This window comes from Microchirus variegatus (genome assembly GCF_963457635.1).
Source record: "Microchirus variegatus genome assembly, chromosome: 15".
NCBI classification, from domain to species: Eukaryota; Metazoa; Chordata; class Actinopteri; order Pleuronectiformes; family Soleidae; genus Microchirus; species Microchirus variegatus.
In genome coordinates, this window is record NC_139816.1 from 12,883,526 (window position 1) to 13,015,034 (window position 131,509).

The window sequence follows — 131,509 nt, forward strand, 5'->3', positions numbered from 1 at the left end:
CTTTAACTTCAGTTGAATATCAACTATGAACCAGTATTTTCTCCTTTGAAAATAAAACACATATACAGACTACCTATATTTAAAAACGTTCATGAAAACTTTGGTGCATGTACTTAATAATTAATATGACAGGAAACACTGAAATAATTGTCATAAAATACTGTTTACTTAATGTAATTTTACATAGTTGCATTTGCATATTGCAATTCAAAAACCCTAAATTAATTATCCTTTGACCTTTACCAAACATGTACAATCACATTCTGCAAGATAAATTCAGTGAAGTTGTTTTATCTGTTACACTATGATACTTGCATGTCCTCACACAATACACAAACACAGAAGATTATGTATACAAATTTTAATCGAGACTGGGACTATTTAGTTTTGTCGTACGATACCTTAAAATCCAACACATTTTAAAGGCTGCAAATGAGACTGCGGAATAAAAGTGAATCTTTGCTTTTATTATTGATTATGAAAATGAACAGGCACCTATTACATGGAGCTTGCACATCCCAGAACAAAATGTCAAATATAAATAACACACCCTCATTAGCGTTGATCACTCACAACAACCTGCAAGCTAAGAGTTCAAACCACATTGAAAAGGAAAACAAAATAAAAATAAAATAAAGTGTCACATCCAAACCCTTGTAACGTATTCAGTTGCAAGTTTTTCAAATCTCTACTGCTCTACCTGTGTCCCCCACATGAATGCTGTTGTGACTGCACTGACACAATTTTAGTTTTAGACTGACCGTCCTTTACTCACAGCACAGTGGCGGTACACAAGATCATTACAATGAGGTTAATAATAATAATCCTTTAAAAAAAAAAAAATCATTGGTTAAATAGACTACTTTTAAGTTATCAATGTAGTTCTGAGATAGCAAGTGTGCTGTGGTAATCTCCTCTACGGAGTAGAGAATCATCACATTCACCCGAGATCATTCAAGAAACTCAGCTAGACCCTGGAGAGGAAAAAAAAGGAAAAACAACACAAACAAACCAATGATGGAAAAATTCAAGTATCTCTGACTGGATGGCGATAAACATCTCTATAGGAATGGAGTGATTACAGTCTTAAATGACAAAGAGCATCTGGAGGTTTGTTATGTCCATCCAATAAACCAGTATAATAAGTTATGGAAAGACTTAAAGTTGTCACAATGTCTGATGCCAATAAGAAAAAGTAGGGTTTAAAACTGCATGCATCCCCACTGTAAAACTACATAACATTTTATTTTAACCAACAGAAGTATTTGCTGCCAACTGTACACATCTTAATTAACAAAAGATGCAGATTTATATCCAATAAAATAAAGCACTCCTATTATCATTCTGCTATAAAGTAAATGCATCCTCTGCTAATTTTGTTTTCACATCATCCAACAATTCCAAGATGTATATACAATAGTTTCAGACATGTTATCAGTTTAAAACAGAACAGTCTCTTTTGGTGAAAATATAGTTAAATTCAAAATATTTAAATCGGTATCTTTTTAGAGGTGACCTCTTTATTGAAAAAAGTACCTGAGCCAAAAACTCTGACCAGGGGAATCACAAAACCCTCGTCCGTACGACTCTCCTTTTTATCATTCATTTACGTTCTGAAGATGAAACAAAGATTTAAATTAAATAACACATACAAAAAAAAACTCAATATACTGACCCATCAAAACAGCCTCCCCCTTTCAAAGTATCAGCGAGTTGAAAAGTACAAAAAAAAGAGTCAAGACATTTAAAAGATTAAAGCATGAGTTTAAAAAAAAGAAGAAAAGCAGTATCTTACAAATAATAACAATGGATCACTCAATGGTCTCTCATAGACATTCTTTAAATAGAAGAGGTCACTGCGCTTTCTCCAAGGCTGGTCTAGTGAACACTACACGAGCACAGCCTATGAGGAGATCTGTCTTATTCCTGTGCCACCTTTCTGTCAAACAGCAGGAAGAAGTGCAACCAGGTCTCGCGTTGGAAGATGAAGGAGAAAATGTGTGTAATTTTGATACAGTGGTTACAAATTAAAACCCTTTAAACCTGAAAAATATACGGAGGACTGCTTACAAAACAACTGCACGTTGAGGAGAATGAACTAATAGTGCCTTTTCTTAATAGATACTTTCACAGTGCATATTAGAATATATTTTTTTTAAAAAAAAAAAAAAAAAAACAGATGAAGCATTTCCTTGGGGTTATTATGGTGGTCCGATCCCTTCCAGAAAACGATTCAATTTGGATTTCTCTTTGCAGGCCCAAGCATGCATCCATCAGTTATTATTGCACAACACGAGGACCTTAAAATGCACCCATACACAAAGGAAAAGGAACAATAATGATCTTCTAACAGGAATTATAAATAATCTCACTCCGAATCCACCTTGCTTGTTTGTTTGCTCCCCACGTTTCTAATTCTCCGCTGAAAAAAAAAAGGTCCTTCTTGGGTGCATTTGAACTTTCGATTATTTCTCTATTATACAACCAACTAAAACATGCATCCATCTGTCTGGGGTGGGGGGGGGGGGTGCAGTCAAGAGCCTCCAGCGCATGGTGTCCACTGTTCCAGTCAAAGGTCAGAGCTCAAAGACTGAATGATTAAAAAGTGCTTTTTTATGTAGGTCAGTAGGGCTTCTTTCTTGTACGATTATTACAAAGTTTGTACATTAGCATGTATCGTCTGTAAAAGCAAAACAAAAAAGTTTTTTTTTTTTTTTTTTAATCATGACATCGTAATCAGCCAAATACAGATTATGTAAAAGGAGATATGTGAAAGTAAAACACTCACCGTGATACCACCATTTTGTCTTCTTTGGATTTTTGTTACACGTTCTTACATAAAACGAATTATCAGGCGGTCGTCTCTGCGGGGGAAAAACAACAACAAAACAATCATTTCATTTTAGAATTCAACAGTCATCACACTAAATTATTCTATATGTTTTAATCCCCCCCAGATATCCCAGGGCGAGTACCTTTTCTTTGCAGCTGGACAACATGCTGATAATGCTAAGACAAACGGATTGCACTGAGAGGGCGGGCGACCAATCCTCCGTTAGAATAGATAGACAGATGTGACCGTTGCTATACACATGAGGATGGACAGGTATATTCTCTCCTGTGAACATTACCTGCAACAAAGGACACAAAGGCACAAGATAGGTTAATGACTGTGTCGTAACAATAAGCCTGTGTAGGTGGTGAATGTAAACGTATCAGATTATTTCTTATGTTTAACAATAAAGTGGTATAACTTGGGACATAATGAGTCAAGATTATGTGAGATTTTTGGAATGGAAAATAGTGACACTTGTAGTATAAGCTTATGCTAAGCTCTCTACAGCGACATGGGGCTTTGGGATTAGGACAGGGGGGCTGTGCTCGGCCGAGAGAGGATGAGAGAGAATAGGAAGACATAAGGATCAGGGGTTATTCGCCATTAAAATGGTGCAAGATTTAGGGCTAACTGGGGAAGTGGGGGAGGAGAGGAACTCAAGGGTGTAGTTCTTAACCCTTGGTAAATTGCTGTGGGAATAATACACAACTCCTTATATGGACATCCTGGGGTGTATGTTTATAGGTGTCATCTTCAGGCTTTACATGTGTTTTTTTGTCTTCTTGTGTGTTGTTGAGTCAAAGTTTTGATACATTTTCCAAATTTGAGAAATTCAATCAGATTTTAAACACTTTCGTACTTTTTTGCTCAGATGTGTTCATTCTTATCACCTCTGTATATACATTTTAACATGGTATTGGAAAAAAAAGCAGTCTAAATGCTCTGTGGTCTAAGGGTTAAATATAAATAAGGGAAATAAAAGAGGGTAATGATGGATAAGAATGGACTGAGGCACTGTGGCACCAGATACAGCCTCATAGGGGGAGAGTGCAGGCTTCAAGTGACAGGACTGACTTTACACTCAGAACATAAAGCTTTAAGCAAAACATAAAATATTTACAAGTGGACAGGCACATGAGGTACCCTAATTGTTCTTTTTCCTCTGTCACTTTCATATTACAGTTACTGTTTATTTGTTATTTTGCAAAAACTGCTGGACATGTTGTTGCTTGTCAATCCTATCTATCCAAACTTGGTGGGAGGGTCCGGTATGGCCCAAGGAAGAACCGATTCCGTGTGAAACCCATTGAGAAATGTACCAATTAAATGTTGTTGTGAAGTTGCTCATAAGTGTCATTATCATTAAAGAACAAGCTTATTCGTGTACTCTCTGAGAGCCCTCTTCTTTAGAGCTGAAATAATTATTCATGAACTACGTTAATCTGAACCTATGGGAAAACTGATCAGCAGGTTCACTGATATAGGCCCTGGCCATTGTTTCACTCATATATGCTTTAAAACTTCTCACGTTTTTTCATTTACAAAAATATGCTGACAAAAACAATTACTCAAGAGCCTATTTGCTGGAAAAAAAGTCATTTAATTTAAGTTATTGTAATAGGAGTTAGTGTTGTCTTCACGCAATTAATGAAGGAGAGTCCAAAGAGGACCACTTTGAAAGCCTGTCCTACCTATATGGGATGATCACAGCTAAGTAGCAAAGTTTATCTAATTTTGTCTTCACCGCCTCATTCTCTATTTTTAGCTCGGAAGGATCTTGATGAGTGAACCAGGAAGCACTGACAGACTGGAGTGGAGTGGCAGCTTTCTGCTGGAGTCTGTCAGTGGTTCCTGCTTGCAGTGTTTACAAGATAGTTTCATTCATTACAACAACAGTAAAGCCAGTGTGATGTGCTTGTTCCGGGAATCAACAGAGAGAGAATAGATGACTGTTTAGACAGGTATTTCGTTTTTGAGTTAAATATTAAACCTCTGTACTACGAAATAATCTCCCTCTCTACGAGGATATGTAACTTACAAGTAAACGGTCGTCCACTTCCACAGTTCATTTCTGAGACAACAAAACACACCACTGCTCGATTTAGTACAAAGACCAGTCTTTCACTAGAGTTATAAAAGTTGAGGTAAATATTGCTGTATATAATGGACACAAGTGAATTAATAGGATTGTCCTACAGTTGCAATTGGGCCTCTGTTCAGGGAATGCTGCAAAGACTCACTTTATGATTTTTCAGACAGGGAAAAACTTTCACTTTCAGCCACATACATGCAGTGAGTAACATTCTGCTTACCTGAGGTGAATCAAAGGGATATCGACTACTAAATTTGAAAAGCAACTGAAATTTCTCTCCTTCGTACAGTGTTCCAGTTGCTCCCTCCATATCTACAATCCACCTAGGGGGGGAAAAAGCACAACATTTAAATATTAAACATCTGACTTAAACGATACCAATCACCCAAAATAAGTTTTCAGATTTAAAAAATGCCATTTAGATCACATTTTAAAATGAGTAATTATTAGACAGACATTTGAAAAGACCAAACAAGATAATTATTTATTTTTCTTTATTTTTTCTTTATTTTTTGAGGCAACTTTAAGGCTCATCTGTTACAAGATTTTATCTTTTTTTGTTTTTAAATAATGGAACAAGTAAAACCAGAGTGAAGTCAAGTATTTTCACTTTCTTTTACTTCCTTGTAGTGTGAAGTGAAGTACTGTATTCCAACCACTTTTGGATGTAATGTCAACTCATACAACCCGTGTATATGTATGTCTTCAATAAACCTAACGTAATAGACCTTTTCACAGCACATATTTTTAACATTAAATGGTCGGGAAAAACATGGTTTTACTAGTAACATTAATTCGGGTTCCACCCAGGTTTATGAGCCAGAATCATATGACTGTTCAAGTACATAACTTTTTATTTTAAACTGCATACATATTTCCTGTTTTTTCTGGATGTGTTCCAATAAAGCAATTCATTTACAGTGTGGTCATGAGAGCATAGCTAAAACAACAAATGAAATGGTCTTAGACTACAATCAAAGTCTGAGCTGCCAATGCTGCAGTTAGTGCGTAATGTTTTTAATCGGACTCATTCAAGTGGCATTCAATGCTTGGGTTATGACACACGGATTAGTATTAATGTGATACTCTATTGATCCAGTGGATGAATCTATTTTTGCCCGTGTAGCCCGATGACAAAATTGTGCTGACAGAGCCATAAGGGATCCTGGGCCCTGTCCCGATTGGCAGATGACTGCGAAAACAAAGGCTTGGTTTGGAGAGTGTAACTTATAAAAAGAAACAATGTGCAAAAATGTATATTAATGATTAATGTATTACCTCACTCTTCCCTTCCAAGTGTATTGGAAAACATATGAAATGTTCAGTTACCATGTAAACAATGTTTAGTTTATCCATTATGTAAAAATAGAGTGTTGTTTTGAAAATGTCAGCCTCTGGAGAGCTGACTAATGACAAACAACAATTCATATGATCGTGTGACGGTACACTTTTCTGTACATATTAATGAGGTAAGTATCATTATTTTTGGCCTGCAAACATGAAGCGAATAGTCAATAATTAAATTGTCAAACCTTTTGATGCAAAGCAAATTTTCTGGTTCCGTCGCTCCATAAGAGATCATTAAAACTGAATAATTTTGGTCTTTGAACAAACAAGCCTGCTATATATTCAAGTCCAGGCATGAACATTGATGTGCATCACAGAAACCTCAGAGGTGAAGCACAAGAAACAGTGATGGCAGCATCACAATCTCTGACCTACTTTCTAATAGACAAGCAATGCAGATACTAAAGAGACATGTGGATGTTTTTCAGGTTTATCGCCTTGTGCCTCACTTGGAGCCCAGGGCACAAGATCATTTAGGCCATCATACGAGGTCAGTCCTCTTTGAAAACATCACCATGCTCTATTTCCCACCAGGAATTGAAGCTTAAAGGGAAGCAATATATATATATATACATACACATGACGGTGAATTACACCTGATGCAACCCACCCCAAACACAGGCAAAGGCTCCAAGGACAATGTGCTCAACTTGCTCAAATTCCCCATAGCCTGGTGATTATATGATCCAGTCAACAAAAATAACTTACAGCTTATTGCTGTATACATGCAAAAAGGATAATGTAATTAAATAATACAGCACTGAGAGGCAGCGTAACACATAAATAAAAGTTATACTCCTAATAACAATGTCATCTTATCATGGTCACATCTTCACAGCATTATCACCAGGGGAGGCTTGTTCCAGTGTTTGGCAAAGGTTAGCTTAATGGTCAACTATTTGTACCTTACTACAATTTGTGTGATAAAAAAAAAAACACAAATCCCTACTTCACAGTGACAGAGAGTCAACCCAGACTTGAAGAGTTATTTTGATGTGTGAGTTGACAACAAAGGACACACCCATGCATACCACAACAAAGTTATGGACGCAGAAGCCAGCGGAACTGGTTCGGGGACTTGTCAGTGAGAAAACACGTGTAACATCCACTGAGCCTGACCAAGTCCTTGTTACCCAATCAGACATGCCAAAACAATGGCTTTTTCATTGCTACAATGCTGTTTTAAAGTCTCAGGTGAGTTCACTCATCCAGGTAAGGATGAGTGAGGACAAAAAGAAAGGCAGCAATGCTAAAGGAAAATGTGGTGAATCCAGTAAAAGATGACAGCTACAATCTTTCCTATGTCAGATTCTTAGCAAGAGTATTCATGTGCATCGAAGGGAACACCAAGACAGAAAGGTCAGTTAAGCAGCCACTGATCCTTGCTACCCTAAGCCAACTCCTACATGCCAGCCGTTAAATATTTTATGGATGAATAGTGACACTGTGCATTAGAACACTCTACTGAGGGGCCAGAGCAGCCAGCCTGTCACTTGAATCATCCAGATTTCTCTTGTACGGTCGGTCACTGCTGAAGCTACAAGAGCTTTGTGTCTTTACACCTCTTGCCTGGTGATATTGCAACAGTTGCCTTTACCAGTTACCACAGTGTTAACCCATAGTGATGAAACAAGCCATGTGGGATTTGTGTTTATTCACATGTGGAAACATTCTCCAATGAATACTATACGCGTCTCACTGTTTACCGTGTTTTAAAAAAGCAGACAATGAGGATTAAATGAGTCAAACACTCACTGTGTGATGGTGTTCTGTACACTTTTTTCATTGAGCGTCATTCCTGGGGGTGGATCATTTTGAAGGGCTAATAATTCCTTTTGTAGCCTTTTCTGTTGAAGAAGACACAAACTCAAATGTTAAAATATATATACACATCAACTATATGAGAGGGTTTAGAAGGACAGAAGGAAAGAAGGCAAAGGACAAAGAAGGATGCAAAGCGCCACAGTACAAACGTCACATCAACAATAACAAGGAAATAGGAAACACAAACTAGCAAGTTCGACATTTTGGAAATATATATTTTCAGGAATGAATTGAAAACAACCAAACTAACACAAGGATACAAAATATGTTCGCGAGTGTCGTCTAATGACGTCGCGTTTGTGGCTAAAGTAATAAAAGACAAACTCCCACATCCTGAATTATTTAACGCGTTTCTTAAGAGTATAAAACAAAACCGAGTAATAGCAGACGAAACGATAAGTATTCGATGTTGGCAACAAACCGTATTCATTGCTCGTGAAGGTTTGTGTCTTTATCAGCAGAGGCAAATCTCTCATCGTGAAACCGATGCACCTGTTCCGTCGAGAAGCAAACTGCAACTGCTCAATCTGCGCACCGTCTCGTTAGCTAGCTAACGTTCACGTCAGCTACACGGAAATCACACGGACGTCATTTAATGACATCACTTTCTACGAGTTGTCATCAGCGTGTTGCTGCGAATAAACCATACAACACACAACCGTGCCGAGTCCTACATTTATTCTCCGGAAAGCTGGCTTCTGTGTTCGCCTCGACTTAGTGCTGTTGATGGTGATGATGGGCTAGTTGGGTTGCTAGCACAGAGCCTAACGCTAGACCAGAACACTTTACGACAGATGTCACGGCTTTTACCTCGATGTCATTGCCGATTTAAACAGATGCACGTACGTAAACAAAGTGGCGAATAAACTACCATGAAAGCCAACTATGGAGGTGAGGTAATTTGCAAATATGTGATCGCTGTCAATTGTATTCTTACCTGCATCGACGCCATGATGGAAACCCCCCTGCCCCGCATCAGCGCAGAGTGGAGGACTGTACGTCAACGAGTCACGTGGGACAAGTTGTTTTTGTCTCGAGCATAAACGGAGTATATTTAATTTCTACACATGAATTTCATAAAACAAAGAAAGAATAAAAGGCTGACATTTTTTGCCTTTTAATTATTAAAATATTACGCACTGGTCCGTTATTATCAGTTGTTATATATGAGTATATATTTTTTGTGTTTGTGTGTTTGCATTTTGGTGATCTGAAAGTATTTTTATTTGTATTCCTTGGAACATCAAACCTGCCAAGGGACTACAAGCAGAAATATGTCCCAGGCTACAACCTGGCATATTCATATTTTAATGTTTAGTAAAATGCATTGTCCCTTTCCTTATATTATAATAATAATAATAATAATAATAATATTATCACAGTATAACACATGATATGTTATATACTCTTTGAAGTTTAAGGCACAAGAAGCCCAAGTGAACTGTAGTTTGACTAAGGCGCCTTATGTTTCCTAGACAAAACATAAATCTTCAAAACAGGGATACAGATAAGATAACGCATATCAGCTCGAACTTGACATTTAACCTTATTTAAACGGTCAGGAAATTAATGTTGTCAATTCCTTCTGTGCGAATCAAAAGAGCCTGCATTGAATAACATTCTATCCTATAAAAGAGGCTTTAAATGTAGCAGTGTTTATAGTCACATCGTCCACATTACAGACTTACCACTTAGTGTCCTTGGAAAAATCAAAAACATCTTCTACTAATTGATTTAATGGGGATTACTGGAACTGCTTAACCACAAAACACATCTTCCCACTCATATTCGATTCTTCTGAGACTTGCCAAGAAGAAGCATACCATAATGTGACAGTTGTTCTTCGTTTGTGTTTTGGTCATATTCAGAACAAGTATTGGAAATACATGACAAGTAAATGATCTGAAATTCTACCTTCAAAGAGCACTTTTCTCATCTTGAACCAGTCAAAGCTGCTACACTACAGTTTTGCCATTTAATCATCAGTGCTCTACCATTTAGCCTTGGTCAAGTAAAAAAGTAATCAAACCATCCCCACAAATTACCATATTCAGTAAACCTGAAGCTGATAGAATCTGGATTTCTAAAGGTTCCATTGTTACAAAAAAACAGCAAGTGCCAACAAAGTGTTCACCAAACAGGTATTTTATTAAGATGGAGGTGAAGAATGATTTCTGGGCAGGGGACACATTTATCACATTCTTGGGAAAGGGATGCAGTCTGCCATATCCTTTTATTTTATTAAAACAGAATTATTTAATACTAATAAAATTCAGAGGGAAAGCCAGGTGCAAAAGAAACTTTTCATTTTTATATGATCATTCATGTTTCATACGATGTACATGGCAAAACAAGTTAAATATTAAAAAAAAAAAAAAAAATCCAAAAATGTTTTTAGCTTCTACATTATGTTTTGTAACTTTAGCAATCCAAGAAGTTTGCAGCCATGAGCAGTTCCAGTGCGATCTCAGGAGCGATGGGGAATTCAGGTATTTCTGTGGAGCTGTTGGTGTAACGGACCTTGTAGGTGAAATACATGCAGACCTTGGACAAGACGTGAGATGGAATCTCCCTGAAGTTCACTTCATTGGTTTCATTCTCAGCAAACTGACCTGCAGGTGAAGAGTTAACAATAGGTTTCAAGAGTAAATAATGTTGTTGCATACATTATGACAGTTCTCAAACTCACACAATTCATTAAATATGTTTAAATAACCTGTCCAGGCAGTAGCTACAAATAATAGGGGCTTCAGGCTAAAATACGACGTCAGAAGCCCATGACGGGGGGATTCAGGCTGTCTATCACAACAATATGAATTAAAAAGGAACAGAATTGTTGTATGGGGGGAGCATAGCGCCAACAAGTAGAGGCAAGATTAAACATCTACTATATACCTCAACTTTAACGAGCAGCCATAAATCTCAAGAAAATGAATAATAATCACCACATTTTCAAAGCATTAGAAAAGGTTTATGGAGAAAATGGGTTGGCATTTGCTGCTATAAAAACAAAGCACAGTGGGGTGAGCCATTGTATTTGGCTATCAGTGTATTTTGCGGTGAATATGTAAATTAATAATAATAATAATAATAATAATGATGCTGCATTATATTTGAAGGCACCTTTCAAGACACTCATGGTCTACATTAACTAGGTTGACAAATGAATACTAACATACTAAAATACAATTGACAAAGCATGTTTGACATACATAGGATTGGCAGCATTACCAGTGTAACTGGTTCCATGATGAGAGATTTGACTCGGTGTAAATATTGGTGAAGTTGCATGTTGCGGCTGAATATCCCTCACCCCACCATTCACAGTGTGTTGGAAAATATATGTATTTATACAATCAGATGATTGTTCACTGATAAATACAATTAAGTATAATTGTTTTATCTCCAATTTATGCCAAATGAAAATGATGAGCTTTGAAATTGAAAATATGTTGAAGGTTAAACAGATAAAAAATGATGGCAATATTCTTATGGGTGCTTTTTACAAATTACTTGTATTACGTTCTCACCTGGCCCACTCAACATGGCTTTTATGGTTCCAGACGTCAATGCATGTTCTCTTTTCACTATGAATTCATGGCCATCTGAAGAGATTAACTTCACATACATGGCATCTGGCCCTTCACAGCCACCATAGGTTCTTTCTTCACCATCTGTGAAACAGACGGACAATCTTAAACAGGTGCGAGACAGATACCTCAGCGGCACACATATTTGTCATTAATTGAAGTAAAAGTGGTGACTAAACCGACTCCGATGAACATGTTAAATGATGTACGTTTTGCTTTTTTTTTAAAATCACTTACCCATACTGTCCACGAATTTCTACCAATCCTGTAAGAGAGCATATAAAAATGACCAACCATCGAATAAACTCAGTTTAACCAGTTTAGTCCAAGGCTATACTGAGTTTAGCTCAAAGCAATTACGTTTAAATTAATATAACCATTAGCAAATGACTGAGTTTATTTTTAGCAGCATCCGCGTCATATCAACACTATGTGAAGTATAATGCACCGGGTGCACCAGCTATCGTTGACATACATCTAAACACTTACCTCATCTACACAGCAAACATCTTAAACAACATTTTCACTCTATAAAATGCTTGCGGCAAATTATTGCTCTCTTAGCATTAGCTTGTGTCGGCTAGCGAGCAAACGCCTAACCTAATAAACGATATTTGTTTCTTTTCTTTTTTACAGTGTTTAGAGCTCATGTCATAAGAACTGCCAGATCCATTTGGACATACAACAACCAATAATATAACGGTAACATCGTTTCTTACCACTCGGGAATGGAATGTCGAGTAGTGATTGGGTTTCAGCTAAAGTTAGCCACCAGACTGCTACTACCCGGAACCAGTTTGTGTGAGCAACACGCCTTCCGCGATATATTTCTTCCGTGCGGTTCCACTTGCAGAGAGAAACGGTTCCTCTTCATCTTACCATTGTGAGTTAGAGGACTTCGGGGACACGCTGGTGAGGGTTGGACAAATATCGAACATTACTCAGACCAGATAAATTTTGAAGAGTCTCTTATTTCAAAGTGTTTGTTATAATGGTTAATGTTAGATAAAAGCAAAAAAATAAAATAAATCCCGAACGTTGTGTGACGTTTTGCAATACATAATAATAAATCGAAGCGCCTACTTTGTTGTTATTTTTTTTACTTATATTTACACTGATTGATTTCAAAATGTTTATCAAGAGTTTCGATGACATGCCGAATCCACACTGGTTATTTTAGCGATGACATTGTCTCATTAACCCTGTAGAGGGCGCCATGTTTCGGCTTATTTTCCGTGACTGGCACCAGTGCCTGTGATGCACGAGAGCAGGTGCTGATTGGGCATGACAGAGACATTTTGCAGACCCATAAAACTGGATTAAAGAAAGAATGAGAGAACGAGAAACAGAAGACTTGCTCCACTGCACCACCATCTTATATTTAACACTATCCAGTCCAGTTAGTAAAACAAATGATTTGAAAAGTTTTAAAGTGCAGGATCAGTGTTGCTTGTGAATCGTGGATATAAACAAATAAATAAAAGCACACCTGTTCCAAACTAGAATCAAGTTTGTTTTGTGTAACAACAACAAAACATTAGAGTTCTCCAACTGGTAGTGGTGGCTGTGCTTCTTAGAAAATTGAGAAATGGCCACACACTGTACTCACGGTCAGGTTCATAGTTCTTTCATGTGGTAAAAGTGATGACTATTGAAATCTGAGGCCTCCGAATTGAAGCAGAGGTATTTGAGCTATGACACTAGAGCACGGTACTGAGTGTGGCTTCAGGTTGTGCTTTCTGACCAACAGGTGCTCTCTGGATGACTCGGACTTGGACTTGGAAAAAAGTAAGGATTTATTTACTTATCCACCCCCCTCCTCCTCCTCCCTTTGCATTCTTGTTCACTTACTCACAGATGTAAGACATCCATAACTGACTCACAGGTGAGACAAAGGAGTCCATTTTTCCCCCAGGATGCTCTGTGAGTGGAGGCTTACACGGCCGGGGTTGACATCTGACCTGGTATTTCTCTTACAGTAATACCAGGTTTAGCAATGCTGTCAGTTTGTGTTCCAGAAAGTTCCTGTAGCCTCCTGCCTGGTGACCGCGCGTGCTGCCTGTCAACTCTCAAACACACACACACACACACACACAAACACACACACACACACACACACACACACAACCAAAAACAATCACTGACCTTCCAGTCCTCCATTACACCATTAGTGCTCATGATCAGAGCGGGTGGGTGACGGGAGCCGCTTTGATGTCTCTCTGATACGACCCACCCCACTGCAGCTGCTCTCAGCTCTATTTTGGGGAGGCTGCTGTGGGCCCTTAGAACGTGGCCTCCCTAACACACACACACACACACACACACACACATGCAAACACAATATATGCAAACACGCTTGTCATTCCGAGTGATATCATCCATCCCTTCAACACATCAATTGTGCGATTCCTCGGATTTCACTTGCTTGCGCACTCGCACAACACAGGGTCTGTGCTATAAAATGGTGGCCTTTGTCCAATTTTAAGTTTGTTGGAGTAATTAATTAAATATTGATGTCTGTTTGGCATCCAACACATTTAAAATGTGTGTCCTTCAGAGTGGTTTACATACTACTACGATGGCATATGAGCGGTCATGTTCATGAGGTGCATAAGTGGTTCAAACATTTCCACCCCCCACTTGATCAACATTAATGATTAAAAAGTTACGCGACAGTTGGTATGTTGTGGTCTGTTTAGTAGACTACACTCTTAGAAATAAAGGGTTCCAAAAGGGTTCTTCTACAAGGGCTGAGGTTCTACCTGGACCAATTTGCCTCTAAAAAAAACCTTTCCCGAAGACAGGGGTTTTCAAGGGTTCTTGGTTACACTAATGGTTCCATGGTTCAATTTGATCCAGAGAACCATTTGAAACCCATTTCCTGAATAAAGGGTTTTAAAAGGGTTCTTGGTGGAACCCAAAGGTTCTACCTGGAGCCAAAAAGAGTTCTCCTATGAGGACAAGCTGAATAACCTTATATGGTTTTACACCATTTTTAGCCCTTTTATTTCTAAGAGTGTAGGAGAACCCTTTTGGCTCCAGGTAGAACCTTTTTATAAAGGGTTCCACCAAGAACCATTTTTAAACCCTTTATTGAGGAAAGGGGTTTTAAAGGGTTCTCTGGATCAAAATGGTTCTTACTGGGACCATTAGTGTTACCAAGAACCGTTGAAGCAAATGGTTCCAGGTAGAACCTCAGCCCTTATAGAAGGACCCTTTTGGAACCCTCATTTCTAAGAGTGTATGGGGACAAGCCGAAGAACCTTATATGGTTCTACTTAGCACTTTTATTTCTAAGAGTGTATGACCAACAATAACGCCAGCCTCACACATTTTTTCCTCCAAGCTGGTCAAATGTCAACACATTGGATCAGTTTATCAGTTTGTCAGCCTGAATAAAACCAGGTCAGCATGATTGGGAAAGATGGGGGTGGTGGGGGAATGTCTCAATGCATCTCTTCTCTGAAAAGAGGGTAAGGCTTGTCACAATGAATTTGAGGGGACTGTCCCTTTAGTGTGCAGTGAGCTACTGTGCCTTGCTATTCTTATGTGAGTCCTATAATCTCAGGAACTGATGCTGGAGAGGAACCACAGCAACCCATGACACGTCACCTACACTCTATGAAATAAAAGTGCTAAGTAGAACCATAAGGTTCTTCGGCTTGTCCTCATAGGTGAACCCTTTTTGGCTCCAGGTAGAACCTTTTTATAAAGGTTCCACCTGAAACCCTTTTGGAGGGTTCCACCAAGAACCCTTTTAAAACCCTTTATTCAGGAAAGGGGTTTTAAATGGTTCTCTGGATCAAAATGGTTCTTAAGGGGAAACATTAGTGTTACCAAGAACCCTTGAAAAACCCTTTCTTTGGGGAAAGGGTTTTTCAGAAGCAAATGGTTCCAGGTAGAACCTCAACCCCTGTTGAAGGTCCCTTTTGGAACCCTTATTTCTAAGTGTACAATTCTGTTGATGTAAAATAATGATGTGTTATATATATGTTTAATTAATACATTATTCTTAATCAAGTTAAATTTGTTTTATGTTGCCATAAACCAAATGATCTTATAAAAATCATAAATGACACATGTAGTGAGTGAGTTGACTCAGTCAGTGGTTAATCGGGTGTTTTGTTCCATAATAAAAAGAATCACAGGTAGCACAGGCACTTATCAAATTATGTCCAATGAGTCATAAAGAAATAATGGCAGACTTGTTTCATGAAAAGGTTTTGGAAAATAACTGTTGTGAAGGTATTAACACAATGCAGTATGAGTCACTGAAGTGTACCATAATTATTACTATTATTATTATTATTATTATTGTCATTTTTGATACAGCCATAAACAGCACACCCTGCAACACAGCGATGAGTCAAAGCTATACCAACTTCAACAAACAAGATTCCTTTGTCTTTCTATCTCGTTGTTTTTCTTGTATTATTATTTATTTTTACACTTACATTTAATTCAAACGTACGATGTATGCTTTCAAATGTTATTACGGGCATTTAAGTGGATTTGACAGCAATTTACTTTCAATAGCCGAAGGCTAATAAGGCCTCAGATGTCGGCTCGGTGATGAATCACCCTACATAGCGCAAATCTAAAATGTCATCTTCATCCACATGACACTAGATCAACAGTCTTGTTGAAACTGCGCACCAGTGATTTGTGTCTCTTCTTTCCGTCGTCCACGCACTTGCATCGAACAAACAGATGAAGAAAACTGTGTTTAAATGACAAGGTGCAGATTAATAGTTTACTTAAGATGACAGAGTGATTGCCGCATGGCTTTATAAGATTTGTCAATGTAAATATAACCGATGAAGTGATGCTAAGCTAAGCTATCTATGCAAGGCATGGAAAGGGGATCTGCTTAATACTGATGTCTTAGCAACAGTTTTGAAAAACGCTGGCCACAGATATCCTCTCACTGCTTACTAGCCTGAATCCAATTTTAGAAGCACAACCAAGCTGCGTTTGAGGCACAAGGTGGAAGCTTGGACTCAGAGAGAGAGAGAGAAGTTAAATATACACATACAAACTAATGCTTTCATCTTGTATGGCAGACTTAAAATACTTATAAAATCATTATTAAAATCTTAGTTGATCTAACCTTCACTGTTACTAACACTGTAAGTTATGTATATAAGGCATACTTTCCGGGATATCAAATTAAAATCAACTAAATGCAGTATATAAAAATGGAAATAATTAAAATAAATCACAGTTTAGAAATGTATGTGCACATTTGTCTTTTAATCAGCCTTACTTTACAGTGCAGTTTTTCCTTTCCTTTATTATCGTGTTTGCATATCAAGTATTGAGTCCTCTCTTATTATGACTAATTAAATCAGAAATGACCCAAATCAGAATGCATTAAATGTTTAATAACCTCTTTTACATTTTTGCTTATGCAAAAATGCTTTCGGTAGCTGTGGAAACTTCCAAAGCGGCTGGCAAGTTCACCCAAAGGTGAACGGGAATCATTTCAGAGGTAAAGGTCCACCATGAATCAAAAGTAAATACACGTCAGACATATCAGGGTTTCCTGTTTCGCTGTTGTCACTCTCACCGAAAGTAAATTCACACGGCTCCATGGTACAGCCATGTTTTTCTGAAATATGAATTGTGAATTCTTCACTTAGGTCAGAATTATAGCAGTTGCAGATATAGAATTTGCGAAATGGCCTCTAAGAGTGTCGAACACACTTATAAGGTTTGGGTTTATATTTGTCCAGGACTGCTTGTACAGTCAAATCTTGTCCAGCGTGCAGTGCGATATCAGAATAGTAACAGAGATATTCTATACTATTACTGACAAGTTCGGCTTCACCTAGGGGGGTTTTAAGTGCCAGGATTATACACAACCCAGAATCTTCCTTTCCAATCTGCATTTGTTAATTTTAAAACTGCAACATAAACATAATTAACGGACATGTCTTTCATATAATGTAATGTAATGTAAATTAACTCCACAACCAAACATTCTACAATAAAAGACAGTGACATGAGACAGATCCCTGCAGGTTCTGCAGTGTCTGCGGCCGTCAGGGCCAGAGGCCACAACAAGTGCATGACACGTCGTAGCCGTTTTTCTGGCAGGTGCCGCTGCTGGCGAAACTCGACACTAATCCACGGCCGATCAGCGGGTGGAAACAGTACAAACTGACCCAAGACAAACTGGGGCACCTGCCTGCGCTCGCCGCCACTAACGTGGGCGACCCCAGCGAAGAGACTTTGATTTCATGCCGGGACTTTTCCCCCCGGATCTCATTAGGAGAAGGTCACCGTGAGGCCACCGTTTGCTATTGGGAGGCGAAGCACAGATGAGACGACGAACCTCAGACGTACAGAGAAGAGATCATGAGACTGGAATTTAAATCAGTCTTATGAGACAAGTGTGCATCCATCTGCAGATCTTATGTCAGTGCGACTGTATCTCCTATAATGAGAGGCTTTGTGGGGAAAAAAAAACAAAAGCACGTTGCATAAGCTGTGGTGTATTATTCATATCATGTTGTGAATGATTTATACTATAAAATAAAATAAATATGTGTTAAAGTCTTGGGTGCAGGGGTATAAAAAATACCAGAAATGTAGTTGAACGAGGCATAACATCTTTATTGTTATACACATAACTTGATCTCCAATGACTTTGCACAAATCAGTGGGGCAACATGAACCTTGAGATATCAAAAGTCTCCTGCAGTTCCTCGTTATGTCCTAAAATACTCAAACAAGTACATCTGCCTTTCATATCCCCAAATGGTACATACAGTACAACCAATTAGAAATAAAGATTTTTTTTGTTTTTCCACCTTCAAACATTATCATATGTGCATCACGTTACCAATTACAAACAAAGTTATATTCATTGTCAAAATACAGGTGTGCAAATTGTTAGAAAAATACCAACTCATACCAGATTCTGGATTGTGCTCTGTAAAAATCCTTACAAATAGTATATAATAATCTATATATAAACATCTCCAACATGCAATGTTGCATTTCAGAAAAATATCCCATACACAGGCTGTTCAGTGAAACCCTCTGACACTCCAGTCCTCACCATGCTTATGTGAAGACGGAGTAAACAAAGAAAAAGAGGGCAAAGAAGGGCAATCATTTCATGTTTCGTCACTTTATTTTCTTGGTCTGCTTTTTACTGTAAATATTTGAGCAGTTTTCTATAAGTTATAAGGACACATTGCAAACACCCAACCGGCATTCCATAAATGTAATGTGCTGCTTATTTTGTGACAGAAAATCTACTGTAGTCATGTCGTACTGCAGCGAACAAATCCATAGCCATATTAAAGCCCTTTTTTTTTTTTTTTTTTTTTTTTAAATATGATGATTAGCGTTCACAAACACATCATTTGTACAATTTAACGTATAAATAATTTATCTTGGTTGTCGATGACAGTTCACGTCAACCGTATAAATAACCACTTTTAAATCAAATAAATTCATGCCATACTCGCAACAAAGACTACAAACAGCGACGATGAAGCAAGTTAAAGGCATGACTGAGGAGATGACGACAGTCAAGTGTCCCCCTCGCACAACAAAGTTAAGACAAGGATGGCATCCCTTTCCTCCCCCCCCTTCCTCATCTTTATCCGAGGTAAACAGTAGTACTGTTAAAGACTTTTTAAAGGCGTTTCTCCCCCCACCCCCCGAGGCCTCAACCTGAATAAATTTAACTTAAACCATCCACAAGACTATTCTAGACCAGTCTCATAAGCATGTAAGCACTTCTAGAAGCAGCTGCATGAAATGAACTTTTGCATTTTAAAAGTATATTAAACGAATGAAAGCAAAGAACAGAATGAAAGAATTCAAGGCATGAAATTATCATCCTTCTATTTTAATAAATAACAGACATAAGACATTTGCTACTTCAGTCTCGACCTCCCCTTTAAACACGATGCCAGCTGGTAATCACCACCTTCTCCAGTCAAGCATATTCAAATTGTTTGACTAAATAAATGGAACATAGGATTTTTATAATAGTACAATCCCATTTTGGCAAAAAATATAGTAGCTTTCCTTTGAAAATAGACATATTGCACGTTCAGGAACGTGTAACGTGTAATGTCACGTTACAGCTCACTTAGTTAGAAATGAGTAAAATTTGAAAAAAAACGAAAGGGAAAACAAATGAATTTACTCATTCCAAGATGAGAAATTTCCTTTTCAACTACAAGCGTATGACTGCAGGTAACCAACAATCAGAGAACCACAGTGAACAAGAGAGCTACAGTAGAACAGAAAACAAAACAAATGTTAAAACTGTACCATGCATGGGGAGTGTTTCAAAGCAGTGTATCCTGGGTAACAATGGACCGCGCTCGAGAAAGCAGGGGTAGTATTTGGGTTAACTGAGTAAGACTGGCTAGTGACCGTGCTAGCACTGACTGCCGGCAACGGCCATGCCCAGTTTCTCATTGCAAGAGGGGTGTGAAGCCCAGAAAATGCTCCGAACACCCGAGCACGCTCCCGCTGCGAATGTCCTCATTGCCTCCCCGGTCGCCAGGCTCACATCTCCCCATCAAAACGTCAGATGGCAAAATAGAAAGGCAGCTGTTTGCTCCCGTCATCTAAAAGTGCATCTCCACACTCTTCTCCTCCAACAAAGTCCGCCAGCCCACCGCTATCTCTGCCAAGGCAGTGGACTTCAGAGACCAGTGCTTGGATCAGCACCCGCGTGGGTTTCAATTACTTCTTTTTTCTGACCGTGTACGTTTGGTTGCATGTTTAAACTTTTTTTTTTTTTTTTTTTTTTTTGTATTTTGATCTCACTAGACACAACATTTCACCTCAGCTTTTACAGAAGCCAAAGTGGTGCTAATACACGGGGCTGGCCCTTTAAGAAGACCCATAACAGGTTGGTGTTAGTGATGCCTTCCTCGAGATTCTCTCCGGTGTCACGCTGATTCCCAAACACCTATGGCCACCCCCGTGTCTCACTGGCGCCATTTTCATTTTTCCAGGCCGGTGATGCAACTGTGCCAGTTGCCATGGCTTCACTGCAACATAAAAGATTGTTTGGATTTAATTGGCTGCCTTACACATTTCACACACACTAGGCAAAGAAGACAGGCGGCTTAGTCTTAAAAAAAAAAAAAGAAATCAGGAAAATAAAAGAACTTACCAGAGAAACAGCATCATCATGTCAGAAAATGGACAAATATAATTGCAAGGCCAATATTCAACAGCATTACCATAGCAACAAGGATTGAGTTAGGACCCTGCAAAAAATAACATTATGATAAAGATCAGATATCACATAACAATCCACAACAACTGCTGCCAGTGTCTCTGCTCACAAATCATATCAATTAAGTGGAATGTCAACACATTGGAGACTAACACCAATCTCTCATGCTTTTAGAATTTAGCTTTTTTTAAGAAACCAATGAGATTGAATGAGAACTAAATTAGATTTTGTCTCTTCAAAATCTTTTCCTTTTACTTACTCTTTCTTCTGCATTTTCTGCAATCTCCATACTGGCTTTCTTTGTGTCTGCGAGGCTCTTTGGCTTTAGGGAATCCTGCTTCCTGAGTTTCTGGTCGCCCTTGCTCTCCCGTATGGAGGCTGGCTTAGGAGTGGGGGTGCTAAAGGACCTGGGGGGTGGTGGGGGCATACGTGCCAAGGCCAGGGCACTAGGCTCTTCCTCTATATCCTCCTCTGGGTCTGGGGGTAGAGGGATCTTTGTTGGGGTCTTGACGTAGTAACTGTGGTACTGGGTGTGGAGCTGACCGTTGACTGGAATTGCAGGAGGTTGCGGAGGAGGAGGAGGAGCAGATGTTTGGGTAGGCTGCTGAATCTTAGACGGTTTAGGTGGAGCCTCGACATGCACATGAGAACTTTTGGGGCCATCAGTGACGGGCAGCCTCTCTTCTTTACTGGGCTTTCTATTAGATCGCTCATCCTTACTGGTCTTATGACTCGACTTCTCTTCTTTGCTCGTCTTGCCTGAAGGTTTTTCCTCTTTACTGATTTTGCGGTTGTTGCTGTTGGAGACCTGACCTTTCTTCTTGCTGGAGTGGGGTGAGGGGGGAGGTGTGGCCACAGGACTGGTCACCGGAGAGTGGGGGGGAGTTGTACCTTTGCGGTAAAAGTGAGGAGAATCTCTCGGGGAGCTGTCCTTCTTTTCAACAGGAACCTCTTTAATCTCTACAGGCCCCTTTAACTGTTGGTTTATGTAGTCAGGTCCTGCAGGAGACACAGAGGTGAAACACATAAACATCATAGATAATCTACACATTTCTGTTATGTTCCATTATGTTAAGTTACGTATAAGTTCCTGCGAATCCCGCGAGTTCCTTTCCCACCGTGTAACAGCTCGTGAGAAATAGCCTGCTCATTCTGGTTGATTTGATGTGTTGCCGAAAACGACTGATACACTTTAATGCCTGTGGTGTATGTAAAATATAAGCCAACTCTCTTGGCACAAACATGGCACATAAGAATATGAGCTCGTCTGGCTCTTTCTAAAAGTAGCAAAACTTGCCATTTATCAACTCTGAAGCTTAATAATTAACATGCCACACACGATAGCGTGTATTGAAATGTGAAAATTAAAGTCACTGAACTCGAAAACTTTGGAAAAGGTAAGACTGAACCTGTTTTGACTGGAAATAGAAGTGTTTTGCTTAAAGGTGCATTATGTAATAAATCTAAAGCAACTGGCCATAAAATCCTCCTAATATGTCACAGAGACTCAGGAATAATGTTCATATAACAAACTGAACTCACCAACAACAACAGTACAGCCAAAATATTTGCATTAAAAAAAATATTTTGCAGACTGCAAATCATGTTTATGTTTTGAAATCATGTTTTGGCATGTGGCGCCACCTACCGCCGTCTACCAATCATTGCAGTCAGTAGAGTCTCAGCTGCCGAGCAACCACGGGTTGCCAGTTACGTCAAAAAACGTAACCTAAAAGACCTTGGTATTTTGAATTTGAATGTAGTCACCGTTTTTGGCCACATTCTTACATATGGCACCTTTAAGTGAACCATTAATTTAGTCTAGCTTCAGATTTATAGTTATTTACAAAAACGGGACTATTGATATTAATTAAATGAGGTATGTGGTAATTTGTCATTTCTGGAGGCTGCATTCAAGATCCAGGAATGTGCTCTATTTAGTTACCTTTGCACAGATTGTTCCCTGTTTTTTGTCTAATGCATGGGCTATTTCTCAAATTTCCCGAAGAGATTTCTGGAAATACCTTCAAAATATTGGAATGCGTTGAGAAAAATTCACGCTTTGTGCTGTGTGACTCAGCATGAGATGCACAAGCTACACCTGCTTCACTCACACATACAGTAGACTAACTGCACCGCCAACATTCAAATTCCCTTCATATGAGGTTCAGGCTCAGTTCAATGATGACAAGGTTGCGGAAAAAATGCTAATGATATTCTGAAATGTCTTATCCAGCCACTGTCTAGGAGGAGCTCGATTAAAACTAAATCTGGCCCGAAGCGTAGTTACTTTTAATGAAATATTCATGAATCAACATTATACATGCAATCATACTGCAAAGACTGAAGGAGGAGGGGAGTCGGAGAGAAACAGACTGATTAATGCAGTGTCACATACACCATTTCAAAAAGGAAGCCTCCTCTGAAGGCTCATCACCGCTCAGCAATCGACCAACATGTCTGCACAGCTGAAAAGTCAAACTGAGAGACACTGATGCCTTTTTTTGTCCCTCCTTACTCTCCATCAGATGTTTATAGACCGTCGTAAGGTGATTGATTTTTCATTATGGACATTAGGTCTTCTAATGTGCGAGCAATGGAGCCTGAATCTGAATGTAAATGTTTTTTTGTTTTTTTTTTGCATGTGATAAAACAATTATGCTCAATCTTTTCCTTTGTTCTGCACCAAATTAATATTTATTGGTGACATCGGGCTCTTTGTTTGCTTGTTTTTGTTTCAGTTTGCCTAAATTAGACGGTGTCACAGTGACTAAGACCGGGACAATGCTGCTTTGTTTGTCTGGCATGAGCAGAAAGAGATCCTCTGCATTTCATTTGGCCAATTTGAATGACAGAAAAAACAATGGAGACAATATATTTTACATGTGGAGGGTGATTTTTTTTCTTCTTTTTTTAAAACAGGATTTCTCCCATTTCTGACTATTCTCCTGCATAATAAGGTCATCTTACACTTATCTACTCATGTAGCTTTGATAGAGTTGTTACTTCATTTTGCAAGGCGTATCTTATAATACACAAAGGGTGAATTCCAATTCCTTGCTTCACCCTCAATCTTAACCCTCAATCTCAAAAATGCCCGCTCCCGCTAGTGCAAGTGCTGTCCCGATTCTCAGAAAAATTAAGTTGAGGGGCGAGTTTAAGGGCCGTATCCTTCTCAATATTGAGATTTTCCGAGACCACCCTTGGGAGCAAGGGCTACCCAGAATGCTTTGCGTGTTTTCACAACGAGTACGCTACAAATTAAGTATTTTCTTTGTTAATAGAGATATAAAAATTATGAAAACCATTGTATTATCTTAGTTTAGGCCCATATTATGGATTACTGACGTCATTGTTGCGTAACATTTATTTTTATTTTACGATCTTTTGTCAATAGCCGGCCGGTGCGGACAAGCGATCGTTTGCTATGGTTTACTTTTCAATAAGCCGTGGTGTGTGGTAACTGTCAGCTGAATATGTTCGTGGTTGTGGTATTTGTATGAGTATCATCTTATAACTAACTGACAACCTAATGACTTGACTGACAAACGGATCGTAATAAATAATCGTGACGTAAATGTGTTCTTCTTCTTCTTTTTTGGAGTTGACAGACTGGACGCAGCTTTCGCGTTATTCTGCCCCCTACAGTTGAAGACGTATCTGCATTTAAGGGGTGTCCCATTTCTAAGTGACGAAATAACCCTCAACACTTGGTTTTGAGGGCCAGTTAAGATTAAGGGTTGAGCTTGAGGGTTAAGATTGAGGGTTAAGATAGGAATTGGAATTCGCCCAAACACTAAATAATATTTGTTTAGATTTCATACTTATCATAGGAACAATTATGCAAACATTAAATCCAGTGGAGTACGAGTACATCCAATCAACATCAATGCAAACAGCCTTACCATGTAATCTTTTGGGTCTCAGTACGAGTAAGCCCAAAGTACTTTTCAGCTGCATGGCATTCCTAAATAGTTTCATATCTGCAACAACCTATAAGACCCACTACAAAGAGATGGGGCGGACATTTGAACATCTGCGGCGGCTTAATGTATCTGCCGAGCTTAATTTCACACCATAACTCAATAAGAGTTAAGGCTCTATGGGTGGGCCAGAGCAGTTTCTCGTCGTTTGGGGACAGATTCCTGTGACCTGGTTCCAGGCATTTTCTGAATGGTTCCTCTCTGCACAAAAACACCAGCGTCACTCAGTCACAACCGAACGTCAACGGCATCTCCGCACACACGTTAAATCCGACAAAATCGCATTCAAAAGTGCCTCGTCGTAAATGTTGCACACTATTTCAACACATTTTATAGCATGCGTGGATCCATTTGGGTAGAGTGAGTGAAGATTTATTATCTATAATCTACAGAGGAATCCTGTAAGGTCAGCTGGAACATGCACTGGGGACTAAATTACCCCAATGGCTGTGGTGTTTCTTTCATCTGAACACTGAGTCTGCAGCCCTCTAAAGAGGGTCACTAAAATAGGCCAAGGATAGTATTAGTCATGACCAAGACAGAAATACTCGACACACAAACCCAGAATTACAAATCTGAATTTCAGCAATTAGTTTAATCTTGTTTTGTTGTTATGTTCATATATCATGATGTTCATTCTGAACAAAAGATGGTACGTTGTAATTTAACATCTCCTCTCTTAGTTTCATTGAAATAAAATACTTGTTTTAGTTTAAGCTGCAGGTTGAAAATTCTGCTCTTATCTGTCACACATTTTCTGCTCCAGTGCACAGAGGCAATTCTAGAGTCTGTAGGGGCCCCAAGCAAAAATTCCCAGGGGGCCCTTCCAACCAGTGTTCATCACCATTATGTTATAAATAATCTGACACCAACGAAAAATGTATGAGTTCAGAATTATTATTTTTTTCAAAATGAATGAAATAACATGGAAAAACCTTGTCATTAAAAAGTATGTGAAAATATAAATGTAAAATAAAATACTGTAAATAGCCTTTAAAAACTATATAAACTTAGAAAAAAAATACCTTACACTGTTAAGAATCCACATTATAAAACAATATAAATAAATAGAACAATAAAATACTGTAAATAACTGAGAAAAAAAAAACTATATATATATAACTATATATAAACTGAGTAAAAAAGATATGCATTACACTGCAAATAATCCTCTTCATTTTCTAACTTGCAGAACGATAACTTCACAGGTTAAAGTGAGGTGGGGCCCCTTTAGGGAGGTTTCCTACTGAAATGTCATTGCAAATTGCCCATTGTTGTTTAAGGGGGACGGGGAGGCGGCTGGTCACAGCACGTTTCAGTAAAAACAGCCCTCAGGCTCCGAGTGTCGGGGGCCCCCTATCCGCTCCGGGCCCCAAGCAGTTGCCTGCCTTGTCTGTTCACAAGCTGTGCCTCTGCCAGTGCACCCCAACTGACTTTATTATATGATACATTCTGTGTATTGTGAGGGAAATATAGCAGGTGTGGTCATCACATCTTTGTTACCTTCATAATCTACTATTCTGAGACACAACATTCAAAGGACACTCAACATCTTCAGCCCAAACAGGAAATAACATTTTTCTTCACCATCTGAATCTTGCATTTCATGATGAGCTGACAATCAAACGCTGACCCAAGGCTGTCACTGTTCTGTGATTGATGACAGGTCTTATCTGCCACCTTGGCTTTACATCCTTGTCAGATTCACAGAGCAGTTAGCAGGGACATACAGTAAATATAGCTAGATTTCCTTTGGCAAGGAAACAACGTAATAAATCACGTCTTCTGTGAGTGGTACTGAATTTTATTTTATTTTTTTCTGGTTTCTTGTCTTTGCTTATAATGCATTTGGTGGTGCTTTATTCATTTATACTCTAGTATTCTCTGTTCAGTGTGGGCTGTGGTCCCAGCGTGTTGTCTACACGTTGGTATTTAAGATCCGTGACTTAATTTGTAGATTTTTAGATTTGCTTTTCTGTCCCCTCCTACTCACGCTGGCAGATGGGTGGGGGTGGTGCCATTGGCAGGACGCAAATGCGGTCGCCCAGATCACATCTACGAGTGGAGCACGCACATATACATTTGCACTGACACAAACAAAGCTATGCAAATGTAACATGGCCCCCATTGTCTTTGTCCTTTATTTATCAGTGGCCACATGCAAAGACAAGCGTGCAAGGCGTCACGTTCGTGCCACATGACGAGACAAACAGCAAACGCCACAGAGTTTGTATACCTTGTCCTCCACAAATATTTCATATAATACATATATGTATGTGAGATAAACTAAATGTTTTTTTTGTGTGTGTGTGTCTATTGGAAGTTTGCCTTTCACACAACTATGATCTGCTTATTTCATCTCACACAAGAAAAAGTGACTTTTGTGGTACTTTCACAAGTACCACATTCTCTCAGATCTTCATGCAGTGAAGCACTAGCGCCTTTTTCTTCTATAATAACAGTAATATATACAGTAATAAATCATTACATCAACCTATGAGTTACTTTTGAAATGTAGGACAGCTCCAAAAAAAAAAAGCTTTTAGGATCTATCTTGAAAGAGGATGTGTTGTTGCTGTTTTACAGCGTCCATAAAGGGAAGACGCACTGATTAGAAGTCAATTAACATGTTTAATATTCTGTATCCTTGAAAGTTTTTTTTTTAAAAACAACCCCAAAACTTTTCTCTAATGTTGAATTAATAGCTTGTAACGCACTCCTCAACTCCTGCTGCTGTGAATATAAAGCAGCACCTGCTTGAGTCTTGCTTTCAGCTCTGACAGGTCCAGGCTTTTATGGTTCCACCTGGTCTCAGTGTACCTTGACTGGGTCAAACAGGGTGGGGCAGGATCTCTTCTGCCCCCCCCCCCCCCCCCCTTCCTAGTCACCGACTGAAGGAAGGGACAGCTGCTCTCTCCCCGACAGTCCCAGTGAGCGTGAGTCTGAGCTCCTCTCAGTGTGTAAGGAATTCAGCTATGTCTCCATTAGACCCCGGTGAGCACACATCAGCACCAAATATAGCCCAATTAACGTCATGGACACAGGCCACGCCCCCCTTAGTGTCACCACTCCCCCTCCAGAGTGCCGTGTGTGAACCAATCATAAAGGTCAGGGTCCTGTTCCTTGTGACCCCCTCGTTCCTTTTGAAGTGTGCACTCCCAATCTGGGTGATAATCTGCTATGAGTCTGAAATGCCAATTACAAACAACAAGGGGTTTAGACTCCTGGTTGTTACCCGAGAGAAATTATTAGAAGCTGAGGGAAGGAGGTAAGTGAGAATATTTCCATTGTAGACATTGAGGAAGCAAGACAGATTAGTCTGGGGAACAAATTAATGTTAATGCTGAGTAGTGGGATTGAACGACTCGGTCCATCTGTGAGACACACAAGATGAGAACATATTCTTTTTTCTTACCAAGAAGCTGCAAATAGGGGAAAGTGTTTACACTTAAACATGACATAACCTGCACCAGGACAAACCGTGAACCAGCAATAAACACAGGAGGTAGGCCGTCCCTGATTCCCCTCTTACTGTATATCCTGGGACTTTCATAAACTAAAAATAAAAATCGCGTATGGTATATGTTATGGAAAATGGATTCGGTTTATTACAGGTGCCGGTCGGGCTCACCTCGGCTTACCAGACTTGTGCTGACATAACTTAACGTTTAACGCCGCGGCTCGGATGTCGCCCTGCGCTGCACATTGTAATGACATCTTTCATTCATGATCCGACCTAAAAGGCAAGAACACTCTCCACACAGACTTGGAGGTCTGTAGATCGTCCCGTGGGGCCTGCCAAGCATGACCACTGTTTTCCACAACACAAACAAGCTGCAGGATGTCTCTGAGCCAGGCTGACCATTTCTGTGGCTTAGTAGAGGGACATGCTTGAATGGGGTCCCATTGTCAATCTATTTGTCACCCACTATTTTGTGGTGGCCTTTGGCAAGGGCCCAAGGTCGATTCGCTCATAGGCCTAAATATACTGCACATAGTTAAAGAAGAAAGGCCCGTATAGATCTTAAACCGCAAATACAAATGATACAGCTTACCAATTTCAATGTAGTGTAATAAAAGAGTCTAAAGCCCAATTTATACTCCTGCGTAAAGTGCTCTGCGCAGGTTACGCAGAGCCCTCTGCGTAGGATTACGCAGAGCCTGTCGCAGAGCCTCTGCGTCGTCTCCGACTGCACAAAATATTTTTTTAAGTGTCCGTCACTCCGTCAAGGGACAACGGAGACGGCAAGAGCTGCGATTGGTCCTCAGGACAGGCCGAGCGAAGCTGCTCTGTGCCGGCTCACAGTGCGCACCGAGCGTCCACAGAGGCGGAGCTGATCAACGCCGCCAACGTCGCTGCCAAACTATAAATACCTCATATCTTAATACGCAAACCACATGTTTAGACTCTAAATGGCCAAATTCTCGCCTCAAATTATCTTAAAACTGCGTTTCGTGACACAGAAACGTGAGAAATGGCCACCGTTTCAACAACAACAGTCTTGGACTCTCTCGGACGCCATTGCTCACTGTAGCCAAAAGCACAACAACCTTGCGTGGCGACCCCTACTGATCGGGCGGGAAATTGCAGCGCGTATCCGTCCACGAAGCAGAAGTATGAAGGCTCGAGGGGTCTCCGTGGTTATGCAGTCGGATAACGCATTACGCAGTCGGAGAAGTATAATGTGGCCTTAAGAATGTTGAAAAAGAGCCAATGACTGAATCTGAGGTCTCTGAGACCTTGAGCTCCAACTTTGACCCCGCCTGCAGTGCGGCTCTTTTAAAAAAAACAAAAGATCTCACACTATTTATGCTCATCTAGTAAAACTCAGCTGAGCTAGTAAATGAGTTGAGCTGACAACCTACGCTGTGACCTGCAGTAGAGTATGGCAGAGTGCCTGTTAAAGCTTCAGGCAGAAGAAAGCTGACAACGGCTTTGGTTGTCAGGAGCGGGAGCCGTTAGTGGGTTTGTTTCACCACCGCTCATTTACCTGTGAGACATTTCTACAGGTTTGATACAAACAGAAAAAAAAAAACGCCATTCAAAAATACATTTTGCTTTCATTTTTGGCCCGAGTTTCTGGTTGCAGATTTTAGCGAGTATTTCAGAGCTGTTACAACAGGCCTTTGAGAGCAAAGACGAGGCTCCCGTCCAGAATACAGTAGCCCGCGTCCAGCAGGCTCTGCTTTGTCTCAGCACAAACACAGTCCTCCATTGTGATGTTGGAAATCATCCTCAATACCTCTAGTCTTCAGTTACAGTCCTGGAACACGAAAACCCTCGGCTTTTGTGCACCCAGAACAAGCTCATTACCGAGTCAGACTGCCTGAGTAAACATCCCTAAAACTGTGAAAACGTCATTATTCAGTCCTAAAACTGGTTGTACAATTCCCGACAGCCTGTTTCGAATGGGCAGATTGGTTGCTTGAGGATGCTGCAGCTAAAAAAAGGAATGGTGAAGGTGAGGGGAGGGGGGGGAGTTTAGACAAGCATGGCTGAATAAACGTGGCACTGTTAGGTTAGTGAGCCACTTGTGTAAAAGCCTCCCTAAAGGCCCCTAGAAAAGTCTTAGCGATGACTGCAACTTCATCTCCTGGGTCAGTCATGTCTACAATGTCTGAAAACCTTGTCTATAAGCATGCTCGCATGTATAACCTAGTCAAACATGCATGCAAATGTAGCCACTTAAAATAGTCAAAGTATTGTGTTTCACCAAGTGCAGTGCAGTGAGCCGACCTCCTCGGCCCTTTAGTGCACCTGCAGTCTCAGTCAGTGGGGGAAATAATAAAAAAAAAAATAACGAAAGAATAAGATTTCAGCGACTTGCTGAGCACATAGAGCTTGTCCTTAAAGGTTACCTGGTTGGTAGAAGTTGGGGGAGAGCTCCCTGGCAACCGTCCTGGCAATTTCAGAGTCGTGCACGGCAGAGATAGCGGCCTGCTCTGCAGCCTCACTCTTTGTCCGGGCATGGGCCGTTCTGGAGAAACACAAAGAAGAAAATATCAAAGTTTAAGATAAATTAAACAAAGTGTGGCTACAGAACGTGTGGTGGATTACAACACAGAAAAAAACGTATTTAACATTTTTATATCAATCAGCAATCCATGACACTTCTTTATTTTCCCGTCTTTCGTTCATCCCTTTCTCTCCTCATCTTTGAGAGGTAAAACTCTTGTGCTTCGATCTCAAATCCAAATCCTGATTTTTGCAAATGGAACGCAGCCACATCCAAGCAAGACCGTAATCCAGTCTGGTGCGATGCACTGCTGCTGGTCCACGGGGAAGCAGCGGGCCCAAAGGCACACATTTATAAATGATTTAGGTAAAAATATGGAAATGTGATTTTCTTTGCACAAATAAAACAAATAAGAACAAATATATTTAAAACAAGACAGGGCATTACTACACAGCACCATCAAAATACTAACTATATGAGGATGACAAGATATACAATGTATTTTCATTATTGATTTTGTCCAGACACCCAAGATATTCAGTTTCCTGTCTCAGAGAAGCAAAGAAGCTGAGTTTTTTAAAATAAAAAACAAAACATTTAAACTCATTATCAAAGTAATCGACAATCAACTATAATTTTCAAATCATTATTTTATGATTCGTGAGCTAAAAAGAAAAAGAAAATGCACATGAAAAGCCTGCCATCACATCCGCTAAACATGAACGGATGCTCAAGGACAAAAAAATGCAGAAGAGTAATGTGTTTTGGGATCAATGTGAGCTTAGCATTAGCCGTGAGAGGTATTACGGATGCGTGCAATGGTGAGACAGAAAGAGGTTGCGGGGGGATGACCCGCTTCACAAATCTCCACCACCAGGAAACGTGGACGTGCTAACACACAAACACTGAGACCTGTGACCTCGATGCACAGAGGATGGAGGAAGTTGAAGCACCTGTTTTCTTCTTTCTCTTTTTTCTTTTTAAAACTAATTATGCAACAATATTACATCATCATTTAAAGCCTGTGGATTAGTCTCTTGATGTTTGAACTGACAGTAAGTGGAGCTCTGACAGCAAATGCTCAAGCAGTATATGACAACACGCAACGCGTGAATCCAGATGGGTCGTCCGAGTATCACAGCAAGTATTGACAGCTGTGCCTCATGTCCTGCCTAACCTCACTCTTTCTTTTACCATCCCTTCTTTCTTTCAATCATTGCCCTTTTTTTTTAATACTTCTGGCTATTGACACTGCATCCTCTGATCCCCCAGCCTCTCCACTTCTTTCCTCACGCCCCGTCTGTCTGTCCAAATGACCCCTACAAACATGTCTCAGACTACTTCTCTGTCCTTGGACTGCATGGGACAGTGAGATATTAAAATGCATGAGGTGCCATATGCTGGCAGGAGAGACGGACCATTTCCTCTCCAGAAATAAGTCCCTGCATCAACCGCAGACAGAGGACACAGTCAGACTGTGTTTAGGGACAGCTCAGCTTATGGGAGACATTGACCAGCTGCAGATTTGAGAGTCTGAAAACGGTAGCAAACAGTAGAACAAAGCGCTCTCTGCCTCTTGACATGAATTATTTGAAATATGCGGGAGCTGACAGAGAAGCATTCCACTGCACATCACGCCGCTGAAATGCAAGCCTCGGACGTCCACTTGCCACACGCCACACAACAAGGACATAATGTGTCTATTTCTGAAATGTGTGAAAATGTGCGGCCGAGTGAAAGGCAGGCATGAATGCGTCATACATGTGTGCAACATGCAACTGGACATAATTCCAAAGATCTTAGCGGTTCCCGCTAGGTAGAGTTGGCATTCAGTCAGGGACAGAGCCAGGAAGTGATGTAGGCTTTTTGCCGACAGGATGTCTGGTGGTGGGAGGTGACAGGCAGAAAACCATGGGGGCAGAGTTAGAGGTGCGACAGAGCAGGGGGAGAGTGAACTGGAAGGTGAGAAAACATGGGAATGTGGAGCAGAGAGAGAGAGAGAGAGAGACGAAAGGGCTGGTCGGTTTTCTTCCCAGCATCAGTGCAATTTATTTTATACTGTAGGTGCTACAAGTTCTCAGGGAAATAGCTTTCTCTTTAGCTGCTGAACTGACTAGGAGTGGCACATCCATCCATCTTTTATCACTTTATCCTCCACAGCCAATGGGCAAATCGGTGGGGTATACCCTGGACAGTTCACCAGTGCACAAAGAGACAAACAACCATCTAAATCACATACAAAGATATTTTAAAACTACGTATTATATTGTCTTAATAACAAATTAAAGTCATACAGGTCGGGGAAAACAACAACATATAAGCAGACAACTGACACCAAGATAGTCCGGGGGACTCTTTTAGTTTAATTCCCTTTAACGCTGCACTTTTGTAAGTGGACCAACGTCACACAGCTAAAACAGTTGCTCATTTTGGGCGGTATTCAAGTGAACCGAGACCCACGTTTTAAGTCAGACCAGAGTTCAGGTGAGCTTTCACACCTGCCCCAAACGAAGTGGAATATCAGGGGAAATGAACTCTGGGAAATTAACAGCTCTACCACATTCTACAACTTATCAAACATCCTGTAGCCTCTTTTCCATATACCTGATGTGCCACTGAATATAAACTAACACCTTTTCACATTTAGTTTAAGCTCAACGGTTTCTCCAGTCAAATCATAACATTTAAATCCATAAACAAACCCTGTAGTGCACACACACAAGTCAGGTAAACTTACTAAAAGGTGGTCAACAATTTGAAGGCACTCTTTTTGGACTAGAGTACTCTTTAAGAGATGAGATTGATGAAAGACCCGGCGAGATCTATGGCTGTTTTATTACGGTGACAAATGAATTGTGCTGCAGAAAGTGTCGAGTCAGTTTGGCAGCGAGTTCAGTGGACGCTCTTTATTTTTTCCCCTCTGTGGGATTGGTGTAAGTGTTTGTGTATCTTTAAAACAGGAGGATGGCGGTGAGAGAAATAAACTGAGCCAAAAGGTGGAGAAAACGGAGACGAGAGAGTGATAGGACTGGAAGGAGACAGAGAGTGAGACAGAGAGTGCCCCTCTGGATATTTAGACCTGCTGAGGTATGCATCTCTGCCTCTCTAATTTTACTGTAGAGTTAAATTTCAAACCCAGCTCCCATGTGGCAGGGTGCATCCTCCTTTAAGGTTTCTCCTACCCCGGCCTCCCGCAGGATGCATTTTGTGTGTGTATCTGTATTATGTGCCTGTTGTGTGTGTGCAAATTCCCCTGAGTGAATCTTCTGTCCATCACTCCCCAGGCTATGTCCTATTTGAAGAATCCCCCATTGCATATGCTGACACAGTTCTGCACCCCCCCCCCCCCCCGCCTCTTGATCCCCTCTCTGTCTTGCTCATCTTCCTTCACTCCATCTCACTGACCCATTCACCATGCGGGTAACCATTCGGAATGCTGACTGGTGCAGTGTATAATAAGACAGAATCAGGAGCACACAACAACCCTGCTTTTATCGCCTTCTCTCTCATCATCAGTCTCATCAGCAAACAACCAAGTGAAAACCACTACCATACAGCTAACTAGGGTCATATTTCAATGATGATCATGTTCCATTTGCACAGTGATGCTCTTGCCCTAAGTGCACAGAAGAACTGCTTCGTGTGGATATTGTATATCACCAGAAAATGACTGCTGTGTGTGTTTTGCCCAGACTCTTCTTGTCCAAAGCAGCAGCACAAAACATTGCAGAAAGTCTGAACAAATTAGCACTTAGCTTGCCCCGCGCATATCTCATATATTCACCCAGGCCTTGCTATTGAATACCCAGACGGTGCTAATTCATTATTACTGAGGCGTGACTAACACCATTAGTGGTTATTTAAAACAGACGATGCTAAAATTATTCAAGAATTATTCCTGAGCTGAGGTCTGGCCTCACATGCCCAGGGACTGCAGGATTGGGGGACAATGGCCACAGCAAATGAAGCTTTGAATGTGAAACACAGTGGCTGTTCTTATAAGATAAGATAACTCTAACCTGAGGAGAGAGAGAGGTATAAACCAAAAATCTGGGCAGTTTAGCAGACACGGGCACATTTCTCCTTTCTATTCTGTTACTCATTCATTCATTCATCTTCTACTGCTTTATCCTCCACATGAGGGGGCGCTGGTGCCAATCCCAGCTGACAAAGGACAGGTCACCAGGCCACATAGAGACAAACAACCATCCACTCTCACACCTACAGTCAATTTAGAGTGTCCAATTTGCGTCATCCATCAAATGTGCATGTTTTTGGACTGTGGGAGGGAACCGGAGAAAACCCACGCACACACGGGGAGTCCATGCAGAAAGGCCCTTGTCGTGGACCCAGGTCTTCTTGCTGCAAAGGCAAGAGTCCAGCCAGACCATGCACTTTTTAAATTGCACATTTTGATTTGTTTTATTAAATGTTGCAGGCGGTATACTAAACATCACATGTGCATGCACTTAAGTACATGATGCAGTGTCGGACAATGCAAAACACACCTGACTATGTCTCATGAGTACGTGAAAGGAATAATGGGGACACGCCAATCATGATATTGCCCGAGTCGCTGAAAATAAACAATGAGCTAAATGTTTGACAGTGCCTAAAGGAATAACTGCCTTGTGCTTAATTATATTTGTTGGCAAACATCATCACCCATGTTCATGCTATGAGCTCAAGCCAGAAGAAAGCTACTTTTGCTTAGTACAAAAGTAGAAATCCTGGCTCTGACCAAAAGTGATCAACGTTAAAGGCCCACTGTGTAAGAATCTGTGACATCTAATGGTGAAAGTGCAGATCGCAACAAACGGAGAATTCCTTAGCTCACCCCACCTTTCCCAAGCACATTATATTACTACGGTGGCCTTCGTATACCACAAAGGATGCTGTTCTTCTTGGTTTGTGCAAGCTTCTCCTTCTGTTTCAAACCACCAAACACATGCTCCTGAATTACATGAGAGCTACTAAAACCAAACATTGCAACAAGTGATAATCCACTCATAAAAACATAGTTATGGGTGGTATATTCAATTTCTGCACACACATACATATATTCATATTTTAAATGAGCGAAAAACGAATGATAATATCATTTAGAGTGATGTTTGATCTGTTCCTTCATGACTTAAATATCCAGCACACATCGATCCATCCATCCATTGTCTACTGCTTTATCCTTCACACGAGGGTCACAGGTCACTGGAGGCGATCCGCAGCGGACACAGGGCGAAAGGTGAGGTACACACTGGACAGGTCAGCACACATGTCATTTCTCTGACTATGGATTAATCTCCTGCTTGTTTTGTCTTCAGTCAGGTGCTCTGCACTACACTCTCCTATGCAGACTGTGGATATGCAGACACAGAAGTATTATATTATAACAAACACTGCTTTGTAGTATATGTTGAGACCCCTTTCATCTTGAAGGTCTGATATGCTCTCCTCTAAGTGCTGATGTAAGTCCGTATGGGCACGCTGAGAGAGTGACACACAATCCCCTCGCCGAGATGATCCCTCTGGTTTTTGGTGAAGGGCAGTGGCAGGGATTCAGACCACAGCTCCGCGCTCTTTGTGTCAACACTGCTGGTGAAACATGGCCACAGCTGATACAGCTAATGACACAAAGGGGGATGGGCCCCAGTGGCCAACCCTTGCAGGAAAACAGGGATGTGCCAGTGAAAGAGGAGGAATGAGGAAGACATAATTATACCAACACAGGCTTAGATACACCTTCTCTTTTGTACTATATTATCTTAAAAATATTTAAATTCTCCTCTAAGCACATAAAAGATACAGTATTTTAATAATAATCAGCTGCATGGAACTGATATGAAATTGCAATGGGAGTTTGCAATGGCCAGTAATTCAGTGATCACTTAATACAAAGTTTAAATGTCTTAATTTATCATTTAATTCCTCAAACAAGGCAAATACGAACACAAATCCCAAAACATGAATGAAAAGGAGCAGAAAGAAGAAGAATCTTATATTTTCTGCCACTGTCATCATCCATTATCAACCGCTTATCCGAGATGGTGTCGCAGTACCACTATTTATGACACAAATTCAAAGTTTAGTAGCAAGGGAGGAAAATTATGGGGTTAAATGAAGAGGGGCTGCGACTACTATTAGTATTGCATTGTTTATTGTGTAATATTCCAGAAATACCACAATATAGTTAACTGGATTGGAGCCAAAGCAGATCATAAAAAAACAGACTATGTGCCTTTGTCAATGTCTGTTTTTAATTTATATTCATTATCCCTCCCTGCATTTCTGTGTCAGATGAAAGGCATCGCGATAACATTTCTCACATTTTCCCCTGGCCCTGAGGTTTTCGATTTAATTGGATGTCAAAAAACTCGGCTTGAAATCTAATTTTCTATTTGGTAAGGGACTGAAATTGGGAAAAATCACACACCATAAAATATTAAATAACCAAATGTGCTGAACTCGAGCTGAACCACAGCAACTCCTGCTTTCTGCAAGTTGCTGCTCGTAGCATCTGTTTGTTTTCACACACCACGCTTGAGTTGACAGTTAAAAATGAACCTGGGACTGCACTGTACACACAATGTTTCCACAGACACCCAGGGCTCCAGTGACGCAAATGAAGACATTTCGTCACATTACTATGCAAACACTATCATATTAAAATATAATACATTTACTGCTTTATCCTCCACAAGAGGGTCCAAGCTGGCACGGGTTACACCGTGGACAGGTCAGGGCCAACGTACAGAAACAAACGACCTTTCACTCTCAAGCAAATTAAAGAGTTCAATTTACCTCTGCATGTTTTTGGACCGTGGGAGCAAATCGCAGAACCCAGAGCAAACCCCCACACACGAGGGAGAACATGAAAACTCCACAGAGAAACACCCTGGTTTGGACCGTGTCACAAAGCAACAGTACAAGCCACTACTCTGCTGTGTGGCCCTATGCACATATTATATATTGACATATATAACAATACGTCCCTGGAAGGAATGAAAATATATATGCAGATGATGCAAAAGCTTTTGATCTACGCCTTACGCAAATAAGCTACCCGTCACCTGTCATGCAAATTAAAGTTAACATAGGTTTTAGTTTACGCGTACACAGAAGGTGAAACGGAGCATTAGTGAGCTGTGTCATAATGAAGTCTACAAGGACTCAGTGTCATTGAAGAACAGTCGTTTACTATTAGTATTATAACACTAACATGACTCTATAATAAAAAAAAACCCATCAATAATGAACTACTCTTAGTGTGCTGTACATCCAATGTTAGATATTAAACCCATTACACAATCCCTCAAAGATGAATAAATGTTCCAGTAAACAAACGCCGCCTCTTCACTCTGCTTCTTTACAAGAAAAATCAACAAATGGCTGACACGATGATGACGGCTGTGAGGCAGTAACCATGGTAACCAGCAGAGACACTTGAGCATGCTGCCTAACCAGGCGTTTGGCCTGTATTAATGAATTTCCAAATGAACAAACCCACACGACAGCCTACTGTATGGGCGTAATTCTGTACAAACACAACTAACCCACACACACACACACACATAAGCAGCGACTCAATGACGGGTCTCATTTAACTACAAGGCTCAACCTCTAAAGATGAACCTGTGCGAGTAAAGGTCACATTGCCTGGCAACCACTTGAGCTAAAGGAACCGTTTTAATTATGGTCCAATCTCCTGCCGCCATTCACCCCACACTCACACACACACACACACACACACACACACACACACACACACACACACACACACACACACACACACACACACACACACACACACACACACACACACAAGATCATATACAGCGACATCAATTTCCTCTTTAGTTCAAAGCCAAAAGAAAGTATTAGTGTTAGGTGATAGGTCTGCTGCTGCAAAAATGTGATGCAATCTTCACACTCAGATTTTTATAGGACTTACATAAAAATGTGCAAAAACCAAGAATCACAGTGACATGAAAAGTCAATTATTATTGTTATTATTATCATGCATCAATGGAAACTTTGGGTATTCAGTTCACAACACAGTTTCATTATCATCTACACGTGATTATACAAGGAGCTTAATCCCACAAGAAAGGATTCACTGTGGACAAAGCAATACTCTGAATGAATCAACATGAGAAATTATAATTCTATAATCCAATCCATGAACAGCTGGAGTGAAAGCTGACCAAGTTGGCCAATCAGAGAGTGGCTGAAGAGATGCAGGCAGGTGAAAGAGTATCGGAGGTGAAAGAAACCCACTTCTCTAACACTAACTCAGTGATGAAGATGAATTCCCAGATATTATACATTTAAATATGCAAAACAAATGGAAAAGAAACACTATATTAGTCATACAATGTAAGGACTGTTTCATGGTCCCATTCAATTGAATTATTTAATTAACATCTATTAAATGAAAATAAACACAACTACAGAGCCTAAAATGTAAAGATTACTGACATTAGGCCTACCAATATTAGGCAAAAAAAAAAAAAAACACGCACGTTCCACACTTAGAAATAAAAGTGCTAAGGAGAACCATATAAGGTTCTTCGGCTTGTCCTCATAGGAGAAACCCTTTTTTATAAAAGGTTCCACCTGGAACCCTTAGTGTTACCAAGAACCACTTTAAAACCCTTTATTCTGGTTCTTTAAGGGTTCTCAGATCAAAATGAACCTTGAAAAACAAATGGTTCCAGGTAGTACCTCAGCCCTTGGAGAAGAACACTTTTGGAACCCTTATTTCTAAGAGTGCAGGCACTAATCATAAGCCGTTTTTGACCCACCAAGATGTGTTGGATTAAAATAAACAACTGACTTCCTGTCTTACCGTCCTTTGTGGGATTTTTAAGTGTTCAATGGAAGTGGTGTAGCTCGGTTGCCAAAAAAGCCAATGTTTTCCGTGTTCCGTGAACCAAATTCAAACGCTAACTCTGTAAATATTCCATAAGTCAAGTCATTTCAAGACATTTTATTCAAGTCTTTTACCAACATCAGTCAAGCAAGTCTGAAGTCCTCAAATTTGTGAATCAAGTCAAGTCACATGACTAGAATCCCCCATTCGACTCGTCTTCATCGGGGCACAAAATGCTATTTTTTAACTATATGCACTTTCAAAGTGAAGTTGAGGCAGCATAGCTGATAAAATAAGTGAATAAAAAGACCGCTTAAGGCCCCCAGAATAAAAATGAGGTGTTAAATGTGTGCTCTGCCTCCTCAGTGCATATTTATAAACGTGGCTAAAGTCGCGGTCTACATGCTGTGGACACCACTTTGAGGACTTAACAGGTTTATTTCTTGTCAGTGATGACACGCCGGGAGCAGGTCAAGCACTAAATTATGGGCTGTAAATCACCGCACAGGACACGACATGAACAACTTTAAACACCGAAATAACACTCACAAGGCACGTCATGTCCTCCTGATATTGAGCCGTAGCAGCTTTAACGCAGCCCTCCAACCTAATTACCGCGTAATTCTCGTAAATCGTTTACTTTCGTCTGAGCGCGACACACCTGCGCACTCCACGATCCCGACATGCCGCACACGTGTTTGATTATTGGTACGCAGCGTGTGTCCAAATAATAAGTGTGCATGCTTAACAGGTGCGAAGAGTCGCACATCGCTGCACGCTGACATTTGCTGATGTTTAATGTAACATCTCGTCGTGTCACAGGGAAATTCTCGGGAGGAAATCAAACACACATGAGCTCACACACAGTGGAGGAAAATCCTGGGGGAGATTAGTTGCTTACCGAGCAGAAACCGCTCCTGATTGCACTCAGACATCTCAAATCACGGCCTGTGCAATGTGATATTTAACCCACTACACTACACGGACTCCCATTAACCTCTATTACATTCACAATTAAGACAGAAGGCGCACAAGAAACAAGCGGCTGCTGTAAAGAATTAGACGCTCCTGATAAACAAAGTGAAGGCAGGTTGTAGATGAAATAGAGGAGTAGGGGAAAACCAGCAGTACATGGAGTACTTTTCAATTTTTAATGACTGTGTGTGAACCAATACATGATTTTACCTCTAATAACCTTGGACTTTATTTGACTCCCCCCCCTCTCTGCCCACCTGCACGGCTGACTCATCCCAGTCTTTCTGAAGAAGCTGCAGAAATACATATTTTTTCCCCTTACACTCGCCACAGCACCACACCGTAAAGACATGTCGCCACTGTTGACACAGCCCTCCCATGTGGTTTGGTTTGTACTTTGAGCAAAATGCAAATGTCAGCATGCTCACAGGGCTCACTACTGCAATGGCAACATGCTGATGTTTATGAGTGTAGGAGGCCGATGGGAATGCAGGTATCTAACCGTAAACAGGAGAATATCACAAATCGAAATTTCAACCCGATGGCCACAGTAAGGTAAACTAAATCATCCTGAAGCACAAGATGAACATTTGTACAGATTTTAAGATGTTTTGGTTTGGAAAACGCTTCTCCCTCTGCTTGTACTGCATGCAGCAGGAAGTTGATCAATGTTTAATTCATTCGTTGCATACTGCTACACAGAGGCGATTCTAGCAAATATACCAACACGGGCGCTAAGGCAGGTCGCCAGTCCATGTAAGCTGTGTTTCCAGCAAGTGGAATTGTTCAATTTGTTCAATAGTACTAACATGACCAGCCCCAACCATTCCACTTTTTTGGGCACCCTTCCTTTGGGGTACCAGATTAATGGTACAGGTGACTAGACCCGCAACAGTCACTCCCTTGCAACCAGTGTTTCATCAACACCCAAAGACTTTTCTCATACAAAGCTTGATGTTGATGAACGAGCTGTGTTGTGTCATGGTGGTATTTTGTTGTTCGCTGTTGGCGCACCGGTACGACAGCGCAATCTACAGTCTGCCTACCAAAGTAAACCTGACCCAAGGCTTTACCGTTCCAAACCATGCCGAACTGTACCATGATGGAAACGAGCCAATATGAGTGAAACAAACTCACACCGACGGTCAATTTAGAGAACCCACCCACACACACACGGGGAAAACTTGCAACCTCCACACAGAAAGGTCAAACCAGGATCTGAACCCATGTCTTTCTTGCTGTGAGGCAACACTGTATCTAGCCACTGCACCACCATGTTACCCTGAAGTTTCACCCCTTGATGTTTTTTTTTAGGCTGCTGCGAGATTACATTACACACTAACATTTAACGGCACAACGGTTGAGTCAAAAGTGTTTTTTTTCCCCCCAACAACTTAAGTTGTGATATAAATACTCTCCAGTATTTGCTGGCGACAGAAGCGTTTCAGTTATTTATGTGTCAATGCATCAGTGCTGATTGCGCCAGCAGTAAATGCTGACTTCCATCACATTGCTGTAAATATGAGCCTCGTCAGGGGACAGCTATCCCGTCATATACATGATTCAAAGAGCTGGCAGCCGTTTCCCATGGTTACAGTTACTCTACGCGACGTGTCTCGCTGCTACTGTACATTTTGACACTTCATAAAGGGTCAGATTTGAGGCACTTAAGAAAGGCTGGTGAGTGTGTGGTGCCACTTCATAAATCCCCCATAAGAAGAGATCAAACACTGCGTCGTGTAAACACCAGAGCCCAGACGAAAAAAACACAAAAACAAAAAAACTCCATCTGCTCCTGTTTCAAGCAGAAACAGACTATTGACAGAGAGGAAAACTTACATGATGTACTGAGTGCTGGGATTATTGTGCTCACATGTCAAAACACAGGCTGATCTATATAAGTCCCTCCAAAGAAAGGGCAGGTAGTGAGTGGTCATCACACAGCAGGTGATAAACAAACATCCAGGAAACACACACACACACTGGTTGGTGCAGTTTTGGTCCTTACAACTGGTCCTGATAAGGCCAGTGTTTTTGCCAGAAAGGGACCTAAAGAGGTAACAAATACAAGTACACGCACACACACACACACACACATTGGTGAGAGATGATAGTGTGCATGAGATGGCGGGCTGCTATATCAGTGGTGGGATGGGTATATATTCCTGGCTGGTGCTGATAAGCCAACTGATGCCTTGCCTTATTTAGTCAGTGCTCAGCGCTGACACACAAGCAGAGGAACACACGCAGCACACGCACCGACTGTATGTTTGTCCAGGAGAGTGTGTATGTGTTAGTGTATGTGCATGAGGTGTTCCTGCCGGGAGAGACGTGGGTTCTGATTAAGCAAGTGCATATAGATAGAGGAGGGAGGGAGAGAGTGTGTGTGTGTGTGAGGGAGCCTCTCATGAATAAATACAATTTCAATTTAAAGAAAAATACTGCAAAAAAATGTGTAGTTACCGAGAGTAAAAGCACATCTTTGTCTTAAAGGGCGGTTTCCACTTGGTCAAATGAAGAATAAACTTAAAATCATTATGATGCTGCTGTGTTTGTTTAATTCTGGATTGAATTTGACCAGTTTTTTATTTGTTTATTTGATTTTTTCACTCATAAAACTTGACAAACACAGCGAAGAGCAGTGTAGGGCTTTTATTTTCTTTGAAGGAAGTGACTTTTTGTCATTTTTACAATCCCAACTTCCTCTGTTGTTGTGGGAATGAGACATATGTCTCAGATCCACTGTCTGATGATCGAATGACACATTTATCTATGGAAATTAGTGAAAAACTGTTTTTTTGGGGGTGAAGTGGCCCTTTAAATTACAGGTTTTTGACAACAGAGGTTTCATGGTTGTCTAAAAACTAAAAAAACAATCACTACATACTGTATATTGCAGTTTTTTGCAAATCACTGGTCATTCTTACCTATACCCAGAGAGTGTGTTTTAAGAGGGGACAGTTAAATAAGAATACATTATTTAAAGGTAACGTCTTTGCTTTGTAGCCTTTATGGGGTACACACTGAGCTACCAGGATACAGGAACTGCTCATTTATAACAAAGAGGCTTCATGAAAGAAGTGTCAGGATGTGGTAAACTTTTTAAATGATGCCAACAATCATTTTTCTCACTTCACAGGCCTCAAACAGAACCACTCACACCCCGAGTGTGCATGAAGTGAGCGTCCTTCGAATAGATAAGAGTAACACAATATAACTGAATGAGGGACAGAGAACCTCGCTCTACTCCACTGCATCGCGCTAGGTCGCTATTGATTGGCTGATCACAAGTGTGAGGTCATCAGGTCCATCCCAGAGGGATGATGGGATAGCTCCTCTATACACTCATTCACAGTGGAGGGGGTGGGCGTGTCCATCATCTGTGATGTGTTTTTTTTTTTTTTTCTTTCCTGTCTGTCCACTCCCACGCCAGACTCCCCAGAAGCCTCTCGCTCAGCAAATTCGCTGCATCTCCAGTTATTCAATCAACATTAATCCCCTTTGCTTCCTTCAGTTCGATCTTTTTTTTTTTTGCTCTCCCCCTCTCTTTTCCACGAGCTCTGCGTCTCCCCTGCCGTCACTCTCGGCAGATCTGCAGCCGAGCGCTCCACATTCAAAGACGGGGGAGTCACGTGAACAGAGCTGGATCGATTGGAGTGCATCTTTTGCCATGCACTGTATAATGAGACTTACATAACATGCTTACAACCACCACCACCACTCTCTGCCAGTCTGGCTCCTTTCTAGCACAACTAGACCACTGAAAAAGGGAAAAAGGAAACGTCTTATTTTCAGATTTCCAGCAGCATACGACGGAGCAGCACACGCCAACCAGTAATTTGATCACTTACTACAGCACAGGGTGCTTGTTGGCCGCAATAAACACTTTTCATCAGCTTGAATGCTTTTACTGTTTGTTGCTGTAGCGCCATTTATCAGGTCATGTGTTTACTTCTGCAGTAAATTGTTGCTCTCGTGCACTGCTTGAGAGATCAAACAGCTCTTTCTTCCGCCATATTATCCATTTCACATCACAGACACTGAATCATAATATCATGGGTCTTATCTGTGGAGCAAATAGCAACCAAGCGGTCTAATACTGAGCATATAAAAATCCAGGTTATGTAATCCGTATTGTATATCCTTTAAAGATAGTATTTTCTTTTCCTGCTCACATGAGAGGAAATTAGGCTCAATATTATAAAAGAATGAGTGGATATTCAAAATAAAGGCCGTTATTCATAGTATCTGCTGTTATGCATTGCCCTAATTACTTTAGACTCCGTTTTAATATCACAATACGATCCAGGGTTTTGTATATTGAGAGTTTTTAATTTATCAGCCGTTAATAAGACTGTAGTTCAATGCTGAAATGAAACCCATTAAAAAAACAACAGCATTATTATTTGGTGGCTTTGAGCAGCGGCCAAAAAACAACAACTAAATTATTCAAAGCTGCTGAAAATGCTTTTCCTCTGATGTCAAACAAGAAGTTGATACTTCTGATTTAGAGCGATGCTTCCTTAAAACTGTAAGATGGATTTTGGTACAGATGCAGAAGATTGAACTTTCATCTGTGGACAAAGTTTAAGTTTTTTTTTTCCATCTCCAGCCTGTTGGAGTCTGTGCGTTAAATACTCAAAATGGTTCTCTATGTCAAAGTAAATGTTCCAATTTAAAGCCTCTCATCTGTCATTCCTGCAAACACCATAGACACATTTATGACACACGTGACGTTGAAACTGTGATGAAAAAGGTGCACGACTTCCAGTAAAAATAGGCAAGAGGTCTATTCCTAAACAGAGCTGAGCAGCTCACACGTGTAATAATAATAAATGATCATGTGTGCCTAAATAAAAACAAGGTGCATCCACTGTGTTTCCAGCCTTATATACATATTGCACTTTGTATTTCTGCAATTATTTGACTTATAGCTTCAGAACTACGTTTGTGTTGAAAGATTTTGTGTAAATGGAAACACGGCACGCGCCTCTGAAAGAGAGAGAGAAAGAGAAATCGAAGGACACGTGACTGAAAAGAGACCTTTTCACAGCTTGTACACACCCTCACAGTCTTCAGTTTAATAATTCCCTGATGCAATGAAACCAGAGGATGTCAAAGCGACGCAGCGTACCCCTGAACTGTGTCCCAGTAAGGGGGAGGCTTAAGAATGAAAAGGTCACATCTCATCCACCTGTTAAAGAGCAGATGCCACATCAGAGCAACACTTGGCACCGGGCGCAGGCGTCGTTATTGGGGACACGAGACTCACTTGGCACCGGCGCGGGTTTGGATATATTGTTCACACACATGAACGCTCAGACACACAAACACACATATGATGTCTGACCCCCACTCCCTTGGAATGAGAGATATGGGCAAAGAATGGAAAATAGAAACAGAACCTTTACCAGGGACAATCATATTGCTTACACAAAAGCCTTCACTGTTGGTGGAGAGTAAAGTTTGGAGCTGATATTTGTCAAACAGGCCGCTGATCTCACTCTTCACTAGTGAAAATAACCGATGTCCTGCCGGTCTCTCTGTTGTGCCCACACACAGTGCACACCCGCATACACACACAGACACACAGAAACGTGAATGAACACACATGAACACAGTACCTGGAAGCTGCTATTTCCACTTTACTCCTGGCAATTGCTGCAGCCCTCTGTGCCGCCTCCACAGCCCGATCCACTTTCTCTTTGGTTTTGGGGTTCTTAAGAGGAATCAACTGCTTCCTTATTCCACGCACCAGCACGTTATTTTTGTACTTCCCTTCTTCTTTGGTGCCTTCTGGGAAAACCGTGCATCCATACCCATGGCGCTTGTTGTTAAGCCATTCTCCCTCATACTTCATTCCATTGGATCTCTCCGAAACACCAAATCCATTGCGTTTATCATTCTTCCACTCGCCCATGTAGGTCTCAGTCGTGGTGGCATCCACATGGTCCTCCAGAGGAAGGTCCTCGTCTGGCAGCTCGCCGTCACCGATAGATATGGAAGAATTGGCATCACTGGAGCTGATGCGGCTCATGGTGGCGTCGCTTCTCGCAGAGCTGCGCTTGCTGGAGATTGAGGTCCGAGAGTCAGACTTACGCAGCTGCCTGAGGCTCCCGAAGAGCGAGCCACGGCGGAACAGGCCCTTCTTCTTGCCGGTGACAACCTCGCTGTCTGAGTGGAAGTTAAGGACGAAGCCACCGCGGCTGCCTGTCGGCGTGTCCGCAGGAGACGAGAGATCCTGGAGCACCGCGCCGTTGCTCTGCTCGGAGCGTAAGGAGGCCATGGATGTACGGAGAGGAGATCGGATAACGGTGGCCATGCCGTAGGGAACACTCTGACGCACGCCATAGCCGTGCCGCATCCCGCCCATCCATTGACCTTGATAGGTACCTGAGGGAAAAGGTGACAGTCAGTCAGGTCTGAAGTGATCTCTAGATCGGATCCTAACCTACAGCGTTTCACAAAATCTTTAGTCTGTGTTCAGTGGCACCTTTAATATAAGAGATATCTGGTCTGGAGATCAGCCAAATATTTACAACAAACAACCGTAGATCAGAAAATGTAATTAAATTTAATGAAATGCATTCCTTTTTTTTTTCTTCTATATTTGCCTTCTTCGTCAGTCAATCCACTTGACACTCCTGCAGGATTTTCTTTCTTGTGACCCTTTGGAGGGACCCAAGCCTTAGGTTTCATGCCAAGCCACAATATGCAAACATGACTATGTGATATATCTATAAATGTGACGGTGTTTGATTGTGGTTAGAGTCTGGGGCTTACCTCCAAAAAGGGATCTTTGATACAAATCTAACGCAGTTGTGTACAAGTCTACGAGATATCGACAAAGATGATCATCAATAGAGAAAAGGATTTAAAGTTAAGAAGATATGCATACCCAACTTAAACAATCTCCTATTGTTATTCAAAGGTCTTAAATAAGAGGTTAGAACTGATTTAACACGACTGAACTGCTACGACCTGGATGAACAATAATCCAAAGATAGAAATGCAACATTGACACTCAAGTTGACAAAAATGGCGTACTTATATCCTGTTGCGCATCGCTGATCAAAAACCCAGAGGGGCTTGATATAGGGGAGCAGATTATGTTAACTAATTAAACGTTTTCTCTCCTTCCCCTCATATCTGGAGCTGTGAGCTTAACTACCTCCATCGCAGAGATTTGATTAATATACTGGTACGGAGGATCACTTGGGATGAATGTGAATCACTCAGCTCGGAGCCTATTTTCAGACAACTTCTAACTCCCCCACTGACAGTAGGCACATTCACCACCGTCCGTGTCTGACGACAGGGAATCGCTATGATTCACATAATGAGAGAAATACTTCATTAATCCCATTTGGTGCTGCTGAGCCCGATGACCATGTGCTGGACTACTGTAGCTCCTTTAGAGCATCGCATTGCCACAGTGATCCTTGTAAGAAGAAAGGTTTGTTCACAGGACACCGATACTGCAAAGCGTGCCATTATGGTCAGATTCTGGAACGATATACCACCCTGGGCGGGCGTTTAGAGGGGATAAACAGTGTGAGATTAACAAGGCTGGCTCCGCGCCGGCCGCACTTCAATTCAGTGACCCTGCAGATCAAGTGATCAGGATGTTGCAGGGTCAGACAAGCAGATGTTCTGGTGAATCCACTGGGATCAGCTGGTTCACAAGCCCAGCCCTCTGTAACCATCATCCGAAGTGTGCAAGCGGCATTTATTCTGCACCAAAAGGCGTCTGCAAGTGGAGATTATGCTCAGTAAAATTACATAGTAACACCAACAGCACTATGAATCTGTGTTTTTAGGCCACTTATTATACTGGCACACCAAATATTGAGACCAAATCTCAAAGAAAGGCCTTTCAAAAGACTTAAACTGATAGACTCAGTATCCAAATTATGATGATGGAAAATGTCTGTTTTGAATTCAAAGACTAATTGGTCCGATTTTCCCACAGTTTATTCTCCTGCTTTGGCCAAACACAAGAATGAATGTGGCCAGTCAGAGAATGACCAAACTGCTTCCAAAAGTAAAGCAGCACTTGCAGAAGGGAGAAAACAAGTTGCTTCAGATTTGAAACAGTGCAGCATCAGATTCCCCTCAAAGACACAGGGAATTACTGTTTTTCTGGGGGGTGAATGTCCAAATGACAGAGTGGAAATGTGATAGTTTTGGCTGAGAGCTGCCTGATTTGCTCTGGTTTCCAAGCTTCTTGTAGAGGAGAAATTGTGCCACTGAGCTGGAAACAGGAGTCACTCTCCTCCCACTGTTTATAAGTGGAGCAACCGGTGGTTGCCAAATTATGATGCGCCTTTGCAATAAGAGAGGGACCATTATCTACCGATCAAGTTGACATTACCCGGGTTAAAAGTCATCAGATTTATTTTTTGATTGGATGATGGTTCTTGAACATGATGCGCAGTGCGCAATCTCAGCATCAACTCAGAATAATATCAGATGGAAATTCATGCTGTGGTGTTTGAATGTGTGTGTGTGTGTGAGCATCCTCACTCACTGACAACATCAAATTAAAGAGACACACACGTGAAACAAACATGTGCCACACGCACGCATCAGACGGCTCCTTACCGCCATCACCATAAGTTTCGATGCCGTATCCATCCTGGAGCCCGTTGCTCCAGGTGCCGTCGTATCTCGCAGGTGTGTTGTGGCTCTGCCTGACGCCGTAGCGACCCTTAAAACCGTGACTCCACTCCCCGCGGTACATCCATTTGCCTTTATTCTCCACACCGAGCCCGTGCCGCTTCCCCTGGGACCAGTAGCCCCTGTAGGTGTTCCCACTGGGCCAGGTGTAAACCCCGACTATTTCAAAGCCGTGCGACCAGGACCCGGCGTACTCGCCCTGGCCCTTAGGTCCGGTGCAGATGCCGTGTCCGTGGGCTTTGCCATCCTCCCACCCGCCGCAGTAAGTGCCACCGTCGTCGAAGTCAAACCGTCCGCCCGTCATTCAGATGAAGGCTGCAGATAGAGCAGATGGTGCGCTGCCGCAGACTCAGGCGTCTCCAGGACCGAGGTGAGAGGATCCAGGTCCAGGACCGCTGCTGTGATGACAGGATGGTGGTGATGGTGATGGTGGTGGTGGTGGTGATGATGATGATGGCTAGAGGAATAACAAAACACACAAACAGGAGGGTGAGGACAGTGCGCTGTCACTTCCACACACTGACATGTCATACAAAAGGCACGCGCCGTGTGGAGGTATGAATGGTGGGCGTCATTTACCGGAGGCGCACGCCGGGTTCTCCGCTGTGTGTGTTGCTCGTCTCCCCCCGCTCACCCACTGATCACAGAGGGAGAGAGAGAGAGGCGTTGAGTCCGCGCTAAAGAGAGACACTGGGCCAATGGCTACGTCACGACACTGGGACCGCCCACTCTTCTGCTCTCCCCCACTCTCACCCACTCACCCCTTTCTCTCTCCCTCTCTTTTCCAAAACAAGACGTTTAAAAACTCCAGGAAAATATACTTTATAATATCCCATAATAATAGTAATAATTATATACAGTGCTGCGTAAAAGGCCACCTCTTGGTTTCTGCTGATGCAAAAACTATGATTTTATGTGTGCACTGTTAAATATTTGACTGTCACTGTACATTCAGGTGAAGTTATTGCAAACTAGTTGCATCACTTCTACAGCAAGTTGCAGTTTTTGTTTTGTGTTTTTACCTTCCACTATAAATAGTAATAGAAAAATACAAATATCACTTTCAAGCTAAGGTAAAATAGTTTAAAATAATGATAATAATAATAATAATACAAATAAAGATGTATACATTATAATGTGCATTTCACTGTAACTTCACAGATGTGACGTATAGTAGGCATGGGAATCAGTATCGGTCCGATGCTGGGTAATAATGTAAAATCCAAGACAGGAAAACTCAAACTCAAACAAAATTTAGGAAAATGAAAGAAATAAAATACACATTAAAAAAATAAAATACAAAATACTAGAAATAAAACAAAGTGGCATGCACTGCAGTGCTGGTCGATAAATGTTTGTTTACGTTTATGCATCATCATTTTTATGACCAAATAGGTTGAATTACTGTTTTATTTCAGCCTAAAAAAAACTGCATCATATATCTGATTTATAAATATTGGCTTTGGCATAAGCCACAGAAAAAACAAAACATATACTGTATATGTCAACGTCTAGTTTATCGCTCTGGTGAATTCACAGATACATCACTGAAACGTCTGTTGCATTCAAACGTCACCTGTGATTGATGTTTTATCATCCTGCTACAATGATTTATTGAAATACATAGGCTATCTTTTTTACTACAGCTATTTACTTGATTATATTGATTTATTGGACAGGGTCAATGCATGGAACCATTATTCTATCTCATAAAAATATACTGTAAATTTAAACATGTTATGTATAGAGGAAGCTAAGGCATATGCCATTTTTCAGTCCTTATAAAATAAATCCCAACATGTATGAAGACATGCATTGTTTATATTTATAGTGTATTGCCCACATGGGTGTTGTCCATTCTAACATCAGTCTGTAATGTAAAAAACAAACAAACAAAGAACCGAGAGCGACCTCTGCTGTACAAACGCAGTCATTGCATAGTAAATGAAAGGGAAAAGTGCAGCCATTGCAAACAATCCTTTGTTGTGTTAATGTCTTAAATTTTAAAAATAAAAACTGTTATAAGATAATTCTGTGTAAAAAGTAGTAGATTTAATTTTGCACAATCAAATACACAAAAGTGACAGATACATAAAAATCGAGCAGGGAAGGTTGGAAAGTAAATTTGTATTATTTGCAGCCTTTGTGTAAATATAATATTGCACATGATTATACAATAATATGCATGCACAACATTGATTAAAACACAATTTCAGTGACCAAAACCCCAGCACGTTATCCTCCGTGCCAGTAGAGGGAGCTACCTGTCGACCGTGACATGCTGCGCTGCCCTCGCTTGTCCCCTACTCATAACACTAACAAATAAAATGGCGTCTGAAAGCAGCTCTGAACAGCTGGAGGAGAAGGCTGTTCTCTTACCTTCGGCTCATGATGAAGAAGAACAGCCCAGTGGCGCAGTGGCAAAACAAAGCGAGTCCAAACTGACGCTGTATCACTGGACGCAGTCCTTCAACTCTCAGAAGGTGAGTGTCATCACGGTTCAGCACCACGACCATGGCGGACAGCTCCCCCATCTGATCAAATGGATGTATATTATGTATTATTTAACTCATCAAAATAGTCATTGCTGATCATCGTTATCCAACAAAGGAAGAGCTTAATTTGTTTACATTCATTGTTTTAGTTTGAGGCTCCACATGAAAACATTTACCTGGACTTATGATGGTTATCAACACTGCAGTTGTATCCTGTGGATGCTGCCGTTTGTGCTGTCTTCTCGAAGGATGAGACACACCAGGCATACGACTTGTCCTTCATGTCTCCACTGGACACAAAACTGGAGCATTTTCTTCAAGTGTTAGAAGACTAATCAGAATCAGAATGCTTTATAAATTGTGAGGTCCCACAGTTGCTCCATGCCATGCAGTACAACAAGGGGGCACATAAACGGCACAAAAACAGGGCTCAAACAATAAGAAGAGAAACATCAACAACAAACATATTAAATATATATAATATTAAACAATTCATAACAGTCACGTGTCAAATAAAAATGGGTTAAAAGCAGATCATGAACAGTCATGAATTGTTGCCCTCACTAAAAAGATATACAGTTACAAAAAATAATGTACCAAATATGGCCAGAAATAGAAATAAAAGTAGATATAACAAATACAAAAGTAAGTACAACGAAGTAAAGTACCCCTATGTACCAGATAAAAAAACATTAGCAGTATGATAAATAAGAACATGGGAAGCACTTAAACTCTTTTGACAGTTCTTCAAATAGAGGCACATATTAATAAACAGATCCAGATCTGTTTTCAATTTCACAAGTTTAGCTGTCAATAATGCTTTAAGTCGATCATGTACAGTTAAATATTTCTAAATATTATCATAAACTACATCTTCACAGAATGTGATTTTGAATACCCATAAACTACGGATGGGAAAAAATATCTTTTGGCGATATGTCGTCAAACTGGGGAACATAAATTAAAAAGGTTAATGGCTATGATATAAGCTGACATTGAAGATATTGGGATATTACATTACAACTATAGTGATTTGTAATATGTTTTTCAGGTGCGTTTGGCCATCGCAGAGAAAGGTCTCCGCTGTCAGGAGTATGACGTGAGTCTTCCGCTCAGTGAACACAACGAGCCGTGGTTCATGCGTCTGAATCCGACTGGTGAAGTTCCTGTGTTGGTCCACGGTGACGACATCATCTGTGACCCAACACAGATCATGGATTATCTGGAGCACAACTTCAATGATGGTGAGACAAAATCAAATCTCATTCATTCACAATGAGGGGCTTCATTGCTTTCTTTATTTTCTTTGTCAGACTTTTGTTTTTGTCTTGTTTTTTTATTTGCTTTAAAATTTCTTTTGTACATCTTGTTGCTTTTTCATTCATTCAAGTATTTATTTTTTTCTTGGTTTGCACTGATCCATGATAGCTTTGTTCTGGTGGTAACCAGTCACCTCATAAGGGGGAGAGCATGGTAAGAATTAAATACACTCATTTTAAAACAAATAAAGAAATCATGTTTTCCTTTGTGCATCTTTTTTGTTGCTTTCACTCACACTTATTTCTCCTCTTTCCTCTTCATGACCTGTTTACTTCCAGATGGCACTCTCAGGCTGGTGCCTGAAGAGGGCAGCACATACTACCACAGAGTTCAGCACTACCGAGAGCTGCTGGACTCTCTACAGATGGATGCCTACACCCACGGCAGCATCCTCCACCCTGAAGTCACTGTGGACTCCCACATACCGGCATATGCTGCCACGTGCATAAGAAGTAAGACACAAACAGATGGAGTAAAAAATAATATGCTTATTTTGCTGAAAATGCTTATACATCATGTTTTGTACACATTCAGTACAGCATACATTACCGTATGGTATCTAACTTTATGCCATAGTGTTTTTCTTGAGTCATTTCGGGTGAAGATGAAATGAATTGTATAATGGTTTTAAAATAGGAATGTGCAGTTCATTTTGGGCCAGTAATGGAAACATTTGTTATTTATAATAATTCATAAAATGTTCATTTATATGATAAATAGAGACATAAAGTGGGCTCTAGGATCGTGCCTACTATTGAAAATGTGATGGGGCCATTTACTATACGACATGAGTGGTTTTGTGAAATTTAAGACTGGGGACTTTTTATAATTCACCTGAAATTCAGGCTGTTTTTGTTTCTATGTGTCAGGAACTTGAGTCACACATTTAAGACTTGATACTTTAAATTTAAATTTTATAGTTACAATTTGTCTTTGAAACGCGGAAAGCATTGGGTGTCTGCTTACATCCTATTTTTCACATTTTTACAATTCAGCTGTATGGGATCATTATATTATATGAGAAATACCGTGTGTCTGTTACTGATAAAACTCCTTTTTTTTTTTAAGCATAATTAAATGTGGAATATTTGGACATCTTATCTTCTGACTCAGTCTCATCTCTGATACTTGCTATTAAATACACGGTGGAACAGTGGTTAGTAGTGGTAAGCACGGTTGCCTCACAGCAAGAAGGTGCCGCGTTTGATTCCTGGTCTGGGACCTCTCTCTGTGTGGAATTAGCATGTTTCTTCCAGGCTATCCAGTTTCCTCCCACCATCAAAAAAGAAAAAGTCAGGTTTGTCACTTGTCACAGAAGCTCTCCATCAACCCTCCATCTGACTTTGAAATTCATTGTACAATTTCAGTTGCATAATCTGCCTTTACCTTTAATGTCAAACTGTCTTTTGAAAGAGGAAACTTGTCATGAAAGAAGATACGCTTCTGTATATGTTTCTTGTACTGTTTTCCTCTCTTAAGTTAATTTAACAGCCCTTGTTTTTGTGTAACAGCACAGATCGGAAACACACAGACCGAGCTGAAGAAACTGGCAGAGCAGAATCCGGAGCTCAAAGATGCTTATGTAGCAAAACAGAGGCGCTTAAAGGTAATTTACTCAAGATAGTAGCAGTTAACTGTTTATTTTACCATAGAACTGTATCACGTCAATAAGAACAGCATATCAAATCCAGCCATGTTAAATATAAGAGCTAAAACTGTGCTAACTACAGTGTCTAGTCAACAATCCCGTGTCGCTCTGTAAGTGAATGGACTTGCTGACAATTTAATGTTTTATAAATGGTATGAAGTATTAATAGAGAGTGAAACTACTTACATGTACTGTATGTAGAACTGTACTGTTCATTTTGTAGATATTGCAGACGGAGGAGCTCTGTTTTTAAGCGGTTTCATTGGTTTCCATGGAGATTACATTGTGGCTTGTCAAATGTTCAGTGAACATAATTTTTAAATGTATTAAAATCATGTTTGCAGTCGAAATTGTTGGACCATGACAACATGAAGTACTTGAAGAAGCTTCTGGATGAATTGGAGAGTGTTATGGACCAGGTGGAGACAGAGCTCCAGAGGAGGGTGGAGGAAACACCAGGTACGTTTCATGTTGTTGCCTAGTAACTGCAATATGGAAGATATCTATGTTAATGTGACTGTGTTTATTGCTGTGTATAAGAATATTGATGATAATAACTGTTTTCCATCTGCTTCTGTGTCACATGTAGAAGAAGGCAGTCAGTCCTGGCTGTGCGGCGAGTTCTTCAGCATGGCAGACGTCTCTCTGGCAGTAACCTTGCACCGCCTCAAGTTCCTCGGCCTTTCCCGCCGCTACTGGGGCAACGGTAACCGTGTCAACCTGGAAACGTACTATGAGCGTGTGGTGCAGCGCCCGGCCTTCAGGAGGGTTCTGGGCCATGTCAACAACATCCTGATATCAGCCGTCCTGCCCGTGGCTTTCCGCGTGGCCAAAAAGAACGCACCGGTAATCGTTGGTACGACGCTGCTGATAGGAATTCTAGGCGGAGCGACGTACTTTGCTTTTCTTTACATGAAGAAGAGGCTTACTGCTTTTAGCTGAGGGATTCAGAGGTGTTTGGTGAATACGAAAACACACATTTAAGCAGATGTGGGAAATTAAAAAAATAATATGATTAATCAACAGTAGTACATCAGTATCAGTTGGCCGTGTAACTGCTGTGGTAAATGTCTGATTTAAATGTCAGTTTTTCTGCATGTTGGTTATACATCATCCTGATCCTCGCTATATTTGGGATGTTTTTGTAGCCGTACAAATTGAGTGCTTCAGTTGCTGAAAAGAATTACATTCATAGTGGGAACAAGTATGACAGGCATGCATGTGAGTTTAGCAGCTTGGGGCTTTAAAGGCTTTGGAAATCTGCTCTGGTGATTTTTCACATGAGTGGTTTGTTTTTACAGCGCATTCAGCGGCACGTAAACGTCCCATTCCTCTCCGACAAAATGAAACCACGTAGACTTTTTTTGACTGCGTGCCATGCAGTTGGATCATAACTTTGGCACAAATATGAACCGATACAAATAGATTTTCATATTCTAGTGAGAGTATCGGCTGCTTTGACTAATGTAAGGCACACTTTGTTTATAGTAAATGGGTTAAACATTCATAAAATATGAGTGGTATGGTAACTAGAGTGTTTTTATGTGCACAAAAGAGCCTTATCCAAACAGTTGACCACAGCTTTGTAGCAACTTCCTATTATCCCAACTGCGTTCACCACACGACTGATGGACAATCGCTTCAAATATTCTTTGTGTCACAACAGCTCATTTGCTTTTCCAGTGATGTTTACATCATATGCCACATCTGTCTGAGATTAAACTGCTTCCAAACAACCTCCAGTGTTTCCCGTCAATCAGCCGAGCACAGCAGCGTACCATCATATGTCACGCTCGACACGTCTAAAGGCTGCTTATCACACTTTCCAGAGTCTGGATGCAAGTCAGCATCTACAGTAATTTGTTTGCATTGTCGCAGCCTTCACGGTCGATGCTGACGTGCTTTGATTTGAATGTCAAACCACCCCCCCCTCACCCTCACGCGAGCTTGGCCTCACTTTAAATAGACGCACAATACATCGTTCAACAGAGACCGGCCTTTGTTTTTAGTGTCTACAGGGCTGGGTAGTGTAGCTGTCGAAGAAATGTCTCACACGTGTTAAAGCCGCATGTGAAAGGACCAGAAGCTCATACAAGAGTGTTAGGTCTGAAAAAAAAAACCCCACACATCATAACCTCACAAATGGCAAGCAAACAGACATCATTTCATCTGCTGCAGGGTTATTTCACTCTGGTGTCATTTTCTAACATCAGTCATGATATATGTAAATTTAAAGAGTGATCTCCACTGAGACAAACCCATGTTTTTCACAAAATTCTATCTTAAAAACTATAAACTTTGGCTTTTATCTCCTTCGTCTAATGGTGCAAACACACAACAGAGTTATTACACACACATTTGGTCAATTGTAAGACTAAGGAGCTGAAAAATGATTTCCCCAAGCGCGATCTAATTAATGATACTTCAGATACTTACCCAGCACTTTATTAAAAACTTGCATAAACCTGCATTTTCATGTAATTAAGTGTGCAAGTGTTGTGTGTAATGCTTGAAATCAGGCACACACACACACACACAGATCAGGGGCTTCAATAATGGTTGGTGCATCATGAGCTGAAACCACTGATCTCTGAATGTTACAGAGATGTTTGATGATCAGGTGAGCTGACCAATGATGGAACTTCTGGATTGAGTGATGAGTTAAGCTGAAAGATTTTATTAAAGAGCCCTGAGATAGTGTATCGGGTCCAGATGTGTGGTGCGCTATCTAGGGAGGAAAACTTAGTTTGTCTTATCATAAGTTATGGCTGTTTTCAGGTCTGGTTATAAGAATAAGGGAGTAATTAATCTTAAAGATAGCAAGATTAGAATTTTCTTTCACACTGTTGCACAATCAAACAAAATCCAATGAGCAGCAGTTCTATGGATGGAAACCGAGAGTAAACACTAGCCACACAGGTCCTCAGTGGTCTGGGATGTGTTAGAATGTGACATTTGCAGAATTAACGTGAGGCCGACTGATCAGAGTAAATCTAGTGATGCAATTGTGTCACCGTGGATCAGGGATAAATTTGTTTACTTCTTTGTTCAAATCACGCCTCAAAGAACGGCAACAGAAAAGAGAGTTTTGGTAGAATAGAATATTCATGATTGATAGCTGGTTACTGTATATCAACCTTTTAAAAGTATTAGATTTAATGTAAAATGACATATATATAAGCTCCAGTTAACTGTAACTCTCAACTGTCTCATTCCATATCATAACAAACACTTTAACTTTGAATTTCTGTGACATATCTTCATGAATATTGTTTGATTTTAAGCATTTTTCACATAATCAGGACCCGCATTATCAGGCTGGACGCTCATTGGCCCCTGGATCAGTTTGTGAGTTTGAGACACCTGTGGTTAAGTAAAATGATTCAGCTCCTCCCTGTTCTGTGATATGTGCACATACTGTAAGCCCACTAGAGGGCAGTATTTCATTAAGCAAATCTCATCTCCATGAATCACAGCCACTCTATAACTCACAAAGAAAGGGTCAGGCTCCCCAGCTTGTATTTTCAAATAGGACTAGTTGTTACAACACTTAGGTTAATACCGATGCAATTTAAGCAGTGCAGTACTTCATTATCATTTTATTTTTTTTGTGAGGACTGCAGCCATATATTATTAGGGTCATTTGCAGCTGACAAAATAAACCTCCTGTTGGAGCTGGACTTGGTCAGGTATTGTTAAAATGATTGATCCTGACATTTTTGCTGTTCTGTTCATCTGTTTAAAATCAAGCTGCTGGTTCTCATTCAGAATTAAAAACTTCTGTCCTTTAATGCAGGATGTGGTATGAGAAGTCAGCATATATTATATATGTATCTACTGTATATATCATGAGATGGTGTTTAACACCTTCCATGGCCGAGCTCATGCAACAACATACTTAAATAGCTCTGAGCATGAGGTCAAGTGTTTATATGAGCTGCTGACAGGTTTGATAAGAGACATTTAAAAGGATGTTTGGATATTTACGACCACAGCTCGTTGTTTTTTTTAAACGTGGATCATAGATCTTACTGACGTTTCCTCACTCTGAACCTCAACTATCAATCATCGTTTTGTCATAAATTGTCACATCGCTGACAAACTTGGTGCCTCTGTATTGGTATTTTTCTCATCTTATCTAAAAGATGATTTCAAATTTCCCCTCTTTGTTGTCGACAACGCAACGACACGGAAAATCTGCAGTATTTTTCATTCAAGCATTATTAAGAAACACATTATTGCCCATACATCCATCCATCACCATCCATCACCCCAATGCCTGCAAGGAAGGCTGAGCCAAACACAATATTATATCATTATTAAAAATGAATTAGGCTTGGATATATGCAGAGGTTGTTTTCACGACTGTTTTTAATTTTAGACCAGGTTGTGGAGGAGCAGAGCACTTTCAAGGGATTAAACCTGAGATGTGGAACAGTTAGGGATTCAGTTTGCTTCAAGTGAAACACTGGGGAGTTTGCATGTTCTCCCCAGTGTGAATGAATGGTTGTTTGTCTCTATATGTGACCAAACTGTCCAGGGTGTACCCCGCCTTTGGCCCTATGTCTGCTGAGATTGGCACATAAAGCGATAGAAAATGGATGGATTCAGTCACATGAATTAAAGGATGGGGAATCAAGAATACCAAACGATTTTGGTTTCTTTCTCCCCTATTGAAATCGCACATGATGCGACTAACTGTGCAAAAACCAAGGACAAACAAACAGAAAATAATAATAAAACAATAAATACAAAAAAATAATAACCCAGCCTCAATCAATTACAACATCTTTTGCCCTTTTCTCCAAACCCTACCCTTGCCACAGTTAGTGGCATATAATATATACAAATACCTGAAAGTTGTCCATTGTTGGATATTTTTGGATATGCTTGGCACAATGTAATCATGCCCTGGAGACCTCAAGCTGTGCAGTATCTCTGTGAGTAGAAAGCCCATCCCCTCACAGATAGTGATTGAGGTGGTTTCCAACGAAAAGCTATGGTTTAATAATGTTAGATGTGAGTTTTGTGATATTTTCCCAGAATCTAAAAAAAAGATTTGGCCACTGCCAGACCATGTGGATAAACACATACATTATACTGTAGGTTCTCTCTGATTTTCATTTGAAGGATGTAGATAAGACATAGTTTAAACCTTCGTGAATGGCTCTGTTGGATTTAAGACTGGGGACTGAATCTGCAGCTCACTGTCATCACCCAGACGATGTGGCATTACAGGTGAGTCACTTCTGTGTTTATGCTTCAGCTGTCCAGCTGTTAGTGTTATTGGTTTTTTTAGTCTTTGCAGGAGGTGGCGTACAGCGTCGGTTCAGGAGGCCGCTAACCGAGTTGTACGCAGTCAAATTGCTGCCGTTCAAATAAACAAAAGTGCCTTTTTTTCTCTGTGAACACAGGTCTTCTCTTTGGCTCGGCTGGGAGTTTCTAAATTATATCAGAGGGGATGAGTGGGTTTGGGCAAGTGTATATTTTGGAAATACATGGAAACCCCCCTTTAGTGTGTGTGTGTGTGTGTGTCCACAATGGGGGTGGAGGGTGTGAGGATGACTGGGAGTGATGGATGGAAATGTGCTTGTTGAGGGAAGCGGTCAAGGATGAAACTGAGTTTCAGTTGAAAGACGTTTGGTCAGAGAGGATAATTAAGGTGAGATCACAGCATGTGAAAAAAAACCTGGGCAAAATATTAAATGTCTTTTTATAGTATAAGTAGCAACTTGTTTGTGCTTTCTCATTGGACTGAGAGTCGGCGGGCGAGGCAGGTGGACGGTGGTGGTGTGATGATGTGTGAGCTGTGTTGGACGTCCACAGACAGGCAGGCTGGGTAAACAAACCCACGCAGCTCTGGCTCACAGCTAACCTCACTCGATGCGGCTCTTGCCTTTGCTACTGGGCGAAGTAAAAGCATGGAAACTTCCACAGGTACTTTCTTGGAGTCAGATGCTGGTGAGTTGCTTGATTTAGTCGCGGATGGTGACGATGATGATGATGATGGTGTAGGGGGAAAGATGGGACACTGCAGCGAAGGGAAACTGCGATATGAGCCAATGGAACAATGAGGCAATAAGAAAAAAAAAAAGGAGGAACAGTGTTGTAGTGATTCAGTTTATATTCTGCATCACATCTGCGAAACCAATAGCAGGTGATTCTTCTTGCTGTCTGCGCGATTGAGATGGAAAAGATCATTTGCTCCTGAAATGACATTACATAATGATATTGAAGACATAGGAATGACATGGCAAGATGAACTGCCTCAGTGAATGTAGAAGCAGCTGCTCCTGATGTCCAATGAGTATTGTTGTTGCATCAGACCTCAGTCTCTCGTCCCCCCCGTGTCTCCCTCTGTTATTTTTCCCCTCATGGTTACTTTGGACACTTACTTAGACTCAAAAAAAAGAAAAGAAAAAGGGGACGTGTCCAGAACCTGTTGGCACCATCTGAGCCAGGGTTCTGAGAAAACCACTCTGCCTCTTCCAGAAAGCAGCCGTCACCGCCTTTCAGCGCATCTGCGATATATACTGTTTGCTGAGTCGACAGAGGTGGGATCTCACGATGTTGACACTACTGTTAAAATGACCCCCCGCCGACGCGCCCTTCACAGCTTTATGACGAAATCCTGTGCCACCATTCATCCCCACATGTGCTCCTCAAATATTTAAACTTGGCCTACATAAACACTGCAGCACAGGACAGATGATACTGAATGCCCTTTGGAGGGAAAACCTGCTGCATTATAAATCTCTGTTCAATTGGCCAGATGTGGCCAAGTCAAACACACCATTGGGTTTTTATTGCGTTAATGAATTTTCTGTGTATGATGGGTTTTCCATTTCCGGTGCAAATAACCACAGTGATCTCAGCGTGGGACTGAGGTGACGGGAGCAATTACTTTTTCATCTTTTTAAAAATTGTGTTGTTTCTTCATGAGAGATTTGAGATGTGTCGTTAACTTTGGGTTCATTAAGGAGATTCTGTTCAATAGTGATTCCAAAGTGTGTTCTGCGGCCCCCTAAAGGACTGTAATGGTACTGCAGGTGAGCCACAAGAAAAATGAAATGATTAATTGACCTCTGCCAGGAGGTATATGTTTTAACCGGAGAAACAAGTGATTAAATTTTGTGTATGATCCATATGGGGGGGGACTGAGCTGCCTTGGCAGAGGTGTGAATTTTCATATTGTGAAAATTGGACTGATTTGGAAAATGTATTGATAACTTACAAAGATACAAAGTAAACAAGGCAATCAGATGGCACGATCAGACTTCACCCCGTTCACCCAACAAGCCTCTGTCGGCCTCTGTTGGTCATATTGGCAAGTGCAGAAACACAAACACACGCCCACTGTTACAAGTGACAAAGCTTTAAAGGCAATTTCCAAGATTTTCTTTACATAAACTTAACATTCATGCAGCTATGCAGGTGTTATTCAAATTCCAAACATTATTATCTACAGCACGTGTATGAAATAAATAACATATCATTTGTGGTGCACCGTAGGGGATTTTCAGAAATTAAAATGGGCTGCCACATTCTTAATTTTGTCAAATATGACGACAGACTAACTGCATTTTATCAAGATACATACAAAAAACAGCTATAGCAAGTGTGGAAGTGAGCGTATTACTGTGTCACACCCCCCCCCCCCCCCAAGGTTTGTGAAGGACGTCCCACCTGCTGTGTATATTATGTCTCAATGAACAAACCCAACGCGGTGGTTTGAAGCTGCTGACGGCCTTTATATGAACATCCTAACACAAATAGCGAGCCTGTCTCTCTCTGTGAGAGCGCTTCCTCTCACATGACCACCTGAGGCAATAAAACCTAACCTTCTCTGCGGGGAACTCAAAATGTTGTATTTCACTTGTCATCTGCTAAAAACGGGAGGGATAATAATAAAATATATCACTAGTCAAACTGACGGGACACGCTGTGTGTAGTGTAGTGTGCAAAAAGGGAGAGGGAGCGTTTGTGTGTATGCACCTGCAGCACAGGGGTGGGCAGGAGAACAAAGTGTTTGTCCTGTCAAACTGCTCAAGGACCGGGTTTTTGAGCAGCAGAATTCATTTCTAATGTCTTGTCTCTGCATGTGTTGGCATAAAGAATCACTTATTGTGTATTGCAAATGTGTGTAATTGTAAATAACCTTCTTTATATATGAGACAATACAAAGATCAAGTTCATGCATTACTACAGAGGCTCCAGTGTGCAGCCTAAACATCCCTGTACATTAAGTGAACAGAAGCAAGAAGCCAACTCTTGCTGAAGGAGAGTCAACAGCAACGGCAGCTCAAAATGTTTCTCACACATTTAGATCTAATTTATAGCTCTACTCTGTCCCGTCCACTCAGTGCAGTTTTTAGGCATTTGGCCGGCACCAAGGAACATTCTGAAATAGCTTTTTCAAAAATGTATGAAACAGGAAGGACGACAGACTTAATGGTTTGTAGTGGCTTCACAAAGATATCAAGTTTAACTGTCGAGCTTGTCCCTGTGATTTGGCACGAGTTTAAGTAGCAGCGCAGGGACGGACATAAAGCAAAGCAGAAATTATTACCTTGAATATTTTTTTTTATTTGATTGTTGGCAGGCAGTGGAAACATCGGTGATATGTTCCAACTTCCTGCGAGCTATCCAGGACACCAAACTCGCAGTAAACGGCTTCTCTAAAAGAGTGAATGATTTGACTTTGTCACTGGGAAAATGTCATATCCACAGATTGACACAGAATACCACGATTTAATTAACTGACAAAGTCCTCTGTATGAAAACCTGACATTATAAATACAACATTACATGCCATCTTATAGTGGTGTGATAACATTTTCATGCTTAGAGCGCTGGTACAAAAATAGCACTTGCTGTGGTTCGAATAATGTCAGACATCAGCAGCAATCAGTGTCAACGGAGTTACTGCTGACGGTTCACTTCTGGTGAAACCTCTGCTTTGTGTTTCGGTTTTCCATTTCTTAAGAAGATGCCATGTTGCCATTTAGCGGAGCAAAAACATGAAATCGGATGAGTGTACTTGTAAGTGGTGCCTTTGTTGAAATATGTAGATGCCAGCCTGATACAGAGATGCTGAATATGCAAAAATGTACTCAAGTTAATGTTAAAAAAAAGTAGCTCGTTTCAAATGTACTCAGAGTAAAAGTTACTTGGTTACTTTTTTAACAAGGTTAGGGTTCTTTCTTGTGTCGTGCAAAAAGGACAATGGGGTACAAATCTCAGATTAATTCAGTATCGGTCAAAATAGGTCAAAGTTCATACATTTTTCTTATTAACTCAGGGACTTTAATTAACGCCATTTCACCTGTCATCATTCACCTGTCCTCATCATTAGAACTGATGCTGAATATGCAACATGAACACAAACATGGCTTTGCTTGACAAACAATCATGGCATGTGCACATGCAAAAGTGTGCACTCGCGTCTTTCAAACTCTCATAAATGTCCCTTTCTTTCAGGAAAAGTAAATGAAAGAGCTTCAGTGATAAAGATCAGCTGAATCACTGAGTTTGAGCTCCACTACAGATTTTTTTTTCTGTGACCCCAATGACTGGCAGTGAATGGGCGAGACAATACAAGCGCACTATTGTACTCAAATATTTTCCTGACGTGAATCAATGGGAAGATTCAGAGGCTTTTTTTTTCCAGTGGAGGGTCGGACATTGTGTGTGTGTGTGTGTGTGTCGGAGTAGAGAAAGAGAGAGATGATCATATTCTGTGCTGCGATTCATCTTTGTGTAACCTACGTGAGTATTCACCAGTGAGATGGGTCATTTTTTTTGCCGTGCGAGCTTTGAACTGGTGCTATAGTAGTTTAAATGTCCACTTATCTTCAAAGAGACATTCCGTTTACAGAGATGGGTCAACGCTGGAAGACTCTCATCAGTGTGTCACAAATTCCACATCCCTGTTACAAACCAGCCTGCTACTTTCAATATGGCTGCCAGAAGAAAAAGAAAAAGAAGCCCAACTGGGAGCTTAATATCAAACTAAATGTACCATGCCTTAACTGCTGCAGTTAATCTGCAGAGTTCTGGCTCTTTTTTTTCTCAAAATCATAAAATACAATTCCCATTATTGTTTATAAGCTATGTTTTTGCATCATCCTTTGCTTCAAAGTGTAATGCAAGGTTGTATAGTACCTGCAGTTGAACAAAGAAATCATTGTAGTCACTGAAGACAAGCCAAGAAGCTCAGAGGATTAGGCTCCAATTCCCCAAATTAAAAGACAGCAAAAAAAAAAAAACCCTTTGAAATTAACACTGCAGTTAAAAAAAAAGTACTTTGTTCAACAGGATATCAGTCATAGAATCAAAGACGTGGAAATGCGCTGACTGCGTGGATTATCTCTGAGAATGGAGCAGGATAACAGGTGAAACTATATATGGTATTCTAAGCAGGCACTGGAAAGCAGATTTTGCATTGGCAGGACTTTCGCGGCCTCCCTGCCAAGTGCAATACTCGACATAATGAGAAACACTTGTTTCAGAATGAACAATCCTCCAAAAAGCCACACAGCATTCGAAAGCAACCACCAGAGCTAATATTTTACTGTCTATCGTTAACATTGATTATGTTTGGTGGCTTTGGCTCAGAGCCACTGACTAATTCCCAAACAAATCCCCTGTAAAGATTGACGGTCTGTTTACTCAATAGATGCCTGAGAGGTGTAGATCATGAGCGGAGAAGTGAGGAGTGTTTTCGAAAGGAGAAAACAAAAGCACTGCAAACGAAGCGAAACAAGAGAGAGCGATAGAAGTCACACCCACAAGTGCTTCTGGAAACCTACCTTTCTCGCCGCTGTGGACACTTTCTCGTCTGGAGTCGCCCAGCAGACGTTCCCAAATCGACATCTTGTTGTGGAAAAGAACAAACAAACAAACAAACGGTGAGTCTCTGTGTGCGACTAAATGTCGACCAAGAACAAAATAAAACATGAATCAAAGGAAATAACAAACAAAATAAAAAAAAACAATCATAATTGCATCTCGCTGAGACTACAACGGCGTTCAGGTGATAAATGAAAAAAAAAATGGCATAAACACAATCACCTCAATAAACGGTTTGTGTGGTGCAGAGGGTCAATTCTCTGCCCGCCATCTCTAAAACCATAAACTGTAACTACACCAGTGGGCTTTCAAAGTTAATGCATCTGTGGGGAAAGAAACTGCAACGTAATATCCCTTCACTCAGAAACAAAGAGATCCATACAGCATCCTTGTGTGTTTGTTTATTTGATGCCAATTTCAATTCTGTTGACTTATAAGAAAGAAAAAAGAAAAAAAAGGAGGAGGGCAAGAAACGCTGCCTCAACTCAAAATAAAATAGGCTTATTAAGTTTCTCGTTTGGCTGTGCAGCTCAGCAGTATTTCACTGTTACAAAGGGAGGTATTAAACGGGAGAGGGTTTTATTGACACGGCTGTATCCATGGAGGATTAGAGAGGTCTGTTTTCTCTGAGTAGCCTGAACCCATTAACACCAGCCAAGTGGAGAAAGACATTTTTTTCTCTCTTCCCCTTGCATTGAGTTCTCAATCGTGAAACTATAGGAAATGAAGTGCTAACTATGACTGCACAAGGGCAAAAGGAAGTGACAGCAATGATTTTGCATTTAAAGTCTTCCTGTAAGGTGTTTTTAAGGCACATTTTACAGCCTTTGGTTTATGGACAACACATGGATGCCGTAAGTTTTACAAAAAAATTATTTCATTTAAGAGAAAAGCAAAAGTCCACACAATATTGCCAGGTTGTATTTAGTGGCTCTAAGTGTTGTAGTTATTGGCCAAAGTCGAGGTTGAGTTGAGCCATAAACCATAGCGGTTTGGACTGCACTGATTCTGATTTCAACCACAGATGAAAAAAAAAAAAGTGTATTTATTTATTTATTTATTCATGGTTGTCAGTCACTTTAGATCAGAACCACGGCCGAGGCCTCGAGACTGCACGCATCTTTGAGCGTCACACTGACATCATCATGCTCTCATTCATAAAGTAAAAGGCAACACGCTGACAAACATCACACTTTTTCCGCTCATTTCGCACATCTCCAGCTCCAGAAGGCAGGGAGTGGCTCCCGAGAAGTTTGAACTTATTATTGGTAAGTCAGCGAACGCTGCACAGCAGGGCTCGTGTTCTACGGCGTGAAGTGATTGCCTGGTATAACCAAAGGTGTTTTTACTGGCCAGACAACGGGATATATACTGTGTTTGCTTCCCGCAGAGAGCGAGTGCTGCAAGTGAAGCAATGGATCAAGAGCAAGAGACAGACATGTGGTGGGAAACTGCCACAGCACTGCCCTCCGTTGGGGGAAAGTTGTAAGCACTTTGCATCTGGGTCACATCTGAGTTAGTGATGTCAAAGAGTTTGCCATGACAGCAATGTTTAAAGTGATTAAACTCTATTAGTAAAAACAATGTCAACTCACTCCATTGGGTTGTTTGCAAAGATCTCTTATCTTCTACTGATTCCTGAACCCTTCTCCATTCCTGATTCATATTCTTTAGTTTTGGTCTGCAGAGTTGTTTTCAGGGTCATACATCCTTGCCTGACAAAGAGCAGGGTAATGAGGTGAAGCCGAAACACTGAAAACATTTTTAAAAAAGGACCTTTAGTTGAGATGATGACAGGATTTTATTGATTCTCCGTGTCAAATATGTCAGTTACCTGACAAGTTTTGGCAACTCTGCACACTAATAAATTGCTTTGTATCACTTTCTCATCTTGCTGCAGTGATGCAGGAGCGAACAGTACATGGCCGTGTGTTAGTGCAGTGACATCACTGTTGGGTGTGTTCAACTGAACGGTCAGTATTTGGATTCCCAGCTCCTCCAGCCCACGTCAACTCTCCTCATGCACGACAACCGTAATCTAATTGCTTTCTTTAAATGGCCAAGAATAGTCGAATGCAGGATAAAAAGGTCAGATAAAAGTGTGTTTCAACTGTTACAATTCGGTAATTTTCACATTCTGAAATATCATTTGGCTGCAGAATAGGTTTTCAGTCCATGTCTGTATTCTTGAATCTGTTAAACTCAAGCTAGAATTAGCAAAAGTAACTAAATCAGAGTTTAACATGAAAATAACACACTATACAGTCAGTGCGTCCCGTTGAGAATTAGCTATGTTTTCCCCTGTTTTATTACCATGGCATTCAAGGTGTGAAACGAAGGGCCGCATCGAGGGCTCTATGCTTTTGGAGCTTTGGTGTGAGGGCTCCATTTTTGGATGGCAGCACTGTACTAACAAACATTTGCACTGATATGGAATGGCTCTCAAACCAACAAAATGTAAATACTGTTTCAGAGGTCTCTGAGTCAGACCTCTCCAACATGCTCGTGTTATTCCATCTGCATCTGGCTGAATCAGCTGCTCCTAAACAATGAGGGGAAAATGAAACCCACTCGGAGCTGTTATTAAGGAAATGTACTGCTCTGAGATTCCTGCGGTTAATCGACCAGAACGGAGCTAGAGGAAGAGTAAACAGCAACAACTGGTTTACCAGCTTTATGGTCAAACGGGACTACACATTCTTATCGCTCATCTCATGCGCTATTTTGTTAAACACAGAGGCATAAAAAGTCATTAAAGAAATCAATGAAGAATCAGGGAAAGGTGGTGAAGGAAACAACATTTCGAATAATTGTGCAAATATGACAAATACTCACACTAGTAGAGCTGAAATACTGCCACGAGAGTAAGTAAAACAACCTGGCAATGGTAATCAGGGAGGCAGCAGTGATTAGTTGATGAGGTGCAGGTGGTGAGCAGGAGCCCAGGTGAGGGAAGCCACGCCCAGATGAGGGAAGCCACGCCCACAACTAATAGACAACATGAAGGGGAAAACAGAACACAGATCCAACCAGAGCCATGACACAATGAAAAGAGTTTAATTTATTTGTTTGTTTTGCCCTCAACAGCTCATGTTTCTATTACATTACCTCCTCATTTTTTATTTTTTTATTTTTATTAAAGATGATGTTATGTGGAGTGTTAAAGGTCCCATATTATGCAAAATCCACTTTTTAATCATTTAAATCCTTATATTTGGGACTCTAGAGGTCCTATCAATCAGCAAAGTGGGAAAAAAGATGACTTACAGTACAGGAGATAAAACACACGATGTTGACCTCTGCGCTCATTGGGACGTCACAATGCGCTAAAACCTGAAGGTCTCACAGAGCTCCGCTTTGTCGGTAAAACATGTGAGAGTGCTGGCGAGGGTAGCGGTATCCGAAAACCGGAAGTCAGCGGAGTCCACAAAAAGTTCCATTCTTGGCTCCGCAGTGCAGCACAGAGTTCTACACAAAATACACAAAGAGGATTTATCTGTCCAGTGGATACATGTTATATATGACGGCAATGTGCCACCTAGAGCCTGCAAATGATCACTTTTCCAAATGCTAACTGCTGTTAGCTCCCAGTAGCCTCTGTGGCTGATGTCATTTCCTGTCCTTTAAGTTTCGTTTTACTTTTTTTTATTTTTCAATATTTACTACTAAACCGAGCATTCTGAACAGGGCTGTTTTGGCGGGGTGATTGAAATTCTGCGGTGCTTCATCCTTATGGTATTTTGACCAAAGCATGTCACAGACATGTTCATTAGGACACCGGGGAACTAGTGTAACTTTGAGAAATAGGGTATAATATGAGACCTTTAAATAAGAACTCAAGACTTGTACCCCACCTATCGGCCTATCATGTGGAGGTTAAAGGTGTAGAAGATGGATGCATGGATGGACTTCTCAGTGGCTGCAAATAAAAGATGTGTGTAGGTGAATGAGGTCTGCTGAGGAACTGCACCTTTGTATAGAAGACTATGAAAAAGCTATTTCAGTGAGTTAAGAGAATAGAAAATAAGCACTGTCTATCCTAATTTCCTTCACATCCATCCTTCACTCCGAGATCCAACAATCCAATCCTGTAGACGGATTCCGTGTTCGACCACTGCCCGTCTCAGGTCAACCGTGCTCTGTCCAGACAAGACACACAGCCCAACGCAGGCTGTGACCGCTGTGGGCCCAGCCAGACACCGCAGGTCCCGTGTCCTGAGGCTCACCTACACAGCAGTGACAGTTCAAACCTGCAGCAAGTGGCCAAAGCAAATAAATCTCACCGTGAACCGAATGAGGTGAAGCTCAAATGCGAGAACAGCCTACACAGTTTGGCAGAATGAAAGAGGGAATTTGCATTTTATTGTTGAAACTAAAAGTGAACATCTAAAGAGGGAAATAAGGTAAGGGAGGTCTTAGGCAATTACATTTTTGTTTGGCTTTATTTGGATTATGGGTTGAATGATGTATTGTACTGGATAATTTTATTTCCAGTTCACTCAAGCATACTGGCTTAGTGAATGGATTATTATGACCATGTTCTCAGCAACAACAAGCTCCCTGGCTTTCGTTTTCATCTGAAGAAGACGATCATACCAACATAACAAAGGGGGGTCACTGGGGTCACACTATGTCCAAAAAAAGATTTTTTGCTTTGAATGAAAACACTGTGACGCGTGATTTGAATGTTAAAGGCTGTGTGAGTCACCGAATCCAAACATTTCCCCCCTACAGTAAATGACATGCTGCGATTATGGCCGCATTGCATTTCCTCCAAAATCCATAAATATGCATTGAACTGGTTGTTGAAGTTGTTCTGCCAATAGAGTGAGGCGGTGCCACTGAAGCTCTCCAAACAATGAATCATGTGACAAAGTGTGCGCTTAAATTAAAAAAAATGCGAACGTAAACCTCACACAAATGATCACACTCTTCCTATCAATTTTAAAGGTGCCATATGTAAGAATGTGGCCAAAAAGCTCGGCAGCTGAGACTCTACTGACTGCCATGATAGGTAGACGGCGGTAGGTGGCGCCACATGCCAAAACATGATTTCAAAACATAAACATGATTTGCAGTCTGTAAAAGATTTTTTTTTAAGGCAAATATTTTGGCTGTACTGTTGTTGTTGGTGAGTTCAGTTTGTTATATGAACATTATTCCTGAGTCTCATGTGACATATTAGGAGGATTTTATGGCCAGTTGTTTTAGATTTATTACATAATGCACCTTTAAATGTCATTTCAATGACTGAATTAATTTTTCCCCCTGCAGTTGTCACTTGAGCACAAAATGAGAACTAAACAGAAGGAAAGATTACAACAAAACTCCACTAATACAAATATGGGCATTTGGACGTACCGACTCTTCTTCTGTCAATCCTGCCCGCAGGCCTATTTAGGTAAACTCCCCCTTTCACCATGCCCTGTTCTGTATTTGTGTGTGTGTGTGCGTGTGAACTCCTCCGTGAAATGCACGTATTTTACTACATCCGCCTCCGTGCCAGGCTGCGTCATTTCTCTCTAATGACTCCTTTTTTTTGCAACAACGCTGGCAGGATTTACATCAGGGTAATCACAGAAGTTCAGGAGAAGAACCAGTCATGGTTGGGTTCAATAAAAGCCCAATTGCTCACTCCAACGTTGCCGGGCAGCAGCCGGAGTCAACGTTAATGCCGAGAAACATCATCATGACTTATCCAAACACTTCTCATGGGAGATGACATGAGAAATGACAGAGCACACAGACAGGATTATGTGCAGCATTTGTCTTGAACGTGAAGAAAAGTCACTGTTTTACACCTTTTCTGAAGCAGAAAACAAAAATCCTAAGTTAATATTCAACACATAGCACGTGTAAGCCGTATTTAATGCCATTTAAAGAATATTTTATGCTTAAATCGCCGGCTGATATGTCTGAGCCGTGAGGCTGGCATGAGAGGGAAAACAGAGAAGAAGGGAATGTTGTTTCGGGGTCTTAATAGTATGTTCTTTGAGTGTGTTTTACGTCACTACCACCCACTGCTTTTCCTCCACATATGGTTCAGTTCCAGGAATGTGTTTCCTTAGCCTGGTCTTGATGACATGGGTCACCTCTCTGACACCGCACGTGTTGGCGAGAGATGGACCGACAAACCAGGGTTTAGAGAACTTGAAGGATGGGTGGATGTAGTATTCAATGCTGTCGGGCGATAACATTGGATTTCACTCGTGAGCCAAATCTCACGTCTGTGAAACAAAGAAGTGCAGTATTTTAGATTAGTTTAGCATAAAGGAAGCTATAGCTCTCTATACCAGCTCCGGCCAAACGAAACAAAACTTGTCTGTTGTGATCACAGCGAAGAAAAACTCTCGTGTAAAGCCACAAGTTGTGGCTTGAAATCTTGTCATCACGTTGGTCTGTCAAGACCCGCTGCTCCTGTCCAAGAAAGAGTATAAAGCACATAATCCTCTATAAAACCAGAGCTTGTCATTTGGACACTTCAGTATTTGTACAACTTAATTAAACTAAATAGAATGTATTAGTTAGGGCTGGGTCAGAATATATCGATTTTGTTGATATATCGCCTGTCTTTCCTCGTGCTATAACTATAATTCATACGCCAAGGCAAATGGCAATAAATTAAATGGCTCTAAAGTAAACAGTCCCTGCCAGTTTCACTCGTCAGGCGTCACTACTTCATGTCTCCTTGTGGTGGTGCTGCTCACATGAATGAGGGAATATGATTGTCCTTCGCTATATTGATGATCACAGAATCGTTGTATCGAGACATTTATCGTGTATCATATCGTGAAGTATCCTATGATTCCCATCCCCAGTATTGGTAAATGATGTTACCAGGTGTTTACTTCCACTGTTTTTGGCACATGACTGTTTCCCCCTGCATCAATTGAATGCAGTTTGGTTTTCATTTCATTTCATTTCAGTCTGGTAGTTCCCGGGTTAACACAAGATCTACCTTTTCATTTTTCTTTTTGAACTCCATGACAGTTCAATAAAAGCCAGTGATTGAAGACGAGCAGCTCCAGGTCCCTCGTCTGCTGGCAGGATGAGCGACTGACTTACTTTTGTTGGCTGGACATCTCATTTTTCTTCGCTCCATATGATGAATATGTTACACTCACTAAAACTCACTGGATGTCCCAGAATGAGCAACACTAGCACACAAAAAAACTCTGGGAAGAAGAAGAATGGGAATCCAAAAACCTAATCCAAAACACTTCATTAGACGGAATCTCTCTCTCACATCCCTGGGCCTGAAAAGATCTGGATAGAGCGCATGTATCAAGCAAAGAAATCTTTATTAAATTATCCGTTTCACACTCGTGATGCCTCTGCGTCCAGCTGGAGGGGATTTGAGACAAATCTGGAGCTCAAAGTCTTCCAGTTAAAACAAAATGCAACAGCCTGCAGATTCCCACTTAGATGCCACTTGGATGCAGCTGAACGCTAAACTGAGATATTTATGTACAGTTGCTCTGTGTTTACATTGTGTGGGGACTAAATGTTCCAGATTGCACAACACATTTGTAGGATCAACGAATATGAAGTGGTCAAAAAGTGTGTTGGTAGCGGAGAATGAGTCAGTAATTAATGTAGTAAAATTGTTCGAGTAGTTTCCACTTTTACGCATGCCAGCGCTGTTGCTTCATGGATGCAACGCCACACTGGACTGGTCTTGTCTTTAAAATTGCCATAAATAAAATAGAACTTGAAATAATGAATCTTGATAGGTAGCATTCTTCGGGGCTGTGGGTCGTACACAGCTTACAGTTTATAAAATAACATATTTAATACCGACGCGGCAGGACAGTTCCAACGTTCTACTTCATATTCACCCATTTGCAATGCACAACACTCACAATCCGTCACCGAAATCTTTCCCACCTGACAACACAGGCAGGTAGGAACCAAAAACACGAGAGGTGTAAATAAAACATAAATTCACATTAAGACAATCACAATTTAGTGCATGTGTGTTCTGTGTTTTAAAAACCAAAGTAATTGAATGAATTTACCACCTTTAAGAGCGACACTGGTTTGGTGTAAATAACACAACTATAATTAATCAATTAATCAATAATAATATGTTTCTCTAAGGGGGAGCCCCCCCCTCCCAAATCAAATTCAGCTTAGGGTCCCATAAAGGCTTGGGTCGGCCCTGGTCTCATGGTAGAACTTTAAAGAATTGCATATCTGGTGAGAATAATGTGTCCTCACACACACACAAGCAATTCCTCCGAAACATGGTTCTGCCTCATTAAGACTAAGTTTTGGTCTCCATGAGCACTACTGGTTTTCATCAGTGTTGATGCCAGAAAAGGTTCTAAAGAGGCAACACACTGCCTCAAAGTGAATGATAACAGTTATTTTTTTCCCCCCTAAACTGTTGTGGAAATAGTTCTTCATCCAAAAGGTCACAACATCACCTCCTTCTCCTACCGTCAGCTGTGTGCATCCTGACATGTGAATGAAAAGCACCTGTTTTTCTTATTGATGCGTTTGTTTATACCATTAAAGTATTCACACTTGTTGCACTGGATTTTTGGGGAAAGTTCACAGACTGTGTTGCTGGCACGGGGGAAATGTTACTGGGTGAGGAGTCATTTGATACGTGGACTCGATCCCCTTCTGTCCTCAACACACACTGCGTCGCTCATAGACAGGAATGACTTCCACAGAAGCTATAAAGCTTTGAGGGGGGAGAAGAAAAATATATTTTTTTATTGTAGCACCTGGTGCTGTTTTATTGTCTGCAGGTCTCCATGCTGCGACAAGAATGACCACCTCTACGGCAACTGGTACCGGTCAATCTTGGAATGCGACTGAAACCCCGAAATTGTGAAGATGACGCCGGAGCAGCGACGCATTTCCTACCACAGACTCACTGCCATCTGGAATCACTCTGGGCTACTGTGTGTCTGGGGACTGAGCTCTGTTGTGGGGCAGAGGGCAAAGACAGGTTTGCGGTGTGAGAAATACCTCAGAAGGACACCGCCTCTCATAGTCTGTGTCTGTCATAACAATAGACTCAAATGAAGAGGTGTAACGCTAAAGCTGATGGGACCGCCAGTCGCTTGTGCTAAAATAGACGGTAGACAAGCTTGTGAAGAGCATTATTTGCCTTCGGCGCTAATGTATGTCAGGATTTCTGCTGGGAACGGGTTTAGCTTTTCTTAGTCAGCCATGACTAACGGCTCGTCCTGACCTTGATTTAGTTCGCTCTCCTTAGTTGAACTTAATGTCATAATCTGATGTTATGCTCACTCATCGATTCACGCTGACCTCTCACTGTGCAGACTCTTACTTTTTTACAACAATGCATTTTGGCTTTTGTTGCCCTCCTTAAAAACCAGGCCTCGTGAGGGTTTTGTTAGTTGAGCGTAAACAGATGTTGTTTTGGGGGCACTGTGGTGAAACAACTAATGCTGTTGTTCTTCTTCTTAGGGAGGACACTCAGTGGTGCTCAACAACGTTAGTCGGTTTCTATTTGCAAAACAGAGATAATACAACAATAATTTATGCACACATTGCATGTGAACTTCAAATCAGGTCAAGTTTATCCGAAGCCCAGCAAACCAGAAGCTGCAGTGTGGATCATTTGGTGATTTTTGTTGTTGTTGATGTTTATTTTTCTGCCTCAATTTAGTCTTCCTGAATGGAAATGATGTAAAACCGTGTATGCTGTTATACTATATGACCTGACTGAGGGAGTGTTTGTGCGTATACAGCAGCAACGCTGCAGGTGGGCGTGGAAAAGCAGCATTTACCCGTCAAACAAGTGGGTTTTTTGAGCATCAGAAATCACTTCTGAAACATTACGTGGGCTCTTCATTGTGTTTTCGGTGACATGGAACAAATCACTTTCTGAGTGCAGCATGGCAGTGTTGAATTGGAGATTCTAGATCTAACTAATTTAAAGCTCACATAGAGGTGGTCCTGTTGCACATATATGTTAGTTATGGAGGTCTACTTAGATACATTAACTTGTTTTTATGGTCAAAAACCTCCTAGTTGCTGTAAACGAGCCGATAGAAATCCCTCTTTTCTAATGCTGTTCCTCAGCCGCGATCTTTCAGACTGAACTCTCACACCCAGAAGACAGACTGTCTTGTGATTGGCCAATACCTGGAAATGACATAATCAGCACACCCGCTCTCAGAAGCACAGCTCCCTCCTCTGGAACGGTGGATGCACTGCTACTCATTATCAAAACATTGTTTTAACAGTGTTTAAAAATAGCTTCTTCACGACTCCCCGCCACAGTCCTTTTTATGACTTTGACCCTGCTTCAGACCCAGAGTCAGAAGACACTGTCGCTCGTGAAACACCTCCACAACGGACATTATTCTTCTTCTGCGGTACAATGTACGAAATTGGATGTGCCCGGACTAGTGCCCGGAGCAGGAGGATCTGCTGTTCAGGAAAACTGCTGTTTACGTAACCGGACCGGGTTTTTTCAGAGATCTCACTGAGCCTGAGATTACAATAAAACGCAGTGTTCTCAGCAGTGGCTGAACTGTTTGTTTTGAACCATCAGGGCTTCGTAAAAAAGGTAATGACGCAGATACACACTAAACAACAGCGTTAATTGGAACTTCCGGTCTAGGTCCGCTTTAATAATAATTAGAATGTAAAGAATGTGTTTGTATTTGAAGGTTACACATTACAGTTTTAAGTTTTTCCTGGCGAGATAAAAATTCTATTGAAATTGAGTAATAGTAAGTAAAGTAAAATGCAAAAAAGAAAATCCAATAAATGTTGGCGAAATCAGCTCGGATTATAATATCATGAAAAAATTTAAACCCTAATTCTAAAGTGACACATCATGAAACCTCAAAACAAAGTTAAGACTCTTCTATTTGTCAACAGGCTTTCAGTCTGTCCGTAATGTAGATGACGACTGAACACTCATAGGTCAGATCATCAATATGTCGAAAAGGCGTCACAAAGGGCTCAGAGGTAAGACGACTCCTTTGACCTCACAACTGTGAAGTTTCATGCCTGCGTCTTGCACAGTAGTGACAAAATCTTTCCACAGAGACAGACAGAGACAGAGAGGGAGGCAGAGTATTATAACTATTGTTAGACGTTTAGGTGTTCATCACATTTTTGCAGTGAAGGACCACCTATGGAAATAATGAGACGAGTTATGTTATGGGGTTAGTTCACTGTCACGTCAAGAGACAGTTGTGACAGTTCAATCGGGACAGTCGTCACAACAGACGCCTTGATGCCCTGTGAGGACAGTTGTGGACGTGTTAACCTGAGGGAAGGGAAATCACTCTTTCACATCTGTCAACCAAATCATCCTTTTTCTTGTTTTTGTCTTTTTTGGACAAATATCAGCTTATATGTAACGACAGACACAGGTTTGATTTATTGCTGCAGAAATCCTTCTGTACCAGTGTGTGTGCAGTAATGTGCACTTATAGACCCTCACTGAACTGACAGATGTAGGTTTTTCAATACGTACTCACTGTTGTTCCAAGGACAACACATCCCATGTTTTCATTTGCCAGCAATCTCAGAGAATAAAATATTTTGAGTATAATATATGTTGTGCTTTGTTTTCATTCCGAAATGATGCTTGCACACTTGTACTAATTGTGTCCATGTGTGGAAACCTGACATTCAACAAGAAAAGGGGGACAGACACTGTGCATTGGCTTGAGGATGCTGGGATGTGATGTACATACTAACGGCTGAACAAACTATAGCAGAAATCAAACAGCAGGATGGATTTATTTTGGCCCGGGGCGGACCGGTCCTGGGCCTCCCGAGCCCCAGACAAATTTCCTGGTTGATAACAAGCAATTTCTGTCACAACAAGCAGCAAAGCTTTGGGAAGTTAGACTACGAGTTCTCTTCAAAATTTCCAGAAGCTTAAAGTAGCAGACGCCAACTTCACATAGTGATTTTCTGGCAATATTGTGTAGGCATCTTGTACGCATACAATCAGAAATGACAATGTGTAAAAGACGATTTTTAGCGATTTGGTGACAAGACTCCGAAGCTGAACTACAACAGTGTAATTGTCATTGTTCTAAACTTAAAAACTGGGTCAAATTTCCGCACAAGTGGTGCAGTTTGGGTGGGAGTGGGGGCTTTAAAAGCCTGATTAATTGCTCAAATCATCATCGTCTGGCTGTCAGATGATCGGATGGATTTCTGGCATGTGAGAAATTTTAGTTGGCCGTGTCGCAGTTTCCATGATCCCATTTCCTTTGTCCAGCTTTGACTGAGATAGCTAACTTAGAAGGCACATGCAGCCCAACTCCTGCCGCCCCACATCCCCGAAACGTGTTCGACTGGATCCAGATCAGCCTCTGACTCTGGAGGCCACTTAAGTTCGCCGATCTGACAGTCATGTTCATGCAGACGGTTTAATTAAATCAAGGTAAACTGGGACCACAGAGGGATGCACTGTACTCGGATATGCTTTGGCATTGAAATGATGATTGACTGGTATAAAGGAAGTCGAAGCGCGCCAAGAAAACATTCCTCGCTATTACACCACCAGCCTGGACTGTTGACACGAAACAGGTTCTGTCGATGGATTCATGTTGCTGATGCCAAATTCTGACACTGTCTCAGTAAAAATCCAGATTCATCAGACCATTTTTTCCAGCCTTCATCTGTCCATTTTCAGTGAACTTGTGCCCACGGCTGCCTCGGATTTCTGCTCTTGGCTGACAGTAGTGGAACCTGACCAGGTCTTCAATGGTTGTAGCCCATCCACTTCAAGGTTGAACATATTGTTCTTTCTGAAATTCTCAGCACAACTGTAAAAAGTGGTTAAATAAGTTACCATGGACTCTCTGTTAGCTCCAATCAGTGTGGTCATTCTCTACAACAAGGCATTTCCATCAGCAGAACTATGATAATAATGTGTTTTTTAATTACTAACTAATGTCAAATAACGTTCTCTATGAATACGCAATCAGATTTCAATACATTATCATTAAGGGTTTGCCATTTCTGTTGATTTCCTGAAGCTAAAAGGTCAAAATAACCATCCAGACCACATATTTAGATGCACACTGCAAAATCTAGGTGGCCGGTAATCAGAGAAGACAAAAGAGATTAAAAAGAAATACAGTATGTACATATTGAAAATGCTAAATGACACCATATGTTCAGAAAATACCACCTGGAATACATCGAGCATCACATATTGAGAACACATAATACTAACTGAGACTAACCGGGACTTTCCTCTAACAGCGATAAAATATTAAAAGTCTAAAGCTGTTGCCAGGTACATCAAGTGTAGAATCTGATATGTCAGGCATAAATGAACATGTTGCTCAGGTCAGGTACAGGACAGAATTATTGGAGCAGGTTTCTCTTATATAGCAATCACGTGAAAATAATTATGTCATTTGGATGGTGCGTACAGGAAAAAGTTTTTTTTCTTTTTGTCTGAGAATTTGAATGTCCATGCATTTACATGTATGTCAGTCACCTGACCATTCCAAATGGGCCTGAAGTTTTCTGTAAATTCAATTTGGAGTGTGTAAATTCTGTATTTGGCAGATGGGATTATGGTGACGCAGTGCCAGGAGAAACAAACGTGAACGCTATACCTGCGTCAAAGAACGACTCACAACAGCAAAATCGACCTCAGCAATCCACCACAGTCCGAGACGCATGTCTGCATATTTACACGGGTCAAAGGCTGAAGGAAGCAAAACGAATATTTACGACACAGACTCACTGAAAAGGACTAAAAAACCTCTTTTACATGATGCAATGTTTTCAATTAGAGTTTGACGGACCTCTTTTTTAGAAAAATATGTCATCCAGACTTAAAAAAACGTTCTATTTTGATTCATCAAAAAGTACACAAAGACAAAAAACGATTGTAGAGCTTCAACATTCATTACAAAGAAAAGTAGAGCTAACATTTTTGTGCCACAGATAGAAAAAAAAGATACAAATGAACCACATTGATGCACTGGATGATTAAATTATGCTGAATAAGATCAGTGTAGTTCTTTTGGAGTCAAGCTCACACAACCCTGATCACTGCGACTCAAAATGTGTCTTTGCTGAAAATAGGACAGTGTTTGGGGGACGACCGCATTGATGGTTTAACCCTGTCATAAAATAACAACAGCAATAACATTTTAGTCAGATTTATTTACTGGTCACCCCCTGTCTTCCAAAAAAAAAAATGCATAAATCAGAAGGGAGGACTTCTATCACATCAAAATCTCTTGACCTGAGGTCAGTATGATCTTTGTTTGACACGGTTAAAACAATATTAATTAAAGGCTGAATGTGTCACAGCAATGCTGCCTCCTTATTTTGTATGAGGGTGGATTAAGGGTCAAATTTGACAGTTCGCTCTTATGACACACAAGAAAATACACCAGAATATCATTACTGGAGGTCTTGAGGGCAGCAATAATAGATCGGGATAAGATTAGCCTACAATAACAGGGAAATGATAGTCATTTATTCACACTTTTTTAAGATAAATCCCTCGAAAGCACAAAGCTGCGCGTGGTAAGTGATTTGTTTTATAATAAGACAGCAACCTTGCGCGAGTAAAGCAAGAGAAACAGATTAAAGGATGACTGAAAAGAGAAATGTACTGCTCAAAAAGAAGTCAGGTCTGATAGCGTTGTTTGACAGGGCGCATTTTCAGATGAAGGACACAGCATAGAAATAAGCTTACATCGTATCTGTTCACAAAGCCTTAACAGAAGCAGAAGAAAAATCTCCACAATTTATAGATTGCAGCTTTCAATGCAGAGATAACTGAAGTTTGGATTGCTTAAAAAACATCTTTTCCACAGGATAATTCAAGACTTGTTCTGTCTTGGTACAGTCAGACGACAGGGACCATGACCTGTCAGTATTTGCTCCATAAAACTGGGTTTGTTTGCACTAAACCAGAAGAACCAAGCTGTAAATTCTCAAAAGGGATGCCACCTGCCGCCATGGGTTCAAGTCTCAAAAACATCTGAGGTCACCTCGTTTGCACCAAAACACAGAGGAAGACTAGTTATTTCGTATCCAGTCTGAAGTCGCCACCAAAACCCTCAATTTCTTATTTTCAGTTATTTTCGACAGATCAAATAAATACACAAAGAAATACTGTATGTCAGCTATACTCCAACCTTGACCTCAAACTAGAGCTTTCTGGCCCAGTATTTGGGAAATATTCAATAAACTATGAGACACCATGTGGACCAGACTCGTCGACTGCGCTCGGGAAGACTTGGCACAGTGAGGATGACGAAGACGAGGGGCCAAGAGAGGGGACTCCCAGCAATCCTCCGAGACTTAACTTACAATCCATCCCTTCCATGGAACACGGATCAAATGAAAGCCCGAGTTCACTGATAAGCTGAATCCAACACAAACACTGATGTCATCGTAAACATGGACGGGGTAAGAGCCTGCAAGAGACTGGCTGACGATTATTCATTCAACGTCATTGAAACAATCTCAGCTGAGGAACATACGCAAGCCAGTGTGACTTTAACCTCCTTCTATATCGCATTACGCACAAATCAAATGTGAGAGGGCTGTGAGAGTCTCTTTAAGTACACGACCCCCTGATTTCTCCTTGCACTTTTGTTGCGGGATTTCCAGATTCCTGTCACCATGACATCCAGACTAATTTTTTTCCAACACTCAATATTTGAATATTTTGAAACATGACAGCGCTGGAAAATGTTCCAGCTCGGTTTCGAATGTTATAACTTACGAGACAAAATAAAATCTAAGCTACAGTTACGCCTGCTTGAATCTATGACACCAAATGCTTAGTTCTAAGAATCCACTTCTAAATCGAATGACACGGGAGAATAAGGTTCCCGTGACAATGACTTCTTCTTAGTCGGGTGCGACGATTAACGGACGTCTACAAAAACAGTAGTTTCAACAGAGTGAGTCCCCTTGATTTCACCCATCTCTGCCGATTGTGACAAACATGATGACAGACATCATGATACTTGATGCTATCTATGCTGTAGAACCAGAAATACATGGTTTTGTGTCATATTTGTCTACTCAGGACAGAGTGGTTTGTATGTGTCCTCCATTTTCACAGCAAACAACATAACATCCCTGTTTTTTTCTGCTTAGCAAAGAGGGCAGTCTGAGGCACTTCTAGACTGTTTATTTATGACTTGAGCATGCATTTAAAGCGGACCTGGACCAGAAGTTCCAATTAACACTGTTTTTAAGTTTGTATCTGCATCATTACCTTGTTTATGAAGCCCTGAAGGTTCAAAACAAACAGTTCAGCCACTGCTGAGAACGCTGTGTTTTATTGTAATCTCTGGCTCAGCGAGATCTCTGAAAAAACTCGGTCCGGTTACGTAAACAGAGGATCTCCTGAACAGCAGATCCTCCTGCTCCGGGCACTAGTCCGGGTACATCCGGTTGCGTACATTGAACCGCAGAAGAAGAATAACGTCCGTTGTGGAGGTATTCAAGTATTCCTTCTTAATAATATGAAGAAGGAATACTTGAATACCTCCACAGCGGACTTTATTCTTCTAGGTCATGAAAGCAAATAAAAGTGTAACAATAGTCGTGTTGTGTTATTGTTCTCTGTTGCGCATATTCCTGGCAGGTAGATGTTTGAATGAGCCAAAATAGGATCAAGGCAAAAACGGCTGACATAGAAAATAATCCAGCATAACAATTTGCATATTCTTCAGCGATGAATGGTACAGTTCACCAGATGTCACCGCTGCACCCTGGACACAAATTAGTGTCCTGCGCTCAGCTGTGCTTTCCAGGCTCACAAAAGCTCTTACCCTACCACCAGGTGCCAAGCGAGCGTGGATCAAGCCATAAGCTACTCACATGGGGATTGAGGCTCAAGCCTTTTCTCCACTTTGTGATAATGAACACATCCTCTGAGGTAGTGGTAGTGTCGTCAAATCATAAAAGTTATGGTTATGGGAAAAGCATATTTTTGCAACTCATGTTTCAGGTCAGGGTGGAAACGTAAGGGTGTAAAAGTGGAATTCATCTCCCTGCACACCATCGAGTTTACGATCTCGCTTCAGTTTACTCAAATCAATTGTAAAGTAATCACAAAGGCTAAGTTGTCTCAAGCCCAGGATAATCCAGTGCATGTATTACAGCACTTTTTGTCAGGAACAGGAGTCCCAGAAGTTGAGCCCTGCCCATGACAGCCCCAGCCACAGAGCCTGTATGCCAAGGCCCAGCTCATTGCTCATCTTCTGTCTAGACGGCCTCCAAACTGACCTGGCCACAGCCAGAACCAGCCAGTCGGACGGCCATTCTGCAGGCGGCTTAATCGTCTCGTAGGCTTCCAACATAGCAAGTCACAAGGAAACTGCTGTTACCAAAAGAATCTATATACAACATTTTTCAAGAACAGAGATTTACTAGAGGTTACTCGCTTTCATGAGTGCTAAATCTGTCCCAGAGCGGAACATTTCGGGTTGACCGGTTGATAATAACTTGCATAGTTCACAGCCACATCATTGAGCAATACATCTTATACAAACAGAAGGAATGTCAGATAATCCTTTAGGCCTAAACTTTTTTATGCGGGGACCCACTTTTTAAAGAACTGTCTCAGCCTTATTCAACCTGTAAATCATGACAAGAATTCATAGATACGATGAAGTGTCCGACTACAGTGTGTCATTTCCATTTCTGCAACACTCAATTCATGCATGTTATTTTGAACAAGTGCTCATTAATCTTGGGCAAGATTCTTTGCTGAGGAATAAACTGTGCGTGACACATTAAGGACAGAAAATGTTCACGAGCTGTTGTGTTCACTGTTGACACGAATACTCAACATCAAGAGTTCACAGAGCATTCCGTTGAAGGAGTGAAGCTCAACCTTACTCTAAGCAGGAAAACTGATTTACTGATAGAATATTTCCCTAAAGATCAAACTTTTCCTTTGTGTTTCTGTACATAATGCCAAACTTTAAAGTATATTATAATCAACATAAAAGCTGGTGCATCATCACGGTGGAGGGGAGGATGTGTACGATGTTCCTCTGTGTCCTCCCAGATCATTTAATGTCATGTTGTCTTCGCAGTCGATCAGACTATAAATCTACTTTATTGTTCTGTTCAGTACACACAATATATTTTGCATTTTTTTTTCTGTCAGTCCTGGAGGAGAAACCCCCACCTCTGTTTGGCTCCCACTCCCTTACAGCTCAGTCGATAATTAATCAGCCAATTTTGCATATATATGTTCCCAGATACAAATGCTGCAGAATCATTAAAGCTTTTTTTGTTATCCTCCAAAATATACAAGTGTATTAGACAAAATGTAGATTGGAGAGATAAGACTACATGTGCTCTTCAATAATTCAGTATGTTTATTTAAAGGGACACTGTGTAGTATTTATGGGTTTATATGACCCAAAATCCACTTTTTCATACATATTATGTGCTCCTGCATTGTCTAGTCGTTGTATAATATTCTTTGTTTCATTTTTTGTAGTGTTTCAAAAAGTCATGTAAAATAACATGGTCGCGGGCCGCTACTGCATTGCCACGACGCCATGTTTCTATGGGAACCTGTATAGACAAACGCGAGAGAACAAATCAAGCGTCGCTTTAGTTGTAGCGGAAGTCCCGCCTCCACTCTTTCCGCTTCGTCTGCTACGGCCGCGGTAGCTCGCCCTCTCCCTCGCCTCACGAACCTCATCTGCTGACACGGAGAAAGACGACGAGGACGACATTTGACCGGCTGAGGATACCGTAGCGCTCAGAGAAGGGAGGGAGTGAGCAGAGGAGCAGTTTGTTGTTGTAAATTTCAGCCTCTCCTCTAGATGGCACTATAAACTACTTACTTCACCTTTAAGTGAATCAATGTTGTGTATCATGTGGTATTATTAGGCTGTTGTATCAGATGCAATATAATAAAATGAATAAATTATAGAAACCTATATAGACAATAAAACTGTAGACGACAGTGCACCGCACCGGGTCAGAGCAACCCGAGGTGGAGAAAGGTAGAAGACGGTATAACGCGATGCTTACATTTACAGACCTTTTTATAAACAGATGTCGTTCCTCCTCCTTAGCCAGATGACTAAATTGTTCTTTATATTATATTATCATTATGATAGCCATGGTTGCCATGATTTTGGGTATTGAAAAACCCAAATTGGTCATTGCACTCATATAATGATGTATAACCTCCTGGAACAGATTACCAAAAAAAAGAAAAAAAAGAAATGCATATGGCTATTTGAGAAAACTCTGTATAGGCTCTTTTGGTTTTGGCAGCTCACACCTGAGTCCGAGGTGATAGTTTTTGTTATCTGCTGTCATGAAGATACATCATAAAACGTCTCAGCTCTAAGTTTAGGTCCTGCCGAGTTTCTCGTGTTTGCCTGTCTCTCCCAGCTGACATCTGAACCTCTTGAGAAATGTCTGTGAGCGACCGCAGCTCGCCTCTGTCCGGTCTTACAAGGCCTGAGCATCAAAGATGGTTGTAAATGTCTTATAGATGGGTGAGAATATCTGGGGGCAAAGGAATGTAACATGTCAAAAATAGATAGTCACAAGCTGAGGGACCCCCCCCTTTTCCACCGTCTCTTGTAATCCCTCAGGTTTTTCCCACATTCTAAACACTTTTATGGGAAAGAGGGGGGTTAATTGTGTATGTTCTACAGACATAACATTTGTTAAGTTTGTTTGAAGCACTTTACAGGCCTGATCATTAAAACCAGCCAGTTTATCTGTTGTCTATACTGTATGCTCAGGTGGAAAGAGTACTGATATATTCTACTCAAGTAAAAGTACAACTATTTTAATCAAGTTTTACTTAAGTACAAGTAAAAATGCTGGTCTAAAAATGTACTCAAGTTAAAGTAAAAAAGTAACTTTAAAATTAAAATAACTACCTTGAGTTACTTTAAAAAAAAAAAAAGGCTGGTGTCCTCATCATTCACCTGTCCTCATCATGTGCTCATCATTCACCTGTCCTCATCTTCACCCGTCCTCATCACTCACCCGTCCTCGTCACTCACTTGTCCTCGTCATTCACCTGTCCTCATCATTCACTTGTCCTCATCGTTCACCTGTCCTCATAATTCACCCATCCTCGTCACTCACCTGTCCTCGTCATTCACCTGTCCTCATCCTGTCCTCATCATTCACCTGTCCTCATCGTTCACCTGTCCTCATCATCCACCTGTCCTTATCATGTGCTCATCATTCACCTGTCCCCGTCACTCACCTGTTCTCATCCTGTCCTCATCATTCACCTGTCCTCGTCATTCACCTGTTCTCATCCTGTCCTCATCATTCACCTTTCGTTCACCTGTCCTCATCATTCACCTGTTCTCATCCTGTCCTCATCATTCACCTGTCATCGTTCACCTGTCCTCATCATTCACCTGTCCTCGTCATTTACCTGTCCTTGTCACTCACCTGTCCTCGTCATGTCCTCATCACTGAGCTGTCCTCATCATTCACTGCTAAAACTTGCAGTTTATTCTTAATCAGTCACATATGGGTTTTAAAATGTAGCAAAAAGAAAAAAAAAACACTAAAGTGAAATAACAAATTTTAAAGAATTTTAAAACACCTGCTAAATTACAGTAACGTTAGTAAAATTAATTACTCTCCACCTCAGACTGTATGTCTCTAATCTTTCATCATCATCTTGTTTTACCCTCATCATTTGCAGGGAAAGTGCACTGTAGATTCTGCTGAACACCGCTGTCCTTTACTCTTTTACTCATTGTAAAGCCTTAATAGCTTTTTTACGGCCCTTTTCCGTCCTGTAACCAAGGCTGAGGACAGTCACCTAAGATTCCTCTGAGCTGCCAAATAACAACCCGACTTGTATCTAGACAACAACAGGGGGAAACTATCCTGTCTGGAACAGAATCATTACACTCATGTTTGCAGAGGTCACTATTCAGCAAACACAAGGCTGTGTAACTGGGTTATATTAGGTGATCTTTCAGCGCTAAGTACTGTAGTTACAGTACCAGCTGGAGTTGTAACCAGCTGTATTGGGATTGTCTGAAAAAAAAAGTCTTTATCAGTGATGTTATATTAGCACCTCGGTGTATATGCAGTCTAAACATTTCAGGAATTTAATTTTGAAATAAATCTAGGTTAAACGAGGACGTCCTTTCATCAGAAGACTTGGGTATTTATTGGCTTAAAGCTTGTTACTCTTTGGGGAAGGGAGGAGCAATAATCTACTCCTGAACCTCTGATGAGGACACAGGGTTGAAGCTTTCTCACCCGCAAGGTTTTTTTTTTTTTCTCCACTGTCAGCAAGTCTTCGCCGTATTGTCAGCGAGCAGACTGTGTGAAACATACAGTGTTTGTTATGGGACTGTATATTCCACTGATACAATGTTTGCTGCAGCGTGTGTATTAAAGCAGCCTGGACAGCTTGAAGTTAGAGACTGGGCGACTGACCAATGTAAACCACTCTTGAAATGTCACTATGTCTTTTTGCCCCACGGCCAACCTAAACCGGCTCATGACATCACAACTTTCCAGGCCCCAAGCTACCCCCAATACATATGCAGTTAAAAACAAAAACACTTTATCTTTACCTTATTTACCCTTGCTGATTAACAGTTGAACAAACAAAAAGCGTGAGATGTACATTAAACATGAAACTATTGCCAGCAGTCGGTTTATCTTATCTCATCATGAAGACCAGAAATGTGTAAATGCATTGTTGTGGCATTACAGGAAGGGGATAATATGTCTTTCCTACAGTTATATCATCATGAAGACAAACAGGGCAAAGCTAAAATGCTGCAGTAAAGGGATGGGTACTGAAAGTACTTTTAATACCCACCAAATTAAGCGTCTTACAATGTCATGTATCGTTAGTCTGACTATAATTGAGCTCGTCTTAGTCGTACTAACATACCTGGATAACGCTGTTCATAGTCCGATTACTCCTGCATGTACATATATGCTTAGTCAGACTGGAGTCACATTTCTCTAGCTCTACCGGATCATAGGGCAATTAAACGTTGACAGTAGGTCTGAAAGGTCAACAGGAAATTGATTCAATATACACTAGCTTATAGAGAAATACAGCGCCACCTACAGAGGCGGAGTCAAGCGTACAGGGCCAGTACATTTCTCTTCAGCACATATCATGTCCAGGTTGTCCTCCAGACAGCAAACCAGAAGACGACATTATGCCCATTTTTATGAACAAACTATACAGTTAAATCAAAGACAGCTATTTTATTACCTTTACCATTTGAACTTCTCATTTCTGTGTACAAAATATAAATGAAGCTTGCTTCTTATTGACCATAAACTCAAAAATTGTCTTTTATTCCAAGATATTAAACAGCAAATTGTTTTGTTTTTCACTCTCTGTCTCTTTGACCATGTCCAGCTTCATATTAACAATACAGACGCGAGTGGGACACCCAACTCTAATCAAGAAAGCATCATTTCCCAAAAAAGTCCAGCTGTTCCTTTAAATCAAATTTGCAGAATAACAAATAATCATCCACACATGAAGAATCCCTGCAAACAACACAATCCACAGCTCACTATCTCATCTTTCACGCTGCTCCTACAAAGTTTTCAAGACATATGAGCCATCTTTTCTTTTTCCTCAATCCACTCACGTGCTGCTGATGGGATCTTAGTGACATTCCCATGCACGCCGGAGTGAGCCAGCACAGTAACAATAGACCTGGGTGGAGTTTACAACATGTGCTTCGACTGCTGGGATATATAGCAGACAGACTGAGGAGGCATCCTTCAGGGGCTTTCATGACTTATTGTATTGTTCAGGTCAGAACTCTGTGCTCCAGACATTAATCCACTTACTTAATACACTTAGCTGCTCGAACTTCCCTGAAAGCAAAAAAACATAAATCATAAAAGTGTTTGTTTGGTACATTCAGTCCTGTGCAGTGCATGATATCCCATATCTCCTGTGCGTTTGCCTCATATTTACAAAATGCAACACTTACTGAGAGTCTGTTTATGATCTGTAAGGCTGCTCCTTTTTGTAACTTTCCTATTGTGCTCACTCCTGCACCTCATGCTCATACTGGCATCGACACCGGGCTTTGAGAGGCCTCCAGAGAGGGGGGAAGAAGCACAGGGGAAAATTGGAACAATATAGTGTAGGTAAATAAATGCTCCGTCTGAACAGGAATGACTTTCCCAAACAGACACGAGGCCCCTCAAAGCAGCAAGTGCCCCAAATAATGCCCTAAATTACCGCTCTGATAATATGATAATAATGCTCCGCATTGCTCAAAGTCACTGGGTTCACTGTGCAAACCGGCACTCTGAGACGGAGGGAATATCATCTGGGGCCTTGAGTAGACTGCACGTGAAGGAAGTGTGTGTGTTTGTGTGGGTGAGAGAGAGAATGAGAGAGAGATAGTTTGAGAGTAGTCTATTCAGCGCTGTTTCCAGCTTTTTCCTGCAACGAAACTAAACATTCACACGCTTGTTTTGGTCTATGGATCACATTGCGGCCGATATAAACGTGAGCATAGTGTGCATTCGTGTGTGCTAAACTAATCTGAAGATATGGATTATAATAATACATTTAAAAACCTGGGGATAGGATCCTCAGCACCGTGTCGATCAGAGTCTTTGGCCTGAGAGTGGAGTTGGCTGGGAGTGTGATCTGACTATTGATACCAGATGAGAGGATGAGTCAAAACAATGAGCAGATGTAATAGTCTAGAGTCGTTCTAGAGGAAACAAAATCACACCATAGCTCGTATATTAAGTGGATTACAATAATATATCGGTTGTTTTATTTATTTAGAATTGAGCTTACTTGAAAGCAGCTGAAGATCTATTTGAGCTCGTACTTTCTCCATATTTGTACAGATATAAATACTAAAAACCCCAACTTCCTGTGGACCAATGCTCCTAACAGGAAAAAGACATTTCTGCTCGGCGTCCTGGCATTCATAAAAATATTGGATCGGGCCTAGGAAGTAGAAATATTCAGATACGCTGTCATGATTTTACTGCTGTCAACTTTCCATCCCAGTGAAAACTTCACTATGCTGCAGAAGAAGGACAATGAATGGTGAGGACTCAGCGCGGAGAAATATAGGGATGGAGTGAAACGGAGGAGAAAATCTTTGCTGTGTGCCACTCTTGAGTGATATATCCCCTTGCACTAGTTCCAGCACCTGAAAAGTCCATCACTTCCAAGAAGGCCTTTGGGAAAGCACCAGTTGTCTGCAGCAGAAGAGGAGGAGGAGAATAAAAGAGAGGAGGAGAGAAGGATATAGGGGAAGAGAAGAAAGAGGGGGAGGAAAATTGTTCCTGCGTCACGTTGCTTTAATTTGTTCACCAGCTGCCAATGAAAATTATGACCTGCAGAAGGATTTTTTCCCCCCCCTCCCTCCATCTCCTCCTCCTCCTCCTCTTTGGCTCCACATCTGCCCGCGCAAACCACACAGCTGGAGCCACACACAGAACAAGTGTAATATTTACAGTACAATGAATATGACAAAGAAGACTGATAGGACACTCAGACCCAGAGCTCACACTGATTTCACTCATAAAAGGCTGCATGACTGCTTTTTTCCTCCCACTCTTGAGTTTATGAGAAAGTCCTGATCAGAGACCAGTGAAGTGTACATTTTATCACCTGTCTCTACATGGAGCTAATGTGATAGTTAAACTCTATTACAGACTCAAATCAACTTCATTTCGTCCATTTTTTAAAACACATTTGATGAGATATAAAGAGCTGTAAATGTTGCCTTTGAGATGCCTGGAAAAAACATGAATAATCTTTAATATTCCCAATCCTCCTCGGTGTATTTATTAATCAGATTGTGTCCTGCAGCTGCGCAAACCTAAAGCAGATGTCTTGGTGAAAATTAGACAGGATCCACCTGGGGATTCGGTTTTGGAGAAACAAACACCACGTTTTTCCAAAAATGATGCTGCGCGTTTCAGGTGACGAGGAGGGGCCGTGCGTCTACCTCCAGCTGCAGGCGCGCACTTCCTGCACCGTCCTCTGTGCAGCATATATAAACCCCGCAAACTTTCTCCTGAAGCCCTCACAAAGTAAGCAAAGCGCAAAAACTCCTCACTTGCAGCCAGGCAGCCCTCCCTCTCTCAAACAACATTACCGAAGCTGTGGAGGTGATAACAGTCTTGGCAGCGCAGGCACACAAGGTACAAGGTACGAGCAGAGACTGTTGCGCGCAGGAATATCGCTGCTATTTCTGTGCCAAATATTTGCGCGCACCGCAACAAACAAACAAACAAACTGTAAGTATCTCCTCTTTGTTTTCTTTTCAGATCACTCATCCAGGACGCGGGATTTTCCGTCTGCAAAGGAAAAAAGGAAGAAAAAAATGAAGGCTCAGTTATTTGTCATAGATGTAATATTCCTGTGCATATCTTGCGGAGCAAGTGCATTGGCAACAAGTATCCCTGTTGCGTTCACGTCGCTGCCGGACGCCACTTCTTTCACCAGTTTTGGCGCACCGCGCAGCAACGGAACAGACACCTCGACCATCCCTAAAGCCAGGAGGAAGCGTTATATTAGTCAGAATGACATGCTTGCCATTCTCGATTACCACAACAAAGTGAGAGGGAAAGTGTTTCCCCCGGCATCCAACATGGAGTACATGGTAAGTCATTCATTTACTGGATCAATGCATCCATTCTCCTCATTTTTTTTTTTTTTTGTAGTTCACAATAAGTGACAAAAAGGTTTGACCTGGCAGATGTTGAGCAGATTGCAGCTGCAACAGACCACCAGAGTAGCCACATCCACAGGGACAGGGGTCATGCGTGTGTGTGCTGCTTGGTTGTGTAGGATAGTGCTGTAGAGATGGTCGAAACATGATGGAGAAAGCTGATGAATTGGTCTTCACAGGGTTTCAGTCAGAACCATGTATGCATGAGGCTCAGTCATATTACATGAGACACTATTGACAACTAAAGTGTTCTTATGTAACTGATTTGATGGATGGCTGCTGCATCTCGCCATGGTAACACCTGCAACAGTGCCGACTCTAATGTCACACATTGCTGCCGAATAAGAGATTGTGTTGATATTTTCCATGACTTATGTAATGTTCATGTCACTATGTGTGTGTGTGTGTAGGTGTGGGACGACACTCTGGCCAAAACATCCGAGGACTGGGCTCACGCCTGCCTCTGGGAGCACGGGCCACCTCACCTCCTTCGGTTCCTGGGTCAAAACCTCTCCGTCAGGACGGGACGGTGAGTGACCTTTTGCCTCCAGCTCCGCCTCCCTGACATCTGCTGCTTCTCTCAGAGATGACTCTGTCTCAGCAGTCATGGTCGTTGCCTTGCAGCCCCCTTCGTCTTTCTTCCCTGAAAAAAAAAAAAAAAAAGGTTTTGCACTGTGACCCGGTGACTGCCTGAGGAATGTTCCTGTGACACTTCAAATAAACAAAAGCTGTGTTTTCAGCCATGACCCATGAGGACAAAGGCACATCCCTTTTTTTTTGTGGGTCTTGACTTTTCCATGTCAGAAAACACGTCTTCCTGCACTTTTACATTTTTATTGAGGAACAACATCATCATCATCATCATCAGCAGCAGCAGCAGCACACCTTGTTTGGACTGCAATGCCAGACCTACACAGCTAATCTATTTTTAAAGTCGAGTTTAGAATGAGGTTGAATTTTGCTGGTGATCAAACCTCCAAATATGCACATGAATATGTACACAGATCAGCTTTTATTTAAAACTTTGTTTTTACGAGGACTGCAGAAGATGATGTCATGATACAGCCAAAATTAAAGTCAACTCTCACCCACAATGAGACTAAGTAGGTGCAGAAAGCATTGATAAGATATCACCCTCTAAACCTTCATTAAAACTGAGTTTTCTGTTTGGCCCCCTGGTGGCTATTCAGTATGTTTCAACTTCCTTGTTGGCTTCAAGAGGAACTTGAAAGAGACGATTTCCGGTTTTTATACACGGCCTATGATGTATGCAACATGGAGGATGTTTGGAAAACGATGAAACTGAAACTTCTTTTCATACTTATCAGTGTGACTTAACGTTTCCGTCTTTCGTTCACAGCTATCGCTCTATTCTTCAGCTGGTGAAGCCCTGGTACGACGAGGTCAAAGATTACTCTTTTCCGTACCCCCGTGACTGCAACCCTCGCTGCCCGCTCAGATGCTACGGACCCATGTGCACCCACTATACTCAGGTAAACACTCAAATAATAAGCACCAAATGCAGTACTGTTGAATGGAATGCAGCGGTGTGACATGACCTGACAGCTGATATTTCCATTTTGCAGATGGTTTGGGCGACGTCAAATAAAGTGGGCTGTGCCATTCATACGTGCCACAATATGAACGTGTGGGGTTCAGTGTGGAAGCGAGCGACGTATTTAGTTTGCAACTATTCACCCAAGTAAGTGCTGCCAATCTGATACAGTATTTATTACATGCAGGAAAGGGAGTTGGTTAAGTCTGGGGAACCTGTTCACCTGATGACGCAAGGGTGAGAACAGGCTTAGTTCCAACACAGTTTATAAACTGTACCGTGTGTGCAGAGTTGTGAAATGCCAACTGTGCTGCAGAGCGATTCAGAAAACCCTCGATACAAGCCTGTGATCTGGACCAGGACTGAATTACACAAAGTAGAAATTCTCTGAACGAATTCCAGGAATTAAAGGCTCTTTGGACTTTTGACTGACTTGTGATCTAAGTGTTTAAAAGCACTGGGTATCACTGACGATCAGTCTTAGCTTGCTGATGGGAACAATACAAACATTTTATTTTTATTAAGCAAGTTTTTCTGTTGACAAAACATTTTAGTCGTTTTTTAAGAGTTTGCGGTCGTACGAGATGATCTTGGAAAACTCGATACAGTGAAATATCGCAATGTTTTGTGTTGATTTTCTTTTACATATCATTTTGTAGCTGATGTTACAAATAAACATTAAACTTTTTGTGGATTAGCATTAAAAATAATAATAATTGACATGTCAGTCCACTAGAAATGGATAGTGAAATATTGCGATATTTTGCATGACTATATTAAATCACTTTTGAGACACGAACAAGTATCGATTTTTTAGCTTATCATTTATATTTTAGCTGATATTACAAATAAACATCATGATATCGTCTCTTGGAATTCCCACCCCTAATCTTCATCAGCACATTTGGCAGGTTGTGTCCAACTTTCATGGCATTTTAGTTCAAATTAAATATTCCCGCAGTACTTTTAAGCAAGTTGTAACCAGTAGTAAATTTACTCAATCTTAACTCCTGTTTTGAAGCTATGAGGTTCAAAATTTGGCGTGTGCCATTTTGGAATCATCATTTTCAAAATTGACATAATGCGCCACTGGAAAAAAGACCTGAATCTAGCAATTGACACTATTCACTCCTCCTGGTGGCTGTTTAATATAGTCTTACTTCCTGTTTAGCTTCAACCAGCAAACCTGAGGACTATGTCCACTTTCCATATACAGTCTATGCTTTTTAAGACATGGCTCGTAATGATGTTGATCACATTATATAATCGAAAGCTTGATATTTATGAGACTAATTTAAAAACTGACATTTGTGTGATTTTTATGACTTTATCATGAGTGTATTTTTAGACACTTGCACCAGTTTAAGTTCAGGTTTATAGCCATTGTTAACAAGTGTCTCCCTTTCAGGGGAAACTGGATTGGAGAAGCTCCCTACAAAGTGGGCGTGCCCTGCTCCGCCTGCCCCCCCAGCTACGGCGGCTCCTGCAGCAACAACATGTGTTTCCCTGCTCTCAAGACAAACTACCTGCACTGGTTCAAATAAGCACAGGTTTTTCCTTACGTCTTCTCGTCTCGACATTTATAAGCCGACGACCTACAGTACCACAAAGACATTGTTTTAATCCCATAAGGATTTGCACAACAGTCGTGAATCACGCTATTTTGTATATATGGGCTTATTTAAAGACACACACATACATTTTGAAGGCAGCAGGCCATTTTTTTTTTAGCTTTTTGTAAATAGACTGTAAATGAATTTGTTGTTATTTTTAACTGATGGAATATAATTTATATGTAAAATGGGTCCTTAAACGCAGTTTAAGTCTGTATGTGATTCTGCATCGACTTTAGTGTGTTTTTTTTCTACCATCGATAATGTGGTAATTAAGGACAGAACACCATCATAGCTGCTCATACCTGCTCACTTTGGTGCTACGGGCATCACACCTCCATGTTGTGTGCTCTGCTCTCACAGGAATGCTGTGATGTAAAGATCAAAAAGCTTTTGACCTCAGAGGGAAAACCTATACTGGCAGTGTCAGGTTAGTAGCTGCTGTAGACCCTGCAGTAGGTTACTTTTTTTAAAAAAGAAAAAGAAAGAAAAAGAAAGAAAGAACAAACAAACTCTGATGCGTTTTCCGTTTCTTTCTCGGAACAAAATTGGCACAGATTTTGTTGACAGAAATGCACTTACACTGTAAAGCATAAAGGATAAACAGAACCATTTCATTCACGTAGTGCTTTGCAGGTTTTTTTTTTTTTTTCTGCACTGATTAGATTGTGTTTCACTTTCACAAGTTTTCATTCCTATTTCATATAATATTTAGCCAGAAAAGAGAGCGCACATACAGTAAATCTGACCCACATACGGTGACTACAATCATATTTGTTACAGACTGTGTCGGTATATAATATACCACGATCTCAGAGTATAAGACAAACGCGGTGTCTGTATGTCGTAATGATCTTTTCACTGATGATGTAGTTACGGTTTTGCATTTAGGCACTCGAGTGCACCTTAATTGTTTGTAGATTTCCACAATACCAGGAAATTATTATTATTATTATTATGTTGTATTGTGTGTACATGTAGATAATCAATACACTTTGACTATCCTTAAACTTCCAATTATTCTGTAAGTTATTCATTTTTATACGGGGAAATATTTAATTGATATTAATGTTTGTTTTTTCCGATGTTTTGTACTGAATACGGTTCATTTGCAGGTCAACTTGCATCGCGGTGAAGTAACACTCACTGCAAATGAACTCGGTAGATATATAAGCACTAGCACAATGTATTGGGCAAGTAAATCCTTCATCCGTGTAAATTACGCAAATTCTAAATTAACTCAAGAACTGAAGCACACAAACAAATTCAATTCGATTTGCATTGTAAAACAGGAAAATTCGCCTTTTTTTCCGCACTGACTGTATTTAAACCGACATCTACAGCAAGCTATTTATGCAGTGAACTGCGTTTTTCTTGTTGTCTTTTGTATTTGTAATAAAAATGGTCTATTTTGACTGTGTTCTCTTTTTTTTTTTTTGTCGACAAAACGCCTCCATTGTCTATTGTCTTTGCTGCAGTCGTCTAGAATGTCAAAGACTCCTTCCTCGTGTGTGATATTGATCGGATGTTTTCATTTTCAATTATATTGTGCCCCGTCCTGCATATCAAAGGTTGAGAGGCAGAAGAGGGGAAAAACATGTCGGGGCAACAACTGAATCCTAATAACAGAAAATTGACTTTGGCTCCATTCGTCCACGTCAACACAAATTAACTGACAACTGGTGATCAAGTTTCAGGGGGATGCCTCTTGTTTGAGTTCGTCCCCTGAAACCATTCACCTACATTATGCTTCTTTACAGAGTTTAAGCACATGCAATTTAGACAAACGGGTGATAAAGCTATGGAAATGCAGGGCAGATGCTGCAGTTTTTGTAGGGATGGCATCATTTGGGTCTGGGCCAGCAAAGTTAGGTGCATGAGTTCAGAACAGACTATGACGCAAGTGCAAGAACAAACAAACAAGACATGACACGTTATATTTCTTAGACACACTCATCTGTGTTAGTTCAAATGCAAAGAGAACTAAAAAAAAAACCTTTTTTATACACACAAATGCTTGCACTTTGGGCAACAGTCCAATACTCACTTCTTCATAAGGCAAAGGGTTTCAAACCCCTTCATGCACTTTCTTATTAAGCAGCTTCAGCTTTTCAGTAACAGACCAGCGCACTTCCCTGGAACCAACAAGCAGACAGAGAGTTTTTCAGGAACACATTAGTATGCGTGGGAAAATCCCAGTCTGACCGAGCGCTGGACTCTGAGCCAAACGGATGATTGGTGGATATTTTAAAAGGCACATCAGCGGGATGGAAAGCAGGGTGCGATGATGAGCTCGACAAGCTGCAGTTGACATTTACCTGGCTTATCCATCAGCGACAGAGGGGCGCAGCAAAGTTTAAGGATATGGATTTGGAGCGAGGATGAAAGCAGCCTCTTGATGAATCAGGACGGACAAAACACCTGCGTATGGAGCGCAATTGGAAAAGGAATACAATTATATATCACATCGGCAATGCACATACATATTCATGGGTTCATTCTCCTCTGTAGAGAATGAATAATTCATCCCTCTTTGGTATTTTTTACAGCTCCTCTTAAAAACATCTTCATGCTTATTCTTTTGTTCATTCAATCAATTGGTTTTACTTAGCTATACTATCTATAGGTCTTGTGCAGGTTAGAGTATATTAGCTTCTCCTGCACCTAAAATTATTTCACCTGACCTTCATTAAGAATAAGGAACTTATTAGAACCATTTTTTGTGGGAAACCTCTGCTTTAAATGACATTTCATTACACTTTTCGTGCCACTTCAGCTATTTGCAACCATTACTTACTTGTTCATTCATTCATTCATTCATCTTCTACCGCTTTATCCTCCACATGAGGGTCACATGGCTGGTGCTAATCCCAGCTGTCATAGGGCAAAAGGCGGGGTACACCCTGGACAGGTCACCAGTCCATCACAGGTCACCAGTCAATTTAGAGTGGGCTATTTACCAAATCCCAAAATCTGCATGTTTTTGTACTGTAGGAGAAAAGCAAACCTGGAGAAAACCCATGCACACACAGGGAGAAAATGCAAACTCAAATGCAGAAAGGCCTAGTGTTTATTCTTAACCTATATATCAACTTTTTGCATACTGACAATTCAATTGGCCAGCCATGGTAATTTGTACAGCTGTCTCCACAGTCTGCGCAACTGCTCACCTCATTCTTCTGCTTTACGTGCATGTGTAACTGCAGCGATTGCGCGTCGTGCTCCAGGAGCTGGCGAAACAGAGCCGACCACAATAGAACAGTGTGATCTCTTTCTCTGCAAATGGCATTTCAAAGCGCTTGATTCCGTTTTCACCACTTGCCACATCAACCGACATCCTGACCGCACCAGTCACCTGCCTTCAACTTACAATAATTACACACAGACAGACACTTCAACCCTCCCAGTTATGCTTAAACTATTATTTTTATTTCCACTGCGCTGCAGTCTTTGTCTACAGGTGTGACAGGCACTACTTTTTTGAAAACATTCAATCTGTGTTAGCGACTGAGCTAAAGGGGGGGAAATTAAGTGTGTTTAAATAACAAAAGCAAATAGATCCTAATCATTTAAGTAATAAAAACTGAAAGAAAATAGGTCAACTAAGCAATAACAAACTAAAGCTTTGACTCAACAAAAGATAACTGGGAAGACTTAACTCAGAATGACTCAGAGAGACACGGGGTGGACGTGTAACAATAATAACATTGTCCTCGAATCCACTCAAACGTTCAGTCAAAGGAAATCTACCAAGAAATAATAAGCTTATCAACGATCAACAAAGCAAAACAAAAGAAATCAAGGGACAACTATGGTACTCTTCTGAACTGTGACTTGGCCTCTTCTGGTCTCTTTGGGAAGTCCACGTAAGGTCATTAAATGAGGAGGAACACTGAGGGATGACGCCACAAGCTTCATCATCAACACTTCAACTAATGTTCCAGGTCAGTTTAATTGTCTGTGTTCTTTTACTGCAGCAACAGACAGAAGAATACTTTAACCAGCCTGTGCCAACGCCGTCTGAGGCCTCAAGGACGGATCTGCAAACTCATCTGAAGGTGCATCACTTTTTTTTTTTACTAATAACACGTTTGAACCACTGAGCTGTCACATAAAAGTGTTATTCCTGAAACAGTTTAATTTCATCGCCTGAAGTTATTTGGAATGAAGGTGGAAGCTACAAAAGGGATGAGACAAAAGCTTATTGTTTGTATGCAGGTGAGAACGGTGGCGTCAGCTTCTAAATGAGTAAGCAGGCGTCCAACTTCTATAATGGTGAGAGGAGCTTAAGATTGAGCGGGTACAATATTGACAAATTGAGATAAATCTTGGTAATAGTTTCGAGGTTTGTTTGTCAGAAAATGTTTCCCTCCTCTCTTTTGTGCTCTGGACTCCATAACCTCTCCACTCTGTGACTTCAAGCACCAAGGAGTTGAAGGCTTGGATCATCTGTGCCTCGAGGAGGCTTCGTTATAATTCACTGTAATTTATTTAAACCTCCCTTCTGAAGCAACAACAACAATGTTTATTTTGTCCCCTTGTAGCTTTACCTTGGTTATGCGTCCTGTGCCCGATCCAAGCCTCGCTCTGTCCTCAAACTTTTTCCCAGAATCCACCACTGACAAAGCAACTCGGGGACATCACAACGGAGCTAGAGTTAATCCTCAATTTAGAAGAAAATATGGTTCAAATTCGACTTTGGGCAACATTAATATTTACCTTATTATTCTTGCATCAACAGTTGGGATGAAAATGCAGAATAAGATAAACATTACGTGGCCTACAAAATAAACTATTGCGTGATACAACATTTGCAGTGGATCTATCAGCAGAAAGGAAATAATTGTGCTTTGTATAAAGACATGAAACTTTTCAATTGAATCACAGTCAGGTTGCACGCCCCATGTTTTAAAAGATGGGAAAAATCTGGGGCACAACATTTTGCGCCCCAAAACCGCCTACAGCCAAGCGAAGATAATGATTAATGATTAAAGGCACCATATGTAAGAATGTGGCCAAAAACTGTTACTACACTCAGACTCAAAATACCGAGGTCTTTTAGGTTTGGTTTTCCGCCATTGTAGCTCAGACGTAACTGGCAACCCGTGGTTGCTCGGCAGCTGAGACTCTACTGACTGCAATGATTTGTAGATGCGGTCCGCAAAAGATTTTGTTTTTAATGTGAATATTTTGGCTGGATGGATTTTATGGCCTGTTACTTTAGATTTATTACATAATGCACCTTTAACTTTGCATGATAAATTACAATACTCCGATTCATGTAGCAAATTTATGAACTACATGAACCGGAATGTTGTCGACATAAAAGCTCACACGAGGCAATTAGATGCATATGAAATAGGAATAAAAGACATAAAACAATGAAACACGTCTGTCAATAATTGTCACAAATATTGTTATTGCAATATTATGAGGGAATACTGATGAACAGCTGTTTTTCCCTCCAAAAAAAGCACGACTGTGCTACTACTGCATGCTTTTTGTAGGCTCTTTTATGTGTTTTGACTGTTTAGAACGGCTACTTTTTCTACAACTGACTGAACATTTGTCGCATGTCGAGGACAATGACTATCCTACTTTATAACCTTTAAAATGATATAAATGTTACCTGCAACTAACTAACTACATTAGTCAACAGTAAACTAGACTCCATTTCTGTGTCTGACACTGTTTGCGCACAACAGGTAGGAAACTCTTGACATATGTGTTTCCCATAGACTTGATGTCAGTGACTTGATGCATGTTTTGGGATCTCCTCAAACGTTGCCATGTACATGTTACAACTCTTTAGCATGCTGTTTGTAACTCTACCATAAATCTCTCGGGGGCAGCACGGTTAACTGCAGGGCAAGTTTTTGCAATTTTTTTGAGTTGGAGTTACCCTTACTTCAAACAAGGAGTAAAAAATAAAGACTTTCAGGTACACAAATCATTTCGTGGTGTCTCAGGTGCCTATTCTGGTCTTTTATGCTGTTTATTTAGGACAGTGTCTATAACATGTGGGGAAATGTCTCATTCCTCCCTGGTTTTCATGGTTGAATTTATACATGCTCCCGACGCTGGCGACACGTAAGCGAGTGCTGATGTTTCTGTGAAATCATCCAGAATGAAAGTAGACACCATCTCACTTTGGGCTGAATGGCTTATGTTATGCTCACTTCTCTCGTCTAGTGACTTTTCCTTGGCAAAGTCAGCTCCTCACATGGTCTGGTTGAATATAAATAAAGCATATCTGGCATACGTCAGTACATATATATATTCCATTTTATGGACAAATCGCATAAGCTGGGGTTATGTCACGAAACTGTATATTCTATATTCACCTCATAGATCATATTAAAATTAATCACATGGAGTCACAACTCAATGTGTGAGACTGTGGTGCTGTTAAAACTCCTCCTCATTGGCTGTGAGAGTAAACCTACAGCATTTCCAGCCCTGCACAGACTAAACCTGGCACTTGTGCTTTCGGCGTAAGAACACAAACTGATGCAAAGGTGGCCCCATGTTCTTTGTCTATACTCTGTAACCGACTCTCGTCTTTGTCTTGGACGAGGCCGCGCTAATCTCCTCTCTGGGGCCAAGCGGGGACTTCAGATGAACGACATTCTGCAGCAGCAAGACATGGGCCAAAATCAATGTCCTCTCAGAAGAACAGAGCTGGGAAAGTGCTGCATAATCAGATGAGCTTCCCTCATTCTCTTCCCACTCTCCTTTGATGCTGATACTGGCCTATGGTATACTGTATGTTCCTCCTTCCTATTATGATGCATTTTACGATAATGATTCATTCTACTAATCTTTTCTATGTAAACATAAACTTTATTATCTCAGTAACACCATTCAGTTCATTTTTCATATTCACGGCTAAGTCAATAAGGAGCAGTGTATCGACATCCAATGTAGAGAAAGAAGTCCACATATCAACTCTGACAAAATGCATCATTATTGCAACCTATTGGCTCATATTCAAAGACATTAAAGTCAGCGTTATTGTGAAATGTCTCGGTTTGCTCGCCACAAGCTGTCGCCTTTCCACTGAACCTTCAACGCACAATATAAAATAACACAAAGGAGAGGTTTGGGTACCCACAATTCCCTACTCAGCTCCCCCACATCACGATATTATGAATTTACAATGACTTTTTTTTGTCTCCTGATGTCAGTCAGTCAGGTCTTACTGCACTGGGAGAGACATAAAATTCCACAGTGTTGCATAAATCTGCTCAGATTTCCCTTTGTGGTTAAAAAAAGTGGGGGAGCAACAAAACTCAGTTTGTCATCACAGTCTTAAATTTGCTCTTTGCCTTTCTTTAACCTCTACCCAGGTCTAGTTGGAGTTGGACTTAGTCTGGAAACCATAGCATCCTGTTGGTATGTTGAATGACACTGACACCTGGTGGTGATACGAAGGCCGTGCTACTCTTTTTCCGTGTATTTCTAGATAAAATTATTTAAGTCTTATGTTATTATAAGAAGTCTGTTTAGGAAACAATACCACATCCCACAGAAAAAACAGCTCTTATGTTATCTCACATTTCATGCATAGAAAGAACGTTGCTCTTTGTTGTACAAAACATTACACTGTGGAAATGTCTATCCATGCTAATTTAGGCATTGTTACGGATTAAGTTCATATGCAAGATTAATGCCTCGTGTTCCGGAACAAAAGGGACATATGGAATACGTCAAGGGAGCACATTATAGAAACGCTCACACATCTGTGAGGCCTACAGTGTTCTGAAATGAGACAGCCTCATGTATAAATTAAAACTTAATTAGAATTAAAACCGCGTCACACACAGAGTATTTCTCTGTACACGGAAAAGGATTTCAGGAGAGAGAGCGAGAGAGAGACAGATCACAGGAAAGGTCAAACTCAAATCGATTTGCATATTAGTCAGAAGAAGAGTAAGAGAGTGAAGACATGTGTCGTGACTCAAGAGAGATATTCGACTGTAAAGGAACAGTACAGATAAAAAAGGAACGGACAAACTGCTTTTTAATCCTGTGTTTCACTTGAGACCAAAAAAAAGAGAAAAAAAATGTTTTTCAACTAAAATGCCTGCAGCAATACCACACACAGAAGAACCCATTGTGAGCACAGTCTTTGTTTAACTGACATCCGTTCACCACAAGGGGGTAGAGACAGACAAACTAATCCCAAACTAACCTGGAGTGAATGTGTGAGGCTGGCCTTCTGCTGAACACTGCTGATAATGTCTCAGAGCAGTGATGTAGAACCTCTGCCAAATGACCTTGATGCTCTTTTACTCCCTTCCTCACTCCGACACCGTTCCAACACCCCGACCTCAATTCAGCTCATCCAGAACCATTTGGGGGAAGCAAACGTGCCAAATAACACGGGCCAATGAAAAGTGGTCTTCAACGTTTTTTTTGTGCAGTTGTGCTGTTGTTGTCCAGAGGCTACTGTTGTGTGGATGCTTGGTCTGGCACGGCTTTTGCATTCTGCTGGGGTTCACGGGGTTTCTCACACGACCACATACTGATGGGGGGGGGGGGGGGGGGGGCTTCTGCGAGTGACTGTGTGGGTGAGATAGAAAGGGCAAGGGGGGAACACTGTGGAGGGGAGTGGTGGACAACGGGAATGGAAAGTTAATGTTTGTGCGAGAGACACAACAAAGCAAGTGTGTTTCGTGTGTCTGCACAGAAATATTGAAGGGATAACTATGAAATAGTGGGATGGACAGCACGGTGGCAAAGAGTACAAAACACTAGATTCAATAAAAAAACGGGATGAAAAAGAGAAATCTAATTTAAGTCTGCTAATACCAGAAGTCCAAGCATGAAATCATTTCTATTGCTCCACCACAGGAGCAAATAGGGTATATTTTCTGGCAGGCATTGTAATAAACATTAATCATGGATTGTCTCGTCTGTTACACATGGCCTGACCTAAATCACCACACTGTAAATCACAGACATCCCCTGTGCAGTTGGTAAATATTTCTTTTATCCACACTATTTCATTTTCCTAATCAGGGTCACAGACATGTGCTTAGAGTCAGTCGTCGCATATTTCAGCAGCCGTAAACCTGAGTGTAAACGTGACTCAGTTTATAAACCGAGGCCGTAAAAAAAAGATATTTTTTGAGAGTTAAAAATAATTGCGCCGTTTATGTATTGACTCGTGTATTTATGTTACGAAGGCATGTGCACCAACAAACACACACACACACACAGTTCCTGTCATATACACCCGTCACTCTTCACCTCTCACTGTGTTACTGTCAAACACACACACACACACACACACACACATAAACACACGCACGGACGCATCTAAATGTAGAGCAGCATTAATTCTATAGCAGATGAATGAATGTTTTCAGTGGCGCTTCCCTCCTGGGACTTGGGAGCAAAAGGAGAGCAATGCTATTTCAGCAGCCTGTGGGAGAGAAGAGGGGAAACAGGTCAGGAGGGAGAGCCACAAAGAGCGAGAGGGTCGCCCGCTACAGGGCCGAGGCCAAGGCCCCGGTTTACTGGATTTATGGAAGGTCATAATGTGGTGGGTCGCTAATGTGAGAGCCCTTGTATCACATTTACAGAAGTATGTTAGACAGGTGAGGGCGTTTTGGGAAAGAGATGCGTGTCAATATGGTGTCCAGTATTCACTGACCCGGTCTCAACAAGCGGCGGAACAATAACTCGGCTCTTTATGCAACTTATCATACATTCTCAGGGCGAATCATTAAACATTTGACTCCTTACATGGATTAAACGTGTAAGTTTTAGTGACATCTAACGGTGAGACTCCAGATTGTAATTAACAGGAGAACTCCTCCACTGCAATCCACTCACCCCCTCCCTTTCCCAAGTGCATCAGGGGAGCTACGGTGGTCTTCACATACCAAAAAAGGATTTAAACACTAATCTCACAACTCTATCCATTCCGTGCAGTTTCCTTCTTCTTCTTCTACAGCTACAGAAAGCTTACAAAGTGAGTTATAATGAAGCAATTATGCAAACATATATTCAACAACAAACCCGACGAAGTGATCCACACTGGACCTTTAATCCAACAACGTCAGATGCTACACACTTTGTATGATGTGCAACGCTAATCTTACCAGACCGTGTCATTTATGCAAGTATTAGAGGCTCAGGAAAACCTATCGATTTGTTTGCAAAAACTAGACAAAAAGCCATAATACAAATATAAAGTTTAAAAAATAAAATAAGTAGATTAGCATTGTAGTATTTGTATTCTTTACTTTATTCATTGTCTCAAAATGCAAGCTGTATGAGTATGAGCAGCAACAGCATGACTAAGGAGGAGAGAGAGAGAGAGAGAGCCGTCTATTTAGTCCCAGACTCACCTGATGGAAAAGGGCTGAAGGCCAAAAATGAAAAAAAAAAAAAACACCAGTCATGAAAACAAGGGAGATTTACAGAACAGACAGACATAGAGAAAAATCGATGTTGGCTCGGCCGGTGTTTGCTGAATTACAACAAGATTGTGTGCCCCCCCCCCCTTCTGTGTTAAGTGGGTCTGCACTGGAAGCCGAGGTCTGGTGATTAGCTACTGTTTCCACATGTGCCTCAGCTGCCACTGAAAATGACCAGAACGACAAAAGATGCAAAATTTGCCCTTTTTCTCTCTCTCGCTCTCTCTCCATCATGGAATTTGCAGCCGGCGGGGGGAAACGGTGACGACAAGTTCAGGGTTTGGAATTAACCGAGAGTTTGTTTGCGTTTTAATCCCCCCACGGAGTCACCTGCGAACAGTTAGGCTCGGGAGGATGGCGACGCTTTCTCTGCGTGGCCCCGCAGAGAAGGAAGTTCTGGTTTAAGTTAATTTATTATTGCTTGAAGTCATACTCCAGGCTAGAGGAACTTGTGCAACAACAGCATATCAGAGAACATGACTTCTCTTGGGATAGACACTGATTACCTGTTAAGCTACAGTAAACACACTAACAGGGACGACTGCATATTAATGTAAATAGACAAGCAGGTGGTCAAAACAACCTGCTGAAGTTTAAACTGTGCATCATTATGGGGAAGAAAGTTACTTTTTTGGGGGGGTTGGCATGTTTTTTTGGACTGAGTATTCCAGAAACTGCTGATCTACTGGGAATTTCAAGCACACCCTAGAGATTACAGAGAATGCACCCAAAAAAATTGGGATAATATCAAGCTCTCTGGGCAAAAATGACTTGTTGATGCCAGAGGTCAAATGAGAGTGGTTCTAAATGATAAAAAAAAAAAAAAGGCAGGAAACAGCAACCAAAATAACCACTTATGAAGACCATCTCTATTCCCAACCCTGCCTCAGCTGCCAAACATCCAGTTGTTATCAACATTTTATGCAGAAGCCGATCTCTGAGGGCACAACAGGTCAGGCTACCACACCACCTTATTAAGTGGCTGCTGAGTGTTTGAAAACTCCAGTGTCTCTGTGAACAGAGGCGATGCAACATTAATCGCAGTATATGCAGCGTCCTTCGTCTGAATACCAATCAGACGCGACTGAGGGAGCGCTTGTGTGTATACAGCAGGTGCATATCGGGGGAGGGGGGTAAGAAGCATTAATCTTGTCAAAGTGCTGAAAACCTCACCTCTCAAACCTCGCTTTACTAGCACAGTGTTGTTATTGTCGGCATTTGACAATGTTTAAAGGTGCCATATGTTAGAGTTACTACAATCAAATTCAAAATACCAAGGTCTTTTAGGTTTTGTTTTCTTACTTAACTGGCAACCTGTGGTTGCTCGGCAGCTGAGACTCTACTGACTGCCATGATTGGTAGACGGTGGTAGGTGGCGCCACATGCCAAAACATGATTTCAAAACATAAACATGATTTGCAGTCTGCAAAATATTTTTTTGGCTGTACTACTGTTGTTGGTGAGCTCAGTTTGTTATATGAACATTATTCCTGAGTCTCTGTGACATATTAGGAGGATTTTATGGCCAGTTGCTTTAGATTTATTATATAATGCACCTTTAAATGTAACATACATATTCCACATATAAAATTACCCATTACAGCTATAAATTAAGTTTATTTTAAGATTAAAAACAAGAGGAAGTGGAGCTTTTCTTTGGGAATACTGTAGCTCTGGAGACATACCAAAAATAATTAAAAGTAAAAATACTTTGTATTAACCCTAACCCTCATGTATATGTACTTTAATTTGTTTATATTTATAACAACTTTTACTCCACTACATTTCCCATAACTCTCTTTGTTACTCATTACTACCAAATAAAACCAGAAGAAGAGTTTGTAATGGTCTGTATGTATATAGATTAGTTATTTCTTGATGAGCTGATTTACAATAGAGTTTTCACCTATTCACACACTTCAACATGGAGTTAAGTGTCTTGCTCAAGGACACGCAGACTAACAGAGCCAGGACTTCAACCCACAACCTTCAACTTCACCCTTTTTTCCCCCAATACTTTTACTTCTAAAACGTTCACTTTATATCAGATGACTGATCAAATGACTTATGACACTTAAGTACAGTGAATGTCATCTACTTTAGGACTTTTACTGAAGTAATAAAAAGTGACTTCAACTTCTACCAAAGTCATTTTCTGGTATACAAGACTTTATACAAGACTGATTAAAAGTGACTCTTAAAATAACGCAGTGTAGCTGCAGTAAACATAGAATTCTCTGCAGGAATATTATTCATTTGCTGGCGCATACAGACTGTGTGTGTATTTCTGTGTCAGAAGGTCTCAAGTGAAACTCGCTGAAGATTGTATGTGTGTGTGGGATAAAAAAACAGAAAAGCTTATTCTGCTGCTGCTGCATATGCAGCCTCCACACACACACACACACACACGCTCGACCCCGGGACGCGCACTCTCAGGTCCTGGCATGGAGCAGCGAAAGTGGGCAGTTTCCCTGTGTGTGTGTACTGTGGAGAGGCGTGGACAGGGGCGGCACTGGCTCAGCGCAGCCAAAGCTCAGGATAAAATGTGGATAAGTGATGCTTTAGCAGCTTTGGAGTTCGAATCTTGCAAGAAGAAAGAGCAACTTTCATCTTTTCCAAAGTGCTGCGAGGGAAGCGATCACATCAGTCCAACTTTGATTCACGCTCATTATCATCATCGCTTCACCTGAGCTCTGCAACTCACTTTGGAGACGGACTTTTCCTTTTTTTTTTTTTATTTGCGCCTTTTAATTCCTTCTCGCTCCCACAGCCAGATCTCTGTCAGGATCTGAAGAAGCAGGCTCAGTTCCAATTCATTAAAGGTAAATTATTTCCTAAGTCCACATTAAATCACACCACTCCATTTCTATTTCAATATGCATTACACTTTACAGTTTTCCATTAGGTGCTGGCTCGTTATATCAGCCTCTGTCAGCACCGCAGCATGCATACCAAAAAGTTCAGCTCAAATTATACATACAGACAATCTCGTTGTGAATACATTCTCTGCCCTATGAATCATTCTGTGCACTTTCCTTACAACTTTTACCTCTTACTTGGGTTTTAGAGGCTGCATTTTCTATTTAACAGCTCCAGGAGAAGAAAGAAAAAAACTTGTAAAATATTCAAATAAGTTAAAAAGTGGGATCCCCCCCCCCATATCTCTCATTTAAACTAGTCAGCCTGCCAGCTTAGCCTCAGTGGACTCCTCATGTGCATCAGACCAAGTGTCTCCAAGCCGGTGCTCTGTCAGTCCAGTATTGCCCAGAGTTATTTAACTTTTACACAGAGCACCAGGTTCAGCCCTTCCAGTAATCCTGTCTTGATCTCTCCTCTCAGCCCCTGAAGCATCTCTCTCTCTGTGCAGCCAGACACAAAACATCCCCCGGCCCTCATCAAGATCACCATCACTGTATCACCAGCACTTCCAAGAATGAAACACCTATCCCTGCACTGGCTGAGGGGCGTGTGCCTGCTCCTGCTGCTCCAGGCGGCCACCGCCATGGTGATGCTTCCTAACTCCACGGGCTGGCAGCAGATTCTGGACAAGTACCTGGATGAGGACGGGGACTGGTGGGAGGCCAAGCAGAGGGGGAAGAGGGCCATCACCGACAGCGACGCTCAGCAAATTCTGGACCTTCACAACAAACTCAGGGGCCAGGTTTACCCGCCGGCGTCCAACATGGAGTACATGGTACGTCGATGAACGTGTTTTCAGAAATGATTCCCATGAAATTCCACATTTTATACAACGCTGGCATTTATACAGTACACGGTGAAACACTTTGACCCCATTCTGAACTCCCTAAGAGTTTGTGGTCCGCAGAGATTTCTGACCCAGTCACCGGATCACTCTGGCACCTGTCCAACTTGGCTCACTCACAAGCAGCATCCACGCACCTTCACACACACACACACACAAACACATCTGTACCCATGTGACTTTGGTTGTTTTGCCTGTAGAGAAGAATTCCACAAACTTGCCAATGATCACATTACTACAAGTTTTTCTTTTTTTTTCTCTTTTTACGCCTGCGAACACATTTGTTTGACTTCATCCTCCGGGCAGTCACGTGTGTGTACAGCACCAGATCAATTTTCACCGTGCAATTAGAATCAGAGCAAGGCACCAGGCCTTGTTTTACCAGCTGTCTCACCCCCCACCAAACACACTCACACACAGGCACACCACACCTTCTAACAGTAACTGCTCCACAGACCTGGAAGTCTTCCAGATACACTACATGTGTAGACACCGCTTGACCGCCACACTGCATTGCCACCAAGTGTACTTAGAGGTTAAATATCGCTACAGTGTGCAGGGGGGATAATGAGGTTTTATCATCCTTTCATCTCCACTTAAAGAGCTGCAGAACAAAAGGCAGTATTATTCTATGGTAAAGGCAAATAAACAGTTCGTGCTGGGGGCAGCTGCTGGACTGTGTAATTGTATAATTGAGAGTTTGGACTTGAGGACCCCTTGTGCGTATGTGTGTGTGTGTGTAAGTATGCATATGTGAGTGTGTAAAACGCTGGCTGAGGCACAAATGCTGAGCCAGCAGCTCCTTTCTACTGTCTCCTGTTACAGTCGGTTGGTTTTTTTAGCTGCAGGGGCACCCAGGGGTGAAATATGGAGAGGCGAGCAACAAGAGGACGCGAGGTGAGAATAAGAGGGTGAAAGTAAGCAAGGGATACAGAAGTGAAGATAATGGGGATTAGTAAGATAGCATAGGGATGGAATGAAAACCAACGGGAGGAAGGAAGCAAAGCAAAACAGGTGTCAAAATAACTTTAAAGAAGAAAAAGGGGGGGTGAATAAAAGTGAGGCGAGAAGGAAATTACAAAAGAGACATTTTGCACAAAGTAAGAAGACACAAAGACGTCATATTTGCAACTCTCATATGTCAGTTTCTTTTGTTGATTTCCCCTCCGTCTCTGTTGAACTGCTGTCACCTATCAGAAAGCTCACAGCTTCACTGTACTGGAATACTTCATAGTCATGCTCCTCTGTACTCCCTACACACACACACTGAGACAAATCCTGTTACACATACATGGCCATTTGCCCATCAGCTCCTGATAACCGTGTGCCATTGTAAGAAACCATAACCTCTGTGACCCTCTGTGGCAGAGTCATCACAGAGACTCTCCGCGATAACATCGATTCAAATCCCTCCACGTCCTCCCTCCCCCCTTCATCTGTTTCCTTCTCTCTTTCTCTGCCTCAGTCTTCCTTATCCCTGTGGCTCCGTTCCCATTCTGTCATTATCCGGCACAGAGGCCCAAAAAAATTTCCCGGATCAGCATTCACACTCCGTAGTGATCCACAAAGCTGCAGTGCAGCCTCAGTAGTGGGGACAGCGGTTCTGCCTCTCACTCAAATGTTGACCCACAGGTATAAACACAGACGTGTCAGTGTCTGAAGTGAAGAAAGACAAGCAGATGGCATCTTGGGAAAAAAAGGCCCCCACCTACTTTTTGTTTGACTTGGCTTTTCTATGATGCACTTGGGTGGTTCATGATTCAGGCTAAAACAGTATTGATATTGTCTGATATTGTGGCTGCTGACAACCGGAGAAACCGTATTTAGTCTGGAAGTGTGAAGTCGACGCATTTACATAAAATTCACTTTTTCGAAAGAGGTTTAATTATGCAAACACGCATTTGAAACTTGCTTCGGCAGCATCAGGTCGGCGAAGAAATTGTTTAGATTGATAAAATTGCCAAATGCAAAGTAATTATCAGACTCCAGCGGTGAAAGATTAAGCAGAGCAGCCCAAACATATTTTGTTCCAGCAGCTTTGTTCAGCTTCTCTTGCTGTGCTCACAGGCCAGATGGAGGATATATCCTCTCCAGTGTGTCTTTGGTTTGCCCTATGGTCTAAACTCAGCTGTTTTTATCAGAGAATCCAGACAGCATCCAAAAGGAGGCGCCCAGGGAGATCTGAAGCAGGTGCTGAAAACACATCCACTGTCTCTCTCTCTCGATGTAAAGAGCAGCAGCTGAACACCGTGATATCTGTGGCACATACGAGTGCTCGGCTCCTGCTCCACGGTCATGCTCCAGTGAAAGGCCAACATTAGCACAAAGTCTTCTGGCCTCACCTGCGCTGTCTGCATCACACGAATGTTATTGGCAGGCGAGACAACGGGTCATATCCCAGTGGGAGTCCAAAGACCATGCTAAAGCTGCGTAATGTAATGTCAAGCATGTATACGTGTGTGTCTCATGCCAAATGTCAAACGCTGTAGCACCTTCCCTGAATAGTTCAGGCAACATGGTCATAAAACTTCACCGGGGGTGCAAAATACACGTTTATAGCGTCATGCTCCAGAGGACAAAACTTACATCTCTATGAAACTTTTCCATTCTCCACTCATCAATGGCCCGTATACCTTCACTGTGGGAAAACACCTTCTGGTTCCTCTTCTGGGAAATGGGTCACTTCAGAATCTCACAGTCGTGCATCCTCTCCAGATGTCGTTTGGGTTTCAGAACTCGGTTCCTGACTCACCAGCGTCCTCTAACTTGCTACAGGAACATTGTGATTGTGGAGTTGCGTGTGTCAGCAAGTACAGTCCAGGTTTTGGATTCATGAAAAAAAGAAACAAACATTATGGATCAATGAAATGCAGGACATGAGGGAAACTTATGGTGGAACAAAATGAGACAGCTTCCTGTCCATATATAGTATTTGTTATGGAGTTGCAAATACCTTACAGTAAATACTACATAAGTATTTATTGCTAGTTATTTTACTTGTCCTTCATCCTGTCAGGTCTTCCCCCCCCCTCCTCTATTGTTTTGAGAAATACCTTTTTTTTCTTTCTCGTATTCTCTTTCTCCATTTCCCACATCTTTCTCCTTCTTTTCATTACTTGTCTGCATGCACCATTGATTTTGAACAGGAAACCTAAACTTGCAAAGGAAGTAGCCCTCTATACCCCTCTGGAATGCAACCAGATGACCGAGTAAAAAAAAAAAAAGGCCACAAATGAAGTGTTAAGTGAAATAAACAATGCAGTGTGCACAGCGTTGAAAGACTTAAGCAAGAGAGGTGTTTTTCTTTACGGGCCCCAGCAGAAGTGCGGTTGTGGTGGGTGTGTGTTTTGGTTGCAAGGCCTTCTCTGCCAAAGCGAACTGTACAAACAACAGCAGTTTGACAAGCTGGCTTCACTCGACATTCAACAGCAGAAACACATGTGAAGCGGTTCGACACGTTGTGAGCTTGATTTTTTTTTTTGCCCTGCCAGCTTTTGAGAATGACGGAACAAAAGTTTTTTAACTGGAATGTTGGTACTTTTTTTATTCGAGACATACTTTAGAGACACTGCAAATCATGTCTGGAGGAACACCCCCCCCCTCCAAAAAAAGATGCAATGACCACAATTTTGGTGATTTATGGCTGGAGACCTATTGTAGTTGCGGTCACAGATAAATGTTTTCATAAGTGAAACCATTCATTAATGGTGGAGAAGCATTGTGCTGACCCTGCTCGAGTACAGAACGTCCTACAGTGTATGCGCTGCGGTGTGCAGATCATTTAGCAGTTACAACAGCTCAGTGCAATGTCTTGTCTGCTTATCAGTATTAACATTGATTGTTTTCAGAGCAAGGAGGTCGCTTATGGAGGAAAATCGAAGGGCAGAATGACTTGAACGGAAATCAAATTCTCTCTGAGCAGGCTTAAATCTCTCCCGTGTTTCTATTTCAGCATCATCAGCTGTTGTAGTGGAGGAAATAATGACTGAATGAAAACCGGCATGACAATACTGTCATACTGACAATGATTTCCAACAAGAAATTATAGTTTAATACCCTCCCAATTTCGGTTCACATGATATGTGATTAAATAAATTTGATCTCTTTTGATGTTACATAAACAAACCAAGACAAGCAGCAAACTAAACTCTTCAGAGGCACGAGTTAATTTGCCAGCACAGCCAGACATCCTGTTGTTAGGTAGGTGTGTGTTTCTGGAATAATGCAGAAAACAGCAGTTGTTTTCTGGTGGAACTGCGAGTGCGTGATGGACGACAGGAGGAGAAGGAGGTGCTGGTATTGCTACTCAGGGAGTTATTTTAGTGTCTGTTATTGGATTCAATTTCACAAAGGGTAAGCTATGACTTTCAGGGCCCGATGTGTGAAAATGTGAGAACTTCTGACACCTGCACTGGTTTCCCAGTGCACATGCTCACACATTTCACCAGTACAAGTGCATGCAAACTCATTAACTCCCCTCGCTGTTGCATTCATAATCCCACTCTAAAAGAGGAAGTGAAGGTGTGCAATTACAGAAACATATAGTGTCCTTCAGAGGAGTTACAGCTGGTGTTATTCTAACATTTGTGATGGTAGAATGTAGGTCAGTGGAGAGGAAGGACACTCTTTGCATTCCCAGAAAACCCCAAAATGGGAATATGATCCGTTAGTATGCAACCAGAGCCAAACTTGACTTGAGAGGGCAATTGAGAGAGAGGTAAAGTGAAATAAAAGCCTGTACCCAGACATCTCACCAGAGACATATGGAAGGTATTACTTAAGGAAAAACAGCTTTAACATTTTTTGAATAACACCCAAGCTTATATGAAAACCCATCCAGACAAGTAAAGAAGTCAGAAAGCCCTTTTTTTCCCCCTTTTTTAACAGAAGCAAAATATCAACATATTGTAGATTTCCATTTTAGTTCCGTGCAGTTACACATGTTAATGGTGCTTTGTAACACATTTCTCAACGCAAAGCATTTTTGTTTTCATATCCTCGATCATGTTTTGTACAGGAATGGGACACAGAGTTGGAGCGAACAGCAGAGGAGTGGGCCGAGACCTGTTTGTGGGAACATGGCCCTGCTGGATTACTGCCTCAGATTGGACAGAACCTGGGAGCTCACTGGGGAAGGTAATTCACACATCATACTTTCTACATGTTTAGACTTTAGACATGTTGCCTTTGGAAAGAACAGAACATATACTGTGCATGTGCTGCTTTTACAGCTGGTTTAAACCTTGCACACACACACACACACACATACACACAGGCATCTCCCTCTTGACCCAGTGCTACACAAAAGACATGAACTTACCAGTCGGTCATAAAGGTCTTTGTGTGAAGCACGTAGAAAGTCAGAGTGTTCATACTCTGAAAAATGAAAACAAATTATAATAATTACTTAATGTGGAAGCAAACAAATTAAGTTAAGCAAGTCAGTAGCTGTATGGACACAAGTAATCAGAATAGTGATTGCCATGCACTACTAATTTTGTTACTGCTGTATTTTCATTCCAAAATAAAAAGTCCCAGAGACAAGGGCAACTTACCACAAGTGAAGCTTCGCCTTCTGCGTCTTCTTCTGGAGAATTGAACAATACTGCACATCAAAATAGTCCATTCGGACTGAACACACCACAATCTGATAAATGATTTAATTTTGCGTCCACGTCAACAATGGAATTGTAAATTCAAAACGGAAAAAATATTTTCAGAACTAAGACAAGCTGGTGAAATAGTGTTCATGAGTTATCAAAAGACAGACGAAGATGCATCGGAGACATCTTTGCCATGTTTGACAAATCTCGAACAATCCGGGCAACGTCGCACAACTGACAGCTAAAACCTCTCCAGCGAGAAAGAAAAACACGACCGAGACCTGTCACGAGTTCATTTGTTCCTTCCGCGTTCGCCTCCCACAGAGCGCCTGAAAGCAGCGGCGCTTCACAAAAGACACTTGTTCCTCCTCTAATCATCATATCACTCCACTCACAGTCGAGACGTCCACTTCACTCTAATCAGATTAACGAGCAACACCTGGGGTCAAATCAGTGTCAGCGCTTTGTTGCTGTGATTTGAGCAGAAAATGGAAGATTACAGCAGTTTAAATAGTATGTGTTGTGTTTGCATCACCTTGTTACCGCACACAAACAACATAATGGTTTAATAAGCATAATTCCCTGAGTCTTACATATATTATATGAATCATACATCTCACAGTTTGAAATTAAGTCTCTACGTCTGAATGTGTAAAGTTTGTGTCTTGTGAATGGACATGTGGGACTACTTCATATTTGCTCTTTATATTCACAAGGTTTGTTTTGTTTTGCACCGGCAATCATTTAAATAGCAGGCAACAAGTAAAGGTCACCCACCGTATGAGGATTGTAAGGGGGAAGGAAAGACGCCCCTTGCAGTGAACAGGGAACAGGCTTTGATGCAAAATACCAACTCCCACACCACAACAGAGGCACAAAACAAAAGAAAATGTTGTTCCAAACATTGCTCATCTCTCCAGGTATCGTCCACCCACTTTCCACGTGCAGGCCTGGTACGATGAAGTGAAAGACTTTTCCTTCCCTTACCCTCAGGAGTGTAACCCCTACTGCCCTTTCAGATGCTCCGGCCCAGTTTGCACTCATTACACACAGGTAGCTACTATAGTTGTTGATAGTAATCGTTTTTTTTATTATTATTTGTTGTTGTTCCAAGGATGTACAGTAATGCACTATAATTCCTTTTTGTGTCCTGTCATTGTTTTACAGCTAGTCTGGGCCACCAGTAGTCGGATCGGCTGTGCTGTTAACTTGTGTTACAACATGAATGTGTGGGGACAGATCTGGGCCAAAGCTGTCTATCTTGTCTGCAACTACTCACCAAAGTGAGCATATTTTGTTTTGTTGTACCTTCATAGATACACCTCTGAGAAACAACCTGCATCTTGTTTTGTGGTTGTGGCATTATAATGTGACAATATCCCCCCATAGTGATGTTGCGAGTGTCGGAAAGCAGCGTGTTTTATTAGTTCTGTGTGATGTGACCTGAACAGAGGGAACTGGTGGGGCTATGCGCCTTACAAACACGGCACCCCGTGCTCTGCCTGTCCCCCCAGCTATGGAGGAGGTTGTAAGGACAACCTCTGTTACAAAGGTATGAAAGCATTGTAAGACAGATTAAGAAAGCCTGTAAGAAAGAGGAAAAAGCTTACTAGGCTTTTTTTTGTGACGTTACTTAAAGATGACAGTTCCTATCCTCCAGAGGAGGAAACTGAAGAAAACAACTTCATTGAGCAAGAGGCCCCCCATACACCGCAGAAGCCCTGGTCCCGGGCCTCCAGACCTGAGCCTCCCAGTCTCCCCGCCCCAGCTCCCACCAAGCCCCCCACAGAGAACCTGCAGAAGAATGAAGTGGTCAACGCACAGCAGATGTGTAAGCTGCCATTTAACTGTTTATTCTGTATCTAATTACATCTCAAAACGGGGGGCGTGGAGGATCTGGTTTTAGGGATGGGAGGTGCACAGAGTGGCAAGAATTATAGGACAATATCTACTGTTAGAAAAAAAATTGGGTTAAAACCAAAGAATTTGTGAGTGGCTGCCAAGTACAAGAAAACATAGAGTTTGACCGGAAACATTTTACTTCCAATTAATCATAAATTGTCTTGATTTTCTGTACTTTTTATCTGTCATCTCCCTGATTAAGCTTGACAGTTTCTGAAGTGTTCTCAATATTACGAGTCACTCGTCGGAGCAGGGAGGGAAAGGTCTATTTTAGCATGATCCCTTGAGTATGTGTTTGCTTTTGGCTGACTGAGAGGGGCTGAGGGTTGAGAGGGGGCTCGCTGTGGTTTTTAAATGGCTTCCTCTCTGCAGTGCATGGGGCCTGTGTTGGTAAGCTGAGACACTTCCTCCAGTTCTGCTGACCACCCCAAACCCTGCTGCAGGAATTCTTCTCTTTGATTCTTGAGGCATCACAATCGTCTTGGCCCGAGTTTCCTGCACTGAAGCAACCGGTTCATACGTGTCGTTTCCTTGTGTGTGTTTCAGCTCAGCTCGTTACCTGCGACACTAAACTTCGAGATCAGTGCAAAGGAACGCCGTGTAATAGGTACATTTAATGGAAACTATCATGAAATTAACGTAAAACTCTGTATGTGTTACATTTCACAATGTTATGTTAAAGGTGCATTATGTAATAAATCCAAAGCAACTGGCCATAAAATCCTCCTAATATGTCACAGAGGCTCAGTAATAAATATCATATAACAAACTGAACTCACCAACAACAACAGTACAGCCAAAATATTTGCATTAAAAAATATTTTGCAGACTGCAAATCATGTTTATGTTTTGAAATCATGTTTTGGCATGTGGCGCCACCTACCGCCATCTACCAATCATTGCAGTCAGTAGAGTCTCAGCTGCCAAGGAACCACGGGTTGCCATTTACGTCAGAAAACGAAACCTAAAAGAGCTCTGTATTTTGAATTTGAATGTAGTAACCGTTTTTGGCCACATTCTTACATATGGCACCTTTAATAATTCCACAGATATGAGTGTCCTGCTGGGTGCATAGATGCTACGGGAAAAGTAGTTGGGACAGTGCACTTTGAAATGGTGAGTCCAAAATGATGTTATATATATCAGTAAATCAGTATTATGTTAATTCCCACCATGTCATTTAGGCTACTTTATCAAAGAGCTGCGCGCAAATGTAAATAAATGTTGTTGTGTTGCAGCAATCCAGTGTGTGCAGAGCCGGTTTACATGCTGGTGTCATCGATAACGATGGAGGTTGGATGGATGTGACAAGACAAGGCAGGAAGGACTATTTCATCAAATCCAACAAGAATGGAGTCCAGTCTTTAGGGTGAGGTGATAATATTATAATTAATAAATAGTTAACAATAAGTAAAACAAATTAAATAATACCAATGTTGTGTGTCTCCCCCTTGACAGAAAATATATAAGTGCCAATTCCTTCACAGTTTCTAGAGTCACAGGTTAGTCTGAAAATAATGTAATTACAGATGTGTCACATTTTATATTAAATCACAAAACAAGCTGTGCTGCATTTTTGTTGACAATGACGACATCTTTTTTTTTTTCCGTACAGTCAAAGCTATCTCATGTGACACCACAGTGGCACAGTTGTGTCCCTTCCAAAAGCCTGTAAAACACTGTCCAAGGTACGACTGTGACGGTTTCATGAGGTCTCCACCTTTATGTAAATTCTACTTGTGACTCATGCCCAAAATGTTTGATTCTTCAGATTATACTGCCCAAGAAACTGTGTGGAGGAGAACTCACACACATCCAGAGTAATTGGAACCAGGATATACTCTGATGTAAGTGCAAGTGCATTTGAAGCTGAATTAGCAAAAAAGCTCCTGTGTTGTTTTGTGGATTTATTAACGTAAAATCAGGAAATGAACACACATTTTCTCATGTGCTCGTGTTTCCTTTGTAGCGGTCCAGTATATGTCGATCGGCAGTTCACGCCGGAGTCATCAGAAACGACACCGGTGGCTACATTGATGTGATGCCAGTGGACAAACGAAAACACTACATCGCTTCGTACCAAAATGGCATTTCCTCTGAGAGGTATGATCATCTCACGGCTAATGTTCAATTAAATTTGTTTATTGTCAGTCCTACAATTTAAAAATAGTTTTTCACCAATAACTTATGTTAAAGGTCCCATATTATATCCTATTTCGCCAAGATAAACTAGTTCCCTAGTGTCCTAATGAACACAGAGGCTACTGGGAGCTAACAGCTGTTAGCATTTGGAAAAGTGATCATTTGCAGGCTCTAGCAGGCTCTAGCAGGCACATTGCCGTCATATATAACATGTATCCACTGGACTGATAAATCCTCTGAGGCTGGAAGTTTGTGTAGGACTCTGTGCTGCACGGTGGAGCCAAGAATATGACTTCCAGTTTTCGGATGCCGTTGCCCTCTTCAGCACTCTCGCGTGTTTTACGGACAAATTGAAACTCCACGAGACAACAATTCCAGGAATTCAGCGTCTTGTGACGTCCCAATGAGTGCGGAAGTCAACATCACGTGTTTTATCACCTGTACTTAGACTGAGGACACTTTGCTGACTGATAGGACCGCCAGAGTCCCTAATATAAGGATTTAAATGATAAAAAAGTTGATTTTGCATAATATCCCCCTTAGATTAACTCTTAAACAGCGAGCAAATCGCAGATGACACGTTTGCGCAAGCAAACTTTGCGTTACCATAATTACACAACGCTTTGTGCTATCGGAAAAATTCCAGAAGTTTCTGAAAGCTGACTTGTACATCAATGCCAGCATGTGATTATTACAGTAATTTCACTTGCGCTGTTACAGGAAGCTGGCAAATCAGTGTCTTTGGCCTGTTTTTTGGACAAAATTAACACACACAATCTGGTGTTTGTGTACAATATGTTTACATTCAGTAAATTGTAAATAACTGCCATACATGACTGGCCCTTTTATAGTTAAAATAAGCCAAACAAGTCCAGACAGACATTTTGAGGTTGTAAAAGGGTTAAATGAACCATGCTTATAACCTGAATATCGTGTAGAAACTTTACCATGAGAGGATAACCTGGCATACCATGGTGCAAATGTTGTTTGAGGATATTACAAGTCTGATGACAGCATCCTTTTTCAGAGTGAATGGGTTAATTTGCTGAGGCCCAGAGAGCAGGAATGAGAAATCAATAGCTCTCAGGTAGAGAGAAATTTATCTACTCTGCTCTCCCTTGTGGACCCAATCTTTTCAAGATGCTGGCAGTTCATTACATCTCTTATGTAGTGCACATGGGAGGGTGATTAGCATGCTTCTAGTTTAAAATAATTAATTGCTTGGCAATTAGAGTGGAGAAGATGAGTGCATTGCAATTTTGTTCTGAGAGGGTTTTTTAAACCGAAAGCCACCGGACAAGCGTCTACATCTTAATAAAGTGGCTCAGATAAAGACACGAAAAAAAGAAATCAAAACATATGCATTTAGAATCCTGGATCTCAAAAGGGATCAATACAGTATTAAGTTTTGGCTTAGCCACATTGATGTGTTGGATGAACTTTAACAAGATGAGATTACACAGACCAGACGGGCTTCCCTACTCTTTTTGTGAAAACACATATTTCAAACGCTCCCCAGCCGCCTCAGCGAACATGCAGTTGTATTGAATAGAAATTAAACTTTGCAAACAGCCACTTGAAAACTAACTCAGCCTATTAAATGCATGTCAGACCTATCTGTAAACATTGAGACGGGAACATAGCTTGTTGCACCATGAAACTCTGACGCCTCTTTAAAAGATTTATGTCCCAAATGCAAGACTAACCCACTCCAGTCAATTTAAATACGAATGTGGAGACAAGTTATCGTCCTTAGTCATGTATATGTATATATTTAACGGTGGGACAGAAGAAAAATCTCTCGTCTTCTTCTATTCTGTTCAATTCAATAAAAGGCTAGAAAGGTGGGAGCACTTTAAGTGATTAAACGCTAACCTAAAACAGTCAATAGGAGTGTGGTAGATAACAGCACCCATGCTGCGCCTGAACCACAGTGGACTCAGGAATCATGTACACTAACACACCTTGTTTACTCTAATGCATTAATTAATATAAGGGCTGTTTAACCCATTTTTTTTTATATACCCATAAAACGTGTTATAATTGACAGGAAACACAGTAAAAAGCAGTGTAGGGTTTGACGTCAAATTTTTGTCAGTTTTCTTTCTTTCTCTCGATCCCAACGTCCTCTTAATGTTGTTGGAATCAGGCGTGGGTCTCAGATCCACTCTCTGATTATTGAACAACACATTTATCTGTGTAAATTCTCGAACTATATATTTTATGGGTGAAGTGGCCCTTTAATTGGAGATAACCTTATTTGTTGCTGTGTGCCAAGACAGAGTAGAAAACTAGAGACATAACAGGATGGTAATGCAGCGACTGCATGGAATGTTAAGAAGCTCAACTGAGGCAAGAAAAAGGTGCCACTTCTGTGCTGTGCTATTCTGGGTCATTTCATAGCTTCTCTCATAAGATTAAAGTGAGAGGCTGTGATAGTTACACTGAATTAATAATTAGAAAGTTACTATAGGTCATTACATTTTGCTCTGTTTGGATTCCGTGTAAAGACTCTGGTGATGTTAAGTAAAAGCATGTGCTGAATCCATGCTGTACCAGTGTGTTAAGCAGCAGCATTAAGATCACCAGGCTGTGCCAGCCCCTGTGACCTACATGTGTGTGTGTGTTCACATCTTAAATTGCACTAAAGTGACCTGTGTATAGGACAAACATTCACAGTGCCTTCTCTCTCCCCGTGTCTCTCTCCACCACATTCGTCTTTGTCACTCTGATGAGATGCCTGACATCTGTTATTATCTGCCCATCATTTATCTGTCTCCCTGAGCGCCACGGCACGTCTGTCTTTGTTGGATTAACACACGGAGTCCCCTCGTGTTTGTGTAAAAAAAAAAAAAAAAAGGATGGTTTATCTGTTTTCCCAGGGAGCCGCAGCCCTCTATCTGTTTGTGTCTAATCTGTCATCAGAGTGTCAGAGGCGGACGTTTCTCCCTTAAACACCAAGTCGAGCTGTTTGTGCGGGTCTGTCATCTAAGTCTCGCTGCGAAAAAAAACAAAACAAAGGTCGGGACTTGTTCTGTTTCTGACACATGCCACACCCAGACTGACTCTCCTCCTCTTGTTTCTCACTCTCCTTCCCCCTGCAGCCTTCAAAACCCCCCAGGAGGAAAGGCGTTCCGGGTGTTTGCCGTGATTTGAGTACCCCAGAGGGCGGCTTCGGCAAACAGAAAGTGCACTTGGGCTGTTGAATAGGTGGTAATCAAGCCCTGTTGTCAAACTCAATGAGTGAAATGTTTCTGGCTTTGCTACACTCCCGTGTGAGGGGTCGTCTCCATGACGGCGTAAAAAAAAACAAAAAACCCAGCAACAAAAACTTGACACATACACAAAATGAACCTGTCCTCTTGTCCTCCCTTGCATGGAGTTTTGATTTTGTCATCCTAAGTGGGACATTTAATAATCTGTAAATACTCTGAATGGTTTGATACGGTGACATTCTGTTGTACATATCTGTTAATAGTAATACACGTTTTGTTGTTTTCTTTGTGCCATTGTCTTGCCTTTTTTAAACAAGTAGCTCTTCATGAATACTGATTATAAACAAAGCCTATGATGTAACATTATAATGGCACTTAAGAATCATTTTTTTATTGTCTGGCACATTTTAATGGTGCTCTGGAGAGGTGTTGTCGTCACATTTTGTACTTTTTAATGATTGGAGAACAGATTGTTATACATTTATTTTTATATAATTATGCTTTACATTGTTTTATAAAGGATGCTGCTATATGTTCTATTTTGTATTATTGTATTTACCAGTATGAAGTGGTTTTAGTTTAAACTCCCTGCAGGTCGGGAAGTACACTCCCCCTCTAACATATTCACCTGACTTTATCATGCATTGTATTTTACTGGATGTAAAGTTGATTAAGGTCCATCTTCTCTTCTTTCCTTGATGTTGATACGGCACAGGAGTTTTATTTCTTGTTTGTTAGTGAGTGAAATACATCCTTGTAATTTTTACCTTTTCCCAGCTGTCCTTCATCCTGCGATCTTTAATACGGGCAATTAATTGTATTGTCCCGGTTTCATTGTGCGTCATATCCATTTCCCTACCTCGGGTTGTTAGGAAAAGTTAATTTTGCAATAAAATATTACAGTCCCCACAACTCTCTTTCTCTCTCCTTGCATTTGTTTGTGACATTTGCACTGTTTCATGTTAATTTGATATTTTGCAGATGCCCTGGATAAAGGCATTTTGCATTATACTGTCTTCATTATGTACTTTTATGAGGTTTGTAATCGTAATCATTACCCAGAGCCTTTTAAAACGTTGCCAACCAGGTGCTATTTTGAACCACATGCGCCAAACAAAAAGAAAAAAATGTATTTCAGAAAGTGATGAATGTGTCTTTCAGACTAATGTTAGTACTGGATTTCCTGCTTTAAATCTGCCGGCTGTGGAGAAGGAGGAGGTGCTTCATGTTTTGTTTTAGAAAGTAAAATGAATGCAACTTTAGTTCCCAGCCTCACACACCACACCGCCTCATAGTTGAAGATAAATTATGTGTGAAATGTGAGCTTTTTGAAATGAACCTGTAAATAATATTTTGTCACTGGAGACTTTGACAGGAAATCTCATAATTGTCCACAAATGTATTATTTTTTCTATAAAGCCACACTCTTACATTTCTTAAACTGAATATTTTCACTCCACAGAAGGCTGCTGGGGTGATACGGAGTCAATCTAGGTCATAATTCCCCTGCATCTTTAATCCGACACTTAAACCTCAACATCACCGAGTCATTTCACAGTTCTTCAAAACCAGTATATAAAACACGCTGAGCCAAAACACAAAAGATCAAAGTCGCTGAAACAGTCAGGTTTGCGGGTTTGTAACCCAGTCCCCCAGACTTCTAGATCCATCACTCTATCTGGAGGAGAAGTCCTCCACAACTGATGGAAAACCACAATATCCACACCAGCTATTTACTTCAAACCTTGGGAAATGGAAGGATTTTATTTGAAACATCCCAGCTTTCCTCATAAAGGTCTGTCACCAGGGAGCAGAGGTGTCACTTTCGCTTCCCGGCAGAAGTGGAGTGAAATGACCAACCCATAATAGTTTCTGCCATATTGAGGTCCCGCAGTGTTAAGATGTCTGGTGGGCTGCAATAGGTTGTGACTTTAGCTGCCTGTTTTTGTTCAAAGTAATGCAGTGTAATACAATACACAGCCATGACATATGACATAATATCAATGTTGGATTATTTTCTGTTTAATAGGTGCAGGAATAGAGTTTACATACCTATTTGCATTAGGAAAAGTCATTGCACATGTGCTAGAGCACGTTCAAAATCTCAAGGGAACACATTAGTTATGAATTATGTGAATAGGCAGATTTTGTGTAGGAGGCCGACTTCTTCATTTTGACTGTACAGTGCAAAACCACAGTCTGACTAAGAAACATCTGCTTGCGTTCGAACTGTCACACTCTCATTTACATCACATTCAGGATGAAGCCAGTCACGTGTGATTGGCTGAGCTGCAGAGAGAGAGAGAGAGCGAGAGAGAGATGAGGCTGCAGAGTGATTGATAGGCCGCCTGTGTGTGCCCAGGTTGTGCGAGAGAATAGAGAGGCATACATCAGACAGGTGTCAAAATCCACAGCAGGGTGTGGTGATAGGTGGCGTTCAGAGTCTCTGAAGAATGAAAGGAAAGCAGACAAGAGGGCGAGTGAAAATAAGAGAAAACGCAAGGCAGCGTAAAGGGCAGCGAGATTATGAAATTGTTATTTTCCCCGACACCTTCATGAGCATCTTCCCCTCACTAATGGGGTTTATGACAACAACGTAAAAGTATCCATGACATATTATCCTGTTCTTTCAAGTGTGACCCGAGTGACAGACGTGGATGCGTAAGCAGTAAAGTTACAGAACAACGGGCACGGGCCCATTAGGACCGAGGAGACTGAGTGCCGTGAAGACAGATGGGATGAAAGACAGGTTTTGCAGCTAGCAGGGTCTGCATGGTGCCACCGGTGTTTTCACACTGTCATTTAAAATAAGGAAGGCCATTAATAACCTCCTCACTGTGCTCTGGTCTGCTGCAGTCTGGCAATTCTTACCGAGCCAAGTGTGGCGCTGCAGACTGGCAGACTGTCAAAGAGAGCATATATACACCTGATCGTTCATGTCTGCTTCTGCATGTTGGTTTAATTGTATTTTTTTGACTTGCTCACCCTATTTGTTTATATGCTGTGCACAGACATTTGAAGGGTAGGGCAGAACATTAAAAGGTGCCACTCGTATGCTGAAGTCAGGAATATCCAAAGTGAGATGTGAGGCCAAATGCAGCCCTGCCTTGGGGACTGAATCTCACTTGGACCTCTATATGGACTTCCACATATAATTGTTTAATTAAGGAAGTTCAAGTTGTGTTTCGTAGTAATGTTCGTCACCTTTTAAAGTGATGTGTCTTTGAAGATACTCAAGAAAACCTTGGTATGTTATTGCTGGCCCACACATTTTTACATGAACTATTCTGGCCTCCATAACAAAACCCTGGCTTGTGATTCAAGAGGACATTTAAGTGTTTTTGTGCATTTGGGCTGAAGTTTGTCAGTGAGTCTGCAGGAGACACAGAAACAAATGCTGCCAACTACCTGAAGGAAATGTGTCTTTTTTCTAGTTCACATTTTGAATTCTAAAGGTTTTCATTGACAACACACTGTACATGGTTTTCATCAATGTTCACTGTAACCGACAACATACTGGTCACAGGCATGTATGTTTTTTTTCCATGACATAATTAAAGTTTCAGGAGTGCAGAAGAGAAAAAAAAATGCTATTGAAACAAAAGGGATCTTAAACATATACGTTAGTAGAGACTGTTAGGTTGTCCCAATAGTTCTAAAATTTTTTTATCATATTTTCATAGTATTATGTAATTTATACAAGCAGCAGTTTGAATTGCCATAATTTATATTCATATCAAGTTTAATAATGTAATTATGTCACTTAATAATAGCCTCGCAACTGGACCTGGAAATGTGCAACATGACTATGGGCAATATTTCAACACATTCATTTACTTCAATATAAAATGGTTCAACATCAACATAATGTTGTTGCTTTGCGTATTTTAATTGCAAGTGTTTGCTTTCCATTAATTAAGAAGTTTAAGACTATAATTAACAAGCATCTTCAACATTAAAACCGGAGCCAAAATCTGTCTTCAATATGTTCACTGCAATACTTCCTGATGGACCATGTACAATTAGGGCCAACTACTTTGATAATTGTTCCATCAGCACCAAGTGCTAAAACCTGATTAACCTGATCTTCCCTTCGGGAAACAGCTTGTACTGCTGTCACAGTTTTAGAGTTTGTTTTTAAGGTTTTATTTGACCACTTGATATTTACCACTAATTAGGAGATGCTGGCCTTTATTCCACCCAAAGGTAGTTTAAGTCTGACTGCATCTGCTTTGCCCTAGCTCCAAAAAGGTTCACAGCTAGCCGGCTTTCAGCAGCAGAGGGACTTTAGAACATGGTGAACAGCAGCACGACTGGCAACATAAAAAGCATGTTACACATTTACTTTTTAAATTGTTCCTTTAGGACGTTCGAGTAAACTATTGAAGCCTTGAGATGAAAAACATTGACCCAATTCAGACCAGATATTAACCTCTATCCAAAGAGATCCAATTGTTTTGTTTTCTTAACTTGTTAAATTAAGACAAAACCGAAACAATGCTTATACTAGCAGGACATCATTTCAACCACAGAAAGAATTTGGATCCAATTTGCTGATCATTCAAACAGAATTTGGAATATTCACTTAAAATTGCATTTGTGTTGATAGTTTTGAAAACTCTAGGACAGGTCTGACTGAAACTTTGAAATCCTTGAGGCAAAGACAGTATTCCAATTACCGATTCATTTTTTTTGCATTTGGCGTCACAAATACCTTGGAGAAAAAAAAATATAACTTGAGGAGCAACAGATCATTCATGCCATTAAATTATTCCTTTTACCATTTGACAACAGTTCTCCCTTCCAATGATACAAACACCCTTGACACTTTAAGCAGTGTCAAGGGTGCCATTAACATGCTAATGCAATTTGCTTAAAGAATTCCTCATCTTTAGGAAGCAACTGGTCAAATTTAAACCATTCACAGAACCTTTGCAAAAAAAAAAAAAAAGATGTACAAGTCAATGAAGTGAAGAAAAATATTTTTTACTCGATATAAAGAGAGCAATAAATGCAGGTCTTCAATATCAATATTACAGAAAGCAATATTAAAAACATAAAAATCACAAACATGACCATGTCCTGTTGGGCGTCAAATTTGGTGTAACCTTCAGTTAAATAACCCGAGTTGTCCCTCTGCCAAGTTTGTTTCCTTCTAAAGAACCGAAACGCACTAATCCTGCAACCTACTCAATGAAAACAACCCCATGTATGAAATCATATACGATAAGATATCCCTACAAGATAAACGCGTGGTTTTGCAGGGGAAGATGGAAATCCCCTGCAGGGAGGCCTCCCAACATGACGCGCAAAAAGACTTTATGAACACAAAAAGGTTCAAGTGGAATCTTTAGCAGGAACTAAACTTGGCAGAGCGAGACAAGTCAGCTTTAACATCAAATTCCAGTGAAGTTGGTGATACCTCTTCTCGCTCATTGTACTCAAATACAGTACTAGGCTTTTTCTTTTTAAACTTTGATGCATTTACCATGCACGAGTCATCAGATTCAAGTCTGTCAACAGGACAAGTCACAATAATTACATGAGTTTCAAAACCAAATGAAGCCAAAGTCAGTTGCCGATGCTGGTCCTCAAGGTCCAATATCTGAAAAAAAAGTTAGCACTCTTTAGTATAAAGTAAATATGTATTGAACAAATTTGAAAACCCCTTGAAAGAAAATACCTGAAGACATCCTGTGGCAAAGAGGCATCACAGAAGGGTTGGTTCATCTTGGGCAAGGTCCTCACTGCAGCGATTCGGGACAAGACTTCTCCAGGTTGTGGTGTCCAACATGGAGTCCTCTGATGCAGGAATCTGCTGCAGCCTTCATCAGCTCTTCAAAAGAAAGTAGAATGATCAGTCACAAGAAATAAAAAGGTAAGCAAATGACAAATATACACAGGAAACTCACCTGGTCAAGTGTGACGGTCTTCTCGCATCCAGTCAGGTCCCACGGATGGATGCCCCCCCAACCTCTACCTGCCTTTCCTGTTCTACACCGACAGTTTGCCAAGCTACCCCTGCCTCCACGCACCATTCAATATCAGAAAACTAAGCTTTCTGCTCTGTAGATTCCTTTGTAAAAAGCAGATATCCACTCATTGCATCCCAAATGGCTTGCAAACTAAAGCACAAACTAAATCTCTTGGTTGGCTACATGAAAAACAACAAGTCTCCCAGTTGCCCAGACAAAGTTTCTCCCGATTCTGTAGCCTCGCCATAAAGTTTCTCTGCTTACACCCTCATTTTGCCAAGCATGAAATCAATTCCACTTTCCTGTCCTCGGATCTCATTTTCTCACCCTGCAGCCTTCCAACACCATTGCCGTTGTCGTTACATCCGCAAGAGGCAGCGGTTTCACAATTCAGAGCTTCTCATGTGTTTAGCAAGATGAGGCACAAGAGTATTGACAAAGCAGACACCTGAACATGCTTGAACACAATTTGACCAAATGCTTCAATTTGTCTACAAGTGACTCACATTAACATGTTCCAAATGTTGGAACATAAATGCATACCATGATGGGCTGAGTCACAAAACCAGATGGATCCTTGTCTGATTTTGGAAACTGCACAGTCATGGTATGCCACTCAGTCAGGATCCGTGGCCAGATTTCCTCACACAGAGAGAAGGAGGGGAAGGACAAAAGGCCTCACCATCTTACGAGTCGACTCAATTAACCTCATTCTCTCGTGTGAAGGAGAACCAGCTCATTAGATCCAGACTGATTTAAAAAACTAAACAATAAAAAAGGTCAAATACTGATTCTGTTGGGTCATGCAAAGAGCTTGGGATATTTTGCATGGTTTTCCCAAAAGTTTAGAGGTCAGGGTACTGACCCCGAGAATGTTTAATGCTATGATTTTGTCTTGTAAACAGATGAACCATTTGGGTAAATTAGATCAAGCATTTTAAAGTTTCTGTTTCATCAGTAGTCTAATGACACATCTTACCCAACACATGAAGATGCAGTGAATCAGGATACAGCTACCTTTAGCAGATGGGACTACAGCAGCAGTTGGTGTTGGAAGGCTGTAGGGAGAGAAAATGAGATCTGGAGACAAGTTGGAGGAATCATTTAATGCATAGCTCAACAAGAGTTCCAGTAGAGAGACTTTAGGGCAAGGCTACAAAATCAGAAGGAAGTTTACCAACACACCTGGAAGATTGCCGTTTCTTATGCAACCAACCAAGACAATGGAATTAAGCATCATCCTAATGACTTCACAAGCTGCCTAAATTTTAAAAGTCCTATAATTTCAACCAGATATTTTTTCGAGATGAATCCTTCACCATGCTGGAACATGGTTGGTTATCTAGCTGGAAAGAAATGGGGGTAATGGAACAGCATCCAGGCAAGACCACACCCTCATAGAGAGGCATTTACCCTTTAGAGATGTTAAATCTTTTTGGTTCCTGAAACTACTTTGACCCCGTTTGTCAACGAGTGACTTTTGCGTGGAACTTGTCAGTTGTGTTACTACGTACTTTTTATATGCAGACATTTAATCTTAGGTAGTTGCCGACAACCAAGTACTGAAGCTGACCTTCACAGAATGTGGCCATTGTTCGACATACCAACAGTTTTATCAAATTCAAATTGATAATTCAGATAAACACATGCATGGCGAACAAGGAAAAGAGCGATTGGGGACGCGGCGGTGACCAAGAATTAAAATACACGACACCTACTGTTTGAAGATCTTCATGAAGATCAACCTAAAAAAAAAAATATTTAAAAAAAGAAGTCCTGTCTTAAACCTCCAAAAGCAATGTTCAAGCTAAAAATAACTAGTACAGGTATTGTGGAACATGGTTGTATGAGGTACAGACATGATTCATCCAGCCTGAAATGAAGACTCACTTCCAATGAAAACATGGCTGCCCACACAAAGTCTATGTAATCTTAATGTTCACTGGTTTATGTCCATGTTTGACAGCTATTTAACAGGGTTTGTAAAATGCTCTCCCACTCCAAGGACTGTTGAGAAAACTAGTTATTTTACATCACAGCATGACTCACAGGAGTCATTAGTCCACTGCTGCCTCCATCAGTACACTCTCATGCATTACTTTAGTGTATGTCACTTGTTCAGATTTATCTCTGAAACACAAACATAACAAATGAGGTAGCAGCTCATGCATCTCCAGGTAATAAAAATGCTGATTGTGAATATGGAGTTTGGTGTTGGAGAGTGAGAAGTTCAAATGATTAGGTTTTCTGGTGTAAGAGGCCACCAAAAACAGATTTGAGGAAAGGATTTTGTGTAAACGTCACACAGCTACACTTGTTTTAAACAGTTTGATACAGTGGGTGTCACTCACTTTTTCTTTTCTTAGCAGTCCGGGGTCTTTGTAAATTTGGACGAGTCCGACCAGGTCTCCGCAGGCAGGAAGCGGAAGAGTGTTCCTAAAGTTGGATATAGAATAACATTTAGAGATTTGAGAAGACAGCACTCATCATTTTATGGACCAAACATTAAAATAAATCAGATTAGTCCAATTAAAATAATTAATTTCACCCCTAATTACACTCATGACTTACCTGCTGTGACCTGACAGAGTGGCAACAACGCGTCACAATTGACCAAACATTAATAATTCAGCCACTGTCGGCTCAAATATTTTGTTTATGTCATTACAAAGTATGGACAACAGTGAACAGCTAATAATTAGGCCATCATTTACTATAAGTGAGCTATGGCTAATTTTGAGCATATAATTAACACACTTACAGATATAGTTATAGATAACTTCACAAAAGCTACTACTCACCATTTTGGAGGAGTCATCAAGCTGGACCAGGTCAAACATCGCCATCTTGAATCTCCTTGATGCTTTTTTTTTTTTTTTTTTTAAATAGAGCTGCTGCAGGGAGAGTTTCCAAAGTTAAACAGCATCACATTTTTTTCTTTTAATTTTGCAGATTCTCTTGGACGTGACAGCATTTAACTGACGTTGACTGGAGGGAGAGAACTAAGTAGAGGAGGAGGAGGTGGAGCTGAAAGAGCTGCTGATTGAAAACACCTGCGTGAAGATGAGCAGGTGTGTTGTATGTCACCAATCAACAGTCTCCTCTTTTATATGCTATATCCACAAAAGATTCACATTTCCTTCACTTACCTCCATGTTTTCATACATGTTTACGTCTGTATTTATAAAATACATCACAAAGGTCATTGTCCTCGTGTTACTTCGTCATCTTCAGCAAGATAAAGAGGAAAAGACGCTCTCTACTTGATTGTATTTTGATTATTAATAACTTTAGCTGAGACAATATCTTTGATTTTCTTTTTATGTTTTTTGAAAGTTAAAAAGAAAGGTTTTAAAGGCGCCATTTGTAAGAATGTGGCCAAAAACTGTTACTACATTCAAATTCAAAATACCAAGGTCTTTTTAGGTTTCGTATTCTCTGCCATTGTAGCTCAGGCGTAACTGGCAACCCGTGGTTGCTCGACAGCTGAGACTCTACTGACTGCAATGATTGGTAGACGGCGGTAGGTGGCGCCAAACATGATTTCAAAACATAAACGTGATTTGCGGTCTGCAAAATATTTTTTTTAATGCAAATATTATTTTGGCTGCACTGTTGTTGTTGGTGAGTTCAGTTCGGTATATGAACATTATTCCTCAGTGTCTGTGACATATTAGGAGGATTTTATGTCCTGTTGCTTTAGATTTATGACATAATGCACCTTTAAATATTTGATCCATTCATCATTTGTTTGCATGCAAACCAAGACACCTGGCTTTTATTTTGAACTCTTTATGGGTCTTTTTTTTAGTGGTGACTGTTTTAGTGTAGATATACAGGGACAGGTACATTTATTTTTGAAAACTGTGTGGTTATGTCTTGGACAACAAAAAACTGTTAAAATTAAAAGTGCACCATCGGTGAAAAATTAAAACGGCACCTACTGCAC

At 41.1% G+C, this 131,509-nt stretch overlaps 6 protein-coding genes across 6 annotated transcripts; 3 read left to right on the forward strand and 3 right to left on the reverse strand.

The window, feature by feature from the left end:
- Positions 1-446: 446 nt before the first annotated feature.
- On the reverse strand, positions 447-9,049 carry ube2wb (ubiquitin conjugating enzyme E2 Wb). The gene is made up of 6 exons (XM_083901418.1): positions 9,037-9,049; positions 8,031-8,122; positions 5,149-5,251; positions 2,976-3,131; positions 2,789-2,864; positions 447-2,680 (listed from the first exon to the last, which is right to left on the reverse strand). Exons 1-6 carry the CDS (start codon positions 9,040-9,042, stop codon positions 2,667-2,669), a joined length of 447 nt encoding a protein of 148 aa, XP_083757544.1. The 5' UTR covers positions 9,043-9,049; the 3' UTR covers positions 447-2,666.
- Positions 9,050-10,233: 1,184 nt separating this feature from the next.
- On the reverse strand, positions 10,234-12,515 carry eloca (elongin C paralog a). The gene is made up of 4 exons (XM_083901864.1): positions 12,409-12,515; positions 11,927-11,954; positions 11,630-11,773; positions 10,234-10,711 (listed from the first exon to the last, which is right to left on the reverse strand). Exons 2-4 carry the CDS (start codon positions 11,928-11,930, stop codon positions 10,521-10,523), a joined length of 339 nt encoding a protein of 112 aa, XP_083757990.1. The 5' UTR covers positions 11,931-11,954; positions 12,409-12,515; the 3' UTR covers positions 10,234-10,520.
- Positions 12,516-18,976: 6,461 nt separating this feature from the next.
- On the reverse strand, positions 18,977-50,027 carry LOC310937456 (junctophilin-1-like). The gene is made up of 7 exons (XM_083901736.1): positions 49,952-50,027; positions 49,298-49,829; positions 46,318-47,086; positions 30,752-30,870; positions 21,169-21,908; positions 20,844-20,940; positions 18,977-20,718 (listed from the first exon to the last, which is right to left on the reverse strand). Exons 2-6 carry the CDS (start codon positions 49,674-49,676, stop codon positions 20,860-20,862), a joined length of 2,088 nt encoding a protein of 695 aa, XP_083757862.1. The 5' UTR covers positions 49,677-49,829; positions 49,952-50,027; the 3' UTR covers positions 18,977-20,718; positions 20,844-20,859.
- Positions 50,028-52,990: 2,963 nt separating this feature from the next.
- gdap1 (ganglioside induced differentiation associated protein 1) lies at positions 52,991-55,777 on the forward strand (the record flags this gene model as incomplete). Its single annotated transcript, XM_083901904.1, has 5 exons — positions 52,991-53,111; positions 53,466-53,639; positions 54,699-54,793; positions 55,180-55,294; positions 55,425-55,777. Exons 1-5 carry the CDS (start codon positions 53,006-53,008, stop codon positions 55,775-55,777), a joined length of 843 nt encoding a protein of 280 aa, XP_083758030.1. The 5' UTR covers positions 52,991-53,005.
- Positions 55,778-91,014: 35,237 nt separating this feature from the next.
- LOC310937708 (peptidase inhibitor 15-A-like) lies at positions 91,015-94,461 on the forward strand (the record flags this gene model as incomplete). Its single annotated transcript, XM_083902042.1, has 5 exons — positions 91,015-91,293; positions 91,773-91,891; positions 92,723-92,855; positions 92,949-93,064; positions 94,326-94,461. The coding sequence occupies 5 exons, from the start codon at positions 91,015-91,017 to the stop codon at positions 94,459-94,461; spliced, it is 783 nt and encodes a 260-aa protein (XP_083758168.1).
- Positions 94,462-108,393: 13,932 nt separating this feature from the next.
- LOC310937144 (cysteine-rich secretory protein LCCL domain-containing 1-like) lies at positions 108,394-121,526 on the forward strand (the record flags this gene model as incomplete). Its single annotated transcript, XM_083901348.1, has 14 exons — positions 108,394-108,654; positions 113,741-113,859; positions 115,247-115,379; positions 115,494-115,609; positions 115,778-115,878; positions 115,966-116,157; positions 116,775-116,835; positions 117,278-117,344; positions 117,467-117,597; positions 117,687-117,730; positions 117,844-117,916; positions 118,000-118,075; positions 118,198-118,331; positions 121,475-121,526. The coding sequence occupies 14 exons, from the start codon at positions 108,394-108,396 to the stop codon at positions 121,524-121,526; spliced, it is 1,560 nt and encodes a 519-aa protein (XP_083757474.1).
- Positions 121,527-131,509: the final 9,983 nt, after the last annotated feature.

What these genes read in the sequence shown, in the direction of transcription:
- LOC310937456 (XM_083901736.1), bottom strand. Translation starts at nt 49,676, where the DNA reads ATGACGGGCGGACGGTTTGACTTCGACGACGGTGGCACTTACTGCGGC. An exon ending in GTGGAAATAGCAGCTTCCAG is followed by an intron (nt 30,871 to 46,317) that starts GTACTGTGTTCA and finishes GTGTTTCTCCAG; the next exon opens with AACGGCCCATGCCCGGACAA. An exon ending in CCCCAACTTCTACCAACCAG is followed by an intron (nt 21,909 to 30,751) that starts GTAACCTTTAAG and finishes TGTCTCCTGCAG; the next exon opens with GACCTGACTACATAAACCAA.
- eloca (XM_083901864.1), bottom strand. An exon ending in AGCCATGTTGAGTGGGCCAG is followed by an intron (nt 10,712 to 11,629) that starts GTGAGAACGTAA and finishes CTTCACCTGCAG; the next exon opens with GTCAGTTTGCTGAGAATGAA.
- ube2wb (XM_083901418.1), bottom strand. An exon ending in ATCCCTTTGATTCACCTCAG is followed by an intron (nt 3,132 to 5,148) that starts GTAAGCAGAATG and finishes CCTTTGTTGCAG; the next exon opens with GTAATGTTCACAGGAGAGAA. An exon ending in TGTCCAGCTGCAAAGAAAAG is followed by an intron (nt 2,865 to 2,975) that starts GTACTCGCCCTG and finishes TTTCCCCCGCAG; the next exon opens with AGACGACCGCCTGATAATTC.